The sequence below is a fragment of the Pelophylax lessonae genome (assembly GCF_965119305.1).
Source record: "Pelophylax lessonae genome assembly, chromosome: 1".
Taxonomy (NCBI): Eukaryota; Metazoa; Chordata; class Amphibia; order Anura; family Ranidae; genus Pelophylax; species Pelophylax lessonae.
In genome coordinates this window covers 789,762,067-789,906,245 of record NC_138768.1, presented here as the reverse complement: position 1 = coordinate 789,906,245, position 144,179 = coordinate 789,762,067, and positions in this window count along the sequence as shown.

Below are 144,179 nucleotides of genomic sequence, written 5' to 3'. Positions count from 1 at the left end.
GCAGCGGACTTTTGGCTGTCACCGCAGGGTGTCCGTGTAACTGAGCAGTAACTTCTGTGAGAGAGGTAGGCCTCTGGCAGCTCCTTTACAAATACTGATGTTTGTCTATGAATCTCCTGTGATGGTATGCTGATCTACCCTGGGGTTTATCACCTTCTGTTACGCTAACGCTATCTGTAAGTAAGCTACTTCCTTGGCGGATAAAGTCAGTCTTTTTGGGCAAGTGCCCTCTCTCCAACTGGAGTTTCCCTTTCGCGCGCTTCACTGCGATCTTAGTCTCTGTCTGCTGTCTTCAGCTGCGCAAGGTCTTTTTGGGTGGATGACTCCGATCTCTGCAAACAGCGATAGGACCTCCGGGAGATTGTCTCGTGCTTGAGATGGAACGGTTCAACGTCGTCACTCCAGGCTTAGAGGCTGTGGCCTAATATCCAGCATCAGTCCTTAGCTCTAGCTTCTTGGTTCCTCGGAGTCCAGCGCAGAAGGGCCGAGCTTGGCTCCTCCCTTCCTTTAAATAACTTCCCCCATAAAGCCGTGCGGTGCAGCCGTGCACCCTGGATCTTGCAATGCACCATGGGAGATGTAGTCTCTTCATCTTGCCAAAAGGAAGTCACAGCCCGGGAAATTCCATGCAGCTACCACTAGAGGGAGCCTAGTTCCTTCTCACATATCAACAGTATCTTTAGGCATATTTAACCCCGCTACACACTCCCCCCACTTGAGAAACTTTGGTCCCCAAAGAGGTCAACAGTATTTACCCTAGTGCATAGGTTGGCATTATACAACAAAAACATTAACATATGCCTAACAGGGAGTTATCTGTCTTCTCATGAGCAGAAGCCAAACTCAACAACTGCATATTACAACACAGGTTCGACAAAGGAACCTCCCACCAATTGTCGGGGGAGGGGAGACAAGTCTGGTCACAGACCCCCGACACTTGGGCGGCTTGTACAGATGTGCCTGGGGGTGAGCTAGGGTTGTCCCCCACCAAATCTACGGTGGAAGAGCTAGGCTGGTCAGGAGATCTTTTGGAGGTAAAGACAGCTTCTTCCGAACATTCACCCAATTGATCATAGGTCAGTCTCTTAGGTGGGTGAATGACTCTCCTTTCCCTCTGTTCCTGTGGAGGCATGCTCTCAGAGGTACTAGGACCAGGCACTTCTGAGGAATCTTCAATGTCCACCTCCTCATGTTCCAACACAGAGGAATCTGATGTTCAAGAGCGGTCAGTTCTTCTTCAGAGAAAGGTGCAACCTCCACCTCAGGGTCTTCCTCCTCAGCTACTTCTTCTGGAAGCATGTGAAAGGGTATGAATTCGGGGGCTTCTGCCCGAAGAGCTCCTCTATCAGCCAGGTCAGATGAAGACAGGGAGGTAGGTGTGGGTTCTGGTAACTGAGATGACCACAACCAGTCGGGTACCTCCTCTTCATCTTCCAAATCTTCAGATGGAGAATTTCCCTCCCTCTCATCTGGGAGCGTCGTCTGAGATCTGGTAACTGGTCTGGACCAGCGGGAAGTCAAAGGGGCCTCTGACAAATCTTCCACCGGGGGCATACGAACCGCTTCAGAGAGAGGCAGTAAATGGTTCCTATGCCAATTCTTCAACGGACCCACACTTCCTTCAGGCCGAATTTGGTACACAGGAAGGTTTGGTAGTTGCTTGCAGATAACATAAGGTTGGGACTTCCAGCGGTCTGCCAATTTGTGTTTTCCCGGGACACCCAAGTTTCTCAACAAAACCCTGTCCCCTGGTTGCAAGTCATGGATCCGAACTTTTAGGTCGAAATTTCTTTTATTCCGCAGTCCGCGTTGATCAGATGTGGCCTGAGCCTTATCATAGGCCACTTTCAAACTCTTCCGCAGTCGGTCCACATATCCTCTGTGTGATGCTGAAGAGGTATGATCAGGCGAGATGCCAAAGGCCAAATCCACTGGCAATCGAGCCTCCCTTCCAAACATCAGACGATAAGGGGAATATCCAGTGGCATCACTGACAGTGCTGTTGTAGGCATGCACAATGGCAGTTACATGTTTGCCCCAATGCTGCTTCTTCTCTGAGCTCAAAGTTCCCAACAAGTCCAAAAGAGTCCTGTTAAATCGTTCAGGCTGAGCATCCCCTTGCGGATGGTAGGGAGTGGTTCTAGTCTTTTGAATGCCTAACACATCCAACAGTCTCTTGATCAGTCTGCTTTCGAAGTACCTTCCCTGATCAGAATGAAGGCGTTGTGGTAGCCCGTAGTGTACAAAGAACTTCTCTACAAGAACTTTGGCTACCGTTGAGGCCTTCTGATCCCTTGTTGGGAATGCTTGAGCGTACCTGGTAAAATGGTCGGTTACCACAAGGACATTCCCTTGGCCACTCAGATCAGGCTCTAAGCAAAGGAAATCAATGCACACCAGTTCCATGGGTCCCTGGCTTTGCAGATTGCCCATTGGGGCTGCTTGAAGTGGCAGAGTCTTCCTTTGTATACATCGGACACAAGAATGACAGTATCCTTCAACTTCGGCCCTCATACAAGGCCAGTAGAACCTGTCTCTGACAAGCTGAAAGGTTCTTTCAGGCCCCAGATGGCCATGATTATCATGAAGAGCGGCCAGAACTCCCTCTCTGTATTTAGCTGCTAAGAACAGTTGCCACTTCTCCTCCAGATCTTCAGAGGGACCTCTCCGGTAGGCCACTCCTTCTCTGATCTGCAACCGGGTCCACTCTCTATGTAACAGGCGGGCCCCCTGAGGGGAGTCGGTTAGAAGCAACTCAGGGCGCTGAATCTCCAAGGCTTCCAAAAGAATTTTTCCCAAAGGGTCTTCCAACTGCTCCTTCCTCAAATCCCTTTTTGACAGCCGGGGCAAATCTTCCCCTTCTACCTGGGTCACCCTGCAATAGTATTTGGGTACTCCAACAGCCGAAACCCCAATCTCTTCTGCTCTTGACCCTCCTCTGGATCGAAGTTCAGTTCCCTGATATAGGGCACGCACCCCTTCTGGAGCCAGATGAGTCCATTCTTCCTCAGGTTCCTGTGATGCATGCAACCTTCTAGATAGGGCATCTGCATCCCTGTTTCCGATTCCTGGCCGATACTTCAGACTCAGTTTCCCTGAACCAGCGAGCCTCCTGGAGTCCCTTAAGACTGGCGGACACCCGGTTGACTCCTTCACCGGTGTCCTCTGAAGTTTCCCGCTGGCTTGCGAGGTTTCGTGGCAACCTTTCCTGGGCTGGGACATACTCCTCTAACATGCCCGACTCCCCCGCAATTGAAACAAGTTAGCAATCTTGCAGGTCTTGGCTCTGGATCTGGGCTGAGGCTAGCAGGTTCATCTGGCTTCTCCGATATACCCCCCTTGGGTAGAGTGGATACCTGACCAGTCAGGATGGACACCATCTCTATCAACTGAGACACTTGGGTCTTTAGGAGTTCAACTTGAGAGTCACCCTCTTCTACACTTATCACTCTAACTCGGGCAGTTGAGTCAAACTGACGACTTTTCTTTTTTTTTATCCAACATGACCTCTTCCTCTCTGACCATTCGAATCAGGTCGGGGTATTCTAGAATGCCGCCATCTTGACGAGTTCGTAACAGTATGGCAATGGGATCTAAAGGTTGAGCCCCTTTCAGAACCTGTCGTGCACGAGCCTCATCTACTTTCCGGGGGTCTATCCCTTTTTTTAACAGGATCTGGTGGATAATCCTATCCAGACGTCTAATAAATTCGGACAACTTCTCCTCCTCTTCTTGATAACAGTGGTCCAACTGGTAGAGAAGTTCAGCCGCGTTCTCCGTCCGACCAAACACATCTTGTAAAATGTCTAGATAATCCTGTGCAGTGCAGTTCTTCTTGCTAAGCTTTAGATTCCGTACAGCCTCTAATGCAGGTCCCCTTAAACTCTCTGTGATTCTCTGTTTCTTGTGCTGTTCTGGTACCTCCCATTCTTCTAAAGCCTGAGTGGCGGTGTCTAACCACTCCTCGAACCCATCTTCTGTTGAAGGCACAGGCTGTTTCCCAGAGAATGTCCGGAGCTTCCTATATCCAGTCATCAGATAGTTCGGGGAGTCCTTACTACATATTGCTACAATCTCCCCAAGAACAGCACACAGTTCTGAGCTGAAAGTCGACAAAGGTGATGACTCAGGATGTCCTTCTTGGACACCTTTTTCTTGGCTGGATACCCCAGGAGTGGTGGATGAGGGACCCGCAGTAGGAACTCCTGGGTGTATTAGGAAAAGTTCTGTTTGGTCAGTAGTTTTTACACTGTTTCCATAAAAATAGTCAGGGACCCCCTTCCTCCACTCACACAGTGCATACATGTGTGGGACGGTGGTGTCGGTTTTCATGTCAATCACCCAGAATTTCCTGTCTGTGGATAGTGCCCTTAAAACAGGGAGGAGCTTTTCTTCAGTCCAGGCTTCTCCCTTGATTTCAACCACCAGTCCATTTTCCACTGTGACATTCTCTTCCTTGCACCACTCAGCTGCAGCGGCAGGATCCATTTCTGCGTGGGAGGGGATTCTGTGGCTGAGAGGGTTGTATTGCAGGACTGCAGAAATCCCGGACGAGCCCCCACGTGTAGCACCACCCCCGCAGGAGCTGCTGATTATGTTATTGGGTCTACACCCTGCCTAACAACCCGCAGAATTGGCTCGAACCCTCCCCAGGCACAACTGACCCAGAATAGGACTGGACTATCAAATGGATACGCAGATTGGAATACAATACTTCAATATGCAACAGTAACTTGTTACCTTCTTCAATGGTAGTCCTTCTGGGTGACACAATGGAACAACACACAGGATTGCAATTAACCAAAGCTTAATTTACTATATATTAAATTAAGCAAGTGAGATACAATGAAATATGGTTCTTTAAAAGGTTACTTAAATCGGCTTTAAAAAGATAAAAGAAACACCCCACACTCTTCCTTCATTAATGCTAGACACAGTACCAGACAGGTAGGCCTATCTGAGTCCCTCCCCTAAAGTTCTCTTCTTTCTTCTCTTCTTGTTATCTTCACTAGCAATGGTGGTGCACAGATTTATTTGTACTCCACATTAGGGATGAACATCCAGAGAGAGAAAAAGAGCAGCGGACTTTTGGCTGTCACCGCAGGGTGTCCGTGTAACTGAGCAGTAACTTCTGTGAGAGAGGTAGGCCTCTGGCAGCTCCATTACAAATACTGATGTTTGTCTATGAATCTCCTGTGATGGTATGCTGATCTACCCTGGGGTTTATCACCTTCTGTTACGCTAACGCTATCTGTAAGTAAGCTACTTCCTTGGCGGATAAAGTCAGTCTTTTTGGGCAAGTGCCCTCTCACCAACTGGAGTTTCCCTTTCGCGCGCTTCACTGCGATCTTAGTCTCTGTCTGCTGTCTTCAGCTGCGCAAGGTCTTTTTGGGTGGATGACTCTGATCTCTGCAAACAGCGATAGGACCTCCGGGAGATTGTCTCGTGCTTGAGATGGAACGGTTCAACGTCGTCACTCCAGGCTTAGAGGCTGTGGCCTAATATCCAGCATCAGTCCTTAGCTCTAGCTTCTTGGTTCCTCGGAGTCCAGCGCAGAAGGGCCGAGCTTGGCTCCTCCCTTCCTTTAAATAACTTCCCCCATAAAGCCGTGCGGTGCAGCCGTGCACCCTGGATCTTGCAATGCACCATGGGAGATGTAGTCTCTTCATCTTGCCAAAAGGAAGTCACAGCCCGGGAAATTCCATGCAGCTACCACTAGAGGGAGCCTAGTTCCTTCTCACATATCAACAGTATCTTTAGGCATATTTAACCCCGCTACAGTACTTTCATCCGAAAAGAGGACTTTGGACCACTGAGCAACAGTCCAGTCTTTTTTCTCATTAGCCCAGGTAAAACGCTTCTGACATTGTCTCTGGTTCAGGAGTGGCTTGACACAAGGAATGAAACAGTTGTAGCTCAAGTCCTGGATATGTCTGTGTGTGGTGGCTCATGTAAACTGACACCAGCTGTAGTTCAAATTCTTGAATGGCCTTTACTTCACAATCCTCTCAAGGCTGTGGTTATCCCTGTTGCTTGTGCACCTTTTTCTACCACACTTTTTCTTTCCACTCAACAGTACATTAATATGCTTGGATACAGAACTCTGTGAACAGCCTGCTTCTTTAGCAATGACCTTTTGTGACTTACTCTCCATGTGGAGGGTGACAATGACTGTCTTGACAGTCTAACATACACATACAAACCTTGGCACACGCATTTTTTAAACTGAAACTTTTCAATACGTGTGATTTTTCCGCATACAGCCTGCCTTAACTACTTGCCGACCGCCCGCTGTATATATGCTGCGGCAGGCTGGTTTAGCTGCGCGTACCGTTGTACCTGTACGGCATTTCACAGGAGTGCTCCTGGGGGAGCACGTGCCCGCCCCCATTAGGAAGCAGGGAAGCCGATCCACAGGACCAGTGGCAGCGATTGCCGCCGGGCACCCGCGATAACTCCCTGTTGAGAGAGAATGACTGTCTGCTGTTGTAAACACAGCAGACCGTTGTTCTCTTTGGAATGATCACAGAGCGTCTGTGATCCTCCTATTTAGGAACACAGGTCTCTTTGCTGATTCCAAAAGTACCTCCCCCATAAAGTTAGAAAACGCTCCCGTAGACTCACACTTAACCCCTTGATCACCCCTGGGCTAACCCCTTCCCTGCCAGTGTCATTATTACAGTAACAGTGCATATTTTTAGCACTAATTACTGTAGTAATGCCACTGGTCCCCCCAAAAGTGTCAAACAATTACTAGTAAAAAAAAAAATGACATAAATCTTTCCACTAGTTTTTAGACGCGATACCTTTTGCGTAAACCAATCAAAATACGCTTATTGGGATTTTTTTTTACCAAAAATATATAGCAGAATTAAAATTGGCTTTACAAAATGAAAGAATTCGATTTTTGACTTTTTTTTGGGGGGGAATGTTATATAACAGTAAGGGAAAAATATTGTTTTTTTTCAGAATTGTCGCTCTTTTTTTGTTTATAGCGCAAAAAAAAAAAATCGCACAGGTGATCAAATACCACCAAAAGAAAGCTCTATTTGTGAGAAAAGGACATCAATTTTATTAGGGTACGACCATGCAATTGTCAGTTATAATAACCCAGTGAAGAATCACAAAAAATGGCGCAAAACCTTCCGGTCCAGAAGTGGTTAAAGAACTTGATATATGATCAGGAGTATGTATTAAAAATCCCAGTGTACAAAATAAGCAATATAGCATCTATAGTGCAGGGCTCAGATGTGCATAACACAAAGGGTGCAGAGGTCAGGAGTGTGTACTGCAAAGCATACAGGAGTCAGGCTTGTGTACAGCACAGACTGAAGGGCTCAGGAGTGCGTATTGCACAGAGTATTGCACAGAGTGCAGGAGTCAGGAGTGCATAATGCACATAATACATAGGCCAGGTGTGGTTATTGTAGAGAGTGCAAGAATCAGGAGTGTGTAATGCAATAAGTTCAGAGACCACAGAATTCAGGGGCCATGAATATGTAATGTACAGAATACAGGGATCAGGAGAGGTTATTGCACAGCTTGACGTGGTCCAGCTTGCATAATGCAGTACATGGGTCAGGAGTATGTAATGCAGAGAATGCAAGGGACAGAAGTTCATAACACACAGATCAGTGTACATAGTACAACCTAAAATTACCTCCTCCCAGTACAAAGCCCATTCTCCACAGCCCCAATTTCCCACTCAGTACAGATTTACCCCCACGATCCTAAGCCCCCCCCCCCCCCCCCAACACAGACCTCCTCTCCCAATCTCTGCTTAGTACAGATGCCCTCACAGTATAGTCCCCTTCCCTCAACACCAGTACAACCCCCCAGTACTACAGCCCACTCTGAAGTACAGACTCCTCTTCCAAGACAGTCCTCCTTCCTCAAGAACAGACTGTAATGTAGTCATTACAAAGTTTTTAGAATCAGATAAAAAAAGAGATCTGTTAGATTTAAATCATCTTTTCTGTATGCATTCATGTTTTATAAACCCAATTTGCACATATAGATTTTATCAAAAAAAGGAGATTGGGTGCAGTCTCCAGCTTTACAGTACTACACAGTGGTTGTGCTGTACTGCTCCTTCTCACAATGTAAGTCTATAGGGCATATGTATAAGTGGAGCCACTATCGCTTTGTACTAATTGACAGACACTACAGTTCAATTGCGATGAGTTTTTCAAGTGTCAAGCTACCTAAAACATTAGGCTTAGCTAAAAGATCCACAATCCAATAAGATTTCTACTCTTGAGTTCCCAGTTTCACTCACTTGCTGTAATTATTATAAAAGTGTATAATGTATACCTTTTACCTATACACCTATACACCTCAAATTTGATAAAACCCCCCACTATATGTTTGTTATGTGTTCCCATTCACATTGCATACCTAAAATAATAGTTTAGGAAAATGTTTCTTTACTTTCTAAGCATTTGTTTGGATCATGCCTCTGGCAGACTACAAGCTGGAAAATTTTGAAATGAGAGGAAACTCAATTTTTCTCCAAGACAAAGAGAAACACATTGAGTTTCCCTCATAAATGTAGAATGAAGAAGCCCATATCTTTAACGCCTTTAACACTTTGTTAGGACAGACAGTGTTCAAATTTAGTTTATAACTGATTATGCGATCTGCCAGAACAGTACAGACAAGGTTAGGCAGTGTTACATAGTTACATAGTTTTTGAAGTTGAAAAAAGACATCAGTCCATCCAGTTCAACCCATGATGTGTGTGTGTGTTTGATGTTAACCGTACATTGTATACCCCTTTATGTTGTGGTCTTTAAGGTGCCCATCTAATAGTTTTTTGAAGCTATCGATGCTCCCTGCTGATACTACTGCTTGTGAAAGAGAATTCCACATCCTTACTGCTCTGACAGTAAAGAACCCCTTACGTATTTTAAGGCTAAACCGTTTTTCCTCTAGTTTTAGTGAGTGGCCACATGTCTTATTGTATTTCCTTTCTCTGAAAAGTTTGTTCCTTATGCTAGGGTCCTCACCAGTACGGTATTTGTACATTGATATCATATCCCCCCTCAAGCGTCTCTTCAGTGCCTGTAGTTCTATTTCCTCATAGCTGATGTACTCCATTCCCCTAATTATTTTTGTTGCCCTTCTCTGGACTCTCTCCAGTTCCAGCACAACCTTCCCGAGGACCGATGCCCAGAACTGGACGGAATACTCCAGGTGTGGCCGGAACAGGGTCTTGTAGAGTGGGAGAATAATCTATTTACTGTATTTCTGGAGTGAATCCCCTTTTTTATACATGCCAGTATTTTTTTGGCTTTGCTTGCAGCAGCTTGGCATTGCATGCCACTGCCAAGCCTGTTGTCCACAAGGACCCCAAGGTCCTTTTCCATCTTAGATTCACCCAGAGGTCCCCCCCCCCCCAATGAGTAGCTTGCTTTCGTGTTTCTGACGCCCAAGTGCATTACTTTACATTTTTCAACATTAAACCTCATCTGCCATGTAGTTGCCCACCCCATTATTTTGTTCAGGTCTGCATGTAAGGTTTCAACATCCTGCATCAAAGATATTGGCATGCTTAGTTTAGTATCATCTGCAAATACCGAGATTGTGCTGGATATCCCCTCCTCTAGATCATTTATGAATATATTAAACAGAATTGGTCCCAGGTCAGATCCTTGGGGGACCCCACTTTCCACACCCACCCAATCCGAATACTCCCCATTTATCACCACCCTCTGGACTCTCCCCTGGAGCCAGTTCTCTATCCAGGTACTCACCCTATGGTCCATACCTATGTACCTTAGTTTGTACAGTAAGCATTTGTGGGGAACTGTGACAAATGCCTTTGGAAAGTCCAGTTACACCACATTCACAGGCCTTCCTTTATCTAGATGGCAGCTCACTTCATCGTAGAAGGCTAATAGATTGGTCAATAGGTTATTCCTGATGGAGGAGGGAGGTACAGACAGTGTGCCTGTATTCCATAGTCTGTTCAGTCTTTAAGTGTCAGGCTGTGATTGGGAAGCGGTGTGAGCCAGAGTCAGGCTGTGATTTGTCATGTGGTGTGGTGGCTTAACAAACTACCCAATACAGGCATACTGTGTGTCTGCACAGCATCCTGTAGCTGTGAATGGCCAGAGAAAAGAAAACTGACCATGCTAACAGAGATCAGCTTCCGTGCTTTGTGTGGTCAGTTTAGATCAAGAAAAAAAAGTGACTGGCAGGACTAACCAGGTACTTTAGAAGGAATTATTACATGAAAATGGTAGAGACTATATATTCTATTTTTAAATACACGTGTAAACACACATAGGGGAAAAAAATATTTGGTGTAACATACTTTAATATTAACTTGCCAGCCGTCTCTGAATAGTTCAGTTTTAGAGTTTTTACAAAAGAACAAGTAAAAGGAAAGCATTTTTTAAAGTTATACAAAAACAATGAGAACAAATATAAAATAGGTGGTATCCCAATTCGACTGCAAAATAGAATACACTTTAAGGGAATCTCAGCCACCTGTTTGTAGTATAGTAAGAAGATAAGGAGAGATATTAAGAGCAAGACACTGGGAGAAAAATGATGGTAAGAATATAGATAGATAGATAGATAGATAGATAGATAGATAGATAGATAGATAGATAGATAGATAGATAGATAGATAGACAGACAGACAGACAGACAGACAGACAGACAGACAGACAGACAGACAGACAGACAGACAGACAGGCAGACAGAATACCAGTGTTCCCAATGTCAGAATTACTCATTACACAAAGAAATAGACCCAGAAGTCAATGTGACCCTTCCGTCTGCTAGGGGAGTCACAAAGGAAAGAGAAGTGATTCCCAGTGCTACATACATTTAGAAGATGGCTTTCTGACCGCTATTCTCTAAGAGACATCATCATCTACCCCATTATGGTAAGCCTGGTTGAAGCCTCTCCTTTCACTAAACTTTTAATCTTATTTTAACAGGAGGACAGTGCTTTCAGAATATATTGCAGCATTTTGCCAGCACTTCCCTGAATCCACACCCGTGGTGACATTGATTAGTCATTTCCCCTTTCTTGTTATCTCTTGTATTATCAGATACGAGTGACAGCATCCATTTCAATCCATACCCTCTCAGGGGAGCGTTCACTTTTCTCTCTTTGTCACAAAAAGACATTGACAGAGGTTTACCATCCAATATAAAATGAATCAGATGAGCATAAGCAGAAGACGCCATCCGCATCAAAGTAGATTAAGGCAGATACAACAGAACTGAGAAAAATAAATAACATACTTTCACTGATCTTAGAAATTGTCACCTAGAATTGTGTTATTCTGGCTTTCTTTTAGACTGGAAACATTACAACAGTGTTCAAAGGTAGCCCATTTCTACCCAATACTTTGTGGTATGGGGGACATATGCACACTCTCTACTGCCTCCAAAAAAAGTGGTCAATCAATTAAGCACTGTTCCATAGTGAGTATGCCAAGCCATATTAAAATACTGAATTTTAGAAAGTTGGTATTTATACAGGATTTTTATGGGGTTTGGGAGGAAAGTTGGACCGCTAAGGTAGAAACAGGGGTTACTTATTGATCCTATTTACTGTACAGCCTCACCTTTACTTTTCACTCTGTTTTCTTAAATGAAACCACAGCAACTTGCTCTTGTTGCAGCCACTGCCAATGACAATGGCTTAGGGCTCTGATTGGTTCGAGCACTGTCATAAAATAAGGCAAGTGACATCATTGCTCCTCCTAGTGTCCAACACCACTGGACACATGGGATATTAGTTCTGGCTGTAATGGAGCAATGAGTGGCGAGGGAGCACCGACAATGCGTGTATTAGAAGTGAGGGGAGGGCTCTTTGCAAAGACACTATCACTTTGCCCTTAATGGCCAAGATGACACTGCGGTTGATTTACTAAAAGCAAATATGATGTTTACTTTGCAAAGGGAAATTGCACTTTGCATGGGGAATTTATGGATAATGACAATCAACTACATCACTGATCAGTGTAATCTGTCAGCGAAGGAGTCCTACTGTCAGAATATTTTAACACAACAGACAGGATTCCTCTATCCACTTCTTTTGTGTGGATGGGGGAATCAGTTCAGTTTTTTTCAATCAGCCTACTGGCTGATTGAAAAAAAAAAAGATCCATCTATAGCCAGCTTTAGCTTAGTGAACGAGATGAAGGTCTGCTGACTCCCAGCATCCAATCATGTACAAAAAAAATATTGTTTTTTATTTTACTTGCATGAATGGTATCCTTTGCAAATTTTCACCACCTTCACTACTAAAATACCCTTGCAAAGTGAGAAGCCTATTTACCTTTAACCACTTGACGACCACCCACCGCAGATTTACTGCGGCTGGCAGCCACTCCTGGGCAAACCGACGTAGTACTACGTCGCTCCCTCAGGAGACTCTAAGGGGTGAGCGCGCGCCGCCACGTTCCCGCCCCCACTTGTCAGCCGGGGAGCCAGTGCGTGTGACAAGCCGCTCCGATAGCCGCCGGCCACTCGCAATTTCCCCCGCTGACAGAGAAGGACAGACGGCTGATGTAAACACAGCCGTCTGTCATTCTTCCTGAAGTGATCATAGAGGCCATGTGATCCTGCTATATAGAATCGCATGTCTGTGTGATGACTTCACAAGCCACCCCCCCACCCCCACAGTTAGAATCACACCCCTGGGGACACATTTAACCCCTTGATCACCCATACTGTTAGCCCCTTCCCTGCCAGTGTCATTTTTACAGTAACAGTGCATATTTTTAGCACTGATTACTGTAGTAATGTCTCTGGTACCCCCAAAAGTGTCAAAAATGTCAGTTAGGGGTCTGATCTGTCCGCCGCAATGTCGCAGTCCCGCAAAAAATCGCAGATCACCGCCATTACTAGTAAAAAAAACAATAAAAATGACATAAATCTTTCCCATAGTTAGTAAACGCAATAACTTTTGCGCAAACCAATCAAAATACGCTTATTGCTATTTTTTTTTACCAAAAATATGTAGCAGAAAACAAATTGGCCTAAAATGTTAAAAAATGTAGATTTTTACATTTTTTTTTTTGAGAATTTCATATAAAAGAATGTGACAAATATTATTTTTTCAAAATTGTCGCTCTTTTTTTGTTTATAGCACTTAAAAATCGCACAGGGGATCAATTACCACCAAAAGAAAGCTCTATTTGTGGGGGAAAAAAGGACGTCATTTGGGTACAGCGTCCCACGACCGTGTAATTGTCCATTAAAGTCACGCAGTCCCGAATCGCAAAATAGGGCCTGGTCAGTGTCTCTTTCAAGTTGAGTTCTCCTTTATCTTGCATGCTAATTCCCTTTTTAAGATGCTATGGCTGCAATTAAATCACTTGGTTACCATTGGGTTAACACGGCAATATGAATTTCATCCAGTAATATAAAGCAGAATACAATATTGATTTGTACCATTGGTTCCATCTCCTGTTGAGTAAACCTATGTTTGCTTGTATACCTTTGTCTATTTGGATTACAGAGCCATGTTTACACTAGCCTTTGTGTCTGTTTGCTTGTATCCAGGGTTAGTGAACAATGATGGTAGGTTATCTTGGGTGGAGCTCAAAGTGCACAGGACACTGGCTGTTTTGCCAGGGAAGGGCTAGGCTGTAATCTTTTACTGCAGCTTTTATTTGTATTACTCAGAGCACAGAAGATTGCACAGTTGAATTACATTTTAATAAGAATCAAAGACAACATTTTCTCTTTTCCAAGAATATCATTTGTATGCTTTGTAATTATCATGCCAGATCCTTGTTAGCTTTGCAAAGTTAAACTTAAACTGTGTTAAAAAATTTGAAAAAAAAAAAACCTTATCAATTCCATAGTCTAGGTAAACATTGGGATGGTGTTTAGACTAGAAGGGAAGCCTTTGTTTCCTGATGATATAAATTATTATCTGTACTGTTAAAGGAGATGAAGGGTGGAAAGAACCATTTAATCAAAAAATAGATAATAATTGAAACTTTGAAGTCCAGCAGACTGCGGAGAAGAAAGGGACAATGACTCAATAAACCATCAAATCCTGACACACATAAAAGTGGAACTAGTATTCTGTAGATTTAGAAAAAGAGAGATTTTTCACACTCTTGCCATCGTAGTACCATTTACTGGCACATGAAGAGAGGATAAATCACCAACAACTGGGGCACAGACAGTAGATTTAAAGTGTATTTACACTTTTCCAGTCAAATTGGGATAACACTTGCTTATGTATGGGAACTTATGTCTGTTATATGTTCCCATTAGCATGGCATAATTAAAAGAATATTTATTTTCCTCAAGATGCAGTGTCCTTTGTCTTCTGTAATGACCTGAGGGTAGATAACTCTACACTAAAGCCTAGTACACATGGGCCGAATGTCGGTGTATATGGCAGCTGGTCTTACAGAAGCTGGTCGTTCAGCCGTCTTCTGTCGAAGGCTCATGACCAAAAAAGGTCTGCGGACCAGTTCCCGATCAGCGCTCTGAGCCAATGGCTGAGAGGGCTGACCAGTGTGTTCTGTCAGGGGGGCCAGAACACAATAGAACAGCAGGGGAGATTGCTGTACACCAGCTCTGACCGGAGCTGTCGGTTTTTCTTTTCTTCGTTCAACCCAGTGGTGTGTACTAGGCTTTAGTTCACTATACAGACCACTTATGTATTTATATATGGTGCTCAGATCCCTCCCTAATTGTCTGTTCTCAAGAGAGAATAAAATCAGTTCCTCTAATCATTCCTTATAGCTGATCTCCTTCATGCCTCTTATCAGTTTGGTTGCCCTTCTCTGCACTTTCTCTAGTTACCGGATATCCTTTTTGTTAACTGGTGCCCAAAACTGAACTGCATATTCCAGATGAGGTCTTATTAATGATTTTTTATGGAGGAAAATTACGTCCCTCTCGCTCTAGAGTCTATACCTATTTTAATACAAGAGAGGATTTTGCTTTAGAAACTGCAGCATGGCATTGCATACTGTTATTAAGTCTATGATCTATTAGAACAACCAGATCCTTCTGCACCGTTGACTCCCCCAGTTGTTTTCCTCCTACAATGTATGATTTATGTTAATGAGGGATAGTGTGGAGACAAAGACACTTGAGACTGTGCAGAAAGTCTTAGCATCAGCCATGCCACCTTTTACTTAGAAACATCTAACCAGGGCCGGGACAAGGGGTGAGCAGGAGGGGGCGGTTGCCCTAGGTGCAATGGTTTATTGCAGGGATCGGGGGGCGCCTTTACCCTAACCCTAAGGCCCTGTTTACCCCTAAGCGTATTTTAGCTCGCAAAATGCTCATCTCTGAAGTATCAAAACGCCCAACAAGCAAAATCCTATTCATTTCAATGGCCCCTGTTCACATCTGAGTGTTTTGTCGCCTGAAGCTCAAAAAAGTACATAAGCTTCTTTTTTTGGCAGATTACAAACATTTTTGTTAGATGTCAATGCCTGCCTCCAAACACCTGCAAAAAATGCCTGAAAAAAGCCCAAAAAAAGACCAAAAAAACGTCTGAAACTGATGCGCTCAGGCGTGAATGAAGGGAACTTTCATTCTGGTCCTCATCATTTCAGTCCATAAAGTATTTTTTAATGTCTTCATGGCGCCTCTGGCATGCCAGCATGTGTTTTGTCATCCTTGCAGTATTTGGAAAAGAATATTTCTTCTCACAATATTTGCAAATTGCAGCTTTGCTCTCAGCAGAATTTGCACCGTGGAAATATTTCCAAACTCTCGATTTTGGTCTCCCTATTTTACCGAGAAAAGGAAAAAACTATTTATTGAGCAGACTATAGGTAAACATGCTATGATGATGGAGAACATTCATAGGAATCATGTAAAGGTCATAAAGATAAACTAATTTGTCAGAATAAATAAGGAGGGCTCAATGATATGGGCCCAAATACATGGGCATGTGGCCACCCTGCCCTCTACAAAAACAAAATACCTCAGAAGTAAGGGTGCTTTCACTTTAAGTTTTTAAATAAAGTTACTTTAACTTTAAGAATATTTAAAATAAAGTTTAGTTGGAAAAAAATTACCATATGACAAAATTATGGAAGGTCACATAGTACATTGGAATATTCCAGAATCAGTGGGGCTTATTATATAAAGGCCCCCCCAAATTGAATTTTTTGCCATTTGGTCAAAAGTCAGCTCAGCGAGCACCCCCCCCCCCTCCCTGTCACAAGGCACTTTATGTGGTATTGTCACCCTCCTAAGGGGGGACTTGTTGTTTTATTTATTTTATTGGAGCTCAAGTCTTTTGTGGCTGAGCAGTTATGCTTTGAATTTTTGCAGTTTCAAAATAAATAAAAATTATTAACAATTAAAGAGAAATTGGGAGAGAACAATTGAGCTAACCCTTGTGTGCCATAATCCTGACTATGAACAAAGACAAGAAAAAGTTGGTATAACGATAGTTGCCCAACATGAAATTGCGGACTTTAAGGGCACATACTGAACAGGCAAAAAATTGTTTGATTAAGAACGTTTGTATTTTATTGAGAACATTTTATAAAAGAAAAATCAAAAAGGACATATGTGCATCGTATAACATATTAAAACTGAACTCTTAATGGGGAAAAACCTCCATACAAGTTCCAAATGGGTATGCAGACATAATACATGATTAGTTACAAGAGGTACATGTGTTGTGCTGGTCTGGAAATGTCAACGCGTTTCGCATTATGCTTCTTCAGGACCTCAGACAATTAGGTACACTCTTAACAAGATAAACAAAGTATGTAGTTAACAGCCAATAAACATTATCGTATGTTCACATTTTTCATTTACTTAATATGATGACAATGATTTCAAATCTTTTCTTTTTTTTTCAAATTGAAATCATTGTCATCATATTAAGTAAATGAAAAATGTGAACATACGATAATGTTTATTGGCTATTAACTACATACTTTGTTTATCTTGTTAAGAGTGTACCTAATCGTCTGAGGTCCTGAAGAAGCGTAATGCGAAACGCGCTGACCTTTCCAGACCAGCACAACACATGTACATCTTGTAACTAGTCTTGTAACAATCAAATGTTCTCAATAAAATACAAACGTTTTTAATCAAACAATTTTTTGCCTGTTCAGTATGTGCCCTTAAAGTCTGCAATTTCATGTTGGGCAACTATCGTTGTACCAGCTTTTTCTTGTCTTTATTAACGATTAAAGTAAATAGTCCAAGTATGTTAATTTATTTAATACATCCACACCAATAAATGTGCCACGGCCAATATTTTTCCAACAAACTTGTGTGTGTCTCTTTTATTTAATAGTTATTTTGGTATTTGGGAGAGGCAATAAGCTGCCAATGTACCCCCTTACCTGTCAATTAAGATCTGAGAAGACAGAAATCATCTATTGTATCCCAACAATCACCCAACTGTAGGTGGTACAAGATGGAGCCCACAAGCAAGCTAAACTGGAGCCTTTCTGCTACAGTGCCCCCTAGTGGCAGATATGCATATTTCTCTTGTTTGAGTACTGCATTGAGAAGTACAGTGTTAATTGAATTGTATTCCAGGATTGGCTTGTTTTCAGCTGAGAGAACTTGCAATAATTTAAGACTTTACATGAAGTCTTAGAAATCTGTCACTAAGGTAGTCACGTTATATAGTTTGAATGCCAGGTCATATATATATAATTTATCATTGTAAAAGAACATACTCCACACTACTTTTTTTTTTTCCAATTTGTCCGGAAAACGCAAAAATAATTAAAAAAAAAAACTGAATTTTTTTTCGCAATGTTTCTATTTTTTTTTTTTTTAGGCCTTGCCATCTCTAGTGTCATCCACAACGTGTAATGCAGATTAGAATGTTCTAAAAATTTGGGGGTGGGAGTGGCGCCGGGCTCTGTAATGGATGCTCAGTCACAGAGCTCCGTCGGACCGCAGAGATTAAGCGCTGCACAGAGGGCACCCAGCCATTCAAATTAGGCAAAAATACAGCGAGGAGACTCCAACTCTTTCCGGAATGCCGCAGAGATGAAAAGGGGGACAAACTCAGCCCCACAAGCTGCCTACATTCTCGAAAGCGGCCCCTCAGCACAGGCCTCAAAATGGCGGCGGCCCGCGAGCATGGGTATATGGAGAGGCCTACACACCAATAGCTCTTCCTGGGGCTAATAGATCTCCTGGACCTCACAGGGAAAATAGTCCATCTTCAGGAACACATACCCCATCCACAAGGAGCCCCGCAAGATCCCGCAAACGCACAGACTCAGTTGGAGGCGGTATATGGAATCCTGACATGGAGGTTAGTGAGGCATTACCTCAGCAACAACAGGCAGCCATTACTATTGACCCTATAGCTGTTTTTCTTACCACAGGCCAACCGGTCTCAGATATAGTCCTAAAAGACATGCTAATGTCCCTCAGGGACTCGAATCATAATGACCTTACGGCCTCAGTCGCACACTGCCACAGGGAAGTTCATGAGATGGGAGAAAGGGTGGACCAGGTTGAACAAGCTATGAGTGAATATTCCACCTCTTATAAAACCTTAGTTGATGCCCACAGTGCCCATACAGAGGATATATTGTGTATTAAAGATAAGTTGGCGGATCTTGAAGATCGCTCACAAAGAAATAATTTAAAACTCAGAGGAGTCCTGAGACGGTCCTGCAATCTCAACTTCCCCAATATGTGCATGACATGTTCCGTGTGGTTGTGCCCTCACTAGCCGAGCAAGACCTCAATGTGGATAGGGTACATAGGATTCCTAAACCCTCTTTTCTGGCCGAAGATATTCCCAGAGACATTCTGTTGCAGATTCATTACTATAAGACTAAAGGAGCAATATTCAAACAATTTCGCAAAATTGACCAGAGACCTTCAGCGTATGCCTCTATTCAGATCCTACCAGACCTATCCCACCATACCCTCCAACGTAGAGGAAATTTGGCCAAAATTACTAAGGCCTTGAGGAACCATCAAATTCCCCATAATTGAAAATACCTAGCAACCCTGTCCATCACCCACAATGGTACGACAGTATCCATCTCCACACTGGATGAAGGAATTTCCCTCTTGCGCCAATGGGAAATAATACCTGATTCCTCTTCATCTCCAAACCATCAACCTCATCACTCTAGGAATTCATCACAGTATGACTGGCAAGTAGTGACCCACAGACGTCCTCCACATAGAATGAGACATGAAGCTGGTCCCTCAACTGCTTCTCGATCTTCAATATCATCTCGACGGTCCTTAGTGGTTCCTCCACTATACCCCACGTATTTAAGGACATTCCTTCTTAATGTCCCCGGTACTGTTTCTAGTTCCTCTTTTTAACTTTTTCTTTTTTTTTTTGTTATGTTTTGGTCGTTTTTTTGCTACAGGATACCCTACAAAGAAGTCTTTGGAAACTTTCTAAGCAACATCCAGTTACAGCAGTTCACTCCACGAAGAGCAGCCACCTGTATCTCCAACACAAGAAATGGAGCCCCTCCATGCTTCTATTCATTGGGCCACGTTTCAACTACTGCACAACTTTATTACCCACTCATCCTATGAGTATTTCATGCTTATCAATGAACGTAAGGGGTTAAACCACCCTGTCAAGCACCGCTCAATTTGGCAAGAAGCCCTCACACATCAAGTGGACATCTTGTGTGTCCAAGAAACACACTTCAAAATCTCTAAAAGCCCTAAATGTTCCAACCCTAACTTCCCCAACGTCTTCCTCTCCTGCGCAAATAACAAAATGAAAGGAGTCCTGATTGCGGTGAGAGATACCGTTAGTTTTCATCTCAAGAGCTCTATTTTAGACGACATTGGAAGATTTATCATACTAACGTATGACATTGATTCCAATCCCTATACCATTGTGTCCTTATATGCTCCCAACGTGCACCAGCTTAGATTCTTAAACAAACTTTTCAAAAAAGTTCAATGAGTCAAATATGGCTGATTACTTGTCTGCAGAGACTTTAATGCAGTTTTTGACTCTTTTTTCGATGCCTCTAGAGGTCCCTCCAATGGACGTCAAGAACTCAGCGGTTTACTTCATAGAGAAGATTTATTCGATGTTTGGCGCTGCCAATATTCCAACGAAAGGGACTACACATACTATTCCCCTAGACACAATTCGTACTCCCGAATTGACCTATTTCTCACAGACAAATGGTTACTCCAGAAAGTGTCAAAGTCACATATATTTGATATTTCATGGTCCGATGATGAACCTATCTTGATCACAATTTCTGATAGTCTAGGGCTGAAAAATTATAACCCAGTATGGCGTTGTAATCTCAAATTGTTACAAGACCCGGATTGTGTCAAGGCCATATCTGCTAACCTTTCAAAATTTTTTCATTTTAATACCTCCTCGACTTCCAACGCCTTTATGTTGTGGAATGCCCATAAGGTGTATATCAGGGGAATGTTTTTGCAACAAGGTGCCAGACTGAAGAGACGCTATGACTCTCGCCTTAACTCACTCTTAGGCGACGTTCATACTCTAGAACAACAGAACAAGACATCGCCGTCTGTCGAGCGTTCACATGGTCTGCAGAAAATTAGGGAGGAACTCCGACTCCATTTAATGCAGAAATATGATTTGCACCTTAGACGGCTGAAACTTTTAACATACGCTAATGCCAATAGAGCGGGCAAATATTTGGCCAATCGTCTAAAATCTGCTAAAACAAAAAATAAAACTGCATGCCTTATCCACCCTTCCTCCAAACACAAAATCCATAATCCCCAGGATATTGCAGATCATTTTGCTGATTATTACGGTGCCTTATATAACCTAAAAAATGACGATACTATAACCCATCCTACTGAATCTCAAATATCTGATTTCCTGACTAATCTTAATCTCCCATCCCTGACAGACTCCCAATTACAGTCTCTGAATGACCCTATTTCTGAGCAGGAAATATGCAGAGTCATAGCGTCTCTTCCACAGGGCAAATCTCCCGGTCCCGACGGACTACCTAAGTCTTTTTCTACGCTCCTTGCTCCTCACTTGTCTTCCGTGTTTGCCCGGGTGGTTGCCTCCTCTATATTCCCCAAAGAAATATTGCAAGCTTACGTGGTCACTCTTCCCAAACCAGGGAAAGATCCAACCGCACCGGTCAATTTTCGACCCATATCCCTTCTCAATTCTGATATCAAAATTTACGCAAAAATACTAGCTCTTAGACTGTCAGATATTATGCCGCTTCTAATCAAAAATGACCAACAAGGTTTTGTTAAGGGGAGGCAGCCCTCGGATGCAACTCGTCGAATCCTGAATGTGATTCATTGTGCAGAAACCTGCCGAACACCTTCTCTGCTGTTATCTCTTGACGCAGAGAAGGCATTCAATCGAGTGGAATGGTGATATATGGACATGGTCTTGTCTCATTTTGGGTTTAGTGGGGGGATTAAATCTGCTATAATGGCCCTCTATTCGTGCCCATCTGCCAGAGTGTACACATCGGGTCTCCTGTCTAAGCCCTTTCAGATCTCCAATAGAACCCGTCAAAGATGCCCGCTCTTGCCAGCTATCTTTAATCTCATGATTGAGCCACTTGCCGAATCTATACGCCAACATCCCTTAATATCTAAGTTTCAGGTCGGGGATGAGAGCCATGTGGTCAGTCTCTTCGCTGACGATGTGATCCTCCTCCTGACCGCACCAACAAAGTCCTTACCTGCGGTGTCCAACATATTGAATGCTTTCAGTTCTATATCCTATTATAAAATTAATCATTCTAAATCTCTTATCCTTGACCTGGGAATAGATCCTCGAGAAATGTCTAAACTCCAGACATCTTATCCATTTACGTGGGTGAAGGATGGAATCCCATACTTAGGGATTTCTTTGAACCCAAAACTGCGCCTTATGGCCTGCACTGACTATGAGTCCCTTTATAGACAACATTCAAACGCAACTAAACAACATGACAAAAACTACTATTTCTTGGGTGGGTAGAATAGCGGCTTATAAGATGTCTATTCTCCCATAAATCCTGTATTTCTTTAGGGTTCTTCCCCTTCCTATCCCAAAAAAGTATATTACAGCCCTAACAAAATCATTAACTCAGTTTATCTGGCTACATAAAAAACCTAGATGCGTGAGGAAAAATCTTATCGCTCATAAAAAAGTAGGGTTCATGGGGCTTCCAGACCTTAATGAATATAGGCTAGCGGCTATTTTAGATCAATTAAGTCACTGGTTCCACACCGTCGACCTCGTTGGGTGGACATGAAAAGGACACTGTCCGGGGCTCCGGATCTAGTGCCTGTCCTTTATATGGACCGTTTGAGTCCTAGAGGCCTTTCTTCTCTTTTTCCACCCATGGAAGCATCTATGTTAGCCTGGCGCCATCTTATGGTTAATGCAAATAAAGAATCTCCCATCGCTATTCCACCCATCCCGATACAGTCTTTGGAGACTAGAATACCCTTTTTATACACTAAACCCCTGCTTAGCTACAACATTACACATGTGCAAGACTTTTATTTGGAAAGGGCTCCTTGCAGATGGTCAGATATGCAAAAACTTTTTTCCCTCCCTCCCAAGCTTCACTTCCTTTGTTATCGTATTTCCCAATACTTATCAAAGCACCCTCTACCTTCTTTATATGTCTTCCCTTCTGTTTGGGCTTTCTTAACGGCACCAACACACAGAAAAGGAGGAATCTCACTAATTTATAATGCTTTCCAACAAAAATCTGAATTTCAGCAATCTTTGGCTATCCAGAAATGGAACAGAGACCTAGATACTTCATACTCAATGACAGATTGGCAACGGGCTATCCAATCAAATTAGCGCTTCTCCAAATGTGTCGGGCATTGGGAAACAATGCTTAAATAGTTTCATAGATGGCATTATATGCCATACAAACTCTCTAAATTTTCCCCCCACCATTCTGATCAATGCTGGAGACAATGCGGACAAGTAGGAAATCTGCCTCACATTATGTGGGAATGCCCCTGCTTAACGGGCTACTGGAAGTTGATCTTTCAACTGCTTTCCTCAGTAACGGGAATTATACAAAAGCCTTCTATGGGTCTTGCTCTGCTCAACCTTGGGATTGACAAATTTCCACTACATATGAGACAAATAGTATGTCATATATTGTTAGCAGCACGCCACAATATACTTATCCACTGGGGTACTCAAGATTCACTCAATGTATCCGATGTCAAGATAGAGGTTAATCGCAACCACATGTTTGAGCGCTTTTTAGCAATCAATCAAGGCTCATGCAAGGCTTTTGATGACAGATGGAAAATGTGGACCAATTTTAGTGGGAAAATGAATTGAATGCATTGTTTGACACTTTCTGGGTGTTTGTTGTGACTTGATGGTACTCGGGCGGGGGGTCATCGCTCTTCCTCCTCCTGCACAGTTAGTACCCATTTGGGGTGCGGGGGGGGGGGGGGGAGCGGCGATGGACCGGCCGGGGTCTAGCCAATCCGACACAACTACTTTATCTGCTCCTCATAGGGTAGTGTGTTATATCTCCCTGTCTATGCTCAATAGTAAAGCAGTAATTTAATGTACGAAACTGTCCTGCTGCAATTGCAATTCACATCCTGTGTACTTCTGTTAATTCTGTGCCTGTTGCACCGTAATGGAGTTATTTTACTTCTGTTTGTATTTGTAAACTTAATAAAAAAGAATGTTTTAAAAATTTGAAAAATAAATTATCTACGTGTGTTTATACTTCTGTCAACTGATAGTCTAATCTGTCTAGGCCATATACAATGAAGCTGGCCATGGATCAAAATTCAGACAGTTCAGCAGGGACTGCCCAAATTTAAATTTTAATCACATCCCTGTTCGACAGAAAGGGACACCAGTCAGATTTATATTGATAATAATAAACAACAAGCTGCACTAAACAATAAATTTGATTAATCATATAAGTGAATAATCACGTATCACAAATAAATTGTTTAGTGCAAAAAATATCTACAAATAAATGTGAATAATCAAAAATCAAAAAGTATACATAAAAATGTATATATACATATATAGTGCACTACATGTAGGTGCAGACAATATAAAGTCTCTATATAGAGTCCATAAACCCAAATAACTTAGGTGAAAAAACAAAATAAATTGTGCAGTTCACCACGAGTGATTAATCCTCCACCGACATCAAAACTGCTTACCAGAAAGTGGTATATATAAGCCTGTATAACACGACTGGAGGTTATCAGGTTTCACAGCAGGGTAGAAGAGGATGGCCAGGATTTTGGTATAAAAACTATAGATGTCACCCAAATGGCAGCCCGGCTCTGCTATCACAATCCACACCAATGGACCACCGTCATGCAATGAGAAGCAATAGAGGTTTCATAGCGTAAAACCATCACATAAGTTTATTTAAAAAAAGACATACACTTACATAAAACTGCTGGAAATGTGCACAATAGAAAAACCAAAGCAAGCCGCCGGCCAGTCGGCTATTCCGCCTGTCTTCCTGGATACGAGGGGTGAAATCAGCACGCCGCGACCCAACGCCTTTCGTCACACCTGCCGTTGTCCTAGGGTACAACGTCAGCTGTGACGTTTATTAATATTGTTTGGGTGTTGTCACACTGGAAGCTGCAGCTGCCATTTTTCAATAGTGCGGTTATTAATTCTTTTGGTTACAGATTTATATTGCCGTTTGTGATCTTGCTGGGGAGGCTTCTTGCACACTGCAGCTGTCAAACACCTTTATTACAGGCATTTGATTTTTTTTCCTTTTGTCCCTAAACACCCCTTTATGGTAGTCTATGTGTCCATGCACACATAGGCATTTACAGGCCTTTAGAGGCAGGGGTGTATAGGGGTAGAAATCTGAATGCACCAAATGGAGATGAGCTTTTTGGCAGAAAAATGCCCGACGAGCCTAAACTCGTGTAAACACATCTAAACGAGACTAAACACAAGGTGTGTTTAGTGCTTGAGTATTTTTTTTTAAATTTCTATGGCCAGAATAAATTACTATTCTGGCCAATGAAATTAATGAAAGCCCAAATCCTTGACATGCCTGAACGCACCTACATGTGTTTGAAAAACACAACTTTAGACTAGTTTTTAAGGCTGATTTTCTCCTATCAGGAGAAAAGCATTTAGAAGAGCATACTGTGCTTGAAGCTTTACCCCCTCTTTTTTCCTGTTTCCTGTTTGCTGTTTTCACAGAAGGAAAATCTCAAATTTTGAGTTGTCACAAGAACAGGAATAGAGGAAAAAGATTCCAGTAGGGACACTAGAACTGGTGACCTTGGTGACAACCAGGAATTTCCTCATTTTTAGGTATTTCTTCTCACTTCCTGTTTTGGCTTTGGGACTGAAAATTAAGAAACATCTCCCCAATGGGACACAGATAGCAAAAAACTTTCCTCCAGTCATCTGGATGAAAAAAAAAAAAAGTTTTGCCTTTCGGTACTACTTTAATACTTGTTATTCTCAAGGATTGTGTGTCATTTTTAAACACTTATTTAGTTCAGAGCAATTCAAAGTACTTCTGTTTACATTGCATTTTCTTGATATCATTTGCTTTTAGTTTCAAATAACTTTTATTAAGACTTTATTCTCACATTGTTTACTCCTTTGATTTAGCAGAACGCTGCTGATCATTTCCTGACATTACATGGCTGAGATCTAGAAAATGTCAAGGAGATTAAATCTCTTTCCATTTCAAGGAAGTGTTTATAGACATCAAATTACACTTTTCTGTCACTTGTTTCTATTCTCAGAGTTCAGATTGAATAATAGAGTTTTGAAAATCTCTTAAACCTTGCTTTTCCCTCAGTGAAATAGAAGGCAGTTACTTTTCACTGTCATATTGATGCAATGCATTGTGTGCTTTTTCCCCATTGTCCAGATACGGCTCGAGTAGACCTGCCATAAAAAGTAACAAAATTGCTAAAAGCTATAATAAATTACATAACTAAAAATAGTTTCTGACTCTGGTGTCCTAAGATTACCTGCTTCTTCCATTTGTACCCCAGTATAGGCTCTATATGGGTGCACACATATTAGCAGATGTTTGACCTTTAGCCAGTAGTAATGCCAGTTTCTTGAGTCCACTGCTGTATTTACTTCAACCTGTTTAGTATAAATATTTAACCACTTCAATAGGTGGCACTTTTGCCCCCTATCATCAGCATTCAGCGCTGTCGCACTTTGAATGGCAATTTGAATGACAAATGGTCATGCAACACTGTACCCAAACTACAGTGCCTTGAAAAAGTATTCATACCCCTTGGAATGTTGCACATTTTGTCATGTTACAACCAAAAACGTGAATGTATTTTATTGGGATTTTATGTGATAGACCAACATAAAGTGGCACATAGTTTTGAAGTGGAAGGAAAATGATAAATGGTTTTCAACATTTTTTTAACAAATAAATCTGTGAAAAGTATGATCATTTGTCGGTCATTGTACAGTCATTTGTATTCAGTCCCCCTAAGTAAATTCTTTGTAGAACCACTTTTCGCTGAAATTACAGCTGCAAGTCTTTTTGGGTATGTCTCTACCAGCTTTGCAAATCTAGAAAGTGACATTTTTGCCCATTCTTCTTTGCAAAATAGCTCAAGCTCTGTCAGATTGGATGGAGAGCATCTGTGAACAGCAATTTTCAAGTCTTGTCACAGATTTTTATTTGGATTTAGGTCTGGACTTCGACTGGGCCATTCTAACTCATGAATATGCTTTGATCTAAACCATTCCATTGTAGCTCTGGCTGTATGTTTAGAGTAGTCCTGCAGAAAGGTGAACATCCTCCCCAGTCTCCAGGTTTTTTTCTAAGATTGCCCTGTATTTGGCTCCATCCATCTACCCATCAATTCTGACCAGCTTCCCTGTCCCTGCTGTAAAAAAGCATTCCCACAACATGATGCTGCCACCACCATATTTCACGGTGGGGATGGTATGTTCAGGATGATGTGCAGTGTTTGTTTTCTGCCACACATAGCGTTTTGCTTTTAGGCCAAAAAGTTACATTTTGGTCTCATCTGACCAGAACACCTTCTTCCCCATGTTTGCTGTGTCCCCCACATTACTTATCACAAATAGGGATGATCGAACTTTTGAAAAGTTCGGTTCGACCAGAACACCCGAACTTCACGAAAGTTCGGCCCGGATTTCAGAACCCCATTGAAATCAATGGGACCCGAACTTCTGTAATCAAAAAACACCATTTTTAAGCCCTAAAACCCAATAAATGCCCCTAAAAAGTGCCTAGGGTTCTGGGTCATGCCCCATTAACTATTAATCACACAAAAAAAAGTTCTTAAAAATTGTCATTTTTGATAAAAAAGCCAATTATTGAAAAATTAAAAAAAAAAAAAAAAGAGAGATTTTTTTGATTTTTACTTTGGATTTAGTATCTGGGGGGTCTAAAAGGTGTGCATGTGAAGTTTCAGCTCTGTAGAATGTCCAGAACCATGAAAAAAAAAAAGATAATTTTTCAGTAGAACAGGGATGTGGTTCGGGAGCCTCCTTTAACTTTAACACCTATATGATCTTTTTTTCTGGTTCTGGACATGCTACAGAGCTGAAACTTCACAGGTACACCTTTTAGACCCCCCAGACACAAAATCACACAAAAAAAAGTTCTTAAAAATTGTAATTTTTGATAAAAAAGCCAATTATTGAAAAATTAAAAAAAAAAAAAAAAAAAAAAAAAAGAGATTTTTTGATTTTTACTTTGGATTTAGTATCTGGGGGGTCTAAAAAGTGTACCTGTGAAGTTTCAGGTCTGTAGCATGTCCAGAACCAGAAAAAAAAAGATTGTTTGTATTAGAAAACTTTAAGCACAGGAATATGGCTTCTCTGCTGTAACACCTTGCCGGTTTAATAGAAGGCATTTTTTTGGGTTCTTTGCAGTCAGGAAAAACATCTGAACTTGTGTATAGTGGTACTGTGCACAAGTTCTGATGTTTTGCCTGCCTCCAAAACCCTCCAAAAAATGCCAGCAAAAACACACCTGGGCATTTTTTTTTTTGACGCTAGCGTTTTTTTGGCATTTTTTGGGGTTCTTTTGAGGCAGGCAAAACATCTGAACATGTGTATAGGGGGGATATATAGACATATATGTCTGAATATATACCCCTAGACATATATAGGTGTGATAGTAGCAGAAATAAATGCTTGCGCTAATGAAATCATTTACAGTAATATATTTCTGCTACTATCACACCTATATATGTCTAGGGGTATATATTCAGACATATATGCCTATATATACACCCTATACACATGTTCAGATGTTTTGCCTGCCTCAAAAGAACCCCAAAAAATGCCAAAAAAACGCTAGCGTCAAAAAAAAAAAAAATGCCCAGGTGTGTTTTTGCTGGCATTTTTTGGGGGGTTTTGGAGGCAGGCAAAACATCAGAACTTGTGCACAGTACCACTATACACAAGTTCAGATGTTTTGCCTGCCTCAAAAGAACCCCAAAAAATGCCAAAAAAAACGATAGCGTCAAAAAAAAAAAATGCCCAGGTGTGTTTTTGCTGGCATTTTTTGGGGAATTTTGGAGGCAGGCAAAACATCAGAACTTGTGCACAATACTACTATACACAAGTTCAGATGTTTTTCCTGACTGCAAAGAACCCAAAAAAATGCCTGCTATTAAACCGGCAAGGTGTTACAGCAGAGAAGCCATATTCCTGTGCTTAAAGTTTTCTAATACAAACGATCTTTTTTTTATGGTTCTGGACATGCTACAGAGCTGAAACTTCACATGTACACTTTTTAGACCCCCCAGATACTAAATCCAAAGTAAAAAAATCAAAAAATCTCTTTTTTTTTTTTTTTTTTTTAATTTTTCAATAATTGGCTTTTTTATCAAAAATGACAATTTTTAAGAACTTTTTTTGTGTGATTTTGTGTCTGGGAGGTCTAAAAGGTGTACCTGTGAAGTTTCAGCTCTGTAGCATGTCCAGAACCCCAAAAAAACCTCATATAAGTGTAAAAGAGGGGTCCCACCATCCCTGCTCTACTGAAAAATTATATTTTTTCTGGTTCTGGACATGCTACAGAGCTGAAACTTCACAGGTACACTTTTTAGACCCCCCAGACACTAAATCCAAAAAAAGTCATGCCTGCCTCCAAAAATGCCCGATAAATGCAAGAAAAAGCGCCGTAGAGAAGCCGTATACCTGTTCTAATAAAAATGATAAGAAAATGCTAATTTTTGGGGGGTTCTGGACATGCTACAGAGCTGAAACTTCACATGTACACTTTTTAGACCCCCCCAGATACTAAATCCAAAGTAAAAATCAAAAAATCTCTCTTTTTTTTTTTTTTTTTTTTAAATTTTTCAATAATTGGCTTTTTTATCAAAAATGACAATTTTTAAGAACTTTTTTTTGTGTGATTTTGTGTCTGGGGGGTCTAAAAGGTGTACCTGTGAAGTTTCAGCTCTGTTGCATGTCCAGAACCATAAAAAAAAAGATTGTTTGTATTAGAAAACTTTAAGCACAGGAATATGGCTTCTCTGCTGTAACACCTTGCCGGTTTAATAGCAGGCATTTTTTTGGGTTCTTTGCAGTCAGGAAAAACATCTGAACTTGTGTATAGTGGTACTGTGCACAAGTTCTAATGTTTTGCCTGTCTCCAAAACCCCCCAAAAAATGCCAGCAAAAACACACCTGGGCATTTTTTTTTTGACGCTAGCGTTTTTTTTGGCATTTTTTGGGGTTCTTTTGAGGCAGGCAAAACATCTGAACTTGTGTATAGTGGTACTGTGCACAAGTTCTGATGTTTTGCCTGCCTCCAAAACCCCCCAAAAAATGCCAGCAAAAACACACCTGGGCATCTTTTTTTTTTGACGCTAGCGTTTTTTTGGCATTTTTTGAGGTTCTTTTGAGGCAGGCAAAACATCTGAACATGTGTATAGGGGGTATATATAGGCATATATGTCTGAATATATACCCCTAGACATATATAGGTGTGATAGTAGCAGAAATATATTACTGTAAATGATTTCATTAGCGCAAGCATTTATTTCTGCTACTATCACACCTATATATGTCTAGGGGTATATATTCAGACATATATGTCTATATATCCCCCCTATACACATGTTCAGATGTCATTTCTGACATCAAACATGTCCTCAAAAAAGCACTGGCAGTGGCAGCCCCTGCAGCATTAAAAAATGCTTGGCTGGTGAGAAGCCACATGCCTGTGCCGAAGCAACACAGAGAAATGATAATTTCTCTATAGCGGTCACCCTGCTATGGAAGGGTTTTGTCACCCTGCCATAGCAGTCACTGTCAGTTAACCCTACACTACACTACGGTCCCCTGACACTTAACACTTTCCCTACAGAAACTACATTTTTGAAGCTAACTTAAGTGTAAAGGAGCACTCTAACTACACTAGATATCCCTTTCCTCACACTAAAAATAGCTAAATGACACTTTTAAAGTAAAATTAACAGAACTGCTTCCACTCTCTTCCATGTCCAGTATAACAATGCTGGGAATATGGCGGGGGCGATCTTATATACTGGGGGGCGTATTCACTAATGATTGGTCTAGGGACCCCCTAGTCACTCCAATCACATTCCTAGCATTCTCCTGCCCCCTCAATTGGCTTTTGCTAATGGTTCTGGTCCAATAACGGGCTTTTAAAGCCCATTTCCTGAAGCATTGCATTCTGGGCGGTTCTGGTTGCCGAATTCCGAACTTTTTGGGCAAAAAGTTCTAAATTCGGCCGAACCTCGAACACCCAATGTTCGGGCCGAACCGATGGTGGACCCGAACCGTTCGATCATCCCTAATCACAAACTGCAAACGGGACTTCTATTGCTTTCTTTCAACAATGGCTTTCCATTTGCAACTCTTCCATAAAAGGCCAGATTTGTGGAGTGCATGACTTATTGTTGTCCTGTGGACAGATTCTCAGACAGGAGCTGTGGATCTCTGCAGCTCCTCCAGAGGAGTTTTTGTATAAGCTACCATGGGCCTCTGTGCTACTTCTCTGATTAATGCTCTCCTTGCCTGGCCTATCAGTTTAGGTGGATGGCCATGTCTTGGTAGGTTTGCAGTTTTGCCATACTCTTTCCATTTTCAGATGATGGATTAAACATTGCCCTGTGAGATGTTCAAAGCTTGGGATATTTTTTATAACCTAACCCTACTTTAAACATCTCCACAACTTTATCCCTGACCTATCTGGTGTGTTCCTTGGCCTTCATTATGCTGTTTGTTAACTAAAACCTCTGAGGGCTTCACAGAACAGCTGTATTTATACTGAGATTAAATTACACACAGGTGGACTCTATTTACTAATTAGGTGACTTCTGAAGGCAATTGGTTCCACTAGATATTTGTTAGGGGTATCAGAGTAAAGGGTATACCAGATAAACAATCAGCGCAAATCCTTTATTGAAAGTGCTCTAAGTGAAAATCATTTAAAAAAAGATACATAAGGCCCCTTTCACACAGGCGGACCGTTCAGATCCGCCTGTCAGTTTTTTTGGCGGATCTGAACGGTCCCCCCATGCATCCCTATGGGGCATCGGATGTCAGCGGAGACATGTCCGCTGACATCCGATCCGATCCATCAAATCTGGACGGATGGAAACCCTATTTTCCATCCGTCCAGTGGATCGGATGGGATCGGATGAGAACGGACCGACGGTCCGTTACCATCCGATTTCCCCCATAGAGATGCATGGGGAAGGGACAACTGTGTCTCTGCACACAGCGCGGAGACACAGCTGTCATCCTCCTACTCAGCGGGGGATCGGCGAATCAATCCACCGCTGAGAAAAACGGACTCCGTCCGACAGACGGAGTGTGTGAAAGGAGCCTAAAGAGGATCATACAAAAACAGAATTATATGCCTATTCACACCCGGCTGCTGACACCAATGCTGTGTTTTCCACTACACATATACAATCAATAATAATTAACATTTTAGGCCATATGCTACATATTTTTGGTAAAAAATCGCAATAAGCGTATTTTGATTGGTTAGCGCAAAAGTTATTGCGTTTACTCACCACGGAAAGATTTATGTCATTTATATTGTTTTTTTTTTACTAGTAATGGCGGCGATCTGCATTTTTTTGCGGGACTGCGACATTGCGGCGGACAGATCGTACCCCTAACTGACATTTTTGACACTTTTGGGGGTACCAGTGACATTACTACAGTAATCAGTGCTAAACATATGCACTGTTACTGTAATAATGACACTGGCAGGGAAGGGGTTAATACTAATGGTGATCAAGGGGTTAAATGTAAGCCTAGGGGAGTGATTATTACTGTGGGGGGGTTGGGCTTTTGAAATGATCATAGAGACATACGATCCTATATAGCAGGATCGCATGGTCTCTGTGATCATTGCAGGGAGAAGGACAGCTGGGTTTACATCAGCTGTCCGTCCTTCTCTGTCAGCGGGGAGAGATCGCCGGTGTCAGGCGGCAGTAGCAGCCGCCTGACACCCGCACTGGCTTCCCCGGGGACGAGCAGGGGTGGAAGCTCCCTGCCGGCGGCGCGCAATCGCCCCCTAGTGGCCTCCCAGGCAGATGACACCTATTAACGTGATTTTGCTTGGGAGAGCCACACTGTAAATAGGCAGTGCAGTGATGGCAAGTGGATAAACAGTGCAAAATAATAAATTACAAAAAAGTTCTTAAAAATGTTAAATCCACAGTGAACATCACTTCAGTAAAACTGTGCTCAGTGCTTCTCGGCCACCTGTGTATTCAAGCCTCTCACCTCACATTCTGACCCCTGTTTCACCAGCGGGTCAGAAACAGCTGTTCCCCTCCGGGGATAATAGCAGTCTGGTGTAACTTGGTATATCTCTGGGCAGACTCCTCAAGCGATCGATATGATATGTCCCTCATATAAGTCTATATTAAAATCCAACTGTATTTATTAAAAGTAAACAACTCACAAATCAGACACTTAAGCAGTGCGGGCTGTTCGAGTATTACAATCTCTCTTGTGGCCACGATGTGATGCCGACGGACAGGCCCAGAGGTATACCAAGTTTCACCAGACTGCTATTATCCCCACAGGGGAACAGCTGTTTCTGACCCACTGGTGAAACTGGGGGTCAGAATGTGAGGTGAGAGGCTTGAAGACACTGGTGGCGGAGAAGCACTGAGCACAGTTTTTACGCACTAAAGTGACGTTCACTGTGGATTTAACACTTTTTTAGACTTTTTTGTAATTTATTATTTTGCACTGTTTATTATCTGGTGCAGCACTATTTTGCACACCACATTTTTCAGATATTTATTTAAAAAAAAAATGTTGAAAACCATTTATCATTTACCTTCCACTTCATAATTATGTGCCACTTTGTGTTGGTCTATCTCAAACCGTCCCAAAATAAACACTTTTACATTTTTGGTTGTAACATGACAAAATGTGGAAAATTTCAAGGGTATGAATACCTTTTCAATGCACTGTAAATTTTTATAATTTTTTTGATTTTTTTTTTCAAACAAATAAAGCTTTCTTTTTGTGGAAATTTTGGAAAAAAAAAACATGTTTTTTCTTATTTCTGTTATAACATTTCGCAAACAAATAATCCTTCTTCATAAGATTAGGCCAAAATATATTCTGCTACATTTCTTTGGTGAAAATAACCCAAATCAGTGTATATTATTTCGTCTGTAGTAAAGTTATAGAGTCCACAAGCTATGGTTTATTTATCTGAAAATTGATCTCTCCTGATGCATTGACCACCTTTCTTATTTCTTGAGGCCCAAAAATATTAGGACAGTACAGATATCCCCCAAATGACCCCTTTTTTGAAATGTAGACAGTCCAATGTATTTAGCAAGAGGCATAGGGCGTTTTTTGAATTTGTAATATTTTGGCATAATTTTTTGGAACATAAAGAAATGAAAAATATTTTTTTTTTACATACTGTCATCAATGCAGAACAGCATATAAAAAGGGGGGCAGCACGATTTGCAATACAGTTCAATACAAAAGAAATAGGATTTTCTTAATATATTTTTTCTGTTTTTGTTTTTTTACGATTTTTTTTTTTTCTGGTTCAATACATTTTTATTGGAAAAAAAAATGCACAGATGCAAATCAACAGTTTAACCAAGCAAGGGGAACAGGTGAGAGTCATAAAATGACATAGAACATCAATGAATAAACTAAGAAAACGTCTATTTTACAGAATGAGTGCTCAGAGAATGAATCCACGGTATTTACGATTTTTTAACATACCACAGTTGACAACACACTGTGACCAGAGCAATATAATGTTACCATAGTAACATTGTACTACTCTGGGGAAGTGATCAGTATTTATTTTTTATACATTATGTTTGCTTATAGCAATGAATTACATTGCTATATGCAAGCATTTTACTGAATGAAATTGATTCATTTAGGTTGTTGTTTTGTAATTAGCTGTTATTGGCCACAGCTGATCACATGGCACAGGTGGGCTGTGACCAATCACAGCTAGCAAAACAGTTGTATACAATTGATGGCTTGAAAGGAAGCCATCCATTGTTTACAACTGTCATGGGATCTGCTGTGATTGGTTACAGAGGTCACATGGTACATTGATTAGTCATCAGCTGTGTCCGGTGGAAGCAGTCGGGGACAGATTGTGCCGCTGCGTAGCCCTGCAGCCGTGCATGAGGCAAGATCCGGGAGGACCATCTGGATCGATGGGAGGCTGGTCCCAGCATCATTTGGCTATAGCCCAGGTGGGAACCGGTTAAGGAGAAATTTGTGATTTCAATAAAAATAATCATGCATACTCACCTCAATGCTGCAGCACTGCTGTGATGCTTCAGCCAGGGTCGGGACAAGGAGGGAGCAGGAGGGGAGGCTGCCCTGGGCGCCATGTTATTATGTGAGGAGAGGGGCGCCACAAGCCAAGCTCCTGACATTGCACAGCAGAAGCTCGCTAGTCCTATCAGCTTAGGGCTGGAAGTGACATATCAGAAATCTGAATGGAGGAGAGAGCTGAGAGGAATTGTGGGCTGTGCTTTCTCTTCTCTTCAGCTCCTCTCCCCTGCCACTGCAGCACTATTGGATCTGGACTGTCAGATCCGGAATGTGCAGTATTTGCTTACCGTCTTTCTATCTCCTCACTCCTGTCCCAGCAGCAAAGAAATTGGGTAGGAGGTGGGTAAGTAAAAACCCTCAACATTGCACAGTCCTGATCTAATAGCCAGTGCTGGTCTGATCCCACGCCCCAGCTGCAGCCGTGGGCATCTCTCCTGCTGGCCGCCTCTCAAAAGAGGAAATACAACTGGGAGAAAAAGCAAACTACACCAGTGATTAGGAAGATCTGTGGCTGCAAAAGGGCCAAACATTTGGTTCTTTTCAAAGCAAACATGAGATCAAAGTGTTATCTGTAATATCTTTAGGTTTGACAGACAAATTGATTAAAGTGGATGTAAACCCTCACGTATACCCAGTGAAGTGAACAGCCTCAGATGATACACAGAGATGAAACAAATCCTCCTACATAAGTTTTGCTTGTATATCTGCTGTCTTCAGCTTTTGATACTGTTTACAGTGCACGTCCTGTTAGAATTTTCTCTTCCTGATTCACCTGTGGGAGGGACATTTGGCCATACACTGTGAGACAGCTGATTGGAGGAAAGGCACACAGCCCCTCTACACATAGACAGAACCAGGAAGAGCTGTGCTGTGAATAGACCAGCTTTCTACTATTCTATTTATAGCACCCACCCCGACTCAAAGTTCAGCCTGGTTTTATCTGAGAACTTGTCAGAAGTTATCATGTTGATAACAGGGGAATGGAGCAGGAGAAAGCCACGGGACTTAGTGCTTTGAAGTGAGATAGGTAAACACTACAGATACGTATACTGTATGTGTCCAGGTCAGATTTCATGAATCAGGTTTACATCCACTTTAAGACTAAAATGTTGGCTGGCACATGTCTTTCTTAATGTAAAATCTTCTGATATCCTGTGCCTAAGGTCGGTTTCACACTGCCGCGCTGCAATTTGGCTTTAGAATGGGTGCAGTGCAGTATAACCATGGTTATTGTGCGATTTACCTTTGGTTTCCCATAGACTGCATGTTTTGTGCAGTTTCAGAAAACGCACCAAAAACATGCAGTTTTATGAAAGTCAATGGAAAACAGTGGGTATCCCTCACAAAATCTATGGGTACACTGCACTGCACCTGTACTGTGGGCAAACTTCAGTGCGACAGTGTGAAACCACCCTAATTCAGAATTTCAGCTGGTTGCAAATGTATAGCCAAATATGTTAAAAACGTGCATTGAGATTTGTGTTTATGGCTGTAAATGTAATACTGCCCTTACATAAACCTCACTAGAGAAGGTATTCCATCTTTTATAAATAATTGATTTAGCAGTTTTGTGGATTCAATTATTAAAATATTTAAAAGAAAATTTGAAGAATTTTTGCTAGGTAGAGAGTGGAATTGGTGCTGATAGGGGAGATTGGGGGGGATTTGTATTGGTAGGGGCAAAGATTTGTGCTGGGAGGGGGGATTTCAGCAGGGGGTATTTGTACTGGATGGAAAGGAAATTTCTGTTTGGTGAGAATTTTTACTTGCAAAAGAAAGAAGGAGGGAAATTTGTTCTAGGAGGGGACATTTGGGGGGAAGAGAGGATTTGTGCAGGGTGGGTGATTTGGGGGTGTGTCCGAAGTAAGGATGAGCTTCGAGTTCGAGTCAAACGTAAGTTTGACTCGAACATCGGACGTCCGTGCGTTCGCTGAACACACAAACAAATGGGGCGCTCAGTGGGAAGTTCGTGCGCCGATAAGCGCCCCATAATGCACTGAACTGGTGCAGTGAATAAATTACTGATGATCTGATGATTGGCCAAAGCATGCACATGACCTGTATGCTTTGGCCAATCACAGCACAGTGTCCTGTCAGAACCATGATTGGCCAAAGGCAGAGTGCCTTTAGCCAATCATGGTTCAGGAGTTAAGTCCATGCCCCGCACCATATAAAACTGCAGCTTGCACAGCAGCTGTGTAGAGTGTATTAGGGCGAGATAGGAGTGAGATTAGGCAGATAGTCAGTGGATTGTGGTTTTATCTAGTAAAAGATCAGCCAGTGTAATATATATATATATATATATATATATATATATATATATAGATATATATATATATAGATATATATATAGATATATATATATACTGTATATATATATATATATTTTTTTTTTCAGCTATTGCAGGATATCTCAGATAGTTGAGTATGTATATTTTTTTCTTTTCAATTTTTTTTTAGCAGCATCAGGTTTTGTTGCTGCAATATTAGTTCTCCCCCTTCTTTGTCGCAGGCACTAGTGCGTCCTGCGTCAGCAGCAATTTTTTTTTGCAGCATCAGGTTCTGTTGCTGCAATATTAGTTCTCCCCCTTCTTTGTCGTAGGCGTCCTTCTGTGTCAGCAGTGATTTTTGGCTGCAACAGGTTTTGTTGCTGCAATATTAGTTCTCAGCCTTCTTTGTCGCAGGTGCTAGTGCATCCTTCTGCGTCAACAGCAATTTTTTTTGTAGCATCAGGTTCTGTTGCTGCAATATTAGTTCTCCCCTTTCTTTGTCACTGGCGCTAGTGTGTTCTGGGTCAGCAGCGATTTTTTATTTTTTTTTTTGCACAGCAGCACTAATAATATTAGGGGCATAATTGCTGTACCCCCTTGTGCATCTCTGACGCTATTCCTTCTGCCTCAGCAGGGGTTTTCTTTTTTGTTTGGCTTTATTATTTTTTTATTTATTAATAAAAATATATATAATAAAATAGTTTATAGTGCACCAAGAACAAAAATATTGCACCCAAGCACCACATTCTCTTCCCACACTTGATACTAAAAAGTAAAAAAAAAAACCCTAAAAAATAAAACACAATAATAAAACAGTTTATAGTGCACCCAGCACAAAATTATTGCACCCAAACATTATATTTCCATCCTACATTCTAAAAATAAACAGTTATAAAACCCCTCTCAAAATCAAAGGGCAAGTAACCTTTGTGTCCACAGTGAAAAGTAGTGGCACGGACATGGTGCATTCTCTGCACGCGAGGCATGCTTGTCCTTTTTTTCTGGTGCTGGTCGTGTTATTGAGCCACAACATGCAGAAGAGTTGGTGGAGTGGATAACTAAGCTGTCCTTGTCCTCCTCATCCTCTGGCACACAGGCTCATACTAGTTTGCCTTTCACCGCAGCTGCCAAAGCAGCCCGTTCCACAGGCTCCTTGTCTACAGCTTCTCCATAGCCTCACCATCATGCATGGAGGAGTCACCTGAATTTTTTTATTTTGTCAGTTACATGATGCTGAAAGGTTGTGCAGCAATTTGAATGCTCCGATGTTGGTTCCCAGGTTGAGGAAGGGAATAATGTGAACATAGAAGGAGAAGGGGTGACAATGATGGACAAGAAACTAGCAGTCATGTTCCCCCAGCTGCAGCATACTGCCATGTTTTCTCTAGTGACGAGGAGGGAAGGGATGAGGAGGTCACTGACTGTACTGGCCTGACAGAATAGAGGAGAAAGTGAGGAGGAGGAGAAGGAGGTGGAACAACTCCAACGAGGCAGGATATGCTCCAAGGGCCGCCTTCAGGGGAGCCACCCTATTGCATCACACCACAGAGCTCCACAGGTGTAGGGCACTGCTAACTCCACGCTGACTTCCAAAAGTTCATTGGTGTGGGCTTTTTTCAACACATGAGCAGTAGACCGCAGCGTTGCTGTTTGTAATCTCTGTCTGAAGCAGATAAAGGGTGGCCAGAACACCAGCCACTTGGGCACCACATACCTCACAAGGCATATGACGACCTGCCATGCATTCCATTGGCAACAGCACCTGAAAGACCAACATCATAAAAAAAGCATACTTCACCTTGCTCCTCATCTGAGATCTCTACCCCTACTATACCTCAAAAACCTACACTGAGAGGGATGATGGCATAGCAATCAGTGCCACAGATACTTGCACCCAATCTGCTAGCAGGACACCATCTGTTGATTTCACCAGCAGGCAAATTTCGCTACCCTAATTGCTGAATCGTAAAAAAAAAAAATACTGTCCCAGCCACCCATAAACTCAGTGCCTATATGCTAGTCTGGCCAAATTGCTAGCACTACAACTGCTGCCTTTTCATCTGGTAGACTCTGCCCCCTTTCGTGAAATTGCGTCATGTGCTGTACCACAGTGGCAGGTTCCAAAAAGACATTTCTTTTCACGTAAGGCTATTCCAGCTCTCTACCATTATGTGGAGGGTAGTGTTTTGGCCTCGATGGACAGAGCAGTCAGCATGAAGGTGCACATTACTGCTGACTCTTGGTCCAGCAGGCATGGACAGGGACGTTATATTTCTTTCACGGCGCACTGGGTAACTGTGCTAGCAGCTGGGAAGGATGCAGGACAGGGTTCAGTGCTAGAGCTTGTTCTGCCACCACGCCTCCAAAAAGCTGTTCCTAATTCTGCCTCACCTGTCTACTCTACCCCCTCCTCTTCTTATTCCTCTTTGTCTTCTTCTGCTGAATTGTCCACTGAAACAGCAGTGCTCCCTAAGTGGCCAAGGGGTTACGCAAGCAGTCAGGCTAAAAGATGCCATGCAGTGCTTCAGTTGGTCTGTCTAGGGGACAGGAGCCACCCCCGGCCAGAGATTCTGTCAGCTCTGCAGGGGCAGGCTTAGAGGTGGTTGATGCCACAAGAGCTTGAGCCAGGAATGGTTGTATGCGACAATGGCACCAACCTTCTCTCTGCCCTCTGACAGGGACACTTGACACATGTTCCATGCTTGGTACATGTCCCAAATCTGGTGGTGCAGCGTTTCTTGAACAGGTACCCAGGCTTACAAGATCTGAGGCAGGCCAGAAAAGTCTGTGGCCATTTCCGGCAGTCATACAATGCCAGTGCTTTCTTATCTGACATTAAATGGGAATTCAACCTGCCCACCCTCCGCCTCATTTGTGACATGCCCACCAGGTGGAACTCAACATTGCACAATGGCGGCAAAGGTGTCAGTGCGTTGCCTGGCTCAATATAGATATCAACGATAATGCAAAAAGTGGTCACCGCCTCCACCTATAACTGGTCTTAATGGTAAGGAGCACTGGAAGGGCGGACACAGATAAAAAAAACGAAGAGATTTCCAGTCACAACTTACCAACCAGCCAGCAACCAACCAAATTTAACTGTCTAACAGTATGCGTTAAAAACAGGGGTTTGGTTGCACACATTTGCAAATACATGCGTAAGCTGCAGGCCCCGGCAAGGCACCCTGTAATCTGCGGTCCCTAACTCTACAATTTAAAGAGTCTCTACAATGAGAGCACATGTATCTAATGGGATAGAGGGAGGACAGGTGACTAGAGGGTGCCCACCCCTCCTTAAAGGCACAGGGTCACACTGAACACCCAGCACATCGCACAATGGCGGCAAAGGTGTCAGTGTATTGCCTGGCTCAATATAGATATCAACGATAATGCAAAAATTGGTCACCGCCTCCACCTATAACTGGTCTTAATGGTAAGGAACACTGGAAGGACGGACGCAGATAAAAAAAAAACGAAGAGGATTTTTGCTAGGATGGGTGACTTTGGAGGTAGGGGGAGGGGTATGTGTTCTTGGAGGGGGGATTTGGGGAGGAAATCATTTGATCTGGAAGGGGTACACATTTTCACTTAGGGGGCTTTGTGGACGGGAGGGGGGATGACTATTTGGAGGCTATTTGGAATCTTTGCCCTGGGCTCTAGACCACCAGGACTGGCTGCACCTGTCCCATACACCTGTCAAGAATTGAGCAATCACATGACCTCTGGTCACTCAGTTCTCTGCCTCTCCACTCTGCTCCTCCAGCACTCACTGGAGCACCTGACATCGGTGTATGGTGATTACTTTTTTGGATTACTATTGGAGAGCAGAGTCCAGCTCAACAGTGGAATGTCACTCAAGACTGGACAGTAAGTCAAAAGGCTACCATACTCAGATGCGCTAAATTTAACATTCTCCCTAAGGCTCGGTTCACACTGGTGCGGCAATCGCTCTGACTTTAACCACTTCAATACTGGGCAGTTACACCCCCTTCCTGCCAAGGCCAACTTTCAGCTTTTAGCACTGTTCCATTTTGAATGACAATTGTACGGTCATGCAACACTGTACCTAAACCAAATTTATGTCATTTTTTTCCCCACAAATAGAGCTTTCTTTTGGTGGTATTTGATCACTGCAAGGTTTTTTCATTTTTTTGGTAAACAAATAAAAAAAGACCGAAAAGTTTGATAAAAAAAAAAAGTTTTTTTGTTTATGTTATAACATTTTGTAAATATATCCGTTTTTTCCTGCACTGATGAGGCCGCACTGACAAGCACTGATGAGGAGGCACTGATGGGGCGACACTGATGGGGGGGCACTAATATGCAGCACTGATGGGCACTTATAGGCGGCACTGATATGCAGCACTGATGATCACTGATTGGACACAGCTGGTCACATGGTAAAGAGCCTATGGGGACACCGGTTCCAATAAGAGGTAAGCAGTCTTGATTCACCTTAAGCTCCAGCCACTCTGAGCAAGGATATCCCCCCCTTCTTCATGCTTAGGGATAGAGATAGGATACAAACACAACTGAAAAAGGGGCAGTCTCAGCCATCTTGGATTATTCACCTGGCCTGAGGCCCACCTCTGAAAATAAAGGAATGTCCGCACATACAGCCTTTAATGATTTTTACTTCGGTAACAACACATCCACAGATCGGTACATCACAGGCTTCAACTCCACAACTTTAAATCCATAGCACAATTCACCACAGTGTATCAACACATAAACATAGAATGTCCAGCCAACTCTCCCACTCTCATCAATGGAAGTCTCCTTAAAGTGGGTCCTCCCCAAGAGTGTCTATGACTTAGCTCCAAAAGGCGCTATCCTTTTTAGGCTACAGGTTTGCATGCTGTATATCATAGGTAGCCTAATCCCTTTACTCCTCTGCCTAAGGCAGGTCATGAATGATTTGAATCATGTATGAGCAGGCTGAATGTACCAATTTGATCGATCAATCATCTTGGGTGCAACTAGCCTGCCTGATTTGACCTACATAAGACTCCTACCACACCAGATTATATAGAGGTACAGTAATCCTCCCACCAACTCCACCCAGGGGTGGGACTTTATTAAAAAGGTGACTAACCCCTGCTTTCATGACCTATTGCATCCCTGGGGCAGGAAGTGATGGCAAATGTCATCAGTGGGAAATGGACTGCTAAAAAATTAACATGACAGGGGGTTTAACCCTTCCCTACTCTATCCAAACATAAAAAACAAAGTTTTGGCTATACATGCACTTTAATAAATGATCTCCATACTGCAGAGAGCCATAGAGTTTTGTACCTCTCCACTACTGGTGCAACATAGAAGTCCTGGACATATAGTTTGTGCTTCAATGCACTGCATGTAAAGACTTGAATTAGTCCTGAATTGAACCATATTGTATACTGTATAATGGCTACATTTTTATCTAATGAACTGGGTCATAAAAGAGGATGTAAAAAATATTTTAAATAGCTTTTTTCATGCTATATAATATAGTGCAGTATTTCCAATCATTGCCCAGTGTAAAGGATTTAAAAACGCTTCTTACTTGCTGCTTTTTTTATCTTTTTTAATTAATGATTCTTCCAGGAATCAACAGCGCCATCTCAGGTATTGTTTGATGAGTCCCCTTTGGATGTAATTTCCACCCTTCCTTGGGTTTCCTTGCCGAAATCACGCGCGTGCGCGAATGTGTGCTTTCAAAGGGGAGAACAAGGAAGCTGGGAATGATCATCTGCAAAGTCTCACATGTCTTCTCAGCTGTGCCGCAGAGATGGAGACTCTTGGAAAGGCACATGTTGAAGGAGAAACGGCACACAGAGCGTGCTGTGAATCGAGGACGATGACGATGACGTTGACGTCATGAAACATTGCAGGACGGAATACAAGAAGAAGAAACAAGTAAGGAGAACTACACTGGCAGCGATCAAGAGCTTTAGTATTTTGGATTAAAATGTGCTAAAGTTGGAATAGTGAGTTTACAACCACTTTAACTGAAATGCACTTATGTAATTACTGCTAGATGATCAAATATACAGTATCTTACAAAAGTGAGTACACCCCTCACATTTTTGTAAATATTTTATTATATCTTTTCATATGACAACACTGAAGAAATGACACTTTGCTACAATGTAAAGTAGTGAGTGTACAGCTTGTATAACAGAGTATATTTGCTGTCCCCTCAAAATAACTCAACACACAGCCAATAATGTCCAAACTGCTGGCAACAAAAGTGAGTACACCCCTAAGTGAAAATGTACAAATTGGGCCCAATTAGCCATTTTCCTTCCCCAGTGTCATGTGACTCGTTAGTGTTACAAGGTCTCAGGCGTGAATGGGGAGCAGGTGCGTTAAATTTGGTGTTATCGCTCTCACTCTCACTCTCTCATACTGGTCCCTGGAAGTTCAACATGGCAACTCATAGCAAAGAACTCTCTGAGGATCTGAAAAAAAGAATTGTTGCTCTACATAAAGATTACTTAGGCTATAAAAAGATTGCTAAGACCCTGAAACTGAGCTGTAGCAGGGTGGCCAAGACCATACAGCGATTTAACAGAACAGGTTCCACTCAGAACAGGCCTCGCCAAGGTCGACCAAAGAGGTTGAGTGCACATGCTCAGCGTCATATCCAGACGGTTGTCTTTGGGAAGTAGACGTATGAGTGCTGGCAGCATTGCTGCAGAGGTTGAAGGGGTGGGGGGTCAGCCAGCCAGTGCTCAGACCATATGCCGCACACTGCATCAAATTGGTCTGCATGGCTGTTGTCCCAGAAAGAAGCCTCTTCTAAAGGTGATGCACTAGAAAAACCGCAAACAGTTTGCTGAAGACAAGCAGACTAAGGACATGAATTACTGGAGCCATGTCCTGTGGTCTGATGAGACCAAGATAAACTTAATTGCTCAGATGGTGTTAAGCGTGTGTGGTGACAACCAGGTGAGGAGTACAAAGACAAGTGTGTCTTGCCTACAGTCAAGCATGGGGGTGGGAGTGTCTTGATCTAGGGCTGCATGAGTGCTGCTTGCACTGGGGGGCTACAGTTCATTGAGGGAACCATGAATGTGAACATGTACTGTGACATACTGAAGCAGAGCATGATCCCCTCCCTTCGAAGACTGGGCTGCATTGTACCATAAGAACATAATGGAATAATAAAATAAACACACAGCAAGGATTGTGGAAAAGTTAATGTAGCGGCCCCTTTATTGGGTTTAAAACAATTTTAATTATGAAATGAACTTTAACCTTTAATACAAAACAGAACTGCTGTTAACTATTAACAAAGAGAACGGGTGCCTCTGAGTATAAACTGTGAATAATTTAATATTAAAAATAAGCAATAAAAACTCACATAAGGAATGTGAAAATAGGCTAATGAGGGTCTCCGGTGATCAGAGTCTGCGTAGGGCCACCTTCCGGGTCATGTGATGCCGATCATAGTACTGTCCTGACCAGCAGGATGCAGAAGTGATGTGAAGTGGTGGAGCCGAGGGCTTCACCGCATGTCGAGCCACAGCATCTTCTGTCTGTGCGTCACTGGTGTGCTCGTGTTGCGTTTTGGGGCATGCGCACTGGAATTGTCTATCAGCGCGCTCCTTTTTGAAGCGGTTCAAACGCATACTCCTGCTTGGACCACCACTTATAGTTTGTTCAATGATAGTTGTTGAAGCTTTCTGCTTGGCAGCAGCACAATAGCGGTTTAAATGCACCCCCTCCTTGCGCCACCACTTACAGCTGCAAGAAAAAGTATGTGAACCCTTTGGAATGATATGGATTTCTGCACAAATTGGTCATAAAATGTGATCTGATCATCATCATCTAAGTCACAACAATGGACAACCACAGTCTGCTTAAACTAATAACACACAAAGAATGAAATGTTGCCATGTTTTTATTGAACACACCATGTAAACATTCACAGTGCAGGTGGAAATAGTATGCGAACCCTTGGATTTAATAACTGGTTGAACCTCCTTTGGCAGCAATAACTTCAACCAAACATTTCCTGTAGTTGCAGATCAGACATGCACAACGGTCAGGAGTAATTCTTGACCATTCCTCTTTACAGAACTGTTTCAGTTCAGCAATATTCTTGGGATGTCAGGTGTGAATCACTTTCTTGAGGTCATGCCACAGCATCTTAATCAGGTTGAGGTCAGGACTCTGACTGGGCCACTTCAGAAGGCGTATGTTCTTCTGTTTAAGCCATTCTGTTGTTGGTTTACATCTATGCTTTGGGTCATTGTCCTGTTGCAACGCCCATCTTCTGTTGAGCTTCAGCTGGTAGACAGATGGCCTTAAGTTCTCCTGCAAAATGTCTTGATAAACTTGGGAATTCATTTTTCCTTCGATGATAGCAAACTGTCCAGGCCCTGATGCAGCAAAGCAGCCCCAAACCATGATGCCCCCACCACCATACTTCACAGTTGGGAAGAGGTTTTGATGTTGGTTTGCTGTGCCTCTTTTTCGCCACACATAGTGTTGTGTGTTTCTTCCAAACAACTCAACTTTGGTTTCATCTGTTCACAGAATATTTTGCAAGTACTGCTGTGGAACATCCAGGTGCTCTTGTGCAAACTGTAAATGTTCAGCAATGTTTTGTTTGAACAGCAATGGCTTCCTCTGTGGTATCCTCCCACGAAATCCATTCTTGTTTAGTGTTTTACGTATTGTAGATTCGCTAACAGGGATGTTAGCATTTGCCAGTGACTTTTGGAAGTCTTTAGCTGACACTCTAGGATTCTTCTTCACCTCATAGAGCAGTGTGTGCTGTGCTCTTGCAGTCATCTTTACAGGACGGCCACTCCTAGGGAGAGTAGCAGCAGTGCTGAACTTTCTCCATTTATAGACAATTTGTCTTACCGTGGACTGATGAACAGCAAGGCTTTTGGAGATACTTTTATAACCCTTTCCAGCTTTATGCAAATCAACAATTCTTAATCGTAGGTCTTCTGAGAGCTCTTTTGTGCGAGGCATCATTCACATCAGGTAATTCTTCTTGTGAAAAGCAAACCCAGAACTGGTGTGTTTTTTATAGGGCAGGGCAGCTGTAACCAACATCTCCAATCTCATTGATTGGACTCCAGTTGGCTGACAGATCCCTCCAATTAGCTCTTGGAGATGTCATTAGTCTAGGGGTTCGCATACTTTTTCCACCTGCACTGTGAATGTTTCCATGGTGTGTTCAATAAAAACATGGCAACATTTCATTCTTTGTGTGTTATTAGTTTAAGCAGACTGTGATTGTCTATTGTTGTGACTTAGATGATGATCAGATCACATTTTATGACCAATTTGTGCAGAAATCCATATCATTTCAAAGGGTTCACATACTTTTTCTTGCAGCTGTATACTTTGTTCCATGTTAACTATTAACAGACCAACATGCTTAGTCACTAAGAGAAAAAAAGAGAGATATAGAACCCTAATATCTCAAAACAAGGGGGACTTGATTCCTGACATCCACGCTGACATCAAATATGTTACTTCCATTGATGGACTTTTCCTACACCACATACAGTATCACTGTTTGGCTGGATGTGTATCTCCATGCTTGGTATCGGGTTTTTTTTTTTTGATCTTTGAACGTAGAGGGTACTAATATGATTTTACGTAACTATTTTTTAAATATTCGTGAAATAAAAGATTGGTAATAACTTTTAAACATAAACTGCCTCGTGTTATGCCTACAAGGTCCACCTTGTTTTGAGGTATTAGGGTTCTATTTCCCTCCTTTTTTTTGTGCTAATTTGGATGTTGGCAAGGTCACTACACTTATGTTGGCCATACAATAGCCGAAAAATCGTTCAAAAATCTGTCATTTGGTCCGTTTGTTCGTTTTTCGTCCAGTTAATGGGCACAAATAGAAAATCTGTTTGAACTTTTCAGAGCCGAAAAATCAAAGGAACAGTTTGGAAAATTCTGCCGAACGAACGATAAATTAAAAGGTTAATGTGTTTCTCACCCAAACTGTTTGCACTAGGCATATGTGACAAAATGTAAATTGATTAATTTATGTCCATTGAATGATTTATCGTTCAAAATTCGGTCATTACATGATGGCACGATCGTCTACTCTCACGGCTGAGTGTTCGTTTTTCGAAAATGAGCTTGAACGATTTTTCGTATAGTGTATGGCCAGCTTTAGTCATTAAGACTCAAGCTGCAATATCTTATACCAACCAAATAACACTTTACCAACCAATGTCCACCCACAAAGTGGGCGACATTAGCCACATAAGGGTGGACCGCAACGAGAGGAAATAACAAAGGGGGAAGGAAGGATGAAAAGTAGGTCAAAAGATCCAGAAGGAAGGCTGAGGAGAATCCAAAGATCCAGCTGACAGTAAATGCTGAGAGTTTATAAGTATAAGGCTACACTCATTGGTTAGCTGTTTCCCGCCAAAAGATTTGGTACCAATCCAGTGCTCAGCAGCTGAGGTAAATCTTCCTAGCAACAGCAGGAAGCTTGTCACCTAACAAACAAAACAGAAAGAATCAGCAAAGTAGCCATGGAGAGACACGTACTTAACAATCATCATAGCTCCCTATTAAGAGTAAAATGTATTTCAAAAACAAATGGGTGTTGGGAGTGACAATCCCATGGGGGCCACTTCTTTATTTTTTTCTTTTGTGGCTCTGACTCTTGCTACTACAGGTACATAACACTTACAGATCGTCTCCCTCCCCCAACCTGTGACTAGACAGTAAAATGAGAAGCAGCAGACTAACGAGCTCATCTCTCTTTCCCTTTGCTCTCTTCTCCTATCAGCATGGTCCTTGTTAGCACATGAGTATAGCACCACAACTGACTGGCTCCTTGGATGCTTTCTGCTCTCCAAGTCTGAGCTCTGATGTATGTGGGACTGCAAGAGGCTGATGTCAGGTCAAATTCAGGTACTTACGCTGTTTCCTTTAATCGTTTGTGGGCCGCCCACTGTAGATATACTGCGTTGGGTTGGCTGCTCTGCGTTGGATCACGTACCTAGACCGTGATCCACACGTCAGGGTAGGGAGCGCGCCCAGGCCCCCGCCGCCCTGGCTGTGCTGCGATTGGCTGCAGCACCCACCAATCAGCAGGTACCAAAGAGAGCCCTGTGTAGGTAAATAAAAACAGAGCTCTCCTCTGACCGCAGCAATGTGCTGTTTTTTCCATCCTGCAAAGCACATTGCTTAGTAATAGCACCTCGAAAGTACACAGTTACACATGTTAGCCACACATTTATTGCCCTAGATGTTAACCCCTTCCCTGCCAGTGTCATAAGTACAGTGACAGTGCATATTTTTAGCACTGATCACTGTATTGGTGTCACTGGTTCCCAAAAAAAGTGTCAGCTAGGTGTCCAATTTTGTCCACCGCAATATCGCAGTCCAGCTATGAGTCGCTGATCACCGTCATTACTAGTAAAAAATAAATACAAATTCCATAAATATATCCCATAGTTTGTAGACGCTATAACTTTTGAGCAAACCACATACATACATCAACATACACTTATTGGAATTTTTTTACCAAAAAAAAAAAAATAAGTAGCAGAATACATATTGGCCTAAATTGATGAAGAAATTAAATTTATAGCTGAAAGTAAAAAATATTGATTTTTTTTCACAATTGTCGGGTTTTTTTGTTTATAGTGCACAAAATAAAAATCACAAAGATGATCAAATACCACCAATAGAAAGCTCTATTTGTGGGAAAAAAGGACAATAATTTTATTTGGGTACATCATAGCACGTCCGCGCAATTGTCAGTTAACATAACGCAGTGCTATATTGCAAAAATTGGCCTAGCCATGAAGGGGGATAAAGCCATCCGGAGGTCAGGTGGTTAAAAGGAAAAAAAATATAATGCTGTATTAGGGCCTGTACACACCAGAAGCACTTGGATACATTCATAAATGTATTCCAAATGCATAGACAATAAAAATGAACGATTTGCAATACGTGTAGCCCACGCTATAGCATTACAGTAATGTGCATTTTAAAAGATAAAGCAGGCTGCAGTTTTTTTAGAATGCACAAACATGTATAAACACACTAAAACGTGACTCAATAAAATAAAAAAAAGACGTTTTGAGGTTTGGCTGCTTTGAGGACCCAGAGCCTGTACTTTTCATTCATGGGAATTGTGCAGAGGAACAAAACACACGCAAAGGCAGGTAAACATGGTGTTTGTCAATCAGGGTGCCATGAGCCCTAGGGTGCCATTTGGGCTTTCCTAGGGTGTCACGAATATGGGACCCAGTTTGGTATAGATCAGAAATGGATATGAATGAATAGATAGAGAGACTCTGATGTGATGTGATGTGAGGGACTTTGAATCTTTGATAGGGGGCGTCTGATGCATAGGGGGGCTCTTATGTGTTGGGGGGACCTCTGATGCATACGGGGCTCTGATGTGTTGGGGAGACCTCTGATGTATAGGGGGTTCTAAAGTGTTGGGGGACCTCTGATGTTTAGGAGGCTCTAGTGTGTTGGGGGACCTCTGATATATATAGGGGGCTCTAATGTGTTGGGGGGACCACTGATGTATAGGGGGCTCTAATGTGTTGGGGGGACTTCAGATGTATAGGGGGTTCTAAAGTGTTGGGGGACCTCTGATGTATTGGGGGCTCTAGTGTGTTGGGGGAACCTCTGATGTATAGGGGGCTCTAATGTGTTGGGGGGACCTCTGATGTATAGGGGGCTCTAATGTGTTGGTGGGACCTCTGATGTAGAGGGGGCTCTAATGTGTTGGGGGGAGCTATGGTGTATAGGGGCTGTAATGTGTTGGAGGACCTCTGATGTATAGGTGGATGTAATGCATTGGGGAGCTTTGATGTATAGGGGGCTTTGAACTGTTGGGGGACCTCTGATGTATAGGGGGCTCTAACATGTTGGGGGGACCTCTGATGTATAGGGGGCTCTAATGTGTTGGGGGGACCTCTGATGTATAGGAGGCTCTAATGTGTTGGGGGGACTTCTGATGTATTGTGGGCTCTAATGTGTTGGGGGGAACCTCTGATGTTTAGGGTGCTCTAATGTGTTGGGGAAACCTCTGATGTATAGGGGCTCTAACATGTTGGGGACCTCTGATGTAAAGGGGGCTGTAATGTGTTGGGGGACCTCTGATGTATAGGGGGCTCTAATGTGTTGGGAGGACCTCTGATTTATAGGAGGATCTAATGCATGGGGGGTCCTCTGATGTATAGGGGGCTCTAATGTGTTGTGGGGGAACTCTGGTGTAAAGGGGGCTCTAATGTGTTGGGGGAGCTCTGATGTATAGGGGGCTGTAATGTGTGGGGGGACCTCTGATGTATAGGGGGCTGTAATGTGTTGGGGGACCTCTTATGTATAGTGGGCTTTAAACTGTTGGGGAACCTCTGATGTATGCTCTCACATGTGCTGGGGGGGGGACCTCTGATGTATAGGGGGCTCTAATGTGTTGATGGGACCTCTGATGTAGAGGGGGCTCTAATGTGTTGGGGGGGGACTTCTGATGTATAGGGGGCTCTAATGTGTTGGGGGGACCTCTGATGTATAGGAGGCTCTAATGTGTTGGGGGGAGCTATGATGTATAGGGGCTGTAATGTGTTGGAGGAGCTCTGATGTATAGGTGGCTCTAATGCCTTGGGGAGCTCTGATGCATAGGGGGCTTTAAACTGTTTGGGGACCTCTGATGTATAGGGGGCTCTAATGTGTTGGGGGGGACCTCTGATGTATAGGGGGCTCTAACATGTTGGGGGACCTCTGACGTATGGAGGGCTGTAAAGTGTTGGGGGACCTCTGATGTATAGGATACTCTAATGTGTTGGGAAGAACCTCTGATGTATAGGGGGCTCTAACGTGTTGGAGACCTCTGATGTATAGGGGGCTGTAATGTGTTGGGGGACCTCTGATGTATAGGGGGCTTTAAACTGTTGGGGGACCTCTGATGTATACTCTCACATGTGCTGGGGGGACCTCTGATGTATAGGGGGCTCTAATGTGTTGGTGGGACCTCTGATGTAGCGGGGGCTCTAATGTGTTAGAAAGAACCTCTGATGTATAAGGGTCTCTAACGTGTTGGGGACCTCTGATGTATAGGGGGCTGTAATGTGTTGAGGGACCTCTGATGTATAGGGGGCTCTAATGTGTTGGGGGACCTCTGATTTATAAAGGGCTCTAATGCATTGGGGAGGGGGGTCCTCTGATGTATAGGGGGCCCTAATGTGTTGGGGGGACCTCTGATGTAAAGGGGGCTATAATGTGTTGGGGAGCTCTGATGTATAGGGGGTTTAATGTTTTGGAGGACCTCTGATGTATAGGGAGCTCTAATGCAGTGGGGGAACCTCTGATGTATTGGCTGCTCTAATGCATTGGGGGGACCTCTGATGTATAGGGGGCTGTAAAGTGTTGGAGGACCTCTGATGTATAGGGGGCTGTAAAGTGTTGGGGACATCTGATGTATAGGGGCTCTTATGTGTTGGGGGGACCTCTGATGCATAGGGGGCTTTGATATGTTGAGGAGACCTCTGATGTATAGGGGCTTTAATGTGTTGGGGGGACCTCTGATGTATAGGGGGGTTCTAAAGTGTTGGGGGACCTCTGATGTACAGGGGACTCTAGTGTGTTTGGGGGACCTCTGATGTATAGGGGGCTCAAATGTGTTGGGGCGACCTCTGATGTATAGGGGGCTCTAATGTGTTGGGGGAACCTCTGATGTATAGGGGGGCTCTAATGTGGTGGAGGGAGCTCTGATGTATTGGGGGCTCTAATGTATTGGGGGACCTCTGATGTATATGGGGCTTTAATGTGTTGGGGGGACCTCTGATGTAAAGGGGACTGTAATGTTTTGGGGGGACCACGGATGTGAAGGGGGGCTTCTAAAGTGAAGTTAAATTCATCAAGGTGTGCATTGTTTTATGCTCCGATTTCCCATTGCTATGTAACAATTATGTTTAATACATTTTTGACTGGGGCGCCTCCAAATTCTGCATACTTTTAAAGGGTGCTGCAACTGAAAAAAGTTGGAGATACACTGCTTTAAGATGTCCTTTAAAGAGATAATAAACATTGTTTATCCTCATGCATTACGATTGCCAATCACTGGAGCCACACACTCTGTCCTAACTACTAAAATGGAAAATTGAAGATCGATCTTTAGATATACAGGTTATTGCGGAGCATATTTCTTTGATTTTTTTAACTGTACTGTTGTTGGTTTTCTTTAGTTTATTTTCTGATGTGCTTTAAATTCCATGAAGCATAAACTAATATAATAAACTTGGCCACGTTTGGATGTGCTGCATATTAATTCATGGTTGTTCCAGGGTCTTTTCATTGGCAGGGAAGCATAAATTGTGCTGAATTTATGTGCAGGATAGAGACTATTGTTTGCGTTCGTTGCAAGCTATCCTTACCATTTCACATCCTAGTGGCAGGCAAAGACAAGACAGATGACTTCCGATTTTTCTTTTATTTTAAATTACCATGGAAACAAATTCTACTTTACTTATCTGCCGCATTGTAACAAGTTATGAAGGAATGATTGCATTCACCAAAAACAATTCGAGCTAGATGTACAACTAGGCTAGGACCATCTGCAAATAAACAATTTTCCCAGAAACTGGTAATAGGAACAAAGCTTTGCTGATTCCTTAAGGTGCTGTTGTGATAGATCTGTCCTCCTAATCTGGGATGGATCTATAGTTATGAAATAGGTTACTGCTTTGCTGAGATGCCATTTGTTTGTTTGGCCTTCAGAGCTCATGTGTCTTCTTCCTGACTTCCATTACATACAAACTGCAGTATCTGTAATGGGACAAGGCGATTACTGGTTTAGTGTGAATATTGGACAAAGGAATAAATTGTACTTTAGACAAAGAGGGACGTGGGGAAGAATATTGAACAGTTTTAGTATCAAAGTAACACTACTGAATTGCATGCAGTGCTACCCTCGCAGGTGCCCCTTGGTAGATTGGGTTCTCTGTTCTTCTAGAATTAGAGAGGGGTGTGAGCCTACTCAGTAACTTAAAGCATTGAAAATATAGTTGTATAAAGATGCTAAACATCACCATATCGTCCTTAATAATACGGGGTACCTCCACAACTGGGGCAATCAAAAAGAACAAAAAAAGACCCAAAGCAATTCCAACCAGGAGCTATGGGAGAAAGTTAGTTGTACAGGACAACTGTTCTTCTGCCTTACTCTATGAATGACCTCAACCCCACTGACATGCAAGGTTAAGCAAATGGATACTGCAATGCTACTGGGAGCATAAATATAAATACCCTATGCACAACTAAGGTTCAGTATCAAAAAGCAAACATCAGACTGGTTAGTGGTAAATTAACCCAATGAATTGTTATGGGTTGCAGTAAATAGTAGTATTCACATAAAATGGTAAGTAAAGAAATAGGTCAATAACAGTTCATTAGACAGTGTGCTCAATAGTTTGGAGGGTGATCCAGTGATAGATGAGGAATCTGGTACTCTTGGGTTGATTCTCCATTGGAGCTTTCTTTAACAAACTCATGTAGACCCCCCCCCCCCCCTCATGTTCATAAGGGGCCAGAAAATCTGGTTAGTGCACATTGTAACCTCTTAACCGGTTGCCGACTGCTCACAGTATATTTACTGTGGCAGTCAGCCCCGGCCAGGCAGAGTGACGTAGGTCTACGTCGCTCGCCTGTCACTCCTTCTAGAGCCAATAGCGGGCGGGCGGGCGCGCGCCCGCCTCGGCTCGTTCACAAAGGAGTGTGGGCGTGTGACCGGCGGACCCGATGTCACACTACAATCGCCGGTACAGCGGGAGAAAGACAGAGCGGCTTATGTAAACAAGCTGCCTGTCATTCTCCCCTGTGTAAAAATGAAGATCAGACGGTTCTACTATGTAGAACCATTGATCTTTGTTTTTACACTAGGAGACCTGTCCCCCTACAATTAGAATCACGCCCCTAGGACACACTTAACCCCTCCCTGTCCAATACAGTTAACCCCTTCCCTGCCAGTGTCATTTTTGCAGTAACAGTGCATATATATAGCACTGATTACTGCAGTAATGTCACTGGTACCCCCAAAAGTGTTAAAAATGTCAGTCAAGGGTCCGATCTGTCCACAGCAATGTCGCAGTACCGCAAAAAAAATCGCAGATCGCCGCCATTACTCGTTAAAAAAAAAAACACCAAAAATGACAAAAATCTTTCCCTTTGTTAGTAAACGCGATAACTTTTGCGCAAACCAATCAAAATACGCTTTTTGCGATTTTTTTTACCAAACATATGTAGCGTAAAACAATTTGGCCGAAAATGTTAAAAAATTTTGATTTTTAAATTTTTTTGGGGGGGAATTTCATATAAAAATAAGTTAAAAATATTGTTATTTTTGCAAAAATTTCGCTCTGTTTTTGTTTATAGCGCATGATCAAAAAATCGCACAGGTGATCAAATACCACCAAAAGAAAGCTCTATTTGTGGGAAAAAAAGGACGTGAAATTCGTTTAGGTACAGCGTCGCACGACCGCGCAATTGTCCGTCAAAGTCACGCAGTAAAAAATCGCAAAAAAACCCCTGGTCAGGAAGGGGGTAAAATCTTCCGGGGCTTAAGTGGTTAACAACCGTCCATTGCAGTTTTTACTTTGGCAGGTCGGCTCTGTCCTGTGAAACAATGTAACTGTACGTTGCTACGTGGGACTGCACACCCATTCGCACACCCATTCGCCACAGGGGAAGCCGATCAGTGGGTCTGGCAGCTGCGATTGCTGCCGGGCTCCCGCAATCGCTCCCCGTGGTGACAGTCTGGCGGTCTGCCGTTGTAAACACGGCAGACTGCTATTCTGTCAATTATGAACACAGGGATCCTGTGTTCCTCCTATTCAGGAACACAGGTCTCTGTGTTCATGCAGAAAGCCCCCCCCCCCCACAGTTAGAAAGCACCCCCTAGGGACACATTTATTGATTACCCCTGGTGTTACCCCTTCCCTGCCAGTGTCCGTAATATTGGACACAGTAACAGTGCATATTTATAGCACTGATTACTGTAGTAATGTCACTGGTCCCCCCAAAAGTGTCAAAGATGTCAGTTAGGTGTTCGATCTGTCCACCGCAATGTCGCAGTCCCGCTAAAAATCGCTGATCGCCGCCATTACTCATAAAAAATAAAAAATAATAAAAATGACATAAATATTTCCCCTAGTTTTTAGACATGATTGCTTTTGCGCAATATACACTTATTGGGATTTTTTTTACCCAAAATATGTGGCAGAATACAAATTGGCCTAAATGGTGAAAAATTTTGATTTCAACTTTTTTGTTGGGAATGTTATATAGCAGAAAGTAAAAAATATATATTTTGTTTTCAGAATTGTTGCTCTTTTTTTGTTTATAGCGCAAAAAATAAAAATTGCAACAGGTGATCAAATACCACCAAAAGAAAGCTCTATTAGTGGGAAAAAAGGACAATACTTTTATTTGGGTACGGCATTGCTTGACAGCGCAATTGTCAGTTAAAGTAACGCAGTGCCGTATCGCAAAAAATTGCCTGGTCATTAAGGGGGAAAATCCTTCCATTCCAGAAGTGGTTAAAATGATGATGATGTCACTCACACAGCATTGATGAACTTGTGCAGTGAGCTGTGACCCCCTGGGACAGGGTGGGTTTTAGGTCCAGGGGGAGATTTGACAGTTATTTTTGAGTTTGCACTGGTGTAAGTTTTACATAATTATTTTTTAAATATATCTTAAATTGTAATTTTTGTGGATGACACATGTACTTTTCTTTGCATATGAAAGATTCTGTTTGTACTTTAATTATTTTTTCTGAAAAATTTAAAGCGGAACTTTATCCATAACAACGTAAAAAAATTATTGTTTAGCAAGGAACATACATTACACAATAATAATTATGCTACCAAAATTAGTGTGTGCTGTAAATTTTCTCCAGCATTTTGCTGAAGCTCAGACCCCCTGAACAACATCAAATCATAAAGCAAAACTAAATCAATCAATTTAACAGTTCAATAAAAGATACATTCCTGTAATACCGGGATTGCTAACTGTCACATTTGCTTGTGTCCTTAACCAAACTGTCAAACCATCAAATGGCTGGTGTTATAGCTGATCACATGTGCAGCACCATGGCAGTTGCAGATCAAACAGAAGCAGCTTCCTTGGCTGAAGGGATAGGAGGACTTAATTCCGCTTTAAGGCTGTTAACAGATTGGCCTCTACAAATTCGGCAGTGCCTAAAAATAGAGAGAAACTGAGCATGTGCAGAGCAGGGTGAGACCGTATATTACTGAAAAATTGAAACAGTATAGGCACACATTTTTATTGTTTTACATACTGTAGCTACACCTGCAAAAGTTGCCAGCCTGAATAGATCTAACAGGACTTAATTTTCTGACTTAAGTTCCACTTTAATAAAAAGATTAGAATACATGCCTTCCACTCTACATCTCTTTACCTAGGGAGTGAGAGAATTTGTAGTTTAACCACTTGCCTACAGGGCACTTTCACCCCAGTCCTGTCCAGGACAATTTTCAGCTTTCAGCGCTGTCACACTTTGAATGACAATTGCATGGTCATGCAACGCTGTACCCAATTACATTTTTCACACAAATAGAGCTTTATTTTGGTGGTATTTAATCACTGCTGGGTTTTTTTTATTTTTAAGTTTCTTAAAAAACTAAAAAAGACCGAAACATTTAAAAAAATAAAACTTTTTCTTAGTTTCTGTCAGGAAATGTAAATAGGTAACTCTTTCCCTACCCTGATGTGCGCTGATGAGGGTGTACTGATTGGCACTAATGAGGTGGCCCTGATGGGCACTGATGAGGTGGCACTGATGAGGCGGCACTAATATGCAGCACTGATAAGCACTTATAGTCAGCACTGATAGGTGGCACTGATGGGCACTGATAGGTGTCACTTATGGGCAATGATAGGCAGCACGGATAAGCAGCAACGATGAGCAGGCACTGATGGGCACTGACTTGCATCACTGATGGGCATAGATTGGTGTCACTGATGAGCACAGATTGGCATAACTGCTGGGCACTGTTGGGGCTGCTCTGATAATCAGGACACTGACGATCAGTACAGGTATCCCATGTGTGGAGATTCTGCTCATCGGCTCTCCTTGCTTAACACTCTTTCAGTGTGAGGCGAAGAGAGCCAATTACCGGCACTTCTGTGTTTACATGTGATCATATGGGTAAAGAGCAATGTCATCGGCTCTTTACTGAGATCGGGGTCACACCGTGTCCCAGGGACACAGCGCGCCCACGATCGTCGCGCCCCCGGGGGCACTTGATTGTGGTGAGACTGGGCATCATCATATGACGTTGGCCCAGAACAAGAGGGTTTTTTTGCAGCAGTATAGACAAATGACAGTTAAGGAAGATATCTTGGAAGTGGGATAATATTGTGGTTTCATTTAAATTAACAGGTATTTTCTATACTTGCTGAAAAAGTCCCTAACCTGAAAAATGAAAACGAATGCAGCTACCACTTCTGTTGACTGGTAAGCTATGACGTATAAAAAATTGGTTCTTGGTTTTAGGTATCCTTAAAGTAGACTCAGTCCTTAAAATTTCATAACGGCTTTAACATATCGATGTCATTATTAAAGTTGTTTATAATAATCATTTTAAATCTGCTAACATAATATCTGTTGATCGTCTCATAAAGATACTTGCTCAAGCACATTCTGTCTTAGCCAACCATCCTTATATTTATGGACAGATTGTAAAAAACAGCCTGCTTTCTCCCGTCCATTAAAGTTAATTGACAAGAGAGACTGTATGTAACAATACTCCCTGGCTTGTTAACAGTAGATGTGCTACAGCACTGATCTCCTTCTCCTAGTCCCCAGCAGTATCCAGTGCTTGCTGGGCATGAAAAGCATGGCAATAGCACTCAATCTGCATGGGCTCTGCACCTTGATTTGCTCTGCCTCCCATCCTCCACCCCATGCTGCCTGTAAACCCCAGTCCCAGCACAATACCCCCTTCTTCCCTATCCTAGCACTTATCCCCATGCCCCTCAGTTCCCCCTCACAGCACAAATCACCCAGACCCCCCCCCCTCCCCCCCAATCCCCCTTCCCAGCACAACAAATCTCCTCATATTTCTTCTACCAGCAAAAATTCCCTCCGCCTTCAAGCACAAATATCCCCCAAATCCCTCCTTCTCCTCCTAAGGTAAATCATTTTCCCTTCTCCCAGCACACGTCTTCTCCCCCTCCCCCCCAAACTCCCCCTCCCTCTGCATTCCATGCTAGTTTCTAGCACTGCATTTGTGATCTGCAGCGGGTGTCAATGTTAGAGCTCCAAAAATTTAAAGTCAGCAGCTACAAATACTGTAGCTGCTGACTTTTATTATTAGGAGAGGGACCTGTCCAGGAATCCCGCGATGTTGGCACCCCAGTCGATTTTTTGGTTGGCTCTCGGGTGCTGCTGCCAGCATTCCTTGTAAATGAAACCTTCACAGCCGCTTCCCTACTGCACATGAGCCAAGCGCGCTGCACTTTCTGAATGGCCCAGTGGCGGGGTAAGGAGGAGGGGGCGGAACTTCCTGTGCCGAGGTCTCCCAGGAGCGGCTCCCCAAAAGGTGCCAAATGTGGGTGGGTGGAGGCAGATAAGCGGAGCTTTCACTTTTGAGTGGAACTCTGCATTAACTTAATGACACCCCAAACACTGGTTGCAAATGCAGTGCGTTTGCTTCCGTGGTACAGTAATATTATGTGATCCCATAACTGTGCATTTTTTAAAGTGGGGCATGCACTACTTTTGGTGTGGTCTGGCATGATTTCCACTCATTGAAATGAATGGGCTGAAATCGCACTGAACCTGGGTCACATGGGAATCGCACAGAATGCGCAGTGTGCTCCTGTGTGATTCATGGTGTGAACCAGCCTCGTGTCCCAGAGACCACACTAACTTGCCTGGAATGGGGGCACTAGCTTGGGCACCTGGAGCAATTGTACCACATCTCTTGTGGGGTGCCTGAGACTGGCAGCCAGCATCTCTTTGATTTGGGGTGCGGGGAGAGAATATGGGCTTGGGGTGTTTTGGTTGGAGGGGAATAGACTTGTGTTGGGGGGGGGGTGAGGGGTTTCATATCCAACCCCCCTTGTAGCACAAATCTTCTCCAATCCTAAAGTGCCCCCTAGCACATCCCCCTCCCAAATCACTCTAGGTAAACTGTAGGCTTTCCCCTCCGTCTCTTCCTCATGCCCCCCTCCACTGTCAGTCTCACTGTAAGCTTGCCCCCCCCCCATGCCCCCCTCCTCTATGGATCTCACTTACACAGACCTCAGATCACCGTTCTGGCAGAGTGGTGTGCATGCTCCCACAGTGGGTGGCAATTTGTTTTGAGTAGAAGGTACTGAAAAGTGATGATGATAAGCCCCTTCAAGCATTATGGGAGCCCAGAGAAATGGTCTCTTTGACAAAGGTATTTTATTTCTCTTTTTACCTAGTACTAGTTAAAGAAGAACTCATGGCAAAATCTTTATTTTACCATGCAGTGGTGAGCTGTGCTCGCACTGCATGGTTTACCTGCTTGTTTTTGTCTAGGGCATTGCAGAGCGGAGATAAACATACTTAATCCTCCAGGGCAAGACCGGTCCCCACCACTCCTGCCCCTCCACGCGCTAGCGGTCATGTGAATGGACAATTCACGAGAACGCGGTAAATAATCACTGTGCAGAAGAGCAATTCTTCGCTGCTTGAGAATTCTGCAAGCACAAGACCGGTCCTTGGCACTCCTCCGCCCCCCCTCCACACACACACACACACGCTAGCAGTTATGTGAATGGACTGTTCCTGAAATCATCACGTCCATCGACTGGCTTTTTGGACGTGAGTAAGGCTGGAACAGTCCACCCCTAAACAGGGGGGATGCGTTGTTTTTCAGAGGATCGAAGGATCGGATAAGTATAACTTTTCCACTGCATGGGAAGATAAAAATTTTGCCCAGAATTCTTCAATCACATTCAACTGTAGATGTTCTGTAATGCTGCTATTCATCCAAATATCTTCTTCAGTTCTACAGTATAAAGAAGCTATTTGGATGAGTAGTGAATTATCTTCAACTTTACAGGACAAGACTAGTGTTGAGCGAACACGGACTGTATTATTCGTGTTCGTACCGAATAATTGGATTTTTTGTACCCGAACACGGACACGGACACTTTACTGTATGTTCGGGTAAAAATCCGTGTTCGGTCGTTTTATTTCCGGGTTTTGCATGCTTTGGCGCTCTTTTCATGGCGGGCTTTCAACAGCCAATCAACAATCGTTTAACTGGTGTGCCTTAAGCCATCCCAGCCATGCCTGCAAATGTCTCAGTAGCTGTGATTGGCCGTCTGAAGCATGTGACCAAGTCTTTATAAGTTCGAGGCAGCCGCAGCGGCGTCATTATGCTGCTTAGATTCAGGGACAGAGCACACATCAACGTGCTGGCTGCTGATTAGGGAAAGATAGGCAGGAAAAAACCATTTGTGTCCGGATAGAATTGAGGGACAGGTCGGAGTGTTTAGGCAGGGCGAGTTGTAGGCATTTTAGGGATAGAGTCTGCTGAATTATATAGGGTCAGTGTCTTCTACAAACTACAATCGATATTGCTGTGTGGGGGGTGGGGTGAATCTGCACTCAATCCTGATCTACGATCTCTTCTCAATCCTGTTAGGGACAGAGTCTGCTGAATTTTAGGGAAACTGTGTTCTACAAACTACAATCGATATTGCTGTGTGGGGGGTGGGGTGAATCTGCACTCAATCCTGATCTACGATCTCTTCTCAATCCTGTTAGGGACAGAGTCTGCTGAATTTTAGGGAAACTGTGTTCTACAAACTACAATCGATATTGCTGTGTGGGGGGTGGGGTGAATCTGCACTCAATCCTGATCTACGATCTCTTCTCAATCCTGTTAGGGACAGAGTCTGCTGAATTTTAGGGAAACTGTGTTCTACAAACTACAATCGATATTGCTGTGTGGTGTGGGATTGGAGATAGGCAGGTGTCAGTGATCCACATCCATTTTTCTGTGTGTGAGCTGCAGTGAACACAATCTTTTTGGGCTGCAGTGAACACAATCTTTTTGGGCTGCAGTGAACACAATCTTTTTGGGCTGCAGTGAACACAATCTTTTTGGGCTGCAGTGAACACAATCTTTTTGGGCTGCAGTGAACACAATCTTTTTGGGGTGCAGTGAACAAAATCTTTTTGGGGTGCAGTGAACACAATCCTTTTTGGTGTGCAGTGAACACAATCTTTGTGGGGTGCAGTGAACAAAATCCTTTGTGGGGTGCAGTGAACACAATCTTTTTGGGGTGCAGTGAACAAAATCCTTTTTGGGGTGCAGTGAACAACATCCTTTTTGGGGTGCAGTGAACACAATCTTTTTGGGGTGCAGTGAACAAAATCCTTTGTGGGGTGCAGTGAACACAATCTTTTTGGGGTGCAGTGAACACAATCTTTTTGGGGTGGAGTGAACAACATCCTTTTTGGGGTGCAGTGAACAAAATCCTTTTTGGGGTGCAGTGAACAAAATCATTTTTGGGGTGCAGTGAACACAATCTTTTTGGGGTGCAGTGAACACAATCTTTGTGGGGTGCAGTGAACACAATCTTTTTGGGGTGGAGTGAACAACATCCTTTTTGGGGTGCAGTGAACAACATCCTTTTTGGGGTGCAGTGAACACAATCTTTTTGGGGTGCAGTGAACACAATCTTTGTGGGGTACAGTGAACAGAATCTTTGTGGGGTGCAGTGAACACAATCTTTGGGGGGTACAGTGAACACAATCTTTGTGAGGTGCAGTGAACACAATCTTTGTGGGGTGCAGTGAACACAATCATTGTGGGGTGCAGTGAACTCAATCTTTGTGGGGTACAGTGAACACAATCTCATACTGAAGGTTTGAGGGTGCTGCCTGTTCCATACTCCCCCTACTCCTCATCTAGCCTTTTAGGGGTACAAACAATAGTAATTGGGGCCTAGTGTGGTTGTGTACGTGTGATATACATACACTTTTTTGGGATCATATTTTCTATTCCGCTATTTAATCAAAAACCTTTGGGGATCAGTTAAATTGGGGGATAGTCTGTGTTGGTACGTGTGAGAGAGATCCACCTTTCCAAGTTGTTGGGGTTCATCTCATACTTCTGAAGGTTTGAGGGTGCTGCCTGTTCCATACTCCCCCCTACTCCTAGCCTTTTAGGGGTACAAACAATAGTAATTGGGGCCTAGTGTGGTTGTGTACGTGTGATATACATACACTTTTTTGGGATCATATTTTCTATTCCGCTATTTAATCAAAAACCTCTGGGGATCAGTTAAATTGGGGGATAGTCTGTGTTGGTACGTGTGAGAGAGATCCACCTTTCCAAGTTGTTGGGGTTCATCTCATACTTCTGAAGGTTTGAGGGTGCTGCCTGTTCCATACTCCCCCTACTCCTAGCCTTTTAGGGGTACAAACAATAGTAATTGGGGCCTAGTGTGGTTGTGTACGTGTGATATACATACACTTTTTTGGGATCATATTTTCTATTCCGCTATTTAATCAAAAACCTCTGGGGATCAGTTAAATTGGGGGATAGTCTGTGTTGGTACGTGTGAGAGAGATCCACCTTTCCAAGTTGTTGGGGTTCATCTCATACTTCTGAAGGTTTGAGGGTGCTGCCTGTTCCATACTCCCCCTACTCCTAGCCTTTTAGGGGTACAAACAATAGTAATTGGGGCCTAGTGTGGTTGTGTACGTGTGATATACATACACTTTTTTGGGATCATATTTTCTATTCCGCTATTTAATCAAAAACCTCTGGGGATCAGTTAAATTGGGGGATAGTCTGTGTTGGTACGTGTGAGAGAGATCCACCTTTCCAAGTTGTTGGGGTTCATCTCATACTTCTGAAGGTTTGAGGGTGCTGCCTGTTCCATACTCCCCCTACTCCTAGCCTTTTAGGGGTACAAACAATAGTAATTGGGGCCTAGTGTGGTTGTGTACGTGTGATATACATACACTTTTTTGGGATCATATTTTCTATTCCGCTATTTAATCAAAAACCTCTGGGGATCAGTTAAATTGGGGGATAGTCTGTGTTGGTACGTGTGAGAGAGATCCACCTTTCCAAGTTGTTGGGGTTCATCTCATACTTCTGAAGGTTTGAGGGTGCTGCCTGTTCCATACTCCCCCTACTCCTAGCCTTTTAGGGGTACAAACAATAGTAATTGGGGCCTAGTGTGGTTGTGTACGTGTGATATACATACACTTTTTTGGGATCATATTTTCTATTCCGCTATTTAATCAAAAACCTCTGGGGATCAGTTAAATTGGGGGATAGTCTGTGTTGGTACGTGTGAGAGAGATCCACCTTTCCAAGTTGTTGGGGTTCATCTCATACTTCTGAAGGTTTGAGGGTGCTGCCTGTTCCATACTCCCCCTACTCCTAGCCTTTTAGGGGTACAAACAATAGTAATTGGGGCCTAGTGTGGTTGTGTACGTGTGATATACATACACTTTTTTGGGATCATATTTTCTATTCCGCTATTTAATCAAAAACCTCTGGGGATCAGTTAAATTGGGGGATAGTCTGTGTTGGTACGTGTGAGAGAGATCCACCTTTCCAAGTTGTTGGGGTTCATCTCATACTTCTGAAGGTTTGAGGGTGCTGCCTGTTCCATACTCCCCCCTACTCCTAGCCTTTTAGGGGTACAAACAATAGTAATTGGGGCCTAGTGTGGTTGTGTACGTGTGATATACATACACTTTTTTGGGATCATATTTTCTATTCCGCTATTTAATCAAAAACCTCTGGGGATCAGTTAAATTGGGGGATAGTCTGTGTTGGTACGTGTGAGAGAGATCCACCTTTCCAAGTTGTTGGGGTTCATCTCATACTTCTGAAGGTTTGAGGGTGCTGCCTGTTCCATACTCCCCCCTACTCCTAGCCTTTTAGGGGTACAAACAATAGTAATTGGGGCCTAGTGTGGTTGTGTACGTGTGATATACATACACTTTTTTGGGATCATATTTTCTATTCCGCTATTTAATCAAAAACCTCTGGGGATCAGTTAAATTGGGGGATAGTCTGTGTTGGTACGTGTGAGAGAGATCCACCTTTCCAAGTTGTTGGGGTTCATCTCATACTTCTGAAGGTTTGAGGGTGCTGCCTGTTCCATACTCCCCCTACTCCTAGCCTTTTAGGGGTACAAACAATAGTAATTGGGGCCTAGTGTGGTTGTGTACGTGTGATATACATACACTTTTTTGGGATCATATTTTCTATTCCGCTATTTAATCAAAAACCTCTGGGGATCAGTTAAATTGGGGGATAGTCTGTGTTGGTACGTGTGAGAGAGATCCACCTTTCCAAGTTGTTGGGGTTCATCTCATACTTCTGAAGGTTTGAGGGTGCTGCCTGTTCCATACTCCCCCTACTCCTAGCCTTTTAGGGGTACAAACAATAGTAATTGGGGCCTAGTGTGGTTGTGTACGTGTGATATACATACACTTTTTTGGGATCATATTTTCTATTCCGCTATTTAATCAAAAACCTCTGGGGATCAGTTAAATTGGGGGATAGTCTGTGTTGGTACGTGTGAGAGAGATCCACCTTTCCAAGTTGTTGGGGTTCATCTCATACTTCTGAAGGTTTGAGGGTGCTGCCTGTTCCATACTCCCCCTACTCCTAGCCTTTTAGGGGTACAAACAATAGTAATTGGGGCCTAGTGTGGTTGTGTACGTGTGATATACATACACTTTTTTGGGATCATATTTTCTATTCCGCTATTTAATCAAAAACCTCTGGGGATCAGTTAAATTGGGGGATAGTCTGTGTTGGTACGTGTGAGAGAGATCCACCTTTCCAAGTTGTTGGGGTTCATCTCATACTTCTGAAGGTTTGAGGGTGCTGCCTGTTCCATACTCCCCCCTACTCCTAGCCTTTTAGGGGTACAAACAATAGTAATTGGGGCCTAGTGTGGTTGTGTACGTGTGATATACATACACTTTTTTGGGATCATATTTTCTATTCCGCTATTTAATCAAAAACCTTTGGGGATCAGTTAAATTGGGGGATAGTCTGTGTTGGTACGTGTGAGAGAGATCCACCTTTCCAAGTTGTTGGGGTTCATCTCATACTTCTGAAGGTTTGAGGGTGCTGCCTGTTCCATACTCCCCCTACTCCTCATCTAGCCTTTTAGGGGTACAAACAATAGTAATTGGGGCCTAGTGTGGTTGTGTACGTGCGAGATACATACACTTTTTTTGATCATATTTCCTATTCCGCTATTCAATAAAAACCTTTGAGGATCAATTGAATTGCGGGATAGTCTGTGTCGGTACGTGTGAGAGAGATCCACCTTTCCAAGTTGTTGGGGTTCATCTCATACTTCTGAAGGTTTGAGGGTGCTGCCTGTTCCATACCCCCCCTACTCCTCATCTAGCCTTTTAGGGGTACAAACAATAGTAATTGGGGCCTAGTGTGGTTGTGTACGTGCGAGATACATACACTTTTTTTGATCATATTTCCTATTCCGCTATTCAATAAAAACCTTTGAGGATCAATTGAATTGCGGGATAGTCTGTGTCGGTACGTGTGAGAGAGATCCACCTTTCCAAGTTGTTGGGGTTCATCTCATACTTCTGAAGGTTTGAGGGTGCTGCCTGTTCCATACCCCCCCTACTCCTCATCTAGCCTTTTAGGGGTACAAACAATAGTAATTGGGGCCTAGTGTGGTTGTGTACGTGCGAGATACATACACTTTTTTTGATCATATTTCCTATTCCGCTATTCAATAAAAACCTTTGGGGATCAATTAAATTGCGGGATAGTCTGTGTCGGTACGTGTGAGATCCACCTTTCCAAGTTTTTGGGGTTCATCTGATACTTCTGAAGCTTTGAGGGTGCTGCCTGTTCCATACTCCTCCTCCTCCTCATCCATCCTTTTAGGTGTACAAACAATAGTAATTGGGGCCTAGTGTGCTTCTGTACGTGTGAGATACATACACATTTTTTGATCATATTTCCTATTCCGCTATTCAATAAAAACCTTTGGGGATCAATTAAATTGCGGAATAGTCTGTGTCGGTACGTGTGAGATCCACCTTTCCAAGTTTTTGGGGTTCATCTCATACTTCTGAAGCTTTGAGGGTGCTGCCTGTTCCATACTCCTCCTCCTCCTCATCCATCCTTTTAGGTGTACAAACAATAGTAATTGGGGCCTAGTGTGCTTCTGTACGTGTGAGATACATACACATTTTTTGATCATATTTCCTATTCCGCTATTCAATAAAAACCTTTGGGGATCAATTAAATTGCGGGATAGTCTGTGTCGGTACGTGTGAGATCCACCTTTCCAAGTTTTTGGGGTTCATCTCATACTTCTGAAGCTTTGAGGGTGCTGCCTGTTCCATACTCCTCCTCCTCCTCATCCATCCTTTTAGGTGTACAAACAATAGTAATTGGGGCCTAGTGTGCTTCTGTACGTGTGAGATACATACACATTTTTTGATCATATTTCCTATTCCGCTATTCAATAAAAACCTTTGGGGATCAATTAAATTGCGGAATAGTCTGTGTCGGTACGTGTGAGATCCACCTTTCCAAGTTTTTGGGGTTCATCTCATACTTCTGAAGCTTTGAGGGTGCTGCCTGTTCCATACTCCTCCTCCTCCTCATCCATCCTTTTAGGTGTACAAACAATAGTAATTGGGGCCTAGTGTGTTTCTGTACGTGTGAGATACATACACTTTTTTTGATCATATTTCCTATTCCGCTATTCAATAAAAACCTTTGGGGATCAATTGAATTGCGGGATAGTCTGTGTCGGTACGTGTGAGAGAGATCCACCTTTCCAAGTTGTTGGGGTTCATCTCATACTTCTGAAGGTTTGAGGGTGCTGCCTGTTCCATACCCCCCCTACTCCTCATCTAGCCTTTTAGGGGTACAAACAATAGTAATTGGGGCCTAGTGTGGTTGTGTACGTGCGAGATACATACACTTTTTTTGATCATATTTCCTATTCCGCTATTCAATAAAAACCTTTGAGGATCAATTGAATTGCGGGATAGTCTGTGTCGGTACGTGTGAGAGAGATCCACCTTTCCAAGTTGTTGGGGTTCATCTCATACTTCTGAAGGTTTGAGGGTGCTGCCTGTTCCATACTCCCCCTACTCCTCATCTAGCCTTTTAGGGGTACAAACAATAGTAATTGGGGCCTAGTGTGGTTGTGTACGTGTGATATACATACACTTTTTTTGGATCATATTTTCTATTCCGCTATTCAATAAAAACCTTTCTAGGGCAAGATCTTAAATTACAGAAATATGAGGAGACCGTCAAATAAGGGCCGTGGCCTGGGTCGTGGTGCTGCTGGTAGAGCTCCTGTTGCAAGGAGAGGACATGGTCGATCTGTGCCAGCTACACGCACAAGTGAAACACCTTCCTCAAGTGTGAGTAGGCGACAGAACCTGCATCAGTATTTGGTAGGGCATCAAACGCCCCTAGAAGTGATGAGGCCAGAACAAGTTGAGGCGATAGTAGATTGGTTTGCTGCTGACAGTGCCTCCAGTTCCTTCACATTGTCTCCCACCCAGTCTACTGCAGAAAGGTCAGAGTTGGCACCTGCAGCCAATGTCCAACCGTCTTTCACCTCACCCCCTTGCAAATCAGGCCAGCAGTCTGAGCCCCAAGCCATACAGCAGTCTCTTATTCTTTTTGAGGACTCTGTCAGCAGGGTTTCCCAGGGCCATCCACCTAGCCCTGCCCCAGAAGTGGAAGAGATTGAGTGCAGCGATGCCCAACCACTTATTCCTCAAGATGAGTACATGCAAGGATCATCGCAGCACGTCTCCGATGATGACGAAACGCAGGTGCCAACTGCTGCGGCGTTCAGCATTGTGGAGACCGACAAGGAGGGCAGGGGTGAAGACTGGGTGGAAGATGATGTGGAGGATGATGAGGTCCTCGACCCCACATGGAATGAACGTCATGCAGGTGAACTGAGTAGTTTGGAGGAAGAGGCGGTGGTCGCACAGAGCCACCAGCACAGCAGAAGAGGGAGCAGGGTGCAGAAGCGGAGCGGCCGTGCCCTAGACACTACGCCCGCTACTGCCCAACGCAGCAAGGGAACGAGCGCACCAAAGTCAGCTCAAAGGAGTTCTCTAGCGTGGAAGTTCTTTAGAAAATGTGCTGATGACAGGACACGAGTGGTTTGCACCCTGTGCAATCAGAGCTTGAAGCGAGGCATGAACCTTCTCAACCTGAGCACAACCTGCATGATCAGGCATCTAAGTGCAAAGCACGAGCTGCAGTGGAGTACACACCTTCAAAACCAAGAAACGTCTCTGGCTCATCCTGCTTCCTCTTCTGCTGCAGTCTCGGCCGCTCCAGCCACATCTGTAGTGATACCGGCACCTGCCACCCCGCAAACAGACGATCTGTCAGCAACACCACCACCTGGGTCACCAACAACCATCTCCACAATGTCCCGTGGAAGCGTTCAGCTTTCCATCTCCCAAACACTTGAGAGGAAGAGGAAGTACCCCCCTACCCACCCGCGATCCCTGGCCCTGAATGCCAGCATTTCAAAATTATTGGCCTTTGAAATGCTGTCATTCCGTCTGGTGGAGACGCACAGTTTTAAAAACCTTATGTCGGTGGCTGTCCCACAGTACGTCGTGCCCAGCCGCCACTACTTTTCCAGGCAAGCCATCCCTTCCCTGCACAACCAAGTGGGGGAAAAAATCAGGTGTGCACTGCGCAACGCCATCTGTGCCAAGGTCCACCTAACTACGGATACGTGGACCAGTAAGCACGGTCAGGGGCGTTATATCTCCCTAACGGCACACTGGGTAAATGCAGTGGCGGATGGGCCTGAGGCGGATAGCAATTTGGCGCATGTCCTTCCACCACCGAGGATTGCAGGGCGCTTCAGTTTGCCTCCTGTTCCTAACTCCTCCTACTCCGCTTCCTCATCCTCTACCGCCTCCTCATCCGGACAGCGTAACACCTTCACCACCAACTTCAGCACGGCCAGGGGTAAACGACAGCAGGCAGTTTTACAACTTGCCTGTTTGGGGGACAAACCACACACCGCGCAGGAGTTGTGGAGGAGCATGGAACAGCAGACAAATGAGTGGTTGCTGCCAGCGAGCCTCAAGCCCGGCCTGGTGGTGTGCGATAACGGGCGAAATCTCATAGCAGCTCTGGGCCTAGCCGGTTTGACGCACATCCCTTGCCTGGCGCATGTGCTGAATTTGCTGGTGCAGAGGTTCCTTAAAAACTACCCCGATATGTCAGAGCTGCTGCAGAAAGTGCGGGCCGTTTGTGCGCACTTTCGGCGTTCTCACCCTGCTGCTGCTCGCCTGGCAGCGCTGCAGCGTAACTTCGGCCTTCCCGCTCACCGCCTCATATGTGACGTGCCCACAAGGTGGAACTCCACCTTGCACATGCTGGAAAGACTGTGCGAGCAGCAGCAGGCCATAGTGGAGTTTCAGCTGCAGCACGCACGCGTGAGTCGCTCTGCGGAACAGCACCACTTCACCACCAATAACTGGGCCTCCATGCGAGACCTGTGTGCCTTGTTGCGCTGTTTTGAGTACTCCACCAACATGGCCAGTGGCAATGACGCCGTTCTCAGCTTAACTATCCCACTTCTATGCCTCCTTGAAAAAACAATTCGGGCGATGATGGAAGAGGATGTGGCACAGGATGAGGAGGAGGAGGAGGATGAAGAGGTAACATTTCCAAGGCTTTCAGGGCAGTCATTCGCAAGGGGCTCCGAGGGTGGGTTCCTGCACACGCAAACGCCAGGGACGCAATTGTCCAGCAGGGGCACAGTTCTGGAGGATGAGGAGGATGAGGAGGAGGAGGAGCTGGAGGAGGAGATGGAACCATGTTCACAGCAGGGTGGCACCCAGGCCAGCTCATGGCCATCACTGGTGCGTGGCTGGGGGGATACAGAGGACACGGACCATACACCTCCCACAGAGGACAGCCTTTCGTTGCCTCTGGGCAGCCTGGCACACATGAGCGATTACATGCTGCAGTGTCTCCACAACGACCGCCGAGTTGCCCACATTCTAACTTGTGCTGATTACTGGGTGGCCACGCTGCTGGATCCCCGTTACAAGGACAACGTACCGTCCTTAATTCACTCACTGGAGCGCGATCGCAAGATGCGCGAGTACAAGCGCACGCTGGTAGACGCCATGCTGCTGGCATTCCCATCTGACAGCGGGGCCACAGTGGAAGCACAAGGCAGAGGAGGAGGAGGAGGAGGTCGCCAACGCAACCAGGGCACCGCCAGCACCTCAGAAGGCAGGGTTAGCATGGCCGAAATGTGGAAAAGCTTTGTCAGCACGCCACAACAAACAGCAGCACCAGCAGCTCAGATGGAACGTCTTAGCAGGAGGCAGCATTTTACCAACATGGTGGAGCAGTATGTGTGCACACGCCTACATGTAGTGAATGACGGGTCTGCCCCCTTCAACTTCTGGGTCTCCAAATTGGGCACATGGCCTGAGCTTGCCCTTTACGCCTTGGAGGTGCTGGCGTGCCCTGCAGCCAGTGTATTATCTGAACGGGTATTTAGCACGGCTGGGGGCGTTATAACAGACAAGCGCAGCCGCCTGTCCAGAGACAATGTGGACAAGCTCACGTTCATTAAAATGAACCAGGCATGGATCCCACGGGACTTTTCCGTACCTTATGCAGAATAGCAATGGATACCGACCTTACCCACCCATTGTTCCATTTTTGCTCTTTCTCACTCTTTTGGGGTGTACCCTCATTTAAAATTTGTGAAAAGAAGCAGTGTTGGCTACCTCGTCCTCCTCCTCAGGGCCAGATTAATGTAGGGTCTATTGGAGCTGCAGCTCCAGGCCCCTACCTTTTATATAGGCCCCGGGTTGGCCATATTCACTGTTACCGCTCTTCTGTCACTTGTAAACACAGAAGTCTGGCTTCTATGCTCGCTTCCCCAGGCAGCACCCTCAGAACCTCCCCACACAGCGTGAAGGCCGGACAAGGAGGGACAGTTGGCGATGCATGGATGTGTTTATGGGCTTCAGAGACAGCATCCCATGTTGAATTAGGCATGCATGGCTGCACCCTTCCTCCTCTGGGTGCATGGCAAGGCACGGCCCTAAGGCCCTTCAAAATCCTCAGCACCAAGCCCATGATGCTGTTAATCCGGCCCTGGTCCTCCTCCACCGCCGCTTCCACCTACACCGCCCATAGGTGTGCGCAGCCTATTGCATTAAGGTGTGCACCCCAAAGTTGAAATACACATGCATGTGTTTGCCAGCAGGGAGAGTAATGTATCGGGGCCATGTACCTGTAGGCAAGGAGAAATAGAGCAGAGCAGGTCCCAGGGAGATCTTTCCCATCTCCTCACTGGCAATGCTATGTGCCCTAGGTGATTAGGGTGTGCCCAGGCACACCCAGCACACCCTGTGCGCACGCCTATGTCACCGCCACATCCACCACCACCTCAACCTCCCTCCTACTCCATATGGGCCTCGTCCTTCAGAGATGAAGAAGAACATTGTTTTATTTTTCTGTTTTTTTTTGTTGTTTTAAGTTATTTCCCTATCCACATTTGTTTGCAGAGCACTTGCCATGCTCTTAATTACGTTTTGCTGCCATTTGCAGCACTCTAGCCCTTTCCTTTGGTGTTTTAGAGCCATTTTAGTGCCTTAAAGTTCGGGTCCCCATTGACTTCAATGGGGTTCGGTGTCCGGGAAAAGTTCGGTAAAAGTCCGGGACACGGACCCGGACTTTTTTTTAAAGTTCGGCCGAACCCGTCGAACACGGACATCTAGGTGTCCGCTCAACCCTAGACAAGACCAGTTAAATGTGATTAACAACTAGGTATACAATGACCCAGATAACCAAGAACCTTCAAAAGACTTACTCTTTTTACATTTACCCCAGCAAGACTGTTAACACTTATGCTTAACTTTAAATTTGCCTAAAGGTTTTTTTTAAGAGTAAGAAAGAAATGTAGTGCAATGCTAATGCTTCTATTCTAAATATAAAAATTTCACTCGATTTACCTTAGTTCAAGATATACAGGTGCATCTTATAAAATTTGAATATCATCAAAAAGTTAATTTATTTCAATAATTTAATTCAAAAAATGAAACTTATATATTTATATAGATGCGTTACACACAGAGTGATATATTTCAATCATTTCTTTCTTTTAATTTTGATTATTATGGCTTACAGCTAGTGAAAACCCAGAATTCAGTATCTCAGAAAACTAGAATATTACATAAGACTAATAAGAAAAAAAAAAGATTAAAAGTAATGTTGGCTCACTGAAAAGTATGTCCATGTACAGTATAATATGCACTCAATACTTGGTCTGGGCTCCTTTTGCATAAATTACTGCATCAATGAGGCGTGGCATGGAGGCGATCAGCCTGTGGCACTGCTCAGGTGTTTTGGATGCCCAGGTTGCTTTGATAGCGGCTTTCCGCTCATCTGCATTGTTGGGTCTGGTGTCTCATCTTCCTCTTGACAATACCCCACAGATTCTCTATGGAGTTTAGGTCAGGTGCATTTTCTGGCCAATCAAGAACAGTGATACCATGATCATTAAACCAGATATTGCTCAGGTGTTATGGATGCCCAGGTTGCTTTGATAGCGGCTTTCAGCTTGTCTGCATTGTTGGGTCTGGTGTTTCTCATCTTCCTCTTGACAATACCCCACAGATTCTCTATGGGGTTTAGGTCATGTGAGTTTTCTGGCCAATCAAGCACAGTGATACCATGATCATTAACCACTTTAAGAATGGAGGATTTTCCTGCTTAACCACTTGCCGCCCGCCCGCCGTCATATTACGGCGGAGCGGTGCGACCATTGTTCTGGGCCGCCGTCATATGATGGCGGCACATTCAGGCAGGGCAGGCGCGCGATTGTGTGCGCACCGCCATGCATTGTCGGTGGCGGCGTGTCCCCGGGACACAGCCCGTCACCGGCATGGGGGAAACAGCCAATGGGCATGGCTGTTTCCCACGTGATCAGCTGTGATCTAATCACACAGCCGATCACAATAGAGGAGCCCAGAAGATGACCGCGCATGCACGATCGGGAGCACGCAGCGCGTTCATGTCGGTGGCTCTGTGTTCCCTAGGAACACGGCTAGTCACCGGCAGTAGTAAACAGTCACTGACAATGACTGTTTACTATGTGATCGGCTGTGAATCCATTCACAGCCGATCACAAAATGTAAACACAGAGCAGTAACTCACTGTTACTAGCTCTTCTCCCCTCACAGTTTCCAGTGTGAGGAGAGCAGAGCCAGAAACAGTGAGTTACTGCTCTGTACACCTGTAAAAGTAAAAGCACAAAAATAAAGGTCCCCACACAGTCCTCAGCCCCCCCCAATTGCACCTGTCAATCAAACAGTCACCTCATCAGTGCCCAGAAATTGACACCCATAAGGCTACGTTCACATGTGAGCGTAGCGATCGCGGGCAGAATCACAGCGATTCTGCCCGCGATCCGGAAATCATTGCAAATCGTGGGACGCCTGTGCGTTGCCCGTGATTTGCAATAGCACCCCAAACGCTGTGCGATGTTGCCGTGATTTCCGCCTGCCGAATCGCGGTAACATCGCGCAAACAACGCATGACGCCCAAAAAAGGTACAAGAGTTTCTTTGGGGCGTCATGAGTTGTTTGCGCGATGTTACCGCGATTCAGCAGGCGGAAATCGCGGCAACATCGCACAGCGTTTGGGATGCTATTGCAAATTACGGGCAACGCACAGGCGTCCCGGGATTTGCAATGATTTCCGGATCGCGGGCAGAATCGCGGTGATACTGCCCGCGATCGCTACGCTCACATGTGAACGTAGCCTAAAGTTCACCTGTCACCAGAGACTGCCATCAGTACCGCCATGCACCATCGCCCGTCACCTGTCACCCCATCAATCACCGTCACCTGTCACCCCATCAGTCATCGTCACCTGTCACCCCATCAGTCATCGTCACCTGTCACCCCATCAATCATCGTCACTTGTCACCCCATCAGTGATCGTCATCTGTCACCCCATCAATCACCGTCACTTGTCACCCCATCAGTGATCATCATCTGTCACCCCATCAGTGATCGTCATCTCTCACCCCATCAATCATCGTCACCTGTCACCCCCATCAGTGATCGTCATCTGTCAACCCATCAATCATCGTCGCCTGTCACCCCATCAGTCATCGTCATCTGTCACCCCATCAGTCATCATCACCTGTCACCCCATCAGTCATCGTCATCTGTCACCCCATCAGTCATTGTCACCTGTCATCCCATCAGTCATCGTCACCTGTCATCCCATCAGTCATCGTCACCTGTCAACCCATCAGTCATCGTCATCTGTCAACCCATCAGTCATCGTCATCTGTCAACCCATCAGTGACCGTCACCTGCCACCTATCAGTCACCTGCCACCCATCAGTGATCATCCACAGTCAACCGTCACCCGTCGCACAGCCAGCATGTCAGAAAGGATGTACAGCAGCGAAGAGGCCCTTCAGGTCCTCTCCATGACTGATGAGAGCACCGGGGAGCTCTCATCAGTATCCGAATCCATATCCAAATCCGATTCGGAATTTGAAATTGCTAATAGTAGCGGATCGGAGATGGACTCGGACTATTCCTGTACACTTTCCTTTATAGAATGTATTTTGGGGTGCAATTTTTGCTATATACATGCAACCACTTACCGACCGCCTAACGACTATATACGTCGGTCATTAAAAGCTAAATACTGGAGTTATGGCAGCAGATAGCTGCCATAACCCCAGTATTTTTTTTAAACGGCGGGCGGTTGGCTTTCAGACAAGGGTGGTCCCAGTGGCGGATGCACCGCGGAATTACCCTTACGGTGCAGGGGAAGAGGTGCCCCCCGCAGCGTCCCAGACGTTTTCCCAGCTTACCGGACCCGCCGGCAGCGGGGAAAACTATCCGGTCCCGGATCATCAGAGACAGGAAGTCGAGTGAGGGCAAGATGGCTCTCACTCGACTCTATGGTCTTGGAGGACTGGAGCTACGTCAAAATTCGTTGCCTAGCAACCGGTTTAAAGGGCCACTTTTTTTTTTTTTTTCTTTTTTAACAATTTTTTTTCTTTTTTAGTGTAGTTGTGAGGTCTTTTTGACCCCAGATCTCACAATAAAGAGGACCTGTCATGCCTATTTCTATTACAAGGGATGTTTACATTCCTTGTAATAGGAATAAAAATGATCAAAACATTTTTTTTTAAAAACTGTGTAAAAATAAAAAAATAATAAATAAAATAAATAGGAAAAAAAAAAATGAAAGCGCCCTGTCCCCATTAGCTCGCGCGCAGAAGCGAACGCATACGCAAGTCCCGCCCACATATGTAAACGGTGTTCAAACCCCACATGTGAGGTTTTGCCGCGATCGTTGGAGCGAGAGCAATAATTCGAGCCCTAGACCTCCTCTGTAACTCTAAGCTAGTAACCTGTAGAAATTTATAAAATGTTGCCTATGGGGATTTTTAAGTACCAATGTTTGGCGCCATTCCGTGAGCGTGCGCAATTTTGAAACATGACATGTTGGGTATCTAATTACTCGGCGTAACATTATCTTTCTCATTATGAAAAAAAAATGGGCTAAATTTACTGTTTTCTTATATTTCAATTCAAAAAAGTGAATATTTTTCAAAAAAATTGCATTTGGAAGACTGCTGCGCAAATATGGTGTGATAAAAAATATTGCAACGATCTCCATTTTATTCTCTAGGGTCTCTGCTAAAAAAAATATACAATGTTTGGGGGTTCTAAGTAGTTTTCTATCAAAAAAAAAATGATTTTAGCTTGTAAAGACCAAGTGTCAAAAATAGGCCCAGTCTTAAAAGTGGATAAATGGACAACTTTGTGTAAAGTGCTACTTGGATGTTGGGCCTCTGTATGTGGCCAGACTGTGAAAAAGTCTCACACATGTGGTATTGACATAATCAGGAGGAGTAGCAGAATGTATTTTGGGGTGCAATTTTTGCTATGTACATGCTATGTGTTGGAAATATTTCATAAATGGACAACTTTGTGTAAAAAAAAATGCATTTTCATTTTCTTTCCACAGTTTCCAAAAACTTGTGGAAAAAAATGACACGTTCAAAAGACTTATTATGCCTCAAAAATTATACGTTGGGGTGTTTGCTTTCCAAAATGGGGTCATTTTATGGGGATTTCCATTGTCCTGGTGCTCCAGGGCCTTCAAAAGTGCGATAGGTTGTCAGGAAATTATATGTGTAATTTATGCTCCTAGAATGCCGGACGGTGCTACTTGGATGTTGGGCCTCTGTATGTGGCCAGGCTGTGAAAAAGCCTCACACATGTGGTATCGCCATACTCAGGAGGAGTAGTAGAATGTGTTTTGGGGTGTAGTTGCAAGTATACATATGCCGTGTGAGAGAAATAATCTGTTAATACGTCAATTTGTAAAAATAAAGAAAAATCTTAATTTTGCAAAGAATTGTGGGAAAAAATTACAACTTCAAAAAACTCACCATGCCCCTTATTAAATACCTTGGAATGTCTACTTTCTAAAAAGGGGTCATTTGGGGGGTATTTGTACTTTCCTGACTTTTTAGTGTCTCAAGAAATGAGATAGGCCTTCAGTATATCAGGTGTGATCAAGTGTGATCAATTTTCAATGAATAGCACCATAGCTTGTGGACTCTATAACTTTCACAAAGACCAAATAATATACACTTATTTGGGTTATTTTTACCAAAGATAAGTAGCAGTATAAATTTTGGCCAAAATTTGTGAAGAAAAATTACTAATTTGCAAAATTTTATGACAGAAACAAAGAAAAATGTGTTTTTTCACAATATTTTCAGTCTTATAGTACAAAAAATAAAAAACCCAGTAGTGATTAAATACCATCAAAGGAAAGCTCTATTTGTGTGAAGAAAAGGACACAAATTTTTTATGGGTACAGTGTTGCATGACTGAGTAATTGTCTTTCAAAGTGTGAGAGCGCTGAAAGCTGAAAATCGGTCTGGCCAGGAAGGGGGTGAAAGTGCACTGTAGGCAAGTGGCTAACATCCAGACCACTTTTTTTTAACTTGGCACTGCGCGACTTTAACTGACAATTGCGCGGTCACGCAATGCTGTACCCAAACAAATTTTACGTCCTTTTTTTCCCCGCAACAGAGCTTTCTTTTGGTGGTATTTGATCACCTCTTTTTATTTTTTGCGATATTAATAAAAAAAGAGCAAAAATTTTGCTAAAAATTGACATTTTCTACCTTGACAGTTAAAAAATATCCAATATATTACATTTTTGTCATATATTTAGGCCAAAATGTATTTAGCTACATGTCTTTGGCAAATAAATTCTCAATGAGCGTATTTTTATTGGTTTGCGCAAAAGTTATAGCGTCTACAAACTATGGTGTAAATGCTGGAATTTATGCAGCTTTAATTTCTGACTGCCTATCTCAATTCTTGAAGTGCTAAAATGGCAGGGCAGTAGAACCCCCCCCCCCCCCCCAAATTACCACTTTTTGGAAAGTAGACATCCTAAGGAATGTAGTGAGAGGCATGTTGAGCTCATTGAATATTTCATTTTTTTGTCACAGGTGTTTGAAAAATAACTGAAAAAAAATTTTTTTTACAGAAAGTTGTCATTGAAATTATATATTGCTCACGCATGTCATGGGCATATGTGTAATCACGGTCACGGTTTCGGAGGCCCTGAAATGTCAAGATAGCCCCCCCCCCCCCCCAAATGACCCCATTTTGCAAAGTAAACACTCCAAGCTATTTGCTGAGAGGCATGGTGAGTTCATGGAATAACTACAGGGGTTGCAGGAGTTGCAATTGCAACCGGGCCCCATGCTCCAGGGGGCCTGTGCGGCTCCCCTGTATACCTGGATAGGAGGGGGGTTGGGGCAACATGTATAAAAATCTTTGTCCTCCTTTTTCCTCCTTTAGCTGCAGGAGGAAAATGGAGGAGATTGGTTCCTCTGTATGCTGCCCCCAACTACTCCTCCTATCCAGTTTCACTTGTGTTCTGATGTCTCTGGGCCCCTGTGTGCTCCCCTGGTCCCCCCTTCCCCCACTGTGTCCTGCGGCTGCTGCAGGGGATGTGTCACAATAGAGAACCAGGAAGGGGAAAAATATGTCATTTACCAGCTCCTTCCTTTTCTGAATGTACAAAGTCATAGTCAGTGACATTGTAAAAAAAATAGAATAAAATGATAAAAAAATAATGCAATTAAAATTCCAAAAAAAAAACTACTGACACCAGTGGGTGAACTTCCAGGATCGCAAAGGTCACACTTACAACTGCTGCATATGAGAAACATCCGGTTCTTGCATCTCAGCAACTCCAGAATGGGGTCGAGTACGCCTGACCTTAGCAGGGACCCATCTGTCGTCAGAGCTATACGTCAGGGAGCCGCTATTCTCTAAAGGTTCGTATACTGACCCTGATTCTGCCAGTGAGACTTCCCCATCGCTCTCATCTGACATGGTCAGTATACTGTAGGCCTCTGCACTACTGTACCACCGTTTGGACATTTTATCAACTAAATTTAAAGGTACAGTAGTGTGACTAACAGGTAAAAAAGCACCAGGTTGTCAAGGACTATTTGGTCGCTACAAAAAAAACTACTAGTGCTAGCAGAGATCAGGCCTGACTCTGCTAACGCAGCGGTTTTGTGTGATTTGTGTTTTTTGGAAGTGACAGTAATCTATTGATTACTGCACTTGCCTGGGTAGGGTGGGCTGGGCGGAGGGGCTAAACGCAGGTGCTGGCAGGAATCATTGCTGATCATGCAAACTCCGCCTTTTGGGAACACTAAACTATGGGGACACTAGTATAGTTCTGATCAGATCAGATATTGATCTGTTCAAACACTATACTAGTAATGGAGGTGTATGTTTTTATGTATGTATGTGTGTGTGTGTGTGTGTGTGTATGTGTGTTAGTGTACTTGACTCTAACTGATGCTAAATAATGGTGGTGTGGTGGGACCCTGACACTAACTAGCCTAACTAGCATCACCCGTGACACTAATACAATGATCGGTAATCACTGTATATAGTGAACACTGTGACAGTGCAGTGAAGGGGTTAACTGGGGGAGATCAAGGGGTTAAACCTTTTTAGGGGATAGATGGCGGGTGGCCTAAACCTATTGGGGCCTAGCGCAAGCGTGATTTAGGGTCACAAGTGACACTAAATACAGTGATCAGTAAAAGATCTGTTTACCACTGTATATAGTGTACACTGTAAGGGGTTTGGGGGTGATCAAGGGGTTAAATGTGTACCTATGTGTGTTAGTGTCAGTGTAGTGTTGGTGGAACTCATGTTTAGCTATCTCTCCTTCTTCTCCTGGAACCGAAAGTGCTCCAGGGGGGAAAATTACATCACTTCCCCTGCCTGTGTTTACATTACACAGGCAGGGGATATGATGCCTTTGGCCATAACCGATCACCAGATCCAGACCAAAAATCATTGGTCTGCATCTGGTGACTGATCGGTTCTGAGCTGAATCAGACCAGGATCGGCCCGCAGGGCGCGTAAGAGCCGTGCATGCGCCCAACGTAGGTCTACGTTCCTGGACCTAGCCGAGCCGCTCTGCTGCAGTAGCAGCAACGTGAGCGGTCGGCAAGTGGTTAACGGACAATTGCGCGGTCGTACGAAGCTGTACCCAAATTAAATTTACTTCCTTTTTTCCCCCACAAATAGAGCTTTCTCTTGGTGGTATTTGATCACCTGTGCGATTTTTAATTTTTTAAAAAAAGAGCGACAATTTTGAAAAAAAAAAACAATATTTTTCACATTCTGATATAACATTTCCCCAAAAAATTCACAAATCAAATTTTTTTAACATTTTAGGCCAATTTGTTTTATGCTACATATTTTTGGTATAAAAAAAAAATCACAATAAGCGTATTTTGCACAAAAGTTATCGTATTTACTAACTACGGGACAGATTTATGTCATTTTTATTGTTTATTTTTTTTTTACTAGTAATGGCGGCGATCTGCAATTTTTTTGCGGGACTGCGACATTGCGGCGGACAGATCAGACCCCTAAGGCCTCTTTCACACGGGCGTATATCACCCCATCCGTTTGCGGGTGATATACGGACCTAATGCATGTCAATGGGATTGCGGATGTCATCGAATGACCATCCGTTGACATCCGATTTGCGTCCTTTCAGTTCTGTTCTGTTTTTTGGAATGGAACAGAACTCTATTTTTCTTCCGTTTAAAAAATGGAAAGGACGCAAAATCGGATGTCAGCGGTGTCATCTGCTGATATCCGCAATCCCATAGACAAACATTATGTCCGTATATCATCCGCAAACGGATGGGATGATATGCGGACATACGGACCGGATGACACAAGTGTCATCCGTGTCCGTAGAAAAAAAAAAAAAGTGCCGGAGCGGATCGAAAAATGGTCCGCTCTGTGTGAAAGAGGCCTAACTGACCTTTTTGACATTTTTGGGGGGACAAGTGAAATTTACTACAGTAATCGGTGCTATAAATATGCACTGTTACTTTCATAATGACACTGGCAGGGAAGGGGTTAACACTGTTGGTGATCAAGGGGTTAAATGTGTGCCTCATGCTTACTGACGTGTGTGGGGGGAAGGGATTGTGTGACACAGACACAGATCGCAGGTTCAGCTATGCTGAATCTTGTTATCTGTCTCTGCTGTCACAAAGGAGATCCGCCCGCTTTGCTTACACAAGCGGGCGGATTTCCTCACTCTTTCCGGACGATTGGGGAAGAGCGGTGGTGATCACCGCCTCTCCTCCCCTGACCCGACTCCCACTGTGTCCGAATACAGTGTCCGCGCCACCGAGAGGGGACGGGATCCAGCGACGTAGGTCTACGTCGCTGGACCCAGGAGAGCCACTTTGCCGCAGTACGCTCAATGTGAGCAGTCGGCAAGTGGTTAAACCAGGTATTGTTAATGCATCTATATAAAATATATTAGTTTCACTTTTTGAATAGAATTGCTGAAATAAATGAACTTTTTGATGATATTCAAATTTTATGAGATGCACCAGTATAGTTTGCTATTCCTAAAGGGAACATGACGTTCTAACGGTCTCCTGGTGCCTCTGAAAATTTTAGTATTCATAATATAAGAAGATTTTTGTACAGATTCTAGATTCAGAAAATGGTTAACAGTTACTTCATGTTCACTTTTAACAAAATCGTGAAGTGTATATACTTCAGAAGACTTTTCATTCAATTTAAAATTTATTATATTTAAACCCCCTACTAAAACAGAAAAGTTGACAATCACAAAGAATTAACCTGACATAAACAACAATTGCTTACATCGTAACATGTACAATTCAACCACAAAACTGAAAGGCACAAAGGCAAGCTATCATTTCTGTTTCATGACTTTTCCTTTTTGTGACTCATTATTGTTTCATCTACTGCAGGCACTTATAGTGATATGCTTTCAGACAATTTCCTAGGATATCCTGTGGATTTCCACTGTAGAAATGTTAAAAGTATACCTGCTGTCTTGTTACAAATAAATCGTGTTTGGAAACACATCAGAAAATATAAAAGCTTGTTATGTAATGCACAGAACTCCCTAAGAGATTTTGCAATGCACATACTTTCTTAAATCCTAGTTTTTATTAGTAAAGTCCGTTTCCACGGTTTTTAAATGCTAATGGAGTACTGGTGCCAATGCTAGAGTTTTTGGCTTGGGCAAAAATGTGTTAGTGCCAGGAAATAGGAAGCATTAGGTGCCATATATACTGTATGTATGTATGTATGTATACGAGGGGCGTTCAAGTCAAACCGGGACTTTTGAGTTTATACAATAAAAGAACAAATCTTAAAAAGAATGGAAACTGCATTTATTTTTTTGAGATACTCCCCTGCTAAATTTATATACTTATCCCAGCATTTAACTAATGCCTGGAGAGCTTTGGCATAGAAAGATTTGTCAGTCATCTGAACAATCCTAGGACAGCCTGATTTCTTTTCGTCATCAGTGCACCACTGAAAGATTTGTCTTTTGTGCAATTTCACGACCGGATATGCGTAGATTATACAGGATCAGGCATTCCACATGCTGAATGTTCCCAGGAATGACTACTCTGGGCTGGGAACCACCTAGCCTGGGATCGTCACTGACGGACGTACGGCCATCTTTGAAATGTTTACACCATTCAAATGTCTTACTGCAGCTGAGCATCTCATCACAGTACTGTGCTTGAAGTCTTCTGTAGATATCCACGGTCTTTACGCCTTAGTTCAAAACGCTTCTAAAAGCACGTTCTTACAGCTGCTTTTCCCTGGCGTCAAAACTGACTTTGCAGCTTGTTTTTTCAAATGCCCTGTGTGCATGAGGCCGTAGTGGCAATGGTAACCATGCTCAAGGCAGGGTCACCCAGAAACAGCCCAAACAGGTTTGCTCTGTCCTCTTTTTCTACAAGACAGCAAACACACAAAGTAAACGCAGGAGGGCATTGTACAGCAAGTTATGTACCTATGACTAGAGGTCTTATCCTGCCCAATTCTCTACAAAGCCTCAGATTTCCAGGACCTAGACCAGAACTTATTAGGATCTGATAAAACACAAAGTTTGTTTCTCTATAAGTGAGAAAGCTAGGTGACATGATACATGTACACTGTCCACACAACCCTGCCAGTCAGTGCTCCCCAAATATATTACTATTATACATGATTTATATAGTGCGAACAGCTGTTCAGTGCTTTACAACATGAGGGATAATAATACAGTTATAACAATTCAATACAAGAGGAATCAGAGGACCCTGCTCCTTAGAACTTACAATCCAAAAGAGAGGGTCAAATGATACAAAAAGTAAAAACTGTGGGGGGGTGAGCTGATGGAGAAAGTGGAAGTGCAGTTGTTAGGTGGAATTGGGAAAGGCTTCTCTGAAGAGAAGGGTTTTCAGGGATCGCCTAAAAGTGGACAGAGTAAGAGATATCCTGACAGATTGGGTTAGGGAGTGCCATAGGATGGGAGAGACTTGGGAAATATCCTGAAGGCAAGCATGGGAGGAGGTGACAAGGGATGTCGAGAGCAGGAGGTCTTAGGAGGAAGAGAATGATTTGGTTGGTATTTTTGGACTAGGTTAGTGATGTAGCTGGAGGCCAAGTTGTGGATGACTGTGTAAGCTGTTGTTAGTATTTTTAATTTAATTTGTTGGTTGTATGGCAACAAATAGAGAGATTGGCAGAGAGGGATAGCAGACACTGAACGGTTGGTAAGGTGGACGAGTCTGGCAGCAGCATTCATGATGAACAGAAGAGGGGATGGTCTATGTAGAAGTAATCCAAGGAGGAGGGTGTTGCAGTGGTCGAGGTGAGAGATGACCAGAGAGTGGATTAGAAGCTTTGTGGTGTCAATGGTTATTTTGGAAATGTTGCAGAGGTTGAGGCAGCAAGCTTTGGAGTGATTGGATTGTATGTGAGGCCGAAAGGAGAGTTCAGGATTACACATAGCACCCTGGCATGGGGGTTGGGTTGATGGTTGTGTCATTAATATTAAATAATTCATTGTATTCTCGCACATTATGCATTTACTTTGCAGGTAAACAAAAATATATTTTTTTTTTCAAGACTTTACTTCCTCCTAAATTAAACAATGCCATTTATTGAAAGAAGCCCAACATATTTCCCCCATAAAGGTGGTCTAGCTTTATACTTTGGTGGGTGAGTGTGGCACTTGTCAATTAATCAATTAGGAATTAATACTAGGCACACAGCTAGCAGAGCAAATGTTTCACACCACAATCAAACTGCAAGAGGACCAAAAGGGCAGGGTAGTTAAAATGAATCTCTTGCCAACCACCCCACACACATTTACTGTGGGGCGGCAGCTCCTGTGCGTAGAATCATGTACAGGTATGTGATTCTGCACACCCTTGTCTGTGGCGCACACACGTGCCACCGGCAACCCACTCACGCTGTGATTGGAAACAACGGAAGCTAATCAGCGGAGACCCACCGATCGTTCGGGGCACAGGCATCTACCTATGTAAACCTCGCAGATCGCCATTCTGTGACACAGGAAGGCAGTGATCTTGTGTTTCTGCTAAGCAGAAACATGGATCTCTGCCTTTTCCTCATTACATCCCCCCCCCATAAAGTTAGAAAGCACTCCCTAGGAACACATTTAACCGTTTGATCGCCCCTGATGTTAACCCCTTCACAGCCAGTGTCATTAGAACAGTGACCAGTGGTGGCCAGTCCATTAGGGGCACACAGGCGTCACCCCCCCATCCATGCGTCGGGCCCTTAATCTACATACAGGGCGCCAGATGCATGGATTCCTATGAGGGTTTTTTTTTTTTTGGTTTTTGAAGCACATGATTAGAGCCAGAGGCTCTAATAGGCTTCAAAAAAGGGTGGGCTCGGAGCGCAGAGCACTGCACCCTAAGCCTACCGAGTTTGCCTTTGCCTGTGACAATAGTGAATGAATATTCGCTATTGGCACACTGACTCTTCTCCCGGCCAATCAGGAAGCGGGTCCTGAGATCTTTTTACCAATCGGCCGAAAGGAGAAGCCGTCCTATTGGGGAAGAAGGAGGGAGAAGATGGCCGCCGTGATGCCGAGAAAATGCAGGGGAAGTTTGACTGAAGGAAGGGGGACACGGAGGAGACGGAGACGGGAAGCTGCCGCCGCCTCCACATGTCAGTGTGGGGGCAGTACAGGGAGAGTGAACCAGCAACCGGAGGGGTGTGGGTATGGTGCATGGTGCGGTCTGGAGCAATGGGGAGGTCCATGGTCAGGTCTGCCTGCTGCCCCCCCCCTGACCGATGGAGCACCAGCCGCCACTGACAGTGACAGTTCATTTTATTTTTAGCTCTGATCTATATATTAATGTCACTGGTTCCAAAAAAGTGTAAAAAGTGTCAGTTAGTGTCCGATTTATCCACTGCAATCTCGAAGTCCCGCTGTATTTCACTAATCGCCGCCATTACTTAAAAATACTTACTTAAAAAAAATAAGTAAATACAAATTCCATAAATATATGCCATCGTTTGTAGACGCTATAACTTTTGCGCAAACCAATCAATACATGCTTATTGGGATTTTTTTTAACAAAAATATGTAGCAGAATACATATTGGCCTAAATTGATAAAGAAATAAGATTTTTTTTACATTTGATTGGTCTGTCTTTTTTTGTTTATGGCGCAAAAAATAAAAAAAATCGCAGAGGTGATCAAATACCACCAAAAGAAAGCTCTATTTGTGGGAAAAAAGGACATCAATGTTATTTGGGTACAGTATCACACAACCGCGCAATTGTCAGTTAAAGTAATGCAGTGCCGTATCGCAAAAAAATGGCCTGGTCTTGAAGGGGAGTAAACCTTCTGAAGCTAAAGTGCTTAAGATCTGTCCATAATTTAGAATTTAGACACTTAAGAACAAAATAAACATCGCAATAATGTGAACAGGGCTATAAATGATGAAGGCGGCAGCATTGATGCATAGTTTACAATAGACATTGAAAGCAGTCAGTATTCAGTTGTAGGTGGATTTGAATGTACCACCCTATCATGTATCTCCCTACATATGATTTGTGCATAATATTTAATATGCACTGGTCTATACAGAGCAGATTGAGCTCTAAGCTCAGCATTGTCCCGTTCTCAACTGCAAAGCAAACTTTATAAATCCTTTGCTGTATATTATATGTTTATTTCTAAATGAACAATTCTATATCAATGAAGGGAGGGCATTAATTAGGGTCCTCTTTCTTCAGCTGCAGCACCTAATGGAGATTGTTCTGATCCCAAAAGAGGCCTGCACTGTGCTCTGGGATGGTCCCTAAGATTTGATCGGCAAGCACTCACACTGGCACTCATCAAATGACCGGCATGTTAAACTCTCTCAATGCCATAGCTGTGTGATAGTGGGAAGTCTAAGCAATGCAGCAGATTTGTAAACTCTCATTCTCCAAAATAAATATATCAGGTTCAAAGATTTCTAAAATTCCTACTGCAATGCAAAGGTTAGCAGCAAGGTATTCTCTGTCTCCCATCTGCATGGGCATCCTATCATTACTATTACATAGGGGACTTATCAGCACCTTGTAATAATAGCAGCTTGAAAAATTTCTATAAAATTGCTATTACACCTATTATCAATTTTGGGTAGCTTTTGGTTTTTGCTGTTTCACAGCTCTGAGCCTAGAAATGTTTATTATGTATCAAGCGGACACAGTATCATCATTTTTTCTTCATTCATGGCCCAACTGTATATTACATTGTCCCAGTCTAGGAATTATAGCCAAAATACTAGAAAATATCTAGAATTCTAAAATATACACATTGACCATACAGCATTGATGTAAGTATCAAAGCATGCACAAATCTGGCCACTGCACTGGGGATTATTCAGAGAAAATACATTTGTGAAAATATCAGAAATGTGTACAAAATACATTCTGCATTTAACACATTTAAAATAATATTCAGGGTATCTTTAAATACAAACACTAAAATTAATCTTATGTATACTTAACTACTTCTGGACCGGAAGGATTTGCCTCCTTAATGACCAGGCCAATTATTGTTATTCGGCACTGTGTTACTTTAACAGACAATTGCGCGGTCGTGCGATGCTGTACCTAAATAAAATTGATGTCCTTTTTTTCCCACAAATAGAGCTTTCTTTTGGTGGTATTTGATCACCTGTGCAATTCTTAATTTTTGCGCTAAAAACATAAAAAGAGCGACAATTCTGAAAAAAAAATATATATTTTTCACATTCTGCTATATAAAATTCCCCCAAAAAATGTAAAAATCAAATTTTTTTAACATTTTAGGCCAATTTGTTTTCTACTACATATTTTTGGTTAAAAAAAAAAAAAAAATCGCAAAAAGCGTAGTTTGATTGGTTTGCGCAAAAAGTATTGCATCCACTATCTACGGGAAAAATTTACGTAGTTTTTATTGTTTTTTTTTTTACTTTTAATGCCTGTGATCTGCGATTTTTAGCGGGACTGCGACATTGCGGCGGACAGATAGGACCCCTAACTGACATTTTTGACACTTTTGGGAAGACCAGTGACACTACTACAGTAAGCTAAACATATGCACTGTTACTGTAATAATGCCATTGGCAGGGAAGGGGTTAACAAAGTGGGTGATCAGGGGTTAAATGTAAGCCTAGGGGAGTGATTCTAACTGTGGGGGGGGTTGGACTTTTGAAATGATCACAGAGACCTGTGATCCTATATAGCAGGATCACAGGCGGTCATTCCAGAGAGAAGAATGGTCAGCTGAGTTTACAACAGCTTCCTGTTCTTCTCTCTCAGCGGGGGAGCAATCGCGGATGGCTGGTGGCAATCAGAGCCGCCAGCCCCGTGCATCGGAGTCCCCATTGCCGATTGGGGGCGGGAGCACCCCAGCGGATGGGTGCGATTGCAATGCGAATTTTTAGTGTGAGTTTGCATTGCGTTTTTTAATAATAACAGCGCGATTGTAATGCAAATTGATTGTGTTTACCATTTTTATTCAGCTCAGATGTGTATTTTGCTCAGGCCAATCAAAAGGCAATGCAAAAATGAGTGTAAACTTCCTGTGCACTTCCTGGTTTTTGTAGGAAGAGAACTGTCGTTGTGGAGTGTGGTTTGTGTTGTGTGGCGTGGGATTTTTTTGCAGGGTATGCCCTTGGTCATGCCACCAGTTGCTACTGCTACTGCTGCAGTCTGGATCGAGAAGGACAAAGACAGGGGGAGGAAGAGGCTACTGAGAAGCTGAAGCTATTGGGTCCATCCAATGATTTCAAATAGGGAAGAGAGGGGCCAGTTCAGTATCCTCTATAATGATCTCCATCAATACGAAGATAAGTTCTTCAACTATTTCTGGATGTCAGTTAATAGGTTAGTATGTGAAAGGGAGTCTCTTTCTCCTCCTCATCCTCAATATCTGTACCCCTCTATCTTCTCCTTCTTCCTCTCTTGCTTGCTTCCCTCTATTTCTCTCTCTTCCCCTCTATCTCTCTTCTCCTCTCCCCCCCCCCTTGCGCTCTCTTACCTTTCATTACTCATTCCTTGAACATCCCCCCTTTTGCCTGCCACTTACGTTTGTGTTGTGTTTTTAATTTCTTCGTTTTGATGAATTACTGGGACTACTCGTTACCGATTTGAAGCGTCAGAACACCACCTTCTGGAAAAGTGTGGAGCCAGCTGAAAGATTGCTTGTTATGTTACGGTAAGTTTCATTGGTATACTTTGTGAAATTTCATATTTTGCACCATAGTAAGCAATACAGTGAATGCAGAGAGATATCACTCCAAAGAGTTAACTTCAAAAAAAGTTTTTATTCTAATTTTTTTTTTGCTGGAAAAAACCTGTAATCTGCATGTACTTTTCCAAAATTTTGTGTAAACATAACAAGAACAATGTTTAATAAGGAGACACTTTCTCTCCTTCTCCCTTGCTTTCTATCTTTCCCTTTCTCTCTCCCCCTTCATCCTCCCTCCCCCTCCCTCCCCCTCCCTCCCTCATCCTCCCTCTCCCTCCCTCTCTCTCTTCCTGCCCCTCTCTCTCTCTCTTCCTTCCTCTCTCTCTTCCTACCCTCTCTCTTCTCTCTCTCTCTCTTTCTCTCTCCCTCCCTCTCATTCTCTTCCTCTCTCTCTCTTGCTCTCTCTCTCTCTTCCTCCCCCTCTTATCCTCCCACTCTCTCATCTCATCCTCCCTCCAACACATCCTCCCTCCATTTCCCCCTAATAATTCTTCTTTCCCTCTCTCTTTCCCTTGCTGTACCCCAAAATACAGAGTACATGTCAGAACAAACATAATGTACCTTTCTTTTATATAAAAAAAAAAAACAAATGTAGCAAACAAATCCAACATGAAAATCAACTTAACTAAGGCACCCCAAAAATAAAGGCCACTGGCCTATAACACCCTAACACCCCAACTACACTAAATAACCACCAAGACACCATTTTGGAATAAAATTTTGGCCGTAACGGCCATTTATTAACCAATTAAATAAAACAAACGTTCCTTAAAAACAGGAACAACATTAAATAATCCAATAACAATACACATAACAATAAATATAAGGTTGCTGATCTTTGGAGGCCCCAATTATCAAATATCCACATTGGTATCTGCGTAACTACTTCCACGGTCCCCAACCGCACCTGCTCAGGGACAACGTCAACATTCTGCAGATACCTCTCAGTTTAGCTTACCAGTAAACCCACCGTTAGCTGTCCTTCCACAGGGGTCTCCATACCTCAAATGTGTACCCATATATGATAATCACAGCAGATTTTAAAACGCCTCCAAAGACCCCAACCGCCATGGCAAGATGACCACTCAAGGTCATAACTGCTCCTTCACAGGGGAGGGCGGGCGGGAACGTTCTTCCTCCACGTGTCTTGTTCCAAGATGAAGGGAAGATTTACAGCCCTCCTACTTAATATCCCCAGTCCCTCCCCCGCACTGAAGCCCACCAATCCCAAAGGGGCAAAAAATTTCCTTACTTACATTAACCTTTTCCTTGCCTGCTTACCCTGTCCCCCTTGTTATGTTAGCCCTGCGCTATTTTTTATTTTATTTTGCTTCGGGCTATTCTTAACAGTATATTAAAAAAGAATAGCGCGCAAATGCAAAAGAAATTACTACCAAATCTCAAGAGTCCATAAATAAAAATGGGGGTTTGGTCCCACCATATGGCCATATCGTGCTCAAGCCCACTACTGCGTCAAAGTACCCCATTATCAGTGGGTCCTACACTATCCATGAAAAAGAGATGAATCCAGCCCTTCTAACCCTTGGAGACAACACTCCTTGCTGGGAAAAATGTGCAAATGCACTACAGGGGACTCCTCCTATATCCATTTGATGGTGGACACTGATTGAGTACAGGTGTATGTGGGGGGTGGGGAGGGCTGCTCAACCTCGATAGTCTGGTCAGACCGAATACATAATAAACAGGCAAAAAATTTGGGGGAGCATACCCATGTATTTCCAAAGCTGCTGCAGCTATGAACCAAAAGACATGTATATTAAAAAAGAATAGCGCGCAAATGCAAAAGAAATTACTACCAAATCTCAAGAGTCCATAAATAAAAATGGGGGTTTGGTCCCACCATATGGCCATATCGTGCTCAAGCCCACTACTGCGTCAAAGTACCCCATTATCAGTGGGTCCTACACTATCCATGAAAAAGAGATGAATCCAGCCCTTCTAACCCTTGGAGACAACACTCCTTGCTGGGAAAAATGTGCAAATGCACTACAGGGGACTCCTCCTATATCCATTTGATGGTGGACACTGATTGAGTACAGGTGTATGTGGGGGGTGGGGAGGGCTGCTCAACCTCGATAGTCTGGTCAGACCGAATACATAATAAACAGGCAAAAAATTTGGGGGAGCATACCCATGTATTTCCAAAGCTGCTGCAGCTATGAACCAAAAGACATGTATATTAAAAAAGAATAGCGCGCAAATGCAAAAGAAATTACTACCAAATCTCAAGAGTCCATAAATAAAAATGGGGGTTTGGTCCCACCATATGGCCATATCGTGCTCAAGCCCACTACTGCGTCAAAGTACCCCATTATCAGTGGGTCCTACACTATCCATGAAAAAGAGATGAATCCAGCCCTTCTAACCCTTGGAGACAACACTCCTTGCTGGGAAAAATGTGCAAATGCACTACAGGGGACTCCTCCTATATCCATTTGATGGTGGACACTGATTGAGTACAGGTGTATGTGGGGGGTGGGGAGGGCTGCTCAACCTCGATAGTCTGGTCAGACCGAATACATAATAAACAGGCAAAAAATTTGGGGGAGCATACCCATGTATTTCCAAAGCTGCTGCAGCTATGAACCAAAAGACATGTATATTAAAAAAGAATAGCGCGCAAATGCAAAAGAAATTACTACCAAATCTCAAGAGTCCATAAATAAAAATGGGGGTTTGGTCCCACCATATGGCCATATCGTGCTCAAGCCCACTACTGCGTCAAAGTACCCCATTATCAGTGGGTCCTACACTATCCATGAAAAAGAGATGAATCCAGCCCTTCTAACCCTTGGAGACAACACTCCTTGCTGGGAAAAATGTGAAAATGCACTACAGGGGACTCCTCCTATATCCATTTGATGGTGGACACTGATTGAGTACAGGTGTATGTGGGGGGTGGGGAGGGCTGCTCAACCTCGATAGTCTGGTCAGACCGAATACATAATAAACAGGCAAAAAATTTGGGGGAGCATACCCATGTATTTCCAAAGCTGCTGCAGCTATGAACCAAAAGACATGTATATTAAAAAAGAATAGCGCGCAAATGCAAAAGAAATTACTACCAAATCTCAAGAGTCCATAAATAAAAATGGGGGTTTGGTCCCACCATATGGCCATATCGTGCTCAAGCCCACTACTGCGTCAAAGTACCCCATTATCAGTGGGTCCTACACTATCCATGAAAAAGAGATGAATCCAGCCCTTCTAACCCTTGGAGACAACACTCCTTGCTGGGAAAAATGTGCAAATGCACTACAGGGGACTCCTCCTATATCCATTTGATGGTGGACACTGATTGAGTACAGGTGTATGTGGGGGGTGGGGAGGGCTGCTCAACCTCGATAGTCTGGTCAGACCGAATACATAATAAACAGGCAAAAAATTTGGGGGAGCATACCCATGTATTTCCAAAGCTGCTGCAGCTATGAACCAAAAGACATGTATATTAAAAAAGAATAGCGCGCAAATGCAAAAGAAATTACTACCAAATCTCAAGAGTCCATAAATAAAAATGGGGGTTTGGTCCCACCATATGGCCATATCGTGCTCAAGCCCACTACTGCGTCAAAGTCAAAGTAGTGGGCTTGAGCACGATATGGCCATATGGTGGGACCAAACCCCCATTTTTATTTATGGACTCTTGAGATTTGGTAGTAATTTCTTTTGCATTTGCGCGCTATTCTTTTTTAATATACATGTCTTTTGGTTCATAGCTGCAGCAGCTTTGGAAATACATGGGTATGCTCCCCCAAATTTTTTGCCTGTTTATTATGTATTCGGTCTGACCAGACTATCGAGGTTGAGCAGCCCTCCCCACCCCCCACATACACCTGTACTCAATCAGTGTCCACCATCAAATGGATATAGGAGGAGTCCCCTGTAGTGCATTTGCACATTTTTCCCAGCAAGGAGTGTTGTCTCCAAGGGTTAGAAGGGCTGGATTCATCTCTTTTTCATGGATAGTGTAGGACCCACTGATAATGGGGTACTTTGACGCAGTAGTGGGCTTGAGCACGATATGGCCATATGGTGGGACCAAACCCCCATTTTTATTTATGGACTCTTGAGATTTGGTAGTAATTTCTTTTGCATTTGCGCGCTATTCTTTTTTAATATACATGTCTTTTGGTTCATAGCTGCAGCAGCTTTGGAAATACATGGGTATGCTCCCCCAAATTTTTTGCCTGTTTATTATGTATTCGGTCTGACCAGACTATCGAGGTTGAGCAGCCCTCCCCACCCCCCACATACACCTGTACTCAATCAGTGTCCCCCATCAAATGGATATAGGAGGAGTCCCCTGTAGTGCATTTGCACATTTTTCCCAGCAAGGAGTGTTGTCTCCAAGGGTTAGAAGGGCTGGATTCATCTCTTTTTCATGGATAGTGTAGGACCCACTGATAATGGGGTACTTTGACGCAGTAGTGGGCTTGAGCACGATATGGCCATATGGTGGGACCAAACCCCCATTTTTATTTATGGACTCTTGAGATTTGGTAGTAATTTCTTTTGCATTTGCGCGCTATTCTTTTTTAATATACATGTCTTTTGGTTCATAGCTGCAGCAGCTTTGGAAATACATGGGTATGCTCCCCCAAATTCTTTGCCTGTTTATTATGTATTCGGTCTGACCAGACTATCGAGGTCGAGCAGCCCTCCCCACCCCCCACATACACCTGTACTCAATCAGTGTCCACCATCAAATGGATATAGGAGGAGTCCCCTGTAGTGCATTTGCACATTTTTCCCAGCAAGGAGTGTTGTCTCCAAGGGTTAGAAGGGCTGGATTCATCTCTTTTTCATGGATAGTGTAGGACCCACTGATAATGGGGTACTTTGACGCAGTAGTGGGCTTGAGCACGATATGGCCATATGGTGGGACCAAACCCCCATTTTTATTTATGGACTCTTGAGATTTGGTAGTAATTTCTTTTGCATTTGCGCGCTATTCTTTTTTAATATACATGTCTTTTGGTTCATAGCTGCAGCAGCTTTGGAAATACATGGGTATGCTCCCCCAAATTTTTTGCCTGTTTATTATGTATTCGGTCTGACCAGACTATCGAGGTTGAGCAGCCCTCCCCACCCCCCACATACACCTGTACTCAATCAGTGTCCACCATCAAATGGATATAGGAGGAGTCCCCTGTAGTGCATTTGCACATTTTTCCCAGCAAGGAGTGTTGTCTCCAAGGGTTAGAAGGGCTGGATTCATCTCTTTTTCATGGATAGTGTAGGACCCACTGATAATGGGGTACTTTGACGCAGTAGTGGGCTTGAGCACGATATGGCCATATGGTGGGACCAAACCCCCATTTTTATTTATGGACTCTTGAGATTTGGTAGTAATTTCTTTTGCATTTGCGCGCTATTCTTTTTTAATATACATGTCTTTTGGTTCATAGCTGCAGCAGCTTTGGAAATACATGGGTATGCTCCCCCAAATTTTTTGCCTGTTTATTATGTATTCTTAACAGTGGCAGTGCCATTAGCAGGTCATCTATCTATACAATCAAAAAAGTCAGTGAACTCTGTTCCCCAGGGTTTGTCAAATCATGGTGTAGTGCTGTAGCATAGCTTGGTGGTGTAAGTTCCATGGTTTTATCTTGTGTTGAGGGATACTGCCTCACTGGCACAAAAACGGGGATGTCTCTGTATCCAGTGGTCCACTTGGGGCCTATATTGTGGATAGGGTGGAGGCAAGGTTAAGGCAACTGCAAGTGATTCATGTTGGTATAGATAGTGACTTGGAATTCTTGGTTTGGGCTGTTGCAAAGGTCTTGGTGCAGGTAGATATCGGTTTGGCATGGTAGGGTAGTTGAGTCATAGGTAGTTAGTCATAGAGATGTGGTGGTCTGCTGGGTAGGGGGGGGGGGGATTACTGAAGGAATTGGGAAAGGAATAGGATATGGGATTTGGGATCTAGGGGTTTCATAAATGCTAAAGTGTTCCTCAAAACTAGAGGGTTAAGGGTTTGGTGCAATGCTTGGGGCTGAATGAACGGGTCTAAAAATTGGATTTTGCGAAACCTTGTGTGGTACGGTGAAGGGGTATATACAATGTTGCACCACGATTCTCATTTCAAAGTAGCGGTCTGGCATGACCTCTTTATGAAGAGGTACCAAACTTTGGGTGAATAATGTATGAGGGCAATGCTGTGCAATTTGTTTACTGATGCCTGATACAATGTGGGCTTAGCTTTTGTGTATGATCTGGGTCTTCCACCTGTTCACTTGCCCTGTTACTTTGCTTCCTGCGGGAAGTAGATCCTTGCCTTTGTCTTCTGTTTTAAAGTGTGGAAACGTCAGTTTCCTCATACTCTGGCTCTTGTGCAGATGATAACGACTCATCCAAGCCCTGTGCCTCCATAGGTAAATCCTCCACATTTGTGCATTCAAATGAAACTCCTTGATTCTGGTATCTTGGATGGGTGAGGGTGTTAGGAATTGCCAACATCCCTTGTTTGTTAATAGAAATAAGAAAAAAACTCCTCTTTGATTGGGATTTTAAAGGCAATGATATAACAACATTATAAAAACCTTCATTTATCATATACAAAATTGTTTAAAAAACACATTTACATAGATCATGACTAGAGTTGAGCGGACACCTGGATGTCCGTGTGCGGGGGGTTCGGCCGAACTTGAAAAAAAAGTCCGGGTCCGTGACCCGGACTTTTTCTGAACTTTACCCGGACACCGAACCCCATTGAAGTCAATGGGGACCTGAACTTTCAGGCACTGAAATGGCTCTAAAAAACCAATGGAAAGGGCTAGAGTGCTGCAAATGTCAGCAAAATGTAGTGCTCTGCAAACAAATGTGGATAGGGAAATAACTTAAAACAACAAAAAAAACAGAAAAATAAAACAATTTTTTTCATCTGTGAAGGACGAGGCCCATATGGAGTAGGAGGGAGGTTGAGGTGGCGGTGGATGTGGCGGTGTAGGTGGAAGCGGCGGTGGAGGGGGACGAGGTAGCCAACACTGCTTTTTTTTAGTCATTTTAAATTAGGGTACACCCCAAAAGAGTGAGAAAGATCAAAAATATAACAATGGCTGGGTAAGGTCGGTATCCATCTCTATTCTGCACAAGGTATGGAAAAGTCCCGTGGGATCCATGCCTGGTTCATTTTAATGAATGTGAGCTTGTCCACATTGTCTCTGGACAGGCGGCTGCGCTTGTCTGTGATAACGCCCCCAGCCGCGCTAAATACACGTTCAGATAATACACTGGCTGCAGGGCATGCCAGCACCTCCAAGGCGTAAAGGGCAAGCTCAGGCCATGTGCCCAATTTGGAGACCCAGAAGTTGAAGGGGGCAGACCCGTCATTCACTAAATGTAGGCGTGTGCACACATACTGCTCCACCATGTTGGTGAAATGCTGCCTCCTGCTAAGATGTTCCATATGAGCTGCTGGTGCTGCTGTTTGTTTTGGCGTGCTGACAAAGCTTTTCCACATTTCGGCCATGCTAACCCTGCCTTCTGAGGTGCTGGCGGTGCCCTGGTTGCGTTGGCGACCTCTTCCTCCTCCTCCTCTGCCTTGGCCTTGTGCTTCCACTGTGGCCCCGCTGTCAGGTGGGAATGCCAGCAGCATCGCGTCTACCAGCGTGCGCTTGTACTCGCGCATCTTGCGATCACGCTCCAGTGAGTGAATTAAGGACGGTACGTTGTCCTTGTAACGGGGATCCAGCAGCGTGGCCACCCAGTAATCAGCACAAGTTAGAATGTGGGCAACTCGGCGGTCGTTGTAGAGACACTGCAGCATGTAATTGCTCATGTGTGCCAGGCTGCCCAGAGGCAACGAAAGGCTGTCCTCTGTGGGAGGTGTATCGTCTGTGTCCTCTGTATTCCCCCAGCCACGCACCAGTGATGGCCATGAGCTGGCCTGGGTGCCACCCTGCTGTGAACATGGTTGCATCTCCTCCTCCATCTCTTCCTCCTCATCCTCCTCATCCTCCAGAACTGTGCCCCTGCTGGACAATTGTGTACCTGGCGTTTGTGGGTGCAGGAACCCACCCTCGGAGCCACTTGTGAATGACTGCCCTGAAAGCCTTGAAAATGATCCCTCTTCCTCCTCCTCCTCCTCCTTCTTCTCCTCCTCCTGTGCCACATCCTCTTCCATCATCGCCCGAATCGTTTTTTGAAGGCGGCATAGAAGTGGGATAGTTAAGCTGACAACGGCGTCATCGGCACTGGCCATGTTGGTGGAGTACTCAAAACAGCGCAACAAGGCACACAGGTCTCGCATGGAGGCCCAGTTATTGGTGGTGAAGTGGTGCTGTTCTGCAGAGCGACTCACGCGTGCGTGCTGCAGCTGAAACTCCACTATGGCCTGCTGCTGCTCGCACAGTCTTTCCAGCATGTGCAAGGTGGAGTTCCACCTTGTGTGCACGTCACATATGAGGCGGTGAGCGGGAAAGCCGAAGTTACGCTGCAGCGCTGACAGGCGAGCAGCAGCAGGGTGAGAACGCCGAAAGTGCGCACAGACGGCCCGCACTTTCTGCAGCAGGTCTGATATATCGGCGTAATTTTTAAGGAACCTCTGCACCACCAAATTCAGCACATGCGCTAGGCAAGGGATGTGCGTCAAACCGGCTAGGCCCAGAGCTGCTATGAGATTTCGCCCGTTATCGCACACCACCAGGCCGGGCTTGAGGCTTGCTGGCAGCAACCACTCATTTGTCTGCTGTTCCATGCTCCTCCACAACTCCTGCGTGGTGTGTGGTTTTTCCCCCAAACAGGCAAGTTTTAAAACTGCCTGCTGTCGTTTACCCCTGGCGGTGCTGAAGTTGGTGGTGAAGGTGTTACGCTGACCGGATGAGGAGGCGGTAGAGGATGAGGAAGCGGAGTAGGAGGAGTTAGGAACGGGAGGCAAACTGAAGCGCCCTGCAATCCTCGGTGGTGGAAGGACATGCGCCAAATTGCTATCCGCCTCAGGCCCAGCCGCCACTGCACTTACCCAGTGTGCCGTTAGGGAGATATATCGCCCCTGACCGTGCTTACTGGTCCACGTATCGGTAGTTAGGTGGACCTTGCCATAGATGGCGTTGCACAGTGCACACCTTTTTTCCCCCACTTGGTTGTGCAGGGAAGGGATGGCTTGCCTGGAAAAGTAGTGGCGGCTGGGCACGACGTACTGTGGGACAGCTACCGACATAAGGCTTTTAAAACTGTGCGTCTCCACCAGACGGAATGACAGCATTTCAAAGGCCAAGAATTTTGAAATGCTGGCATTCAGGGCCAGGGATCGCGGGTCGGTAGGGGGGTACTTCCTCTTCCTCTGAAGTGTTTGGGAGATGGAAAGCTGAACACTTCCACGGGACATTGTGGAGATGGTTGGTGACCCAGGTGGTGGTGTTGCTGGCAGATCCTCTGTTTGCGGTGTGGCAGGTGCCGGTATCACTACAGAGGTGGATGAAGAGGCCGAGACTGCAGCAGAAGAGGAAGCAGGAGGAGCCAGAGACCTTTCTTGGTTTTGAAGGTGTCTACTCCACTGCAGCTCGTGCTTTGCACTTAGATGCCTGATCATACAGGTTGTGCTCAGGTTGAGAAGGTTTATGCCTCGCTTCAGGCTCTGATTGCACAGGGTGCAAACCACTCGTGTCCTGTCATCAGCACATTGTCTGAAGAACTTCCACGCTAGAGAACTCCTTTGAGCTGGCTTTGGTGTGCTCGGTCCCTTGCTGCGTTGGGCAGTAGCAGGCGTAGTGTCTAAGGCACGGCCGCTCCGCTTCTGCACCCTGCTCCCTCTTCTGCTGTGCTGGTGGCTCTGTGCGACCACCGCCTCTTCCTCCAAACTACTCAGGTCACCTGCATGACCTTCATTCCATGTGGGGTCGAGGACCTCATCGTCCTCCACATCATCTTCCACCCAGTCTTCACCCCTGCCCTCCTTGTTGGTCTCCACAATTCTGAGTGCGGCAGCAGTTGGCACCTGCATTTCGTCATCATCGGAGACGTGCTGTGATGGTCCTTCCATGTACTCATCTTGAGAAATAAGTGGTTAGGCATCGCTGCACTCAATCTCTTCCACTTCTGGGGCAGGGCTAGGTGGATGGCCCTGGGAAACCCTGCTGACAGAGTCATCAAAAAGAAGAAGAGACTGCTGCATGACTTGGGGCTCAGACTGCTTGCCTGATTTGCAAGGGGGTGAGGTGAAAGACGGTTGGACATCGGCTGCAGGTGCAAACTCTGACCTTTCTGCAGTAGACTGGGTGGGAGACAATGTGAAGGAACTGGAGGCACTGTCAGCAACCCAATCTACTATCGCCTGTACTTGTTCTTGCCTCAACACTTGTAGAGGCGCATGATGCCCTACCAAATACTGATGCAGGTTCTGTCGCCTACTTACACTTGAGGAAGGCGTTTCACTTGTGCGTGTAGCTGGCACAGATCGACCACGTCCTCTCCTTGCAACAGGAGCTCTACCAGCAGCACCACGACCCAGGCCATGGCCCCTATTTGACATTCTCATATTTCTGTCATTTATGATCTTGCCCTAGAAAGGTGTTTCTTGAATAGCGGAACAAAACAACAACAGTATCGCACGGGTGTATCTCACAGTCAAATATGCAAACTATGCCGCAATTTAATTTTTTTTACCCCAAAAGGGTGTATATTGAATAGCGGAATAGAAAAAAGTATATAAAAAGGTGTATCTCACACGTACCAATACAGACTATGCCGCAATTAAATTTTTTTTACCCCAAAAGGGTATATATTGAATAGCGGAATAGAAACAATTTTATAAAACGGTGGATGTCACACGTACAAACACAGACTAGGCCCCGATTACAATTTTTTGTACCCTAAAGGCAGGATGAGGAAGAGGAGTAGGAGGCTAAAGGCAGAATGAGGAAGAGGAGTAGGAGGAGTTCGGAACAGGAGGCAAACTGAAGCGCCCTGCAATCCTCGGCGGTGGAAGAAGATGCGCCAAACAAATTTGAAAGGTGTATCTCACACATACCGATACAGACTATGCCGCAATTACATTTTTTTTACCCCAAAAGGGTGTATATTGAATAGCGAAATAGAAAAAATTTTATAAAACGGTGTATCTCACACGTACAAACACAGACTAGGTCCCGATTACAATTTTTTGTACCCTAAAGGCAGGATGAGGATGAGGAAGAGGAGTAGGATGAGTTCGGAAACAGGAGGCAAACTGAAGCTCCCTGCAATCCTCTGCGGTGGAAGGAGATGCGCCAAACAAATTTGAAAGGTGTATCTCACACGTACCGATACAGACTATGCAGCAATTACATTTCTTTTACCCCAAAAGGGTATATGTTGAATAGCGGAATAGAAACAATTTTATAAAACGGTGGATCTCACACGTACAAACACAGACTAGGCCCCGATTACAATTTTTTGTACCCTAAAGGCAGGATGAGGAAGAGGAGTAGGAGGCTAAAGGCAGAATGAGGAAGAGGAGTAGGAGGAGTTCGGAACAGGAGGCAAACTGAAGCGCCCTGCAATCCTTGGCGGTGGAAAAAGATGCGCCAAACAAATTTGAAAGGTGTATCTCACACGTACCGATACAGACTATGCCGCAATTACATTTTTTTTACCCCAAAAGGGTGTATATTGAATAGCGAAATAGAAAAAATTTTATAAAACGGTGTATTTCACACGTACAAATACAGACTAGGCCCCGATTACAATTTTTTGTACCCTAAAGGCAGGATGAGGATGAGGAAGAGGAGTAGGAGGAGTTCGGAACAGGAGGCAAACTGTATCGCCCTGCAATCCTCGGCGGTGGAAGGAGATGCGCCAAACAAATTTGAAAGGTGTATCTCACACGTACCGATACAGACTATGCCGCAATTTATTTATTTTTACCCCAAAAGGGTGTATATTGAATAGCGGAATAGAAAAACTTTTATAAAACGGTGGATCTCACACGTACAAACACAGACTAGGCCCCGATTACAATTTTTTGTACCCTAAAGCCAGGATGAGGAAGAGGAGTAGGAGGAGTTCGGAAAAGGAGGCAAACTGAAGCGCCCTGCAATCCTCGGCGGTGGAAGGAGATGCGCCAAACAAATTTGAAAGGTGTGTCTCACCCGTACCGATACAGACTATGCCACAATTTAATTTTTTTTATCCCAAAAGGGTGTATATTGAATAGCGGAATAGAAAAAAATTTATAAAACGGTGTATCTCACACGTAGAAACACAGACTAGGCCCCGATTACAATTTTTTGTACCCTAAAGGCAGGATGAGGATGAGGAAGAGGAGTAGGAGTTCGGAACAGGAGGCAAACTGAAGCGCCCTGCAATCCTCGGCGGTGGAAGATGCGCCCAAAAAATTTGAAAGGTGTATCTCACACGTACCGATACAGACTATGCCGCAATTTAATTTTTTTTACCCCAAAAGGGTATATATTGAATAGCGGAATAGAAACAATTTTATAAAACGGTGGATCTCACACGTACAAACACAGACTAGGCCCCGATTACAATTTTTTGTACCCTAAAGGCAGGATGAGGATGAGGAAGAGGAGTAGGAGGAGTTCGGAACAGGAGGCAAACTGAAGCGCCCTGCAATCCTCTGCGGTGGAAGGAGATGCGCCAAACAAATTTGAAAGGTGTATCTCACACGTACCGATACAGACTATGCAGCAATTTAATTTTTTTTACCCCAAAAGGGTATATATTGAATAGCGGAATAGAAACAATTTTATAAAACGGTGGATCTCACATGTACAAACACAGACTAGGCCCAGATTACAATTTTTTGTACCCTAAAGGCAGGATGAGGAAGAGGAGTAGGAGGCTAAAGGCAGAATGAGGAAGAGGAGTAGGAGGAGTTCGGAACAGGAGGCAAACTGAAGCGCCCTGCAATCCTTGGCGGTGGAAAAAGATGCGCCAAACAAATTTGAAAGGTGTATCTCACACGTACCGATACAGACTATGCCGCAATTACATTTTTTTTACCCCAAAAGGGTGTATATTGAATAGCGAAATAGAAAAAATTTTATAAAACGGTGTATTTCACACGTACAAACACAGACTAGGCCCCGATTACAATTTTTTGTACCCTAAAGGCAGGATGAGGATGAGGAAGAGGAGTAGGAGGAGTTCGGAACAGGAGGCAAACTGTATCGCCCAGCAATCCTCGGCGGTGGAAGGAGATGCGCCAAACAAATTTGAAAGGTGTATCTCACACGTACCGATACAGACTATGCCGCAATTTAATTTTTTTTACCCCAAAAGGGTGTATATTGAATAGCGGAATAGAAAAACTTTTATAAAACGGTGGATCTCACACGTACAAACACAGACTAGGCCCCGATTACAATTTTTTGTACCCTAAAGCCAGGATGAGGAAGAGGAGTAGGAGGAGTTCGGAACAGGAGGCAAACTGAAGCGCCCTGCAATCCTCGGCGGTGGAAGGAGATGCGCCAAACAAATTTGAAAGGTGTGTCTCACACGTACCGATACAGACTATGCCGCAATTTAATTTTTTTTACCCCAAAAGGGTGTATATTGAATAGTGGAATAGAAAAACTTTTATAAAACGGTGTATCTCACACGTACAAACACAGACTAGGCCCCGATTACAATTTTTTGTACCCTAAAGGCAAGATGAGGATGAGGAAGAGGAGTAGGAGGAGTTCGGAACAGGAGGCAAACTGAAGAGCCCTGCAATCCTCGGTGGTGGAAGATGCGCCCAAAAAATTTGAAAGGTGTATCTCACACGTACCGATAGAGACTATGCCGCAATTTAATTTTTTTTACCCCAAAAGGGTGTATATTGAATAGCGGAATAGAAAAAAAATTATAAAACGGTGTATCTCACACGTAGAAACACAGACTAGGCCCGATTACAATTTTTTGTACCCTAAAGGCAGGATGAGGATGAGGAAGAGGAGTAGGAGTTCGGAACAGGAGGCAAACTGAAGCGCCCTGCAATCCTCGGCGGTGGAAGATGCGCCCAAAAAATTTGAAAGGTGTATCTCACACGTACCGATACAGACTATGCTGCAATTTAATTTTTTTTACCCCAAAAGGGTATATATTGAATAGCGGAATAGAAACAATTTTATAAAACGGTGGATCTCACACGTACAAACACAGACTAGGCCCCGATTACAATTTTTTGTACCCTAAAGGCAGGATGAGGAAGAGGAGTAGGAGGCTAAAGGCAGAATGAGGAAGAGGAGTAGGAGGAGTTCGGAACAGGAGGCAAACTGAAGCGCCCTGCAATCCTCGGCGGTGGAAGAAGATGCGCCAAACAAATTTGAAAGGTGTATCTCACACATACCGATACAGACTATGCCGCAATTACATTTTTTTTACCCCAAAAGGGTGTATATTGAATAGCGAAATAGAAAATTTTTTATAAAACGGTGTATCTCACACGTACAAACACAGACTAGGCCCCGATTACAATTTTTTGTACCCTAAAGGCAGGATGAGGATGAGGAAGAGGAGTAGGAGGAGTTCGGAACAGGAGGCAAACTGAAGCGCCCTGCAATCCTCTGCGGTGGAAGGAGATGCGCCAAACAAATTTGAAAGGTGTATCTCACACGTACCAATACAGACTATGCAGCAATTTAATTTTTTTTACCCCAAAAGGGTATATATTGAATAGCGGAATAGAAACAATTTTATAAAATGGTGGATCTCACACGTACAAACACAGACTAGGCCCCGATTACAATTTTTTGTACCCTAAAGGCAGGATGAGGAAGAGGAGTAGGAGGCTAAAGGCAGAATGAGGAAGAGGAGTAGGAGGAGTTCGGAACAGGAGGCAAACTGAAGAGCCCTGCAATCCTTGGCGGTGGAAAAAGATGCGCCAAACAAATTTGAAAGGTGTATCTCACACGTACCGATACAGACTATGCCGCAATTACATTTTTTTTACCCCAAAAGGGTGTATATTGAATAGCGAAATAGAAAAAAATTTATAAAACGGTGTATGTCACACGTACAAACACAGACTAGGCCCCGATTACAATTTTTTGTACCCTAAAGCCAGGATGAGGAAGAGGAGTAGGAGGAGTTCGGAACAGGAGGCAAACTGAAGCGCCCTGCAATCCTCGGCGGTGGAAGGAGATGCGCCAAACAAATTTGAAAGGTGTGTCTCACACGTACCAATACAGACTATGCCGCAATTTAATTTTTTTTACCCCAAAAGGGTGTATATTGAATAGTGGAATAGAAAAACTTTTATAAAACGGTGTATCTCACACGTACAAACACAGACTAGGCCCCGATTACAATTTTTTGTACCCTAATGGCAGGATGAGGATGAGGAAGAGGAGTAGGAGGAGTTCGGAACAGGAGGCAAACTGAAGCGCCCTGCAATCCTCGGCGGTGGAAGATGCGCCCAAAAAATTTGAAAGGTGTATCTCACACGTACCGATACAGACTATGCCGCAATTTAATTTTTTTTACCCCAAAAGGGTGTATATTGAATAGCGGAATAGAAAAACATTTATAAAACGGTGTATCTCACACGTAGAAACACAGACTAGGCCCCGATTACAATTTTTTGTACCCTAAAGGCAGGATGAGGAAGAGGAGTAGCAGTTCGGAACAGGAGCCAAACTGAAGCGCCCTGCAATCCTCGGCGGTGGAAGATGCACCCAAAAAATTTGAAAGGTGTATCTCACACGTACCAATACAGACTATGCTGCAATTTATTTTTTTTACCCCAAAAGGGTGTATATTGAATAGCGGAATAGAAAAAGTTTTATAAAACGGTGTATCTCACACGTACAAACACAGACTAGCCCCCGATTACAATTTTTTGTACCCTAAAGGCAGGATGAGGAGTAGGAGGAGTTCGGAACAGGAGGCAAACTGAAGCTCCCTGCAATCCTCGGCGGTGGAGGATGCGCCAAAAAATTTGAAAGGTGTATCTCACACGTACCGATACAGACTATGCCGCAATTTTATTTTTTTTACCCCAAAAGGGTGTATATTGAATAGCGGAAAAGAAAAAAGTATATAAAAAGGTCTATCTCACACGTACCGATACAGGCTATGCCGCAATTTTCATTTTTTTACCCCAAAAGGGTGTATATTGAATAGTGGAATAGAAAAAAGTATATAAAATTGGTGATTTTTCAATAGCACATGTGAACACAGCAGTGTCTTATGTTTTATTTCACGGTCAGCAGCAGGCTATGAAGGGAAAAAAAAAATTCCCCTTTAACTTTGTAATTTTTAAATAGCAGATTAGAACAGCACTCTTTAGTAAAATATAGCTGAACGCTGCACACAACAGACTGATAAAAATATATTTTTTTCTCCCTCCTCCTCCTCAGTGGGAACATGTATTTTAAACCCGAACATACAGTAAAGTTTTCGGGTCCGTGTCCGGGTAGCAAAAATCCAATTATCCGGTACGGACCCGAATAATACAGTCCGTGTTCGCTCAACACTAATCATGACTTCAACAAATAAAATCACAAAATTGATTGTTACTACCGAAGTAGTTTACCGCCACCAACACTGGACTTGGAGTAAGATAATGGGGATTGGACCACAGCAGTCCACAAAAGATGGAAATATCCTTGGACCACAGCAGTCCACAAAAGTTGGGAATGACTAACGCGTTTCAAATTTACATCAAAAGATATTCTTCCTTAGGGATAATATCCCAACTTCTGCAATATATTAAAGAAAATGTATTTAGATACAGCATGGAGAATCAGAGCAATAAGTCTTCATAGATATTTTCATAAATACAAGTTACAAAAAACAAAAGACAAAAATACAAAATGTAGCAGTATCATGTACTGACCCTTGCTTTCATATTCCCCAGGCTTCTGGTAGAGTGCTCTCATATCCTAGTATCCTTTCCTCCCAGCCATGTATGTAATGTGGTGTTCCAAAAAAATGGCACCTTGGGGAGAGAATAATATTGCATGTGATAAAAATAATTGGAGTAAAAAACTTATATATAAACATCCAGAGGCGCAGTAAATAATAATCACTGTGCACATGTATCTCATAGGGGTTTCAAGAACCTCTTTGTATCTCATAGGGTTTTCATAGAAAGCCACTCCTAAAAATCCAAAGGTCAAAAAATTTATTTGGCCTTTGTCCGTCACCTCCCCTCCTTCTGTGTGGACACCTCATAGAGCGCATGTGTGTGAATGATGGTAAAACAACACCGCAGCCGGCGGAGATTACGCCACTGCGTCATCCCCATATAATGGTGTCAGCAGGACCAGAGACTGTTTGTTGTCCATCGGGGGGACCAATAGCTGCTGACACAGATAGACTCTGACTACTGTACAGAACCTCAGCCAGCTGTCAGAGTGTATATATATGGCCCATAAGGGCCTTTTTGTGCCGGACATGGTGAAATGCATAGTGGCTAAGTAGTGCTACAAAGAGGGGAAAAGGAACCGGACACTCTTCCAGATTACAATGCCTAACGCTAAAGCAAGAATCACAAGGCAAAAATGTAAAGTTTATTTATAAAAAAATTGTTAAAAACAAAGAAAAAATATGTATATATTGAACAATATTATTTCATTCAAACCCAATAGGTACTTTCAGTTTCCCATTAATACTTCTAAATTCTTATTCTTCGCCAGTGAAAAAAAAAAAAAACAACTTGTAGTAAAGGAGAAGAGGGAGAGATGGAACATAGGGAGTTATGCACTCCTTACAAAACGGGAACAAAATAGCCAAATCATTTTCACTCCTTATATCCAAGGACAAACAGAGCACATGAGGGGACAGAGAGGGTACATATTGGGTGGCACATGAGATAGCCAGTTGGGAAATATGAGAGATTAATATCGCATAGGGAAACTTTTTTTCAATTCAATCAGTTTTACCTGAACTATAGCCCTCCGAAAAGGGACTAAAGCTCTCTAATTAGTTTAGACCTGGGGGAGTTGTTGCGTCAAGGCACCTAATCCAGCGTGCTTCATGGAGGAGTAGGACCATTTTCCAATCTTCACCCTTCTGTGGAATGTGGATCCAACACTGTAAAATTTATCTTGGGCATTTTGTACCCATGATTTCTGGCAATATGCCGTCCCAGAGGTAAGTACAAATTACCTATCCTCATGCTTTGCATATGTTTTCCTACACGTAGGCCTAGTTCTTGTTTGGTTTTTCCTACGTAGAAGGAACCACATTGACATTCCATAAGATATACCACACCCTTTGTCTTAAAGTTGGTGAAGTGTTTTAATTGAAAAGTATCACCATTGGGGAGAGTAAAATTAGTTCTCTTTTGTATAACGGCACAGTATAAACATATGCCACAGGGGAAAGTTCCCGAAGTTTTTCAAGGATCTCCTCTAAATCCCCCCTTATATTCGCTCTGAACCAGCATTTCGCCAATAGACCCGCCCTTTTGTTAACAACTGATGTTTTTTTTGTTACTAAATTTGTAAGAGTTGGATCCTCAGTGAGAATAAATCAGTATTTTTCCAAAATACTTTGAATTTTTTTATATTCATTGGAATATCGCATTATTACTCTGGTCATCTTGTCCTGTTTTTTCCCCAGTGGGTTTGAAAATCAAACTCTTTCTATCCATGTTCCTCACTCTGTTGAAAGCTTTCCTCAAAGATGATTTGGTGTACCCCCTAGCCAAGAGTCTCCTGGTCAGACCATCTGCCTCCACCTGAAAATGCTCAAAGGTAGTGCAGTTCAGCACAATTGGCTGTAGGGTATGGGCTTTTTTAAAGGTTCAGGATGGAAACTGTCAGCATGTAAAATTGTATTACCGGCTGTTTCTTTCCTAAAAAGCCTGCTTGTGAGTTGCCCCTCCTGATCTTTTAAGACACTCACATCCAGGAAATCTATATTTTGATGATCATGTGCCATAATAAAAAAAAGGTTGAAATTGTTCTGATTCATTCAGGCCAGGCATTGTTCAAGTATGGCTACAGGGCTGTCCCAGACCAAAAAAATGTAATCTATGTATCTCTGCCACAGTAAAATGTGGCGAGTATACATAAATGACTGATCATCTGCCAGAAAACCCTTCTCCCACTCCCCCAGGTACAGATTGGCGTAGGAAGGGGCATAACAGGTGCCCATAGCTACGCCCTGTACCTGGAGGTAGTGGGAGCCCCCAAAAGGAAAGATGTTATGTCGTAGGATATGGTGTGGGATTGGACTGCTGTGATCCAATTCCCATTATCTTATTACATATCCAGTTTTGGTTGGGGTAAACTACTATTTCGATAGTAACAATCAGTTTTATGATATTATTTGTTGAAATCATGATCTATGTAAGTGTATTTTTTAAACAATTTTGGATATGATAAATGAAGTTTTTTATAATGATGTTGTTATATCATTGCCTTTAAAATCCCAATCAAAGAGGAGGTTTTTGCAAATGAAACTCCCTCTTCTTCATCAACAGGAGCAGCATGCTCCTTCTCCCAACTTGCTTCTGTGCCTCAATTAAAAACATGTAACTGTTAATTATAGGCTACAAATACAAAGTATGAAGATTATAGGGGGGAGAAGTGAAGGTGTGTGGGGGGGGGGGGGTGGGGGGGGGATGTGTTAATTATTTAGAGAGGGAGCGAGAGAATTTTATGATAACTAACTTTCTCAATTCTAGAACTGGTTTCAGAAAGTTAAGGTATCTGGCGAAGGCATAGGGATGCATGGGGGGGGGGGGCACCAGATCTAATTCTTGCTTTAAGCTAAAGTCTCTGGTGCCTTTGCAAGGTGTCCTTAAGGCTACGCTACCTTCTACGTAAGAGTAATTCTGTAAAAAAGAAAACATGACTAATTAATTTTCTATTTTTTTATTTCAGGTATCTAGCAACTGAAAATTAATTTGCCAGCTTGCATTATAAATTTAAATTGGGAAAATCCACCATGAGCACAATTGTGCAGGACACCTTTATTGCCATCTGGGAGGTCCTAAGAGACGTGGTCATGACAAAACCTACAAAAAAGGAGTGAATCTCTAAAGCTGAACTGTTTTTTGAGCCCTACAACTTTCCTAACTGTGTCGGTGCCATAGACGGCAAGCACATCAGGATTGTGAGACCAGTTGGTAGCAGGACCAATTATTTTAATTATAAAAAATATATTTTTCCTTTGTTTTGCTGGCAGTGGTAGATGCAAATTACTCCTTCACCTACATCGATATTGGTTCGTATGGAAGCAGTTCCGACTCCAGCATTTTTTCTCACTCCAGTTTTGGGAAAATGCTTTGCGAGAAAAGCCTGAACCTACCAAATGAATGACCACTCCCTGGAACATCTCAACCCAGTCTGCCATTTATTTTTGTTGGGGGGTGAGGCCTTTGCACTTTCTGAACCCCTGCTCCGCCCGTACACAAATTGGTCGCTGTCTTTGGAAAAGCGAGCTTTTAATTACCGGCTCACAAGAGCTCGCTGAGTTGTGGAGTGTAGTTTTGAAATCCTGGCAAATAAGTGGCGATTTCTTCACACCCCAATTACTCTAACCATGGATAACGCCATCAAAGCTGTCAAAGGTGCCTGTGCACTCCACAATTTTGTTCTGGCTAGAGATGGACCTGCTCGAGGACTCGTTGGTCAATGATATAGAAGGCGCAGAGTGGACCAACACCAGGGGCAACTACAGAGGGACCAACATCCAGGAGGATTTTATATACTTCTTTATGATTCCTGCCGGTCAGGTAGCTTGATGCCATTCGATAAAGAGGAAAAACATCTAGTTTGCTGTCAATGTAGCATGGTTTGTTATCTATACTTTTTTGACGTCTGTGGTTACATAGTGAGCATGCATTAACATTGAAAACATTACATTGCCCCTTACAGTGGTGGTCAGTGGGATGAATGCTGCTTACATTGGTGGTCAGTGGGATGAATTCCTCTTTTACATTTGTGGTCTGGAATAAATATACACAGGTACCATATATACTTACGTTTATCTTTGCGAACTTGAGGTGTGAAGCCATCCCAGTCTGCATACAGACTTTTACAGATCTCATCCCAGCCTCTGTTCTTCCCGGAATTGTTCTTATATGCGGGTACACGGCTGTCCCATATATATGGCCTGGCATGGACAAGTCTTATGAGCTCCTCGTTGTCAATGCCAGTGTTCCGACGTCTGGGGGCCATGATCATGGACCTTTGCAGATGGGCACGTGGACATTAGACAGGAAATTAAGTGAGGAGGGGTGGAGCAGGAGGGGAAAAATCTACATTAAAAAAAGAATTCCCACATATCTGAACCTATAATGCGATTCCAGACCGATTTACATTGATGTCAGTAGAGACTAAATTTGCAACGCAATGCTGTAAACTCACACAGGACCCTTTTCATCGTCGCATCACATTTGCATCTGAATTGCAACACATAGATGTGAACGACCATCATTAATCACAATGTATTATGGGAAGACATCACGTTCGCAGTAAACTCACACAAAAGTGAACAGTATGTTACCACCAGATCTCCAGGTGGAAATACAGACAAAAAAAAAAAACTAAAGAAATTAGAAAACAAATGCAGTACATGTCTAAGGATCTGTAAACTGCAATATACTGTATTACATTTTCATACTTTGATTTACAAATACTTTAAAGGAGAATTGCAGGTAGGGATATTTTTTCATAGTTCCAAAACAAAATGAAAATCACCGTAGTAGACCCTCCTCCATGGAGCAAAAAATGGTTTCTGAGGAAAGCAAGCATGGAAAGCATGGAGAAGGGCAGGAGCATGAACATCAGTGGAGGGAACCCAAGAGCGCTCCTCAGGACCATAACCCTTCCAGTACACCAGGTTTTGAACATGACCTTGGAACGAGAATCTAGTATGCTGCTAACCTCATACTCCTCCGGCAATTACAGAGACAAGCTTCTGAGCGGTAGGCAGCCTCTTAACCAATTGCCGACCGCTCACGTTGCTGCTACTGCAGCAGAGTGGCTCGGCTGGGTCTGGCGATGTAGACCAGATTCCTCCCTCTCTTGGCGGCGCGTGCGCGCCACCAGAGGCTCGCACCTGCTTTGTTTAGACACAGCGGGAGTCGGAGCAGGGGAGGAGATGTGGTGATCACCGCCACTCTTCTTCGATTGTCCGGGAAAGACTGAGGAAATTCGCCTGCTTGTGTAAACTCAGTGACAGGCAGAGACAGATCACAGGATTCAGCATGGCTGAACCTGCGATCTGTGTCACACAACCCCCCCCCCCACACACACACACACGTCAGTAAGCATGAGGCATACATTTAACCCCTTGATCACCAACAGTGTTAACCCCTTCCCTGCCAGTGTCATTATTATAGTCACAGTGCATATTTATAGCACTGATTACTGTAGTAATGTCACTGGTCCCCCCAAAAGTGTCAAAAATCTCAGTTAGGGGTATGATCTGTCCGCAGCAATGTCGCAGTCCTGCAAAAAAATTGCAGATTGCCGCCAAAAAATAAACAATAAAAATGACAAATCTTTCCCGTAGTTAGTAAACGCGATAACTTTTGCGCAAACCAATCAAAATACGCTTATTGTGATTTTTTTTACCAAAAACATGTAGCAGAAAACGAATTGGCCTAAAATGTTAAAAAATGTTGATTTGTAAATTTTTTTTGGGGAATGTTATATATCGGAATGTGAAAAATATTGTTTTTTTTTTTCAAAATTGTCGCTCTTTTTTTCAAAAATTAAAAATCGCACAGGTGATCAAATACCACCAAAAGAAAGCTCTATTTGTGGGGAAAAAAAAGGACATAAATTTAACCACGCAATTGTCCGTTAAAATAACGTAGCGCCGAATCGTAAAATATGGCTTGGTCAGGAAGGGGGTAAAATCTTCCAGTATTAAAGTGGTTAAAAATGGGCTCATTGAGTATATTGAATATATTGGATATTTTTAACTGTCAAAGTAGAAAATGTCAATTTTTTGCCAAATTGTCGCTCTTTTTTTTATTAATATTGCAAAAAATGAAAAGCGCAGAGGTGATCAAATACCACCAAAAGAAGGCTCTGTTTGTGTGAAAAAAAAGACTTAAATTTTGTTTGGGTACAGCATTGCATGACCACGCAATTGTCAGTTAAAGTTGCGCAGTGCCAAGTTGAAAAAAGTGGCCTGGACATTAAGCAGGAAAATCCTCCGGTCTTAAAGTGGTTAAATGGAACACAGTGGCACATTTTGGAGAACCAGTCGACAACAAGGAGGATAACTGTGCAATCTCAAGACGCAGGAAGTTCCACAAAAAAATCCATGGCCAGGTGAGACCAGGAATACTCCCCATCGGGAATGGGATGCAGTAGGCCCAAGGGAAGGTTCCAAGGAGATTTGTTCTGGGCACAGACTGAACAAGCAGCCACATATGCAACAACATCAGTGTGGAGAGATGGCCACTAGGGATGATCGAACTTTTCAAAAGTTCGGTTCGGCCAGAACATCCGAACTTCCCGAAAGTTCGGCCCGGATTTCAGAACCCCATTGAAATCAATGGGACCCGAACTTCGGTAATCAAAAAACACAATTTTGAAGCCCTAAAACCCAATAAATGCCCCTAAAAAGTGCCTAGGGTTCTGGGTCATGCCCCAGGGACTATTAATCACACAAAAAAAGTTCTTAAAAATTGTCATTTTTGATAGAGAGCCAATTATTGAAAAAATTAAAAAAAAAAAAAGAAAAAGAGATTTTTGGATTTATCTTTTTGGATGTACCTGTGAAGTTTCAGCTCTGTAGCATGTCCAGAACCATAAAAAAAAGATCATTTGTATTATGTCACTTATAGAACAGGGATATGGCTCCGCTATTTTCACACCTTGCCGGTTTAGTAGCAAGCATTTTTTTGGGCATTTTTTGGGGGTTATTGGAGGCAGGCATAACATCAGAACTCCTGTGTAGGGGTATATATACACACATACTTATATGCATATATGTATATATACCCATACACATATATAGGTGTGAAAGTAGCAGAACACTATACTTGCGCTAATGAAATAATTAACACCAATATGGCTCCGCTCCTATCACACCTATATATGTGTAATTGTAAAAAACATATAGGTGTGTGTCTATATATATACCCCTATACAGAAGTTCAGATGTTTTGCCTGCCTCTAAAGAACCCCAAAAAATGGCCAAAAAAATGCCCAGGTGTGTTTTTGCAGCAGGCGTTTTTTTGGGCATTTTTTTGGGGTCTTTGGAGGCTGGCAAAACATCTGAACTTCTGTATAGGGGTATATATATACACACACACTTATATGTATTTTACACTTACACATATATAGGTGTGATAGGAGCGGAGATCTATTGGTGTTAATTATTTCATTAGCGCAAGTATAGTGTTCTGCTACTTTCACACCTATATATGTGTATGGGTATATATACATATAAGTGTGTGTGTGTATATATACCCCTATACAGAAGTTCAGATGTTTTGCCTGCCTCCAAAAAAATGCTCAAAAAAACGCCTGCGCCAAAAAAAAAACGCCCAGGTGTGTTATTGCAGGGGTTTTTTTTGGGCATTTTTTTGGGTTCTTTGGAGGCAGGCATGACATCTGAACTTCTGTATAGGGGTATATATACACACCTACACATATATAGGTGTGAAACTACCTATACTTGCGCTAATGAAATAATTAACACCAATATGGCTCCTCTCCTATCACACCTATATATGTTTAAGTGTAAAATACATATAAGTGTGTGTATATATACCCCTATACAGAAGTTCAGATGTTTTGCATGCCTCCAAAGACCCCCAAAAAATGCCCAAAAAAACCCCTGCAATAACACACCTGGGCGTTTTTTTTTTTTTTTGACGCGGACGTTTTTTTGGGCATTTTTTTGGGGTCTTTGGAGGCATGCAAAACATCTGAACTTCTGTATAGGGGTATATATACACACACACTTATATGTATTTTACACTTACACACATATAGGTGTGATAGGAGTGGAGCCATATTGGTGTTGATTATTTAATTAGCGCAAGTATAGTGTTCTGTTACTTTCACACCTATATATGTGTATGGGTATATATACATATAAGTGTGTGTGTATATATACCCCTATACAGAAGTTCAGATGTCATGCCTGCCTCCAAAGAACCCAAAAAAATGCCCAAAAAAACCCTGCAATAACACACCTGGGCGTTTTTTTTTTTGGCGCAGGCGTTTTTTTTTGGGCAATTTTTTGGAGGCAGGCAAAACATCTGAACTTCTGTATAGGGGTATATATACACACACACTTATATGTATATATACCCATATATAGGTGTGAAAGTAGCAGAACACTATACTTGCGCTAATGAAATAATTAACACCAATATGGCTCCGCTCCTATCACACCTATATGTGTGTAAGTGTAAAATACATATAAGTGTGTGTGTGTATATATACCCCTATACAGAAGTTCAGATGTTTTGCCTGCCTCCAAAGACCCCAAAAAAATGCCCAAAAAAACGCCTGCTGCAAAAACACACCTGGGTGTTTTTTTTGGCATAGGCATTTTTTTGGGGATTTTTTTGGGTTCTTTGGAGGCAGGCAGAACATCTGAACTTCTGTATAGGGGTATATATATATATATATACACACACACTTATATGTATTTTACATTTACACACATATAGGTGTGATAGGAGCGGAGCCATATTGGTGTTAATTATTTCATTAGCGCAAGTATAGTGTTCTGCTCCTTTCACACCTATATATGTGCAGGTGTATATATACAGACATGTGTGTGTATATATACCCCTATACACATGTCCAGATGTCATGCCTGACTCCAAACATGTCCTCCAAAAATCCCTATAAACGCCTGCAGCCAAAAAGCAGGCTGACCGGTGAGAAGCCATATCAGTGCTCTGAAAGTGACATAAGAGAAACAATCTTTTCTCTATAGCGGTCACCCTGATATGGAAGGGTTTTGTCACCCTGCCATAGCAGTCAGAGTCAGTTAACCCTACACTACACTATGGTCCCCTTACACTTAATACTTTCCCTACAGAAACTGAATAATTAAAGCTAACTATAGTGGAAAATAGCACCCTAACTACACTAGATATCCCTTTCCTCACACTAAAAATTGTTAAATGACACTTTGAAGCAGAAGTAACAGAACTGCTTCCACTCTCTTCCATGTCCCTGTATAACAATGCTAGGAATTTAGCGGGGGCTATCTTATATACTGGGGGGCGTATTCACTAATGATTGGACTATGGACCCCCTAGTCACTCCAATCACATTCCTAGCATTCTCCTGCCCCCTCAATTGGCTTTTACTGATGGTTCTGGTCCAATCACGGGCTTTTAACCACTTTAGCCCCAGCCCTATTTCGGACACTTTTTGTTCACAAGTTAAAACCAGTATTTTTTCCTAGAAAACTACTTAGAACCCCCAAACATTATATATATTTTTTTAGCAAAGACTCTGGAGAATAAAATGTCGGTCATTGCAAAATTTTTTGTCACGCGGTATTTGCGCAGCGGTCTTTAAAACGCCATTTTTTTGGAAAAAATTTGAAAAATCACATTTCACTGCATTTAAAAAATACTAAACAGTAAAGTTAGCCCATTTTTTTTGTATATTGTGAAAGATGATGTCACGCCGAGTAAATAGATACCAAACATGTTACGGTTTAAAATTGCGCCCCCCCGTGGGATGGCGACAAACTACGGTCAATAGAGATCTCAATCTGCGACGCTTTAAATTTATTTAACGGTTACCAGTTTAGAGTTAGAGTGTAGCTCTTTTTTTTTAATTATTGCCCACGCTCTGGCGATCGCGGCGATACCTCACATGTGTGGTTTGAACAGCGATTTCATTTGCGGCTCGACTTGCGTATACGTTTTTTTTTGTGCGCGAGCTAACGGTGACGGGGACGGCTAAATTTTTTTTTTTTTTTTTTTTTCCTATTTATTTTTTCTTTTTTTTTAAACTTTATTACAGGTTTTTAAAAAAAAAAAAATCTGATCACTTTTATTGCTGTCACAAGCAATGTAAACATCCCTGGTGACAGCAATATGTCGTGACAGGTACTCTTTATGGAGGGATCGAGGGTCTAAAAGACCCTAGACCCCTCCACTACACTTCCCTGTATGCAAAACGCCGAAAACGGCATTTTTGCATACAGCCGTTTTTCAAATCTGCCGCCTTTTGCAGCACAGTAACCCGGACGTGACGTCATGGACGCCGCCTCCGGGTTACGTCATCGGAGACCCGATCGATGCCGTTTCCGGCATTCATCGGGACTCCATCCAGCCGGCGGACGTGCCGGCTGGGTGCTCGGGGCTCCCGGTGGGACGGTAGCCCCGAGCAAAGCCGCGGAAGGCGGCGGGAGGGGGGGGACGTCCCCTCCCGCCCCCCCGGGTAACGATCGAGCGGCTCCCGAGCCGCATCGATCGTTACCGACGGAAAGCCGACCGTCGGCTTCAAACAACGGTACCGGGATGATGCCTCTAGCTAGAGGCATCATCCCGGTATAACCCCGCAAAGTCTGATGACGTAGAGGTTACGTGACTGGTAGTAAAGTGGTTAAAGCCCATTTCCTGAACCATTGCATTTTGGTCGGTTCTGGTTGCCGAATTCCGAACTTTTTCAGCAAAAAGTTCTAAATTCGGCCGAACCTAGAACAGCCAATGTTCAGGTCGAACCGATGGTCGACCTGAACCGTTCGATCATCCCTAATGGCCACCAGAACTGATGGGAAATAGCCCAGGACATCTGGTTCTTACCAGGATGACTGGCAGTATTGGAATTGTGGTACGAGTGCAACAGTCTGACAGGCAACCCCTCAGGTACAAAACATTTGCCAGCAGGTCTCTCTGTAGGAGCATCAGGTTGGGCAGCCAAGATGTGTTCCCCAAGAGGAGAGGTTAAGTTGCTCCGGATGGCAGCCAGGATATGATCTGAAGGTATGATCAGTGTCGACACGGAGTCCTCCCTGGACAACTCAAAATACTTGTGAGACAAGGCATCAGCCTTAACTTTCTTGGAGCCAGGCAAATAGGAGACCGCATAGTTAAAATGAAACAAGAATAAGGCCCATCTGGCCTGACAGGGTGTGAGCCTCTTGGCCTCCAAGAGATACGTCACATTCTTATGATAGGTGAGAATGAGAACAGGAACCACAGAACCTTCGAGCAAGTGTCTCGATTCTTTGAGAGCCAGGATAATGGCCAAGAGCGCTCTCTCAAATTTCATAATTGCATTCAACTGGAGACAGCTTCTTGGAGTAGAACCCACAAGGAAGTAAGGGTCCATTAGGTGTCCGACGCTGAGACAGGATACATCCACCTCTAGGACAAAGGGCAAACCTGGGCTGGGATGAGGACTATAATGTAGCAGGCTAGCAGCATACATTTAAATAGGGATTAATAAACTTCAGGGCAGAATTCAAATATAGTAGCACAGCACTCCATACAGCTAAGGGTAAATCTCAGAATGTTCCCACTGTTATGTGAATGTGCAGATAGCACACACATGGGGAGAGAGAGCCTGTCCATTTGTAGGTCTCCTTCCTTTTTTTCAGAGCCAATCTTTGTCATAAAATAGATAACACAGGGGCAAAATAAATCCATTCTGCCCACTGTGCTTATATTCAGAATGTCAGGATTGGCTTTTGTAAGAGATCATCAACCTTACACCTATTTTACACTCTAATGTTGAGACTGAGGTATGGATTGCAAGCATGAAATAAAGGAGGATAAGAAGAGATATTATGAAAGAGTTTATAAAAGAAAGAAAACTAAACTCCAACTGTTCTAGCAGCCCTGAACTTGATCCATGGTTGAAGTTCAGATTAAGAACACAGCACACAGAGAGAGACACACCAGGTGGTTGTTGGTGACCTGTCCTCCTGCAGTTAAGGTTAAGGTCCAGACTCCAGCACAGCAGCACTTCAGAGAAAATTGAGATGATCCTTCCACGTGGTACTGGCAAGCAGGCAGACAGGCTCATCTGAGCTAACGGCACTCAGACTCAGGCTCAGGCAGCTCCTTCCCCAAGCAACAGCCAAAGGCAGGAAATGGCAGCTCAAAGAGAGGAGGAGCCGATCATATATGTCAGCGGTGGGATAGGTGCTGTCAGCTCCCTTCCGCTCTGCTCTCAGTGCTGCTGTCCTCCTGTAGGCTTCTGTAACTGGCTGGACAAGTCAAGAAATGTCTCTGGAGTCTCAATCTGGACTAGAGAGGAGGTGTGGAGGTGGAGCAGACAGACAAGAGCACTGGCAGCCAGAGCCTCCCTCATCCCAAGCCAAGCCTACAGCCCGGGCGGCGCTCCAGTTGGTCAGGTGGAGTAACAGCAGGCAGCAGCATTAAAATAACAATGCATTACGGCCAAGTCCAGCGCAAAAAAAAAATGTATATTGTACACTGATGCTCTGGGGGCATTATCTACATTATCTTATCTACATCCCTGCACGGAGGAACACTGAGAACAGAAGACCTCTAGCAGAGATGCACCTTGGAGCACAAACGCAAGGGCAAGGACTGCAACTCATCAGGTGATAGATATAGTCAGGTGTGCAGCATCATCACTGCGCAACACCCAGACAGCAGGCAAGTGATGATGCAATCAGAGTTTATAAGAGACACCATCTGCACATCTCCAAGATGGCTGCCAACGGGAGGGCAAGATAAGACCTTGACAAGGACCCAGAGCAAGGTGAGATCACTGCAGAGTGGTATCTACTACAGTGATTTCCTGCTTCTAGATTGATGTGCAAGGTGTGGTATATGAATAGTTACAGTACATTGGTACATACTGGACCAATGTAACTATGTATAAAATATTCATACCTGGAATTCTTCTGTGAACATCAATTTGGTAAAGAAAGTGTAATTGTTGAGAAAACTGGTGTATATAAAAACATCAAAATTTGATCTGATCAGGAAGAGTATCTAGAAATAGCACCTCCAGACCCCCTTATACTCACCTTACAACATTTACTTCTCTGTAGTCATCCACAATACCCAGCATGTCTGGGAATAAGAGGCACATGACTCCATCCCCCTGGCCTGAGCATTGTTAGAGAACCTCGGAAATGATGTTACTGCACCCCTGCAGATAGCAGTTATTTCAGTGTTGACTGCAGTGCAGAGTAGGAAGGAACAGGGAGGGATCACTGGTGAGTAATGGGGGTGCACTTTTAGGGAGAGAGTCACTGTATTCTGGATGAGCAAAGAGACTGTGCAGCTGATTTAATAAAAGTTGAGAGTTCAAAATCTGGTGCAGCTGTGCATGGTAGCAAATCAGCTTCTAACTTCAGCTTGTTCAATTAAGCTTTGACAAAAAACCTGGAAGCTAATTAATTTCTTTGCAGAGCTGCACCAGATTTTGCACTCTCAACTTTTAGGGCTCTTTCACACGGGCGATCCGATCAGATCCGCCTAAAAAACTGACATGATCCTCCATGCAGCTCTATGGGGCAGCGGGTGTCAGCGGAGACATCTCCGCTGACACCCGCTGCCATCCGAATCCGATCCTGTGCTGAAATCTGGACGGATGGAAACCCTATTTTTCCATCCGTTCAGTAATCGGAGCGGAGAGGATCTGATGAGAGCGGACAAGCGGTCCGCTCTCATCCGATCCCCCATAGAGGGCAGCGGGTGCTAAGACACCTCCCTCTCCGCTCTGCAAGCGGAGACGGAGCTTTCATCCGCCGGCTCAGCGGGGATCGCGGATTGATCCCCGCTGAGCAACACGGATCCGCCTACAGAGGCGGACCGTGTGAAAGAGCCCTTAGTAAATCAACCCCAAGATCCTAACTTAAAAAAAAAAATGAATTTCATGCAAAAACCATTATAATGTACTCTTAAGATATTCATCGATTGTGTTTAATAGCATGATATCTGACCAGACAGGAAATACTGCTGTACTGTTTGTACAGTATGGGCTGTTTTGTTTTGCAGTACAACCTGGCTAATTTGGCCTTTAGGTCATATCTGAATGCATGCACCTGCTATTTGTTTCTTTGAAAAATACAATTTAATGAAGTCAATATTGACTGTGAAACAAAACCCAGCTCTATTGAATTTGAGGGTTAAACTGAATATAATGAATCATGGTTATTTGGATGTAAAGTACCATGTTCAGAAAGAAGTACACAAAGCTTTATTTTGCAGCTTTTGCTTTTCCATCTCTTTACAATGTTCCAGAAACTAATCTTCCTTTTATGTTTTGCTCTTGATTTGTCATGCTCCATTTGGACTGTACATAGATTAATTTTCAGCCAAACTCGCCTCTCAGATTACTCGACTTTATGTCTCTTTTATTTCTTCGTTAATGTTTAAGGCAACATGAAAGGGCACCAACATTATTTTGAAATTGGAAAATTAATGCCTGGCTTGCTTTAATGATTTCATCAATCATGTTTTCAAAATTTTTATCTGAAAAAAGCAATGGTGCCACCTGCCTGGAATGTGTTGTTTTTGGTTTGTATGCTCAATGCATAATGACTTATCCAGATAGCAATCTGAAGACACCTAATACGCTTCCAAACAATATCTGTGAAGCAGAAACAAACACGTTCGATATTTGAACTTTGTTTGTTATGGACGTGCCGTCTGGACATTATTTTGAGTGCATTTATTATTAGCAAACTTTCCCTCACTACATTGTGTGGTCAACTTTATTTCTACTTCAATTGCACTGCGAATGTGGAGCAGGGATGAGTTCAGACGTGTTCAGATCTTTGTCCAAACTCACCTGAGCTAGCCCTCCAGGAAGCTGTCACTGTGGACCCCCATGCAAAAGCGGTGGACAAGGCATTCCCCATCCCGCAGCCACATGCATATATGCCCTTGCTCAGTGCCAGTTTCCTGGAGGGATAGCTCTGGTGGGTTAGGACTAATAATTAAACATGCCTGAGTGCATACTTACTGCAATGTGAAGGCCCATTCACACCATTGCGGTGACATGACGTGCATTACTGCAGCGCTCAATACCATGTTTTATGTTGGTGTGATGCAGTTCCATTCATTTTGAATGGCACCGAAATGCTTCTTCACAAAAAATTAACATGTGTTAAGGTGTTCTCTGTTACCAAAAATGCTGCGTGCGTGTTTTTTCATTTCATAGGGCTCCTTGGCCAGCTCATTGAAATCAAAGGGCTGTATTAGTGCAAGACAAATTAATGTCCAAATGAACGCACTGTCACACTCACCTGTTCCATGCTCTAGTGCCGGATTTTCTCCCCTGTGCAAGGCCACTGGCACTCTTTCAATTATTGGCTGCCAGCACCTCAGCCAAACTATGGTCAGACTGTGTCTTAAAATGGCAGTGTTTGTTGCTCAACGTTTGAGCAAGGCATCAACAGCATCAGCCAGACTCCCTGTATTCCTTTTTCAAGTGTTTTCCTGTGCCTCCCAGTGCTGTTTCCCTGACTTCTAGTGTTCCTAGTATCTGCCCAGTCTGTACCCAGCTCACGTGTGACTCCAGTGGTCCCCAGCGGTTCCCAGTGTTGTCAATGCTTGCAGTGTGTCCTGTATCCGGTTGTGTGATCCCAGTGTTCGCCAATCTGTATCCTGCTCCAGTGACCCCATGCTCTCCTGCCAACGTCCAGTCTTCCTTCACCATGATGTCTCCCTCTAAACTCTAGCCAATTCTCTGCACCAGCGTGTTTTCCTGTGAGTTCCAACTTGCCTCTCATCATCAGCACCTGAGCACCCTCTGCCTGTGTTTCTCGTCTGTACCTCTGTGTGTTCCCATGCACTTCCGCTAGGACTATTGTGTGTCCTACTGCCTAGTTAATGCAGTGCTCCAGCGCTGCAAGGGACTTTCACCAGCTCTCATTTTCGTCCTGCTTGGGTGAGCCAAAGAACCGCAACCTGGGTATCGCCTGCAGCATAACATCTTTACTTCTAGGACCTCCAGTGAAGGCAAAGCCTTACCTTGGACTCTCCGATGCTGTCATCATCACTAACCAAGCTGGCACATCAAGCTATCTGTAACTACTACTAACAGTGTCTGTGGCTAGCCCACTTCACCTCTGCTCCAGCAAAGTATACTCAGCCATCCATGTTTATTTGCCAGAAGTCCACTCTGGGTAAGCTCTGGTGGTAGATGGTGGATGTACTGAGCTGGGCTGAAGGAAAGCACACTGGGGTTGAACTGTAGAGTGTAAAATCAGGTGCAGCTCTGCGTGGAAACCAATCAGCTTTCAGTTTTTTTGTTTTTTTTTTGTCAAAGCTTAATTGGACAAGCAGTTAGAAAATGATTGGCTACCATGCACAGCTGCACCAGATTTGGCACTGTACTCTGTTTCCTAATGAAATGGCCATGAAAGATTTACAAAATGCATTTATAGTGTGTTTAACCATTTTCAGACCGGAGGATTTTCCCCCTTAATGACCAGGCCCTATTTTGCGATTCAGCACTGCGTTACTTTAATGGACAATTGCGCGACCGGTCATGTGACGCTGTACCTAAATAAAATTGATGTCCTTTTTTTCCCACAAATAGAGCTTTCTTTTGGTGGTATTTGATCACCTGTGCGATTTTAATTTTTTGCGCTATAAACAAAAAAAGCGTCAATTTTGCTAAAAAAAAAAAAAAAAATATTTTTCACATTCTGCTATATGTCATTCCCAAAAAATATATATTTTAAACATTTTAGGCCAATTTGTTTTCTGCTACATATAAGCGTATTTTGATTGGTTTGCGCAAAAGTTATTGGGATAGATTTATGTCATTTTTATTATTTTTTTGATTTTTTACTAGTAATGATCTGCGATTTTTTGCAGGACTGCGACATTGCGGCGCACACATCGGACCCCTAACTGACATTTTTTACACTTTTGGGGGACCAGTGACATTACTACAGTAATCAGTGCTAAAAATATGCACTGTTACTTTAATAATGACTCAGGGAAGGGATTAACAGTATAGGTGATCAAGGGGTTAAATGTAAGCCTAGGGGAGGGATTCTAACTGTGGGGGGGTTGGGCTTGTGAGATGATCACAGAGACATGCGATCCTGTATAGAAGGATTCGCCGGTGTCAGGCAGCAATCGGAGCCGCCTGACACCCGCACTAGCTTCCCCGCTGACGATCAGGGGTGGAAATATACAGTGCACAGTCGGCAAGTGGTTAAAACCCAGGTCATTGCAAAGTTAAAGTTTGGTAACTTTTATATATTATTATTTTAATTTTTCTAATCAGATTTTATTTAATTGAATTTTTATTTATTAAACAAACAAAGAAGAAAAAAAATACAGACATAGCATACAAGACACATCAAACAATTATTAAGAGAAAAAAAAACCCACTTACAAAATATCCTATATAACCAAAAAAGGATATTTGTAATTTACAGTATAATTCGAATTAGCCTAATCCACTAGCGGGGACGTAGCCTCAATCCATTGTGACCAGAAGGCATCAAGCTTCCTCATTGAGTTTCTTAGAAAATAGATGTGTTTTTCAAAAGAAATAAGCCTATTAAGATAAAAAATCCAATCAGACACGGTAGGAGCAAGTGGGGAGGTCCACCTGAGGGCAATTTGTCTCTGGGCCACAAAAATAGCACGCAGACTAGTATTTGAAATATGAAAAGTATAAAGAGTGGGATCAAAATAGCCAAACAGACATATATGTGAATCAACAAGAATATTTATATTGAAAAGCCCATTGATTGTGCCAACCACCTCCTCCCAATATCTCTTGAGTTTGGGTCACTTCTACAAAAGGTGTATAAGAGTACCTGAATTGCCACATCTGGCACAGGCTGGGTCAGATCTCCGACCTATGGAGTACAAAAATCCCGGGGTTCTATATACCCTGTGGAGAATAAAAATCTGGGTCAATCTGTGTGATGGGGAAGAGGTAAGAGGGAAAGACAGAAGAATCTCTTACAAAACCTCCTCAGAAATAGGACCCATATCCTGTTCCCATCCTGCCCTGGCACAAATAGGAAACCTCAATATAAACGTGTCTAATAGGACTGTATATGTTGCAGAGATGAGTCCCTTAGTTGAATTTGCTTGCACTATTCTATCCAGGACAGCGGTGGGAGAAAAGAACACCTCAACGGAGGAAAACTGGGCATGTAGTGCGTGACACAACTGAAGGAACTGATAAAACCACCTTGATATATATTATTATTATTTCACAGGATTTATATAGTGCCAACAGTTGATACAGCGCTTTACAACATAATGGCAGACAGTACAATTATAGTATAATTTAAAACAGAGGGAAAGAGAAGGCCGTGCTCGTAAAGCCTTTTTCACATGATTGGACCGATCAGGTCTGCCTGTCTGTTATTTAGGTGGACCTGATCGGGCCACCTATTCTCCTCTATGGAAAGGCGGATGTCAGTGGAGATGTGCCCGCTGACACCCGTCTGCCATCCGATCCGACGAGATCCGCTTAAAACAGACAGATGGCGATACGGTCGCCATCCGTCCAGCGGGTCAGATCAGATGGGATTGGATGAAAATGGACATGCTGTCCATTTTCATCCAATCTCCCCATAGAGGAGAGCGGGACAGACAGGTCTGTCTCTGCACAGTAAGCAGAGACGGACCTGTCATCTGCCTGCTCAGTGGGGATAAATGGAGCGATTCCCGCTGAGTTAGAGGAGTCTGCCAAGCGGAACCCCCCTGTGTATAAGGGACCTTAGAGCTTACAATCTAAGAGGGAAGATTTTTAAAAAAGAATAGCATAAGCAGCCTTCCCCCCATTAGGAGGCTGTAATTAGTGTAGTCATTTTGAAGTAATATCTTGCCTAAACATTAGTCTGGAGTTCCTTTTCACTCTTTACACCCATACAAATAATATTCTCCAGCTGCCTTTTTAAAATATCTCCTGTTGAGCTGCCCTTTGATGAACATGCGTTTTTACAGGAAAACAGATTGCAATTTTTAAAACCTCATTTTTCAGCTCTGTGCTCCTCTACAACACCCAACTGTGTCATGCAGAAACTTGGCATCTGCAGGGCCCACAGAGGTGCTTAAAATCGGACTGTAACTGAAGCAATAATTTGTAACTCAATCAACCATAAAACGAGTGAAATAGATTTATGACGAGGTTGCCTGAGAGATATGAAGGTCAGTTTTCAGAACTGAGACAGTGCAGTTGGTTGCACAGATATGGGATGATGTTATTTATAATTCACTGTCATTTTGGGGAAAAGATACACACATTAAAGTGAAATTGAATGGCTCATAATTTACTTCTCTTTTATGGATTTATACATTGAAGCAGTACATCAAATCTACTGGTTTAACAGGCCAAAATAAAATATTGGCTTGAGGTTCCATGGTATGTTCATTCTTATTGTATGAAGCAGTAACTGATACATGCTTATTTCCAGTCTTCTGTGTTAACTATTTGATTTAGTCACCGAGTTTAAATAGAAGTCCAGTCAAAACCTAACATACAGTATCTCACAAAAGTGAGTACACCCCTAACATTTTTGTAAATATTTTATTATACCTTTTCATGTGACAACACTGAAGAAATGACACTTTTCTACAATGTAAAGTAGTGAGTGTACAGCTTGTATAACAGTGTAAATTTTCTGTCTCCTCAAAATAACTCAACACACAGCCATTAATGTCTAAACCACTGGCAACAAAATTGAGTACACCTCTAAGTGAAAATGTCCAAATTGTCAATATTTTGTGTGGCCACCATTATTTTCTAACACTGCCTTAACCCTTTTTGGCATGGAGTCAACCAGAGCTTCACAGGTTGCCACTAGAGTCCTCTTCCACTCCTCCATGATGACATCACGTAGCTGTTGGATGTTGAAGACTTTGCGCTCCCCCACCTTCCGTTTAGGTCTGGAGACATGCTTGGCCAGTCCATCACCTTTACCCTCATCTTCTTTAGCAAGGCAGTAGTCGTCGTGGAGGTGTGTTTGGGGTCGTTATCATGTTGGAATATCACCCTGCAGCCCAGTCTCCAAAGGGAGGGGATAATGCTCTCCTTCATGATGTCATAGTGCATGTTGGCATTCATGGTTCCCTCAATGAACTGTAGCTCCCCAGTTCCGGCAGTACTCATGCAGCCCCAGACCATGACACTCATACCATGCTTGACTGTAGGCAAGACACACTTGTCTTTCTACTCCTCATCTGGTTACCGCCACACACGCTTGAAACCATCTGAACCAAATAAGTGTATCTTGATCTCACCAGACCACAGGACATGGTTCTAGTAATCCATATCCTTAGTCTGCTTGTCTTCAGCAAACTGTTTGCAGGCTTTTGTCAAGGTATTACCTTGCCCTCCTGTTGGCAGCCATCTTGAACATGTGCAGACTGCTTCCTCTTATAGACTCTGATTGCATCATCACTTCCTGCTGCCTGGGCGTTGCACATTGAAGATGTCACACACCTGACTATATCTATTACCTGCTGGGTTGCTATCATTGCCCTTGTGTTTGTGCTCCAAGGTGTATTGTGTTACTGCATGACCTGGCTTGGCTGACGACTCCCCTGGCTCTCAACCTGTAATCAGCTTACGACCCAGCTTTGGTAGACGAACCAGCTTCGGCAGACTACCTACTCCTGGACTTGACCCCTGCTTGTTCCTGCTCTCATTTCCTCACTGTTGCTGTGCGATTATTAATATTGTTGTTTCCTTCAATAAACTGTTTAATTTTACCTTCATTCCTGTATGGTCTGGTTTCCTGGCACCTTGACAGCTTTCTTGTGCATCATCTTTAGCACAGACATCCTTCTGGGAAGATAGCCATGCAGACCAATTTGATGCAGTGTGTGGTGTATGGTCTGAGCACTGACAGGCTGACCCCCCCCCCCCCTACAACCTCTGCATCAATGCTTGCAGCACTCATACGTCTTTTTCCCAAAGACAACCTCTGGATATGACGGTGAGCATGTGTACTCAACCTCTTTGATCGACCATGGCGAGGCCTGTTCTGAGGGGAACCTGTCCTGTTAAACCGATGTATGGTCTTGGCCACCATGCCGCAGCTCAGTTTCAGGGACTTGGCAATCTTCCTATAGCCCAGGCCATCCTTATGTAGAACAACATTTTTTTTTTTTCAGATCCTCAGAGATTTCTTTGCCATGAAAGGCCATGTCGAACTTCCAGTGACCAGTATGAGAGAGTGAGACTGATATCACCAAATTTAACATACCTGCTCCCCATTTACACCTGAGACCTTGTAACACTAATGAGTCACATGACACCAGGGAGCGAAAATGGCTAATTGGGCCCAATTTGTACATTTTCACTTAGAAGTGTACTCACTTTTGTGCCAGTGGTTTAGACATTAATGGTTGTATGTTGAGCTATTTTGAGGTGACAGCAAATTTACACTGTTATAAAAGATGTACACTCACTACTTTACATTGTAGCAAAGTGTTATTTCTTCAGTGTCACATGAAAAGATATAATAAAATATTTACAAAAATGTGAGGGGTTTACTCACTTTGGTGAGATACTGTATTTATTACAGATACTTATATAGCGCCGTCAATTTACGCGGCATTTGACATATGTATTATACATTCACACCCTGCCCTCAAGGAGCTTACAATCTAAGGTCTCTAACTCACATTCATGCATAAACATACTAGGGCCAATTGAGACAGGAGACAATTAACCTACCAGCATGTCTTTGGAGTGTGGGAGGAAACCCACGCATGCACAGGGAGAACATGCAAACTCTGTGCAGGTAGTGCCATGGTTGGGATTTGAACCAATGACCCTGGTGCTGCCAGATAGACTTGATAACCACTTAGCATAGGGCTTAGAATGGAGTGGAAGTAGTGGCTAACTACCCTGTAAAGGAACGCTGTGTATAGTTACCTAGTCTATGGGCAGTCCGGTCCGCTCACTTGGTCATCTCCCAGCCCCGGCTTCAATGTAGAGGAGGGACAGCCAACAACAGGTGTCCCATAGTAATTCTATGGGTGATATTACTGCCCACACTGCAGCCGTTGTCAATGCTCTCTCCTCTTCCCTGAAATTGGCAGCTGGTGAGATCAAAGCTAAATAGGAGGGTGGTGCACAGGACAATCACCACAAAATGTAAACACAGTCAGCAGGGGGTAGATAAAATTGATTTATTCATATTATCAGATAAAATTCATGAAACAGAGTATAGTTATCTGGTCCTGGATGTCAGTGAGGACGTTGTGAGGGTCCCGGAAGGATCAATAGAGTTGGTAGACCCTATTTGTAGAAAACCCCTGGGATAGATGGATGGATCCCTGGTAAAAGAAAAGAGCGGAGCCGGGTGGATGGTTGGCGTGTGTGTCGGCCATTCCACACAAGCGATGAAGCCCGCACTGCTTCCTGGATGAATGTCACACAATCTTCAGGCAACCACGCCCAGAGCAGGAACCAGCGTGAAACTCAAACTTCTCCCTGTTGCTGAGGCTACATGTTTCACGGGCATGCGCTTTGTCAAGTCACGGCAATGCGGCAACAAGGAGCTTTTAAACACAAGTGTAAGGGCGGGGAGTGGGCAGAGCTATAAAAAAAGCAACTAAAAAATAAAACATAAAAAAAGAGTACCCATCAACGTCCTCACTAATAGTAGCAATATAAAAACATAATACAAACACATTATATAAAAAAAAATGCACAACCTGCAGAGACACTAAAAAAAGAAAAAGAAAAATCAAGTTAAACAATATTGTGTACCTCAAGATCTTCATTCTGGCCATTAGGCAACAGGGAGCCAAACTTATAGATCCAAAAAACCTCCCTCCTGCAAAGGAGGGAGAAACGCTCGTTGTCTGTGAGCGTACCTTTGGGGATCGTTTCAATTGCCATTACCTCTAGACATCCAATTTTTTTATTATTTGTCCTGAGGAAATGGCGAGGGACACTGTGTGTGTCACAACTAGGGTTGAGCGGACACCTAGATGTCCGTGTTCGACGGGTTCGGCCGAACTTTAAAAAAAAGTCCGGGTCCGTGTCCCGGACTTTTACCAAACTTTTCCCGGACACCGAACCCCATTGAAGTCAATGGGGACCCGAACTTTAAGGCACTAAAATGGCTCTAAAACACCAAAGGAAAGGGCTAGAGTGCTGCAAATGGCAGCAAAACGTAATTAAGAGCATGGCAAGTGCTCTGCAAACAAATGTGGATAGGGAAATAACTTAAAACAACAAAAAAAAACAGAAAAATAAAACAATGTTCTTCTTCATCTCTGAAGGACGAGGCCCATATGGAGTAGGAGGGAGGTTGAGGTGGTGGTGGATGTGGCGGTGACATAGGCGTGCGCACAGGGTGTGCTGGGTGTGCCTGGGCACACCCTAATCACCTAGGGCACATAGCATTGCCAGTGAGGAGATGGGAAAGATCTCCCTGGGACCTGCTCTGCTCTATTTCTCCTTGCCTACAGGTACATGGCCCCGATACATTACTCTCCCTGCTGGCAAACACATGCATGTGTATTTAAACTTTGGGGTGCACACCTTAATGCAATAGGCTGCGCACACCTATGGGCGGTGTAGGTGGAAGCGGCGGTGGAGGAGGACCAGGGCCGGATTAACAGCATCATGGGCTTGGTGCTGAGGATTTTGAAGGGCCTTAGGGCCGTGCCTTGCCATGCACCCAGAGGAGGAAGGGTGCAGCCATGCATGCCTAATTCAACATGGGATGCTGTCTCTGAAGCCCATAAACACATCCATGCATCGCCAACTGTCCCTCCTTGTCCGGCCTTCACGCTGTGTGGGGAGGTTCTGAGGGTGCTGCCTGGGGAAGCGAGCATAGAAGCCAGACTTCTGTGTTTACAAGTGACAGAAGAGCGGTAACAGTGAATATGGCCAACCCGGGGCCTATATAAAAGGTAGGGGCCTGGAGCTGCAGCTCCAATAGACCCTACATTAATCTGGCCCTGAGGAGGAGGACGAGGTAGCCAACACTGCTTCTTTTCACAAATTTTAAATGAGGGTACACCCCAAAAGAGTGAGAAAGAGCAAAAATGGAACAATGGGTGGGTAAGGTCGGTATCCATTGCTATTCTGCATAAGGTACGGAAAAGTCCCGTGGGATCCATGCCTGGTTCATTTTAATGAACGTGAGCTTGTCCACATTGTCTCTGGACAGGCGGCTGCGCTTGTCTGTTATAACGCCCCCAGCCGTGCTAAATACCCGTTCAGATAATACACTGGCTGCAGGGCACGCCAGCACCTCCAAGGCGTAAAGGGCAAGCTCAGGCCATGTGCCCAATTTGGAGACCCAGAAGTTGAAGGGGGCAGACCCGTCATTCACTACATGTAGGCGTGTGCACACATACTGCTCCACCATGTTGGTAAAATGCTGCCTCCTGCTAAGACGTTCCATCTGAGCTGCTGGTGCTGCTGTTTGTTGTGGCGTGCTGACAAAGCTTTTCCACATTTCGGCCATGCTAACCCTGCCTTCTGAGGTGCTGGCGGTGCCCTGGTTGCGTTGGCGACCTCCTCCTCCTCCTCCTCTGCCTTGTGCTTCCACTGTGGCCCCGCTGTCAGATGGGAATGCCAGCAGCATGGCGTCTACCAGCGTGCGCTTGTACTCGCGCATCTTGCGATCGCGCTCCAGTGAGTGAATTAAGGACGGTACGTTGTCCTTGTAACGGGGATCCAGCAGCGTGGCCACCCAGTAATCAGCACAAGTTAGAATGTGGGCAACTCGGCGGTCGTTGTGGAGACACTGCAGCATGTAATCGCTCATGTGTGCCAGGCTGCCCAGAGGCAACGAAAGGCTGTCCTCTGTGGGAGGTGTATGGTCCGTGTCCTCTGTATCCCCCCAGCCACGCACCAGTGATGGCCATGAGCTGGCCTGGGTGCCACCCTGCTGTGAACATGGTTCCATCTCCTCCTCCAGCTCCTCCTCCTCCTCATCCTCCTCATCCTCCAGAACTGTGCCCCTGCTGGACAATTGCGTCCCTGGCGTTTGCGTGTGCAGGAACCCACCCTCGGAGCCCCTTGCGAATGACTGCCCTGAAAGCCTTGGAAATGTTACCTCTTCATCCTCCTCCTCCTCCTCATCCTGTGCCACATCCTCTTCCATCATCGCCCGAATTGTTTTTTCAAGGAGGCATAGAAGTGGGATAGTTAAGCTGAGAACGGCGTCATTGCCACTGGCCATGTTGGTGGAGTACTCAAAACAGCGCAACAAGGCACACAGGTCTCGCATGGAGGCCCAGTTATTGGTGGTGAAGTGGTGCTGTTCCGCAGAGCGACTCACGCGTGCGTGCTGCAGCTGAAACTCCACTATGGCCTGCTGCTGCTCGCACAGTCTTTCCAGCATGTGCAAGGTGGAGTTCCACCTTGTGGGCACGTCACATATGAGGCGGTGAGCGGGAAGGCCGAAGTTACGCTGCAGCGCTGCCAGGCGAGCAGCAGCAGGGTGAGAACGCCGAAAGTGCGCACAAACGGCCCACACTTTCTGCAGCAGCTCTGACATATCGGGGTAGTTTTTAAGGAACCTCTGCACCACCAAATTCAGCACATGCGCCAGGCAAGGGATGTGCGTCAAACCGGCTAGGCCCAGAGCTGCTATGAGATTTCGCCCGTTATCGCACACCACCAGGCCGGGCTTGAGGCTCGCTGGCAGCAACCACTCATTTGTCTGCTGTTCCATGCTCCTCCACAACTCCTGCGCGGTGTGTGGTTTGTCCCCCAAACAGGCAAGTTGTAAAACTGCCTGCTGTCGTTTACCCCTGGCCGTGCTGAAGTTGGTGGTGAAGGTGTTACGCTGTCCGGATGAGGAGGCGGTAGAGGATGAGGAAGCGGAGTAGGAGGAGTTAGGAACAGGAGGCAAACTGAAGCGCCCTGCAATCCTCGGTGGTGGAAGGACATGCGCCAAATTGCTATCCGCCTCAGGCCCATCCGCCACTGCATTTACCCAGTGTGCCGTTAGGGAGATATAACGCCCCTGACCGTGCTTACTGGTCCACGTATCCGTAGTTAGGTGGACCTTGGCACAGATGGCGTTGCGCAGTGCACACCTGATTTTTTCCCCCACTTGGTTGTGCAGGGAAGGGATGGCTTGCCTGGAAAAGTAGTGGCGGCTGGGCACGACGTACTGTGGGACAGCCACCGACATAAGGTTTTTAAAACTGTGCGTCTCCACCAGACGGAATGACAGCATTTCAAAGGCCAATAATTTTGAAATGCTGGCATTCAGGGCCAGGGATCGCGGGTGGGTAGGGGGGTACTTCCTCTTCCTCTCAAGTGTTTGGGAGATGGAAAGCTGAACGCTTCCACGGGACATTGTGGAGATGGTTGTTGGTGACCCAGGTGGTGGTGTTGCTGACAGATCGTCTGTTTGCGGGGTGGCAGGTGCCGGTATCACTACAGATGTGGCTGGAGCGGCCGAGACTGCAGCAGAAGAGGAAGCAGGATGAGCCAGAGACGTTTCTTGGTTTTGAAGGTGTGTACTCCACTGCAGCTCGTGCTTTGCACTTAGATGCCTGATCATGCAGGTTGTGCTCAGGTTGAGAAGGTTCATGCCTCGCTTCAAGCTCTGATTGCACAGGGTGCAAACCACTCGTGTCCTGTCATCAGCACATTTTCTAAAGAACTTCCACGCTAGAGAACTCCTTTGAGCTGACTTTGGTGCGCTCGTTCCCTTGCTGCGTTGGGCAGTAGCGGGCGTAGTGTCTAGGGCACGGCCGCTCCGCTTCTGCACCCTGCTCCCTCTTCTGCTGTGCTGGTGGCTCTGTGCGACCACCGCCTCTTCCTCCAAACTACTCAGTTCACCTGCATGACGTTCATTCCATGTGGGGTCGAGGACCTCATCGTCCTCCACATCATCTTCCACCCAGTCTTCACCCCTGCCCTCCTTGTCGGTCTCCACAATGCTGAACGCCGCAGCAGTTGGCACCTGCGTTTCGTCATCATCGGAGACGTGCTGCGATGATCCTTGCATGTACTCATCTTGAGGAATAAGTGGTTGGGCATCGCTGCACTCAATCTCTTCCACTTCTGGGGCAGGGCTAGGTGGATGGCCCTGGGAAACCCTGCTGACAGAGTCCTCAAAAAGAATAAGAGACTGCTGTATGGCTTGGGGCTCAGACTGCTGGCCTGATTTGCAAGGGGGTGAGGTGAAAGACGGTTGGACATTGGCTGCAGGTGCCAACTCTGACCTTTCTGCAGTAGACTGGGTGGGAGACAATGTGAAGGAACTGGAGGCACTGTCAGCAGCAAACCAATCTACTATCGCCTCAACTTGTTCTGGCCTCATCACTTCTAGGGGCGTTTGATGCCCTACCAAATACTGATGCAGGTTCTGTCGCCTACTCACACTTGAGGAAGGTGTTTCACTTGTGCGTGTAGCTGGCACAGATCGACCATGTCCTCTCCTTGCAACAGGAGCTCTACCAGCAGCACCACGACCCAGGCCACGGCCCTTATTTGACGGTCTCCTCATATTTCTGTAATTTAAGATCTTGCCCTAGAAAGGTTTTTATTGAATAGCGGAATAGAAAATATGATCCAAAAAAAGTGTATGTATATCACACGTACACAACCACACTAGGCCCCAATTACTATTGTTTGTACCCCTAAAAGGCTAGATGAGGAGTAGGGGGAGTATGGAACAGGCAGCACCCTCAAACCTTCAGAAGTATGAGATGAACCCCAACAACTTGGAAAGGTGGATCTCTCTCACACGTACCGACACAGACTATCCCGCAATTCAATTGATCCTCAAAGGTTTTTATTGAATAGCGGAATAGGAAATATGATCAAAAAAAGTGTATGTATCTCGCACGTACACAACCACACTAGGCCCCAATTACTATTGTTTGTACCCCTAAAAGGCTAGATGAGGAGTAGGGGGGGTATGGAACAGGCAGCACCCTCAAACCTTCAGAAGTATGAGATGAACCCCAACAACTTGGAAAGGTGGATCTCTCTCACACGTACCGACACAGACTATCCCGCAATTCAATTGATCCTCAAAGGTTTTTTATTGAATAGCGGAATAGGAAATATGATCAAAAAAAGTGTATGTATCTCGCACGTACACAACCACACTAGGCCCCAATTACTATTGTTTGTACCCCTAAAAGGCTAGATGAGGAGTAGGGGGGGTATGGAACAGGCAGCACCCTCAAACCTTCAGAAGTATGAGATGAACCCCAACAACTTGGAAAGGTGGATCTCTCTCACACGTACCGACACAGACTATCCCGCAATTCAATTGATCCTCAAAGGTTTTTATTGAATAGCGGAATAGGAAATATGATCAAAAAAAGTGTATGTATCTCGCACGTACACAACCACACTAGGCCCCAATTACTATTGTTTGTACCCCTAAAAGGCTAGATGAGGAGTAGGGGGAGTATGGAACAGGCAGCACCCTCAAACCTTCAGAAGTATGAGATGAACCCCAACAACTTGGAAAGGTGGATCTCTCTCACACGTACCGACACAGACTATCCCGCAATTCAATTGATCCTCAAAGGTTTTTATTGAATAGCGGAATAGGAAATATGATCAAAAAAAGTGTATGTATCTCGCACGTACACAACCACACTAGGCCCCAATTACTATTGTTTGTACCCCTAAAAGGCTAGATGAGGAGTAGGGGGGGTATGGAACAGGCAGCACCCTCAAACCTTCAGAAGTATGAGATGAACCCCAACAACTTGGAAAGGTGGATCTCTCTCACACGTACCGACACAGACTATCCCGCAATTCAATTGATCCTCAAAGGTTTTTATTGAATAGCGGAATAGGAAATATGATCAAAAAAAGTGTATGTATCTCGCACGTACACAACCACACTAGGCCCCAATTACTATTGTTTGTACCCCTAAAAGGCTAGATGAGGAGTAGGGGGGGTATGGAACAGGCAGCACCCTCAAACCTTCAGAAGTATGAGATGAACCCCAACAACTTGGAAAGGTGGATCTCTCTCACACGTACCGACACAGACTATCCCGCAATTCAATTGATCCTCAAAGGTTTTTATTGAATAGCGGAATAGGAAATATGATCAAAAAAAGTGTATGTATCTCGCACGTACACAACCACACTAGGCCCCAATTACTATTGTTTGTACCCCTAAAAGGCTAGATGAGGAGTAGGGGGGGTATGGAACAGGCAGCACCCTCAAACCTTCAGAAGTATGAGATGAACCCCAACAACTTGGAAAGGTGGATCTCTCTCACACGTACCGACACAGACTATCCCGCAATTCAATTGATCCTCAAAGGTTTTTATTGAATAGCGGAATAGGAAATATGATCAAAAAAAGTGTATGTATCTCGCACGTACACAACCACACTAGGCCCCAATTACTATTGTTTGTACCCCTAAAAGGCTAGATGAGGAGTAGGGGGAGTATGGAACAGGCAGCACCCTCAAACCTTCAGAAGTATGAGATGAACCCCAACAACTTGGAAAGGTGGATCTCTCTCACACGTACCGACACAGACTATCCCGCAATTCAATTGATCCTCAAAGGTTTTTATTGAATAGCGGAATAGGAAATATGATCAAAAAAAGTGTATGTATCTCGCACGTACACAACCACACTAGGCCCCAATTACTATTGTTTGTACCCCTAAAAGGCTAGGAGTAGGGGGAGTATGGAACAGGCAGCACCCTCAAACCTTCAGAAGTATGAGATGAACCCCAACAACTTGGAAAGGTGGATCTCTCTCACACGTACCAACACAGACTATCCCCCAATTTAACTGATCCCCAAAGGTTTTTGATTAAATAGCGGAATAGAAAATATGATCCCAAAAAAGTGTATGTATATCACACGTACACAACCACACTAGGCCCCAATTACTATTGTTTGTACCCCTAAAAGGCTAGGAGTAGGGGGAGTATGGAACAGGCAGCACCCTCAAACCTTCAGAAGTATGAGATGAACCCCAACAACTTGGAAAGGTGGATCTCTCTCACACGTACCAACACAGACTATCCCCCAATTTAACTGATCCCCAGAGGTTTTTGATTAAATAGCGGAATAGAAAATATGATCCCAAAAAAGTGTATGTATATCACACGTACACAACCACACTAGGCCCCAATTACTATTGTTTGTACCCCTAAAAGGCTAGGAGTAGGGGGAGTATGGAACAGGCAGCACCCTCAAACCTTCAGAAGTATGAGATGAACCCCAACAACTTGGAAAGGTGGATCTCTCTCACACGTACCAACACAGACTATCCCCCAATTTAACTGATCCCCAGAGGTTTTTGATTAAATAGCGGAATAGAAAATATGATCCCAAAAAAGTGTATGTATATCACACGTACACAACCACACTAGGCCCCAATTACTATTGTTTGTACCCCTAAAAGGCTAGGAGTAGGGGGAGTATGGAACAGGCAGCACCCTCAAACCTTCAGAAGTATGAGATGAACCCCAACAACTTGGAAAGGTGGATCTCTCTCACACGTACCAACACAGACTATCCCCCAATTTAACTGATCCCCAAAGGTTTTTGATTAAATAGCGGAATAGAAAATATGATCCCAAAAAAGTGTATGTATATCACACGTACACAACCACACTAGGCCCCAATTACTATTGTTTGTACCCCTAAAAGGCTAGGAGTAGGGGGAGTATGGAACAGGCAGCACCCTCAAACCTTCAGAAGTATGAGATGAACCCCAACAACTTGGAAAGGTGGATCTCTCTCACACGTACCAACACAGACTATCCCCCAATTTAACTGATCCCCAAAGGTTTTTGATTAAATAGCGGAATAGAAAATATGATCCCAAAAAAGTGTATGTATATCACACGTACACAACCACACTAGGCCCCAATTACTATTGTTTGTACCCCTAAAAGGCTAGGAGTAGGGGGAGTATGGAACAGGCAGCACCCTCAAACCTTCAGAAGTATGAGATGAACCCCAACAACTTGGAAAGGTGGATCTCTCTCACACGTACCAACACAGACTATCCCCCAATTTAACTGATCCCCAAAGGTTTTTGATTAAATAGCGGAATAGAAAATATGATCCCAAAAAAGTGTATGTATATCACACGTACACAACCACACTAGGCCCCAATTACTATTGTTTGTACCCCTAAAAGGCTAGGAGTAGGGGGAGTATGGAACAGGCAGCACCCTCAAACCTTCAGAAGTATGAGATGAACCCCAACAACTTGGAAAGGTGGATCTCTCTCACACGTACCAACACAGACTATCCCCCAATTTAACTGATCCCCAAAGGTTTTTGATTAAATAGCGGAATAGAAAATATGATCCCAAAAAAGTGTATGTATATCACACGTACACAACCACACTAGGCCCCAATTACTATTGTTTGTACCCCTAAAAGGCTAGGAGTAGGGGGAGTATGGAACAGGCAGCACCCTCAAACCTTCAGAAGTATGAGATGAACCCCAACAACTTGGAAAGGTGGATCTCTCTCACACGTACCAACACAGACTATCCCCCAATTTAACTGATCCCCAAAGGTTTTTGATTAAATAGCGGAATAGAAAATATGATCCCAAAAAAGTGTATGTATATCACACGTACACAACCACACTAGGCCCCAATTACTATTGTTTGTACCCCTAAAAGGCTAGGAGTAGGGGGAGTATGGAACAGGCAGCACCCTCAAACCTTCAGAAGTATGAGATGAACCCCAACAACTTGGAAAGGTGGATCTCTCTCACACGTACCAACACAGACTATCCCCCAATTTAACTGATCCCCAAAGGTTTTTGATTAAATAGCGGAATAGAAAATATGATCCCAAAAAAGTGTATGTATATCACACGTACACAACCACACTAGGCCCCAATTACTATTGTTTGTACCCCTAAAAGGCTAGGAGTAGGGGGAGTATGGAACAGGCAGCACCCTCAAACCTTCAGAAGTATGAGATGAACCCCAACAACTTGGAAAGGTGGATCTCTCTCACACGTACCAACACAGACTATCCCCCAATTTAACTGATCCCCAAAGGTTTTTGATTAAATAGCGGAATAGAAAATATGATCCCAAAAAAGTGTATGTATATCACACGTACACAACCACACTAGGCCCCAATTACTATTGTTTGTACCCCTAAAAGGCTAGGAGTAGGGGGAGTATGGAACAGGCAGCACCCTCAAACCTTCAGAAGTATGAGATGAACCCCAACAACTTGGAAAGGTGGATCTCTCTCACACGTACCAACACAGACTATCCCCCAATTTAACTGATCCCCAAAGGTTTTTGATTAAATAGCGGAATAGAAAATATGATCCCAAAAAAGTGTATGTATATCACACGTACACAACCACACTAGGCCCCAATTACTATTGTTTGTACCCCTAAAAGGCTAGGAGTAGGGGGAGTATGGAACAGGCAGCACCCTCAAACCTTCAGAAGTATGAGATGAACCCCAACAACTTGGAAAGGTGGATCTCTCTCACACGTACCAACACAGACTATCCCCCAATTTAACTGATCCCCAAAGGTTTTTGATTAAATAGCGGAATAGAAAATATGATCCCAAAAAAGTGTATGTATATCACACGTACACAACCACACTAGGCCCCAATTACTATTGTTTGTACCCCTAAAAGGCTAGGAGTAGGGGGAGTATGGAACAGGCAGCACCCTCAAACCTTCAGAAGTATGAGATGAACCCCAACAACTTGGAAAGGTGGATCTCTCTCACACGTACCAACACAGACTATCCCCCAATTTAACTGATCCCCAAAGGTTTTTGATTAAATAGCGGAATAGAAAATATGATCCCAAAAAAGTGTATGTATATCACACGTACACAACCACACTAGGCCCCAATTACTATTGTTTGTACCCCTAAAAGGCTAGGAGTAGGGGGAGTATGGAACAGGCAGCACCCTCAAACCTTCAGAAGTATGAGATGAACCCCAACAACTTGGAAAGGTGGATCTCTCTCACACGTACCAACACAGACTATCCCCCAATTTAACTGATCCCCAAAGGTTTTTGATTAAATAGCGGAATAGAAAATATGATCCCAAAAAAGTGTATGTATATCACACGTACACAACCACACTAGGCCCCAATTACTATTGTTTGTACCCCTAAAAGGCTAGATGAGGAGTAGGGGGAGTATGGAACAGGCAGCACCCTCAAACCTTCAGTATGAGATTGTGTTCACTGTACCCCACAAAGATTGAGTTCACTGCACCCCACAATGATTGTGTTCACTGCACCCCACAAAGATTGTGTTCACTGCACCTCACAAAGATTGTGTTCACTGTACCCCCCAAAGATTGTGTTCACTGCACCCCACAAAGATTCTGTTCACTGTACCCCACAAAGATTGTGTTCACTGCACCCCAAAAAGATTGTGTTCACTGCACCCCAAAAAGGATGTTGTTCACTGCACCCCAAAAAGGATGTTGTTCACTCCACCCCAAAAAGATTGTGTTCACTGCACCCCACAAAGATTGTGTTCACTGCACCCCAAAAAGATTGTGTTCACTGCACCCCAAAAATGATTTTGTTCACTGCACCCCAAAAAGGATTTTGTTCACTGCACCCCAAAAAGGATGTTGTTCACTCCACCCCAAAAAGATTGTGTTCACTGCACCCCAAAAAGATTGTGTTCACTGCACCCCACAAAGGATTTTGTTCACTGCACCCCAAAAAGATTGTGTTCACTGCACCCCAAAAAGGATGTTGTTCACTGCACCCCAAAAAGGATTTTGTTCACTGCACCCCAAAAAGATTGTGTTCACTGCACCCCACAAAGGATTTTGTTCACTGCACCCCACAAAGATTGTGTTCACTGCACACCAAAAAGGATTGTGTTCACTGCACCCCAAAAAGATTTTGTTCACTGCACCCCAAAAAGATTGTGTTCACTGCAGCCCAAAAAGATTGTGTTCACTGCAGCCCAAAAAGATTGTGTTCACTGCAGCCCAAAAAGATTGTGTTCACTGCAGCCCAAAAAGATTGTGTTCACTGCAGCCCAAAAAGATTGTGTTCACTGCAGCTCACACACAGAAAAATGGATGTGGATCACTGACACCTGCCTATCTCCAATCCCACACCACACAGCAATATCGATTGTAGTTTGTAGAACACAGTTTCCCTAAAATTCAGCAGACTCTGTCCCTAACAGGATTGAGAAGAGATCGTAGATCAGGATTGAGTGCAGATTCACCCCACCCCCCACACAGCAATATCGATTGTAGTTTGTAGAACACAGTTTCCCTAAAATTCAGCAGACTCTGTCCCTAACAGGATTGAGAAGAGATCGTAGATCAGGATTGAGTGCAGATTCACCCCACCCCCCACACAGCAATATCGATTGTAGTTTGTAGAAGACACTGACCCTATATAATTCAGCAGACTCTATCCCTAAAATGCCTACAACTCGCCCTGCCTAAACACTCCGACCTGTCCCTCAATTCTATCCGGACACAAATGGTTTTTTCCTGCCTATCTTTCCCTAATCAGCAGCCAGCACGTTGATGTGTGCTCTGTCCCTGAATCTAAGCAGCATAATGACGCCGCTGCGGCTGCCTCGAACTTATAAAGACTTGGTCACATGCTTCAGACGGCCAATCACAGCTACTGAGACATTTGCAGGCATGGCTGGGATGGCTTAAGGCACACCAGTTAAACGATTGTTGATTGGCTGTTGAAAGCCCGCCATGAAAAGAGCGCCAAAGCATGCAAAACCCGGAAATAAAACGACCGAACACGGATTTTTACCCGAACATACAGTAAAGTGTCCGTGTCCGTGTTCGGGTACAAAAAATCCAATTATTCGGTACGAACACGAATAATACAGTCCGTGTTCGCTCAACACTAGTCACAACCCTTCGGTGTTCCCCTATGCGCTTACACAATGTGCGCATAGTGCATCTAACATAAAGCAGGCCGCAGGGGTACCTGAGGACATAGATGACATACTCAGTGGAACAAGTGATGAACTGCCTGATTTTAAAAGTACTGCCCCTATTATCATCAATGGCCACTAATGCATGTGGAATAAACTGACACATCAAACACCCTCTTTTCTTACACTGGAAGATACCAGTCCTAGCTTGCTAGTAACCTTTAAAAGGGCACGGAAAATTCAAAATATCCTGGCCCCTAGCAAGCTCCATACCCAGAATAGAAGGCCTCCCATGGATATCAGGTCCTATTTTGACAATAGGACTGGTATCTTCCAATGTAAGAAAAGAGGGTGTTTGAAACGATCCCCAAAGGTACGCTCACAGACAACAAGCGTTTTTCCCTCCTTTGCAAGAGGGAGGTTTTTTGGATCTATAAGTTTGGCTCCCTGTCGCCTAATGGCCTGAATGAAGATCTTGAGGTACACAATATTGTTTAACTTGATTTTTCTTTTTCTTTTTTTAGTGTCTCTGCAGGTTGTGCATTGTTTTTTATATAATGTGTTTGTATTATGTTTTTATATTGTTACTATTAGTGAGGACGTTGATGGGTACTCTTTTTTTATGTTTTGTTTTTATTTTTTAGTTGCGTTTTTCATAGCTCTGCTCACTCCCCGCCCTTACACTTGTGTTTAAAAGCTCCTTGTTGCCACATTGCGAAACATGTAGTCACAGCAACAGGGAGAAGCTTGAGTTCCATGCTGGGTCCTGCTCTAGGCGTGGTTGCCTGACAATTGTGTGACGTCCATTCCCGGAAGCAGTGCAGGCTTCGGAGCTTGTGTGGAATGGCCGACACACACGTCAACCATCCACCCGGCTCTGCTCTTTTCTTTTACCAGGGATCCATCCATCTATCCCAGGGGTTTTCTTACCCCCCAGGAAGTATCTACAAATAGGGTCTACCAACTCTATTGATCCTTCCGGGACCCTCAAAACGTCCTCACTGACATCCAGGACCAGACGACTATACTCTGTTTCATCAATTTTATCTGGTATTATGAATAAATCTATTTTATCTACCCCCAGCTGACTGTGTTTACATTTTGGAGTGATTGTCCATTTATATCACTCCTGTGCGCCACCCTCCTTTTTAGCTTAGACGTTTTGCCTTCACATCCCATGCCAGGGATTGGCGGCATTGAGAGTGGTGGTTTTATTATCACAATCATTAACATTATTATCATCATAATGATTATTATTTTTACACTGATCAGTGGTTAATGGACTTCTTGTCCAAGGATGTTTTATATGGAGGATAGGCGCCGAGACTACTTTCTTTCTCTTTTACAGCTGGTGAGATCAGGCCACCAGACCAGAGCTCTCTTAAATTAGGTAAGTATACACATCCTTCCTAAGCCCCATGCTAACTACCCCATAGGCAAATGCAGAGCAGTTTAGCCTCCCTGCAAGGGTGGCACTGTTCAAGGACAGCTGTGCAGAGATAGAGGAGGACAAGGGGCGAACCAGGTTCCTCCGAGGCCTCCTTAGGTCTCATCAGTTAAGCAGCTGTCCCATTGGATGCTGCCATCCTAATTGACCTGGTGGCCATATTTGAAGTGGGCAGTGCTTATAAAAAGCACTGTCCTCTTTAGATTAGCAAACATTCTACACAGTTGGTAGGATAGGAGGAGATCTCCCGATGGCTAGGGAAAGTCAGGTTCCTGTGGAATAGGGACAAAGCAGGGACTGTCAATGTGTATCATGCAGTAGCCCTCCTGTTAGGGTCCTAGTTTATGGTCTGCCTTCCAGCTGCCTCCCCTGCCAGTTGCTGTCAGGTGTCTGCAGAGTTATGCACCGCAACTCCCTGCCTGGTTCATTGTAAGCGCTCCAGACCGGTGTGGCCGTGTCTGCAGTGTTTGCTGTTCTCTCTCTACAATAATATACACTGCTCAAAATTAAAGGAACACTTTTGAATCAGAGTATAGCATCAAGTCAATTAAACTCTTGGGATATTGACCTGGTAAGGTAAATAGCAGAGGGGGTTTGGTAATCAATTTCAGCTGCTTTGGAGTTAATGAAATTAACAACATGTGCACTACATAGGCAACAATGAGATGACCTCCAAAACAGAAATGGTTTTACAGGTGGAGGGCACTGACATTTTTTTCCCCTACTCATCTTTTCTGACTGTTTTTCACTAGTTTTGCATTTGGCTAGGGTCAGTATCACTACTGGCAGCATGAGGTGATACCTGGACCCTATAGAGGTTTCAGAGGCAGCCCAACTCCTCCAGAATGGCACATCAATACCTGCCATTGCCAGAAGGTTTGCTGTATCTCCCAGCACAGTCTCAAGAGCATGGAGCAGATTCCAGGAGACAGGAGATTTGGACAGGTCTATAGAAGGTCCTTAACCCATCAGCAGGACCGGTATCTGCTCCTTTGTGCAAGGAGGAACAGGATGAGCAACGCCAGAGGCCTACAAAATGACCTCTAGCAGGCTTTGGTGTGATTGTCTCTGACCAAACAATCAGAAACATACTTCATGAGGGTGGCCTGAGGGCCCAACGTCCTCTAGTGGGCCCTGTGCTTACTGCTCAGCACCGTTGAGCTTGATTGACTTTTGCCATTGAACACCAGAATTGGCAGGTCCAGCACTGGCACCCTGTGCCTTTACAGATGAAAGCAGGTTTACCCTGAGCACATGTGACAGACATGAAAGGGTCTGGAGAAGCCATGGAGAATTTTATGATGCCTTTAACATTGTTCAGCATGACTGGTTTGGTGGTGAGTCAGTGATGGTCTGGGGAGGCATATCCATGGAGGGACACACAGACCTCTACAGGCTAGACAATGGCACCCTGACTGCCATTAGGTATCAGGATGAAATCCTTGGACCCATTGTCAGACCCTATGCTGGTGCAGTGGGTCCTGGGTTCCTCCTGGTGCACGACAATGCCCAGCCTCATGTGGTGAGAGTATGCCGCCAGTTCCTGGAGGATAAAGGAATTTATACCATTGAATGGCCTCCATGCTCGCCTGACCTAAATCCAATAGAAGATCTCTGGGATATTATGTTTCGATCCATCCAATACCGCTAGGTTGCACCTCGGTCTGTTCAGGAGCTCAGTGATGCCCTGGTCCAGATCTGGGAGGTAATACCCCAGGACACTATCTGTCGTCTCATTAAGAGCATGCCCCGATGTTGTCAGGCATGCAAACAAGCATATGGTGGCCATACTACCTACCGAGTACCATTTTAAGTTGTTGCAATGAAATTTCAGCAAAATGGACTAGGCTGCTGCATAATTTTTTTACTTTGATTTTCGGGGTATCTTTAAATTCAGCCCTCTGTAGGCTGCTAATTTTCATTTCCATCAAACAATTTGGCATCCTTTCTTTACTAACACATTACTCAGTCCATACCAGTATATATTTTTCCCCATTCAGATCTGATGTGTTTTCAAAGTGTTCCTTTAATTTTTTCTGAGCAGTGTACTTTGTTTTATCAACCCATCTCTGTGTGAGTTTGTTTCCCTTTGCGAGCAGTGAGGCCAGGCCACACCCACAGCCCTGTAAAGAAAATGATATGCTGTAAAGGAAAGTGGAACTAAACCCAAAAAGTGAAGCTTTACTATGTTAACCACTTGCCGCCCGCCCGCCGTCAATTGACGGCGGAGCGGTGTGACCATTGTTCTGGGAAGACGTCATATGACGTGATCCCAGAAAAGCAGGGCAGGCGCGCGATCGTGTGCGCGCCGCCCTGCACTGCCGGTGTCGGGGTGTCCCCGGGACACCCCCCCCCGTCACCGGCAGGGGGGAAACAGCCAATGGGCATGGCTGTTTCCCACGTGAACGGCTGTGTTCCAATGACACAGCCGATCACAATACAGGAGCCCGGAAGATGACCGCGCATGCGCGATCGGGAGCGTGCAGCGCGGTCATGTCGGTGGCGCTGTGTTCCGTAGGAACACAGCTGTCACCGGCAGTAGTAAACAGTCACTGACAGTGACTGTTTACTAAGTGATCGGCTGTGAATCCATTCACAGCCGATCACAAAATGTAAACAAAGAGCAGTAACTCACTGTTACTAGCTCTTCTCCCCTCACACAGTTTCCAGTGTGAGGAGAGCAGAGCCAGAAACAGTGAGTTACTGCTCTGTGTACCTGTCAAATGTAAAATCACACCAATAAAGGTCCCCACACAGTCCTCAGCCCCCCCCAATTGCACCTGTCACCCAACAGTCACCTCACCAGTGCCCAGAAATTGACACCCATAAGGCTACGTTCACATGTGAGCGTAGCGATCGCGGGC